This window comes from Bos grunniens, chromosome 20 (genome assembly GCF_055505025.1).
Source record: "Bos grunniens cultivar Pamir isolate PY7600 chromosome 20, Bosgru_T2T1.0, whole genome shotgun sequence".
Taxonomy (NCBI): domain Eukaryota; kingdom Metazoa; phylum Chordata; class Mammalia; order Artiodactyla; family Bovidae; genus Bos; species Bos grunniens.
Genome location: NC_141184.1, coordinates 73,343,483 through 73,486,999, shown reverse-complemented (window position 1 = coordinate 73,486,999; position 143,517 = coordinate 73,343,483). Strand labels below are relative to the sequence as shown.

General features: G+C 44.0%; 2 protein-coding genes, 1 long non-coding RNA gene and 3 pseudogenes across 15 annotated transcripts; 2 read left to right on the top strand and 4 right to left on the bottom strand.

Annotated features, from left to right (window-relative positions):
- Window positions 1-7,625: 7,625 nt before the first annotated feature.
- Window positions 7,626-12,954, bottom strand: LOC147350806 (uncharacterized). Of its 2 annotated transcripts, XR_015149066.1 has the most exons (3): window positions 12,691-12,954; window positions 10,002-10,166; window positions 7,626-8,764 (listed from the first exon to the last, which is right to left on the bottom strand). It is a non-coding gene; the product is annotated as an uncharacterized LOC147350806 (long non-coding RNA). The 2 variants fall into 2 exon arrangements; XR_015149065.1 differs by lacking the exon at window positions 7,626-8,764 and having other exon boundaries at window positions 9,076-10,166; window positions 12,691-12,843.
- Window positions 12,955-47,885: 34,931 nt separating this feature from the next.
- On the top strand, window positions 47,886-114,748 carry LOC147350805 (liprin-alpha-1-like). 12 transcript variants are annotated; one of them, XM_086362288.1, is made up of 14 exons: window positions 86,335-86,633; window positions 87,717-87,812; window positions 88,283-88,447; window positions 89,547-89,648; window positions 89,871-90,092; window positions 93,388-93,519; window positions 97,322-97,401; window positions 99,981-100,194; window positions 102,797-103,020; window positions 104,818-105,040; window positions 109,935-110,015; window positions 110,649-110,800; window positions 111,632-111,804; window positions 113,131-114,748. In XM_086362288.1, exons 1-14 carry the CDS (start codon window positions 86,517-86,519, stop codon window positions 113,184-113,186), a joined length of 2,037 nt encoding a protein of 678 aa, XP_086218414.1. In that variant the 5' UTR covers window positions 86,335-86,516; the 3' UTR covers window positions 113,187-114,748. The 12 variants fall into 12 exon arrangements, with proteins under 12 accessions (XP_086218407.1, XP_086218404.1, XP_086218413.1 ...); XM_086362281.1 differs by lacking the exons at window positions 86,335-86,633; window positions 109,935-110,015; window positions 110,649-110,800; window positions 111,632-111,804; window positions 113,131-114,748 and adding exons at window positions 47,886-48,196; window positions 59,537-60,062 and having other exon boundaries at window positions 89,550-89,648; window positions 99,981-100,116; window positions 104,818-107,794; XM_086362278.1 differs by lacking the exons at window positions 86,335-86,633; window positions 109,935-110,015; window positions 110,649-110,800; window positions 111,632-111,804; window positions 113,131-114,748 and adding exons at window positions 47,952-48,196; window positions 59,537-60,062 and having other exon boundaries at window positions 89,550-89,648; window positions 104,818-107,794.
- Window positions 114,749-114,755: 7 nt separating this feature from the next.
- On the bottom strand, window positions 114,756-118,104 carry LOC147350804 (uncharacterized). Its single transcript, XM_086362292.1, has one exon. The coding sequence runs from the start codon at window positions 117,745-117,747 to the stop codon at window positions 117,046-117,048; it is 702 nt and encodes a 233-aa protein (XP_086218418.1). The 5' UTR covers window positions 117,748-118,104; the 3' UTR covers window positions 114,756-117,045.
- Window positions 118,105-121,354: 3,250 nt separating this feature from the next.
- LOC147350803 (5S ribosomal RNA) lies at window positions 121,355-121,473 on the bottom strand (annotated as a pseudogene).
- A 10,201-nt stretch (window positions 121,474-131,674) lies between these two features.
- Window positions 131,675-132,467, bottom strand: LOC147350802 (olfactory receptor 4P4-like; annotated as a pseudogene).
- Window positions 132,468-136,484: 4,017 nt separating this feature from the next.
- LOC147350801 (5S ribosomal RNA) lies at window positions 136,485-136,604 on the top strand (annotated as a pseudogene).
- Window positions 136,605-143,517: the final 6,913 nt, after the last annotated feature.

Genomic DNA, 143,517 nt, shown 5'->3' with positions numbered 1-143,517 from the left:
ATGCTGAGAGTTTTGTACTTTCTCTCTGAAATAAATCCTGTTTGCTTGCTACCATGAAAAAGAAAAAGGCCAGGTCTCTCAGACTGCAAAGCCCATATTCTATTTGTTAAAAATATATATTGTTGTTTTGCTCCTAAATTTTCTTTATTTATCATTATTTATTTGGCTTCTTCAGGTCTTCACTGTGGCATGTGGAATCTAGTTTCCTGACCAGGGATCAAACCCAGGCTCCCTACATTGGGACTAGTGTCTTAGCCACTGGAACACCAGGGAAGTCCCCCATATTCTTTCTTATTCTTTCTTCCAGATAGAATTCGCAGGAATTTCACAGATTGAACTAAGTAATTAAAAATCTCTCCTTTAGATATTTTTAGTTCTGCATATCCAAACCAAACACCTAGTGTATTTGTCAGAATTTGAAAGAAGTCTATTAAAGACTGCTTGCAAGAAAACCACTGTATAAACTATGTTTTATAAGTTCTTCTGTTTTAATTATTTAGGTTTTCTAAAGTTTGAAGGAAAAAAAAAAGGAGACAGAAACCAGTTTTTAATGATTTGGAATTAGGATTCATGAATACACCAGATTCTTTCTTGGTACTGGGGGAAAGCAGAGAATAAATGTGGTGGGAAACTATGAGGGTCCAGAGATTCAGACTTGAGCCTGGAATAGACATTAAAGAGGTATTTCAAGGACTTCCCATGTGGTCCAGTGGCTAAGACTCTGTGCTCCCAATGCAGTGGTGTGGGCTCGATCCCTCGTCAGGGAACTAGATCCCACATGCCACAAGGAAGATTGATCTTATGTGCTGCAACTAAGACCCGGTGCAGTGAAATAAATACTCAATAAATTAAATATTTAAAAGAAACCTCAATTATTTAAAAAAAAGATGCAATTCTAATTTATTTTAGAAATAGCTTGTGTGTCTGCTAGTCAACAGTAGAGCTAAGGCCAGAACCTGGGGTTTCCCAATTCTTAAACCATTGTTTTTTCTTAGACATGAACCATGAATTGCTTTAGAGAATAATCCTTTCTCTTCCTCTCTTAATCCAGAATGGGGGGGGGGGGGGGGCGGGGAGTGAGAAAGCTTAAAGACTTGAAAAAACAATCAGGACATCAAGAATCAAGTTATCCTGGAAGGAGGTCAAGACAGTAACCACAGAGGCTGGAGTTAAGGGGAGGAGAACCAGGCAAGATAAGGTCTTAATCTAAAGCAATTAGAGTAAGCAGGCAAGCTTTTGTTACTTGTTTTTAGCTGAACGCTGTGAACAGAAAGTTTTTTGAAATCCTTGGCTAAATCAAAACCTGCAAAGTGAGGACTTCTAACCTTCAAGAAAAAAAAGCTGAGCGTGAGACAAAAAGGTATTTGTTTTTATACTTAACTTGGTAGGGAAAAGGAAAGAAAAATAAGATGTCAGTTCAGCTGGGTCCCAATTCCAGCCCTGGGAAGCCCAAAGCCCACCTCTCTTGGTTTTATTTTTAAGAATAGCATTTTTCCCTCCCTTGGCCAAGTTCAGTGTGTAGGATCTTAGTTCCCTTACCAAGGATCAAACCTTCACCCCCTGAAAGCGTGAAGTCTTAACCACTGGATTGCCAGGGAAGTTCTACCCTCCCCACCTTGGTTTTTGTAAATCGTCCTGAAGGGCTTTCTTGGTTTCTAGACTACTGAGATCTTGCTTCCGTGTGTAAAGAGATGGAAGTCAGGCTTTACATCCCAGTAATAGGGAACAAATTTGATTGGGAATGGCTGGGTTACCATCTAACACTGACATGTCATTTTCCCCTGACCGGGCTCAGCTTCCATCCATCCGGCTGGCTTTTCTTTCATGGTCTTATTTCTTTCCTTTCTGCCCTCTGCCCCTACTCCCCTCTCCTTGCAGGAGCAGAAACAAGAAACTCTTCCTCTAATCTCCAGCCTGGCAGGTTTTCCCTCCCCTGGAGTCCAGGTGCCTGTAGCATTAGCTCCTCAGTGGCTTTCCCCAAGGAGACAGCTCCCTCCTTCCTCTTCCCAAAAAGGAATCATGGGGCCAGCTGTTAAGATTTCAAACAATTATTTTTTTCACGTCTTTACTCAACATGGGAAAATCTCTGAAGTTTAAGGTGGCACCTGGCTGTCCTGTAGTGCTTGTATTTCTTTCAAGGCTTTGTTCTGTCTGGAATTTTATTATAATAACTAATGATGGGATTTCTTTAATGGTCCAGTGGTTAAGATTCTGAGCTTCCAATGCAGGGGGGTCACAGGTTCAATCCATGGTCAGGAAATTAAGATCCCACATGCCACATAGTGTGGCCAAAAAGCAAAACAAACAAACAACCACTACAACAAAAAACTAATGGGAATGAACATACCTTGATGTTTACATAATTTTAATAAATCAACTTCAAAATGATAAAACATTAGTAATCAAATAGAGATTCACTCAGTCATATCCAACTCTTTGGGACCCCACAGACTGTAGCCCTCGAGGCTCCTCTGTCCATAGGATTTTCCCAGGCAAGAATATTGGAATGTGTGGTCATTTCCTCTCCCAGGGGAATCTTCGTGACCCAGGGATCAAACCCGTGTCTCCAGTATTGGCAGGTGGATTCTTTACCACTGAGCCACATGGAAAGGCTAGCTTCTATCAATGATTCACACCAAAAGGTGGTTCAATGAAGCAGCTATGATGAGGCAGTACTAGAATTCAAAGGGGAATCAGGTACCCTTGAAACTCAAACCTAATAATAGTAGAAAACACCACCCACTTACTTACCCAATATACACAGATTTGAAACTGTTTCTTTGAGAATGTTTCTGTTTGGGGGGATAATTCTCTTATTTGAAGGCTCTAAGTAATGACAGGCAGAGAAGATGCCTCAGTGACCTGATAGCCATGCCCTGGAGAGACAGCTGAGAGAGGGGTCCCCAACCTCCGGGATCTAATACCTGATGATCTGAGGTGGAGCTGATGTAATAATAATAGAAATAAAGTACACAATAAATGTAATGCACTTGAATCATCCTGAAACCTTCCCCACTTCTCCAATTCATGGGGAAAATCCCCTTTCATAAAACTGGTCCCTGGTGCCAAAAAGTTTAGGGATATTCAAAGGAATGTTCTTTGTCCTTCACACCCACGCTGTTTGTCTAACTGCCCCATCTCACAAAGCTTTAACCTCCCCTAGCATCACACGCCTCTTCCCACTTTGAGGGGCAGGGTGCACACCAGTGTTCAGGCCTCAGGTCCTCCCTGGGCGCTGGTGATCTGTCCTTCTCATCCTGGCTCTGTAAGGCACTCCCCTAAGTTTTTCCTGCTCCCCTGTTTCTCTAGTTCCTCCTGAATCTTCCTAGATAAACCTGTCTAAATGATGCAAGAACTTTCTATCTAATGAATCTGTGATTTTCTCCACTTTAATCACACCTGGGCTGTGTCTACCACACTCTCTCCACAGCTGCACTTGTCGTTTCTGTTTCGTTTTCAGCTTTCTATTTTACACTGGAGTACAGCCGATTAACAATGTTGTGATGGCTTCAGGTGGACAGCAAAGGGACTCAGATGTATGTATTCATGTGTCCATTCTCCCCCAAGCCCCTCTCCCACCCAGGCTGCCACATAACATTAAGCAGAGTTCCCTGTGCTGTACAGTAGGTCCTTCATTATCCATTTTATTGTCAGATTTTATTTACTCCTTATTTTCTTTATGTCCCCTAAATGAATTTCCTCAAAACCCAGTTCCTCTCCTCTCAGGCCCCATAGCTAGTATTTCATTTTCACAATCACCTTGCCTCATGTAGGAGTGTGGTGGGCGGGGGGCGTGGCAAACTGGCGCAGTGGAGGGAGGGGGCCTTAGCCACCTGCAGTCTGCGGCCTGAACAGCCACAAGGCTCCCCCAGTGGCAGAGTGGTACAGACTCTGCCTGCCAAGGCAGGAGATGCAGTAGACTCGGGTTCGATCCCTGGGTCTGAAAGATCACCTGGAGTAGGAAATGGCAACCCACTGCAGTATTCTTGCCTGGAAAATTCCATGGAAAGGAGGAGCCTGGCAGGCTACAGTCCATGGGGTTGCAAAGAGTCAGACAAGACTGAGCATGCACGCATATCATAGACACCAATGTTGAGTCAAACATCCCAGCTCACTTTTGGAGGGTTTAATTATGCCTTAATGCTCCTTATCATAATTAAGCAGAAATAGTGATTCTAATTAGCATATTTACAGAAACCACACAAGTATGCTTCCCTGGTGGCTCAGATGGTAAAGAACCCACCTGCAATGCAGGAGACCCAGGTTCAATCCCTGGGTCAGAAGATCCCCTGGAGGAGGAAATGGCAACCCACTCCAGTATTCTTGCCTGGAGAATTCCATGGACAGAGAAGCCTGGCAGGCTACAGTCCACAGGGTCGCAAAGAGTCAGACATGACTGAGCAAATAACACACACAAGTAGGTCCATATAATCGCACACTTCACCTACTCGTAGCTTAATGGTGTTCCATCCGTGTTTACTTTGCCCTGGTTTCCCTTTCGGCTTGAATGAGCACAACTTTTGAAGTCTTTAATTTATGACTGTTTTAACTTAAGCAAGCCCTGCTAGAGGGTGACAGATGGTAAATGTCAAAAACCCAGAGAGAGGGTTTCTGTTTAGCCTTTGATTTTTGTTTTGTTTTTTAAGCCAGAGAAATGTCCGATTGTGCTCATAGTTTGTCGGAGAAGGCAATGGCAACCCACTCCAGTGTTCTTGCCTGGAGAACCCCAGGGACAGGGGAGCCTGGTAGGCTGCTGTCTATGGGGTCGCACAGAGTCAGACACGACTGAAGAGACTTAGCAGCAGCAGCAGCAGAAGGAGAAAATTATTTCTGTTCTCAAAACACTATAATAATAACAAAAGTAAAACAAAGAACATGGACTTCCCTGGTGGTCTAGTGATTAAGAATCTGCCTGCCAATGCATGGGACGCTGGGTCAATCCCTGGTCCAGGAAGATTCCATATGCCCGTGTGCCACAACCACTGAGCCAGAGCTCTAGAGTCTGTGCTCTGCAACAAGAGAAGCCATCGCAATAAGAATCCTGAGCACAGAAGGTAAAGAATAGCCCCTGTTCACTGCAACTACAGAATGCCCAAGGGCAGTAACGAAGACCCTTTGTAACCAAAAATAAATAAATAAATAAATAAATCCTTCAAAAAAATCATCATCACCATGATGGCACTGATAATGGTGGCAGTGATTATAGCAGCCACCAACCCAGAGGTACTTGTATGTGCCAGGCACTGTCTCAGGAAGTATTCCTACCTTATTATTTTTTGAGGGGGGTTATACAGTGAGGCATGTGGGATCTTAGTTCCCCCTACCGGGATCGAACCTGCACCGCTTACATTGGAAGCACAGAGTCTTAACCACTGGACCACCAGGAAAGTCCCGTTCCTACATTACTTTATTTAACCTTCATAATAAATTTAAAAGGTAATCGTAACTGCTTCAATTTTATAGAAGAGAAAACTGAAGGTAAGATAAACTGATAAAATTTCCCACTACTACTGTGAAGACATAAGCAGTAAGACCCAGGGTCAGAATTTGAATCCAGGACTCTCCAGCTTCAGGCCACACAGTGAGCTTCTCTATCCTGTCTCGCCACCTCTCCTGCCATATCATTATACAGTTATTCCACAACTGCAGTTAGTTTGTTCATAACAATATATGTTCTTAAAAACAGTACCCTGTTCTACCTATCTAAAACACAGAAATAATTTCCATTATGTAGGGGTAAACTATAGATTTTATCAATTATCAAAACTTCAGCCATTCCTAAAGAATTGGGAAATGAAAGTCTTTTTTTTTTTTTTTTGAAAAGTCTATTTTTTAATTGCCCAAAATGAAAGTCTTGTTTATTTGTATGTAAAATTCGTAAGGGTTTTTATGTGGTTGTAGCCTAAGGGAAGAGATACTGCTACGTTGAGAAGCCATTAAAGGTTTAATTTTTTTTTCCTTAAGAGATTAGGGAAGCTTTGCTCAGTAAATTGGTTTGCTTAAATTGTTTGTGAAAATTTAAAAATTCCCCAAGTTCCTCCAAGCAGAATCAGTTAGTTTCTTATCCTTGTTTCAACTGCTCTTTCTTTGTGCATGTTTCTCTTACAGGATAGTACTTCGTATTCAGTGTGGTAACTATCTGTTTCTGTCCTGGGCCATAGACTAGACTCCCAGAAAGTGGGGTTAAGACCATTGTACCCTTAGCAGCTAGCACATAACAGTATTTAATACATATTTACTGATTTAGTGAGTGATTGTAAGTAGAGTAAGAAGACATTTTACTTTTATATAATAGATGGCTCATTACAAGATTAGTGTTCAGTGTTTTGTGTGAATCCTGGCAACCCACTCCAGTACTCTTGCCTGGAGAATCCCCATGGTCAGAGGAGCCTGGTGAGCTACAGGCCATGGGGCTGAAAAGAGTTGGACACGACTCAGCAACTAAGCACAGCACAGTGCGGATCTCACTTAAAATGGACATTCAAGGAATTCCCTGGTGGTCCAGTGGTGAGGACTCCACACTTTCACTGCCAAGAGCAGGAGTTCAGTCCCTGGTCAGGGAACTAAAAGCCCAAGTCACACGGGGTGGCCAAAAAAATAAAATAAATAAAATAAGATGGACATTCATTTCATTTTTCTGAGTTTATATGGAATGAAATCTATTTTTGCTGGAAGATATCTTGTTTAACACCACTGGTAATAAAGAATACATGATAATAAAAAAGCATTTTCAGGGGAGAAAATTTGGGCATGAATGCTCTTAACTATATACATAAATAAACATCATTAATTCTGAAAAGTACAAAATATTTGACCCATTAACAGAATAGATAATAATGAAAACTGATGACTTTTCTGTTAAGTAAACAAAAACTTTGTTCCCTTTACCCAAAGCCATTTGAGACTTTTTAAAATGGCAAATGATGAAAAAAAAATTAAATGCTTTTGTTTGCATATATTGAAATAACCAAACATCTTTTGTCTTTTATTCTGTGAATTACATGGACTGATTTTTTAATATTGTGCCAACCTTACTCTCCTTGGATACATCCCACTTGGTCATCATGTATTATTCCTTTTTTATATCTTACCAGGTTTAATTTGCAATTTTTTCTTTAATAGAAAAACTGAAATTTACTATAACAAACTACTCCCTAAAGAAATGAAATACTAAGCAACAATGTGGCAACTTTCTTGTATCAGAACTATTCATCACCTTAAAATATGTGTGTGTTAGTTGCTTGCCGAGGTCCAGCCCGGCTGATCCAGGGAGTTCGAAGCGGGGACGGTGTCGGCGAGGATAAGGATACAATAGCTTCAATTAGATATTAATTAGAGATGTAAAGAGTAATAGAATGAGGATAGCTCAGTAGGAAAATTCAGTGGAGAAAAGAGGCTGAGTAGCTTGGTTTACGTGGGAGACCAATAAAACTTCAAGACAAGAAGCTTGCACCACTTACGTAGGCCACAGGCATCCTTCCGTTCTCCCAAAGGAGAGGAGACACTGAGGCCTCCCCGGTCGGATCTTAGAAGCCTAGGCATAATTAGTAAGCATGGCGGGTTCTGCGCTCCATATGGAGACTCAGCCAGAGTTTGAGAGAGAAAGTGACATGGGGAGACCAGTATTTCGAGAAACTGATCCCGATTCTCTATTTTCCAGGGTCTGTTTTTATACACTGAGGTGTTATACAAAAGTCATGTGGGGTCAGCAGTCCTGACTTTTATCAAAGTCAGGTGCTTCATACAAATGTATACAGAGGTCTTAGGGGTATTTACATCATCTTCTGGCCAGGGGGCCTGCTGACGATTTATGACCCTCTCCTTGTGACAGCGGTCAGTCAACCAGGACACTTATTTCTCCAGGGGTGATTATTCTTCAAAAAGACTCCACCTTCCGAAGGTACCAGATAAAGTTACATTCCTATAGGGTGAGGGTGTAGTGGGTTTTAATTAAGGAAAGAATTTACTTAGCCTAAGGTCTAACGTGATTAATATCAAAGGTTAATACTTATTTCTTCTATATATTCATTAATGTGTGTAAGGGCAGGGAATGTGGAGACTTAGCAACAAACATTGGCTCAACAAATGAAAAACCCTTCAGCAATACAATTTCTAATCAGCCCACTATACTTATACTAATGGTTTTCTAACTTTTCTAAGGAATCTGTTTTTAGAAGGTTTAAAGCATCTTGTGCCTCTCACGGTTGGGAGGCTGTGAGCAATCACATGTGGCCCGACAAGCCTGTCAGGCAGGCTAGAGAACCTTCAGAGGAGTTTGTAGGTTAAAACACCCTTGTCGCACCCAGGAGTTTTTGTTAACTGGAGCTCTAAGTTAACTCCTTCTCCAAACGAGGTGGTGGGGGACAGCCCCCCATAAAGTCAGAGGTGTAGGTGAGAGTACAAAGTAGTAAAGTAGACAGGCTCTGGTTATGGGGGTAGATGCTCGAGGATTTCCAGGGGGACTCCTGGGGCTCGATCCCGCCTTTGCGTATGTCGAGCCTCCTTCCTCATGACCTTTGCCACGGGCGGAGTGCCTCACGCTGGCCTCCAACAGTTGCTCAATCATGTCCGACTCTTTATGATCCTGCAGACTGTATCCCACCAAGCTCCTCCAACCATGGGGATTCTCCAGGCAAGAATACTGGAGTGGGTGGCCATTCTCTTCTCCAGGGGATCCTCCCAACCCAGGGATCAAACCTGCATCTCCTGCATTGCAGGTGGATTCCTTACCGTCTGAGCCACCAGGGAAGTGCATAAATGGTTTCTGGAAAAAGAGTTATTGTTGAAGACCAAGTATTAAAATCAGTATTACATACAATACTCAAAACCTTTTTTCATTCTACAACCTGGTTGATCACTTTTCTCTCCTCTGTCCCAGAACAGCCCACGCGTCAGCTATTGAAGCCTTTCCCTGGCTATGAGTGATGTTGAATGAGAGTTAAGGAAAGCCTTGTGATAAAAGGAGTCATAGCTATTGTAATTTTTAAAATAACTCTTCCACCACTGCACTGTACATTTTTCTTTTTAAAAGAAATTCTCATGAAGAACAGCCATCACTGAAATCAGAAAGACTGCTTTTATCATTGTAATTATAACAATATTAATTATGCAGTTTATTACTATATTAAATGTAGAGGGTTTCTACTTCAAGTAAACACAATAAAATGAAACGTACATCAGCATGTTAAGAGCCAACTATTCATATTTCAAAAGGATTCTCCAACTCAAAAAGGATCCACTGCAGCTTTTCTATAAATAAAAAAAATCCCCGTGGTTTTAAAAATAATTTTAAAATTGTAATTTACACATAATTTTCAGGAACTCTTCTATTATACAACACAATGCACAACTGTGCATGTATATGGATCATGCCATAAAGAAAAAGCTCATACAAATTTCCCATAAGTTATCTAATTAACTGTGACTATAAGAATGAACATAAACATTGGTTGCAATGCATAGAAAACCACTAGAAAAATTTATGCTCATACTGTTTACTGTTTACAATTCTATGTAAGGACTTTACATTGCTAGTTTCTAAAGTGAAAAGAACTTTAATATGCCCATTATGCCATTTCCTAATTACTAATTTTTGCAAACTTTTCTTTATTAATGATAGAAACATAAACATTCAGTTTGCCTGGTAGAATCACAGAAAATTTGAATTAGTTAAGTAAAATTTGATGACCCATAGGTAATAAATACTGCACATTACCCACAGAATCCCAGTGTCAGAATTGTGTACTGTAGGCATCAGAGACACAGAAATCCAGGAATCTGGAGAGAATGAGGAGCTCCAAGTCATAACCTGGTGGAACTGTGGTTTGTGAGTGTCAGATTACTTTCAACTAACATGGATATCTTGAAAAGAGCTGTTAAGTTCTTAGAACAAGGGAATTTTGAGGTCATGGTATATTTCTTTTGAAACAATGGCCTTCTCCAACTTAGTTCTAGAATTCCTAAGTAGCTGATGTTAGGAATTCTTCTTTTCCCAAATTTACCTTGGGCTTGGTAACATGGAGTTCTTTCACCATTTGAATATAATGCTTCTTCCATACACCCTGCTCATAGGGAGCTGGGGAGACATTGATATACCAGTTAAACCATAAACATTTTAGAATCCAGAGGTGATCCAGTTCAGTTAAATTCTTCCAATGCCAGCTCACCTGGAGAAACAATGTAAAAAACTATTCAGGTTACATGTCCACTTTCTCTAGGTTTTGAGCCGTCACCCTGGTACTGAGAGAACTTCTTTATTTTTTTTTCTGGAGTGGGTTGCCATGCCCTCCTCCAAGGGATCTTCCTGACCCAGGGATCGAATCCACTTCTCTGCATTGCAGGCAGGTTCTTTACCACTGAGCCACTGGGGAAGTGGATTCATGGATTCATTCATGAATGAATCAGAGCAAACATAATTTTAACTTGATAAACCAGGCCTGGAATTCACAAGTAGTTTCTTTTTGGTCCTTTTTTTCCAAATCACAACCAAGTTACCTCTTACCTGAAGTGCTTCCTAACAAGGCAGGAAGATTTTTTTTTAATTGGAGGATAATTACAACATTATGATGGTTTTGCCATACATTGGCCATAGGTATACATGTGTCCCCTCCAACCTGAACACCACTTCCACCTCCCTCCCCATCCCATCCCTCCAGGTTCTCACAGAGCACTGGCTTTAGGTACCCCTTTTTCTTTTCTTTTCTTTTTTTAAATGTTAATTCAGACAGAATCCAAGTCAACTAATATTTATTGAGCACCTATTAACCATCCTCGTCACAACCTGAAGGGTAGTATAATTAATATTCTCCCCTTGCAAATGGGGAAACTAAGCTTCAGAAAAGACTTCGGAACTTCCTAAAGATCTCTGGCTATGCCAAAGCCTTTGACTGTGTGGATCACAACGAACTGTGGAAAATTCTGAAAGAGATGGGAATACCAGACCACCTGACCTGCCTCTTGAGAAACCTGTATGCAGGTCAGGAAGCAACAGTTAGAACTGGACATGGAAAAACAGACTGGTTCCAAATAGGAAAAGGAGTACATCAAGGCTGTATATTGTCACCCAGCTTATTAACTTATATGCAGAGTACATCATGAGAAATGCTGGGCTGGAGAAAGCACAAGCTGGAATCAAGATTGCTGGGAGAAATATAAATGACCTCAGATATGCAGGTGACACCACACTTATGGCAGAAAGTCAAGAAGAACTAAAGAGCCTCTTGATGAAAGAGGAGAGTGAAAAAGTTGGCTTAAAGCTCAACATTCAGGAAACTAAGATCATGGCATCCGGTCCCATCACTTCATGGCAAAATAGATGGAGAAACAGTGGCTGACTATTTTTCTGGGCTCCAAAATCACTGCAGATGATGATTGAAGCCATGAAATTAAAAGATGCTTACTCCTTCGAAGGAAAGTTATGACCAACTTAGACAGCATATTAAAAAGAAGAGACGTTACTTTGCCAACAAAGGTCTGTCTAGCCAAGGCTATGGTTTCTCCAGTAGTCATGTATGGATGTGAGAGTTGGACTATAAAGAAAGCTGAGCGCCAAAGAATTGATGCTTTTGAACTGTGGTGTTTGAGAAGACTCTTAAAAGTGCCTTGGACAGCAAGGAGATCCAACCAGTCCATCCTAAAGGAGATCAGTCCTGGGTGTTTATTGGAGGGACAGATGTTGAAGCTGAAACTCCATTACTTTGGCCACCTGATGCGAAGAGCTGACTCATTTGAAAAGACCCTGATGTTGGGAAAGAATGAAGGCAGGAGGAGAAGGGGACAACAGAGGATGAGATGGTTGGATGGCATCACCAACTCAATGGACGCGAGTTTGGGTAAACTCCAGGAGTTGGTGATGGACAGGGAGGCCTGGTGTGCTGCGATTCATGGGGTCACAAAAAGTCAGACACGACTGAGTGACTGAACTGAATTGAACTGAAGGATCTCTGGGAGTCTGCATATGAACGTTGTGTGAAGGCTACAGAAACTCCAGTTGGCACATTGCTCATTTTTTTCATGATATGCTTCTGTTTTCCCTACATGCTTATGATTTACCTAAATATATAAAGGGAACACAATGACTAATACTATATTGATGTGTCCTAAATAGCCTTTAAGATTCAATGAAGCATTAAGTATTTGTCGTGGGGACTTCCCTGGTGGTCTAGTGGCTAAGATTCTATGCTTTCAGTGCAGGGGGCCAGGGTTTGATCCCTAGTTAGGGAACTGGATTCTACGTGCTGCAACTGACACTTGGTGCAGCCAAATTAATACATTTTTTAAAAAGTATTCTGTACATTCCACTTTCATAGCATTATGGTCAATCCTACATATCCAGAAAATGGTGGAGGTGACCCTATTATGTGTAGTAGTTTTAAAAATAAGTTATTCCAGGTTTTAAATAAGTCTTAGTAGAAACTAGAGTCAAGTCCATATATAAAGTTCAGACTAGGCATTCCATATCTCTTAACATGAATTGCAGAGATGGTAACTAGTCTTCACATTCATTTCATCTTTGGAAAACTGGCCTCTTTTTCAAGGTTAACTCAATAATAAATAATGTTTGAGTGCCCCCAAAAGGAGCAGAACACTCTGTAATGGAACTCACTACCCATCCATCTGTTTATCTATCTGTCCGTCTTCCTCCCTCCTTCCATCCATTGTGTACGGAGTTTCAAAGTTACCCAAACTCACGTCCATTGAGTTGGTGATGCCATCCAACCATCTCATCCTCTGTTGTCCCCTTCTCCTCCTGCCTTCAATCTTTCCCAACATCAGGGTCTTTTCAAATGAGTCAGCTCTTCGCATCAGGTGGCCAGTGTGTTATGTCCAGGATTATTTTATGAGCTGAAGATAAGACATGTAGGGGAGAGGGAAGCAGAGGTGGGGCACAAATAGGAGAAACAGTAGGTTCAGGATCTAGATGGAGGAAAAGGCTTAGAGGATCTTACACAACACTGCAGGCAGAAACAGAGATCACAACCACTTTGTGCAACCCAGAATGAAACTGCACTGCCCTTAATCCTCATATGGTTAGTTAATTCAATCAAGATGTGGGGTTTGGGAGGGAGGGGATGGGGAGAAAGTTTTTCTCAACTCTCATTCTTTTCCTCTTTTGACTTAGATCGGGTTTAGACCTGGGTAGTTAAGTTGGGGTTCCCCCCCTGCACTGGGGATAGATAAAATTTTGCTTTGTTTTTGATTTTTGCTGCTTTTTGTTTGTTTAAAACTAAACAGGAATGAGGAAAGTTGAGGGTGGGGAAGCTCTTTCAAAACTGTAAGACAACCACCACCACATTTTCAAACAGCTCAAAGCTCATCTTGGTGCAATGACTTTATTGTTTACTTTAAATCTAGCTAAAGAACAATTGCCTCACAGTCAGTTCTGGGAAATAAAATAAAATGTTGAAATCTACCAAGATTGACATATGGTACACCTAGATGATAAGATTATCTATTTCGTATCACATCTCCCTGGAATGATAACATTCTCATTGTGAAAAACATGGAAAATTCTGAGAAACCTGAAGAAAAACAATACCCAGAACCCTGTCAATCAGAGATGACCAAACATTATCAACAAGCTGGTAGAGTTATTTTCCTTTCTGTTTTTCAGGTATATATGAAAGCAAAATTGGGAAACTGCATGCAATTTAAAATCATGCTTTCTTCATTTTATACATAATAAGCATCTCTGTTCTTCCAAAACATGTTTTCTAATGACTGCCTAATAATTCTTTATATGGCAGAATGATACTCTATTACTGGGCATTTAAAACACTATGTTTTTTTAAAAAACAAATTGTTTCAATTTTAGAATAATATGTGTACATCAATACTAAATTCAAAGATACCAAGGGGCACACTGTAAAAAAAAAAAAAGCCTCTCTCATCCTTGTCATATAGCCACTCATTTCCCTCTGTGAATGTAACCATTGTTACTGGCTTCTTGTGTGCCATTCCAGAAGAGCAACAAATATGGATACATTCTTTTATTCTTCCAAAGTGGTAGGATAATTCTGCACCTTTGTTGTTTTATTGATGATATATTGAGGAGATAGTTGCAACCAGTCTGCTATTAGCAGACATTTCCATTGTTTCCAACCTTTTGCTACTACAAACAATGATGCAATATTCTTATATAGACATACATTTTGCATGTGTTGAAGTATACCCATCAGACAAATTCCAAGAAGTGAAACTACTGGCCAAAGGTAATCTTGGGTTTTTTTTTTTTTTTTTCTAATTTTATTTTATTTTTAAACTTTACATAATTGTATTAGTTTTGCCAAATATCAAAATGAATCCGCCACAGGTATACATGTGTTCCCCATCCCGAACCCTCCTCCCTCCTCCCTCCCCATACCATCCCTCTGGGCCGTCCCAGTGCACCAGCCCCAAGCATCCAGCATCGTGCATCGAACCTGGACTGGCAACTCGTTTCCTACATGATATTCTACATGTTTCAATGCCATTCTCCCAAATCTTCTCACCCTCTCCCTCTCCCACAGAGTCCATAAGACTGTTCTATACATCAGTGTCTCTTTTGCTGTCCCGTACACCGGGTTATTGTTACCATCTTTCTAAATTCCATATATATGCGTTAGTATACTGTATTTATGTTTTTCCTTCTGGCTTACTTCACTCTGTATAATAGGCTCCGGTTTCATCCACCTCATTAGAACTGATTCAAATGTATTCTTTTTAATGGCTGAGTAATACTCCATTGTGTATATGTACCACAGCTTTCTTATCCATTCATCTGCTGATGGACATCTAGGTTGTTTCCATGTCTTGGCTATTATAAACAGTGCTGCGATGAACATTGGGGTACACGTGTCTCTTTCCCTTCTGGTTTCCTCAGTGTGTATGCCCAGCAGTGGGATTGCTGGATCATAAGGCAGTTCTATTTCCAGTTTTTTAAGGAATCTCCACACTGTTCTCCATAGTGGCTGTACTAGTTTGCGTTCCCACCAACAGTGTAAGAGGGTTCCCTTTTCTCCACACCCTCTCCAGCATTTATTATTTGTAGACTTTTGGATCGCAGCCATTCTGACTGGTGTGAAATGGTACCTCATAGTGGTTTTGATTTGCATTTCTCTGATAATGAGTGATGTTGAGCATCTTTTCATGTGTTTGTTAGCCATCTGTATGTCTTCTTTGGAGAAATGTCTATTTAGTTCTTTGGCCCATTTTTTGATTGGGTCGTTTATTTTTCTGGAGTTGAGCTGTAGGAGTTGCTTGTATATTTTTGAGATTAGTTGTTTGTCAGTTGCTTCATTTGCTATTATTTTCTCCCATTCTGAAGGCTGTCTTTTCACCTTGCTAATAGTTTCCTTTGATGTGCAGAAGCTTTTAAGGTTAATTAGGTCCCATTTGTTTATTTTTGCTTTTATTTCCAATATTCTGGGAGGTGGGTCATAGAGGATCCTGCTGTGATGTATGTCGGAGAGTGTTTTGCCTATGTTCTCCTCTAGGAGTTTTATAGTTTCTGGTCTTACGTTTAGATCTTTAATCCATTTTGAGTTTGTTTTTGTGTATGGTGTTAGAAAGTGGTCTAGTTTCATTCTTTTACAAGTGGTTGACCAGATTTCCCAGCACCACTTGTTAAAGAGATTGTCTTTAATCCATTGTATATTCTTGTCTCCTTTGTCAAAGATAAGGTGTCCATATGTGCGTGGATTTATCTCTGGGCTTTCTATTTTATTCCATTGATCAATATTTCTGTCTTTGTGCCAGTACCATACTGTCTTGATAACTGTGGCTTTGTAGTAGAGCCTGAAGTCAGGTAGGTTGATACCTCCAGTTCCATTCTTCTTTCTCAAGATCGCTTTGGCTATTCGAGGTTTTTTGTATTTCCATACAAATTGTGAAATTATTTGTTCTAGCTCTGTGAAGAATACTGTTGGTAGCTTGATAGGGATTGCATTGAATCTATAAATTGCTTTGGGTAGTATACTCATTTTCACTATATTGATTCTTCCAATCCATGAACATGGTATATTTCTCCATCTATTAGTGTCCTCTTTGATTTCTTTCACCAGTGTTTTATAGTTTTCTATATATAGGTCTTTAGTTTCTTTAGGTAGATACATTCCTAAGTATTTTATTCTTTCCATTGCAATGGTGAATGGAGTTGTTTCCTTAATTTCTCTTTCTGTTTTCTCATTATTAGTGTATAGGAATGCAAGGGATTTCTGTGTGTTGATTTTATATCCTGCAACTTTACTATAGTCATTGATTATTTCTAGTAATTTTCTGGTGGAGTCTTTAGGGTTTTCTATGTAGAGGATCATGTCATCTGCAAATAGTGAGAGTTTTACTTCTTCTTTTCCAATTTGGATTCCTTTTATTTCTTTTTCTGCTCTGATTGCTGTGGCCAAAACTTCCAAAACTATGTTGAATAGTAATGGTGAAAGTGGGAACCCTTGTCTTGTTCCTGACTTTAGAGGAAATGCTTTCAATTTTTCACCATTGAGGATAATGTTTGCTGTGGGTTTGTCATATATAGCTTTTATTATGTTGAGGTATGTTCCTTCTATTCCTGCTTTCTTTAAGTTTTTAGCCATGTCTCATGGCTTGCAGGATCTCAGTTCCCCGACCAGAGATCAAACTCACATCCTTGGTAGTGAAAGCCACTGGATCGCCAGGGAATGTCCAGGAATCTTTATTTAAAAATTGGGTACTACCAAATTGCTCTCCTGGGTGTTTGCATCAATTTATCTATGAAGGTGCAACACATGAAGGTGCTTGTTTCCCCACACCCCTAACAATATAAAATGTTATCATTAAAAAAGAAACTAAATCCATCTGAGTCACAAACGATGGCATGAAAATGAGGCTAAGCATTTTATCTATTTTCAAAACATCTGCTTTTCTTTCTGTGAACTACTTGCTCACTTCCTTTGCTCATTTTTCTGCTAGGCTTTGCTTTTTTTTTTCTTCTTAATGTAGATTTATAGTCGTTCTTTAAAAAATAAGAAAATTACCCCTTTGCTGGCAACATGTTTTTCCCCAGATTATTTTAATTTTGGGGGGCCACACTGCAGCAGCTTGTGGATTCATAGTCTCCCGGCCAGGGGCTGAACCTGAGCCCTAATCAGTGAAAGCACTGAGTCCTAACCACTCCCAGGGAGCTCCCTCCTGTTTACTGTCTGTATTTATTTACAGTTTTCTTCTCGATGGAGAAAATTTTAACTTTTATAATCACAACTTAAAATCTTGCTTTCTTTATTTATAAAGCATATATAATATATATACAAAATATATAAAATAAATAAAGATTTTAAGTTATACGTTTTCTTTTGAGGCTCTGAATATTATAGATTACTCACAAAGTCTTCCTTCCCTAGATTTCCTTTAATTACATTTTTTTCCCCTTTAGTCATGCCTGGTGGCTTACAGGATCTTAGTTCCCCAAACAGGGATTGAACTTCTGCCCTCAGCAGTGAAAAAGCAGAGACTTAACCACTGGACCAGGGAATTCCCTCCTTTGAGTAGGGAATGGTTTTCCATAATTTCATATCAATCTTTTATCCTTCTAGAATTTTTTTCCAGATACTGCCCAATTGTCCCAGCACCAATTATTAAATACATCATCTATCTTACTGCTTTCATTTTCTTAATTTTTTTTCATTTTCTTAATTTTAAAAACTAAAGTTACCCTGTGAATGCACAGTAACAGGGAATTTCTGGTCTTTCTAGACTATGAAAAGAAATCAACAAAATGACTATCAATTTTATATCTTAAAAAATATACTTGAATACACCGTGAAATTATTTGTAAGAAAATAATGGTCAGATGCTTTTCCAACCTGTGAGCACATTTGCCCACTCTGAACTCCTTTAGTCTCACATGCTTCTGTATTTATCACATTAGCACCTTATTTCATGCTTTTCTATTTATGAATGGCCTGCACTCTACACTCTTAAGTTTTACTATGGTCCTCTGCTGTGCAATATAAGGCTATTCTGATGATGAACCATTATATACATGTGTATATATTTCCCCAACTGGCTAATACTATTTTACGGACACTTAGCAATGGCTTACTTTTTCTCTCCTGTGAGCACTAAGTGCACAGCCAGACACAAAGAGATGGGGCCAATCCAAACTGTGCAAACAAAATGCGGTGAGCATCTTGTCGGTGCTCGGTTTTGTATGCATGCTTTCTTTTTTCCCTCAAGGTTCAGTGTTTTCTAGGCTGTCTTTACAAAACACCGAACCCTGCTTCTTTATCTGTGCCTGTGCACAGTGACAAAGGCTTTGGGGGTCCAGGAAAGAAAAGATGTATAAAGATAACACCTTTGGGAGCTTGGTCATAAAATCCAGAGCTTCTGCTGGAATTTTCTCCTGAAGCTTTCAACAGCAGAACTTTTGCTGTGACAGGGAGCAGCGTTCTAACAGGACTGTCAGGATTCTTCTCCTCTGAGTGTCCATCCATTTGTCAAACTGGAAAAAAAAAAAAGCAAAGCAAAGCAAAAAAAAAAAAAAGCTCCAGGTTTAGTCTGACACCAGAGACGCATTATGAAAGAGATAAAGAACTGCATAGAAAGTGAGTTTAGTAACTTATTCTTAACAAATTGCATGCATTTCTTTCCCTAACAAGTACACCCCATGTTTTGCCACCTACCTGTTCTTTCTCACATGTGTGTGTGTGAGCCCAAGCAAGGCCGGTGTGGACATAGACATGCACTTGACCTCAAAACTTGGAGTTACAGAAAAATTTGGGAGCTGGTCATAGTCGTAAACTGAGAATATATACAGACTTGTAAAATGTAGATCTTTAACTTCTGATGGGGCTATATCCCAATTAATCCATCATAAGTTGAAAGTATCATAAATTAAAAATGCACATAATACACTTAACCTACCAAACATTCTAGCTTAGCCCAGTCTACCTTAACGTGCTCAGAACGCTTACATGAACCCTGATGATCCTTGCTGTTGTTTAGTTGCTCAGTCATGTCCAGCTGTTTTGCGACCCCATAGACTGTAGCTCAGCAGGCTCCTGTGTCCATGGGATTCTCCAGGCAAGAATACTGGAGTGGGTTGCTGTGCCCTCCTCCATGGGATCTTCCTGACCCAGGAATCAAACCTGAGTCTCTGCATTGACAGAGGTATTCTTTATCACTGAGCCACCAGGGAAGCCCTCACATGAACCTACAGTTGGGCAAAATCATCTACCACAAAGCCTATTTTAGAAGAAAGTGTTGACTAGTTCATGTAATTTATTGACTACTACACCTGGAGAAGGGAATGGCAACCCACTGCAGTATTCTTGCCTGGAGAGTTCCATAGACAGAGGAGCCTGGTGGGCTACAGGCCATGGGGTTGCACAGAGTTGGACATGACTGACACAACTTAGCATGTATACAAGCACACTGAATGTGAAACCAGAATGGCTGTCTGGGTACTGATGGTTTTAAGTGTATTTGGCCTGTACTCTTGTGACCGAGTGGCTGACTGGGAGCTGTGGCTCAGTGGCTGCCCAGAACCATAAATAAGTATCCTACTGCACATGGCTAGCCACCCCTCCCCAAAAAAACCCAAATACAAAATTTTAAATATGGTATCCACTGAACGTCTATCACTTTTGCATCACTGTAAAGCCAAAAAGTTGCTAAGCCAAAGCATCTTAAGCCACGGACTGTCTGTACAACCATAAGAGAAGACACCTGGGCAGTCAGTCTTCGCCCATAGTTTACATCAGCTCATTAGTGATTAAAACTCCAGAACCAGAAACAAACCTTTGCATTCACAATTAGAGATAAGGCAATACAAGCAAATATCTCTGAGAAGGGGGAGTATATGGGGTTAAAGTCCTGTGTGTGTGTGTGTGTTCTCAGTCACTCACTCTTGTCTGACTCTTTGCTGAGCCGGCTAGGCTCCTCTGTCCATGGAATTTTCCAGGCAAGAATACTGGGATGAGGTGCCATTTCCTATTCCAAGGGATCTTCCCGACCCAGGGATCGAACTTGTGCCTTTTGGGTCTCCTGCATTGGCAGGTGGATTCTTTACCACTAGCACCACCTGGGAAGGTCCAGTTAAAGTCCTGCTGCTGCTGCTGCTAAGTCGCTTCAGTCGTGTCTGACTCTGTGTGACCCCATAGATGGCTGCCCACCAGGCTCCCCTTGGATTCTCCAGGCAAGAACACTGGAGTGGGTTGCCATTTCCTTCTCCAATGCATGAAGGTGAAAAAAGAAAGTGAAGTCACTCAGTTGTGTCTGACTCTTAGTGACCCCATGGACTGCAGCTTACCAGGCTCCTCAGCCCATGGGATTTTCCAGGCAAGAGTACTGGAGTGGGGTGCCATTGCCTTCTCCAAGTTAAAGTCCTACTAATATGTAAATGATTGATATGATTGGAAAGGAAAAGTTGATAGGAGGGCCTGGAAAAAAAAAAAGAGTGCCAGAGACAGGAAGTACATGCCAAAGCAATCTGGGGCATACCAAACAAACGCTTGGGTTACTTCACAATTTTCCCCAGTGATGACCCCAAACCAGTCCCAAGATTAGTGACTCATCAAAGATGAGAGCGTGAGAGCTGGCCAAAATCAAAAGAAAGGTTCTTATGGGAACAGCTAGCAGCAGAAGGAGCTGTTATCAGAGTCTAAACCTCTGTTTTTCTTCTTTAGTCCATTAGAGAAGAGAAAACAGGAAAGTTTGGGGCTACTTGTATTTTATACACTATTGCATTTCATCAATAGATATTTTCTAGTTAGTATAAAGTAATCAGAATTTTATAATACTTTAGTTTTAATCATAAAATACATTGACCACCTAAAAAGGCATGAAAGTGGAAGTGAAGGCATTTCCAACTCTTTGCGACCCCATGGACTGTAGCCTATCAGGCGTCTCTGTCCATGGGATTTTCCAGGCAAGAGTGCTGGAGTGGATTGCCATTTCCTTCTCCAGGGGATCTTCCCGACCCAGGAATCGAACCTGGGTTTCCCACATTACAGGCAGACGCTTTTACCATCTGAGCCACCAGGGAAGCCCTTTAAAAAAAAAAAAAGGCATAAAAGGAAAAATGTATTTTAAGCCTTATGACAAGTCAACTTCTTTGTAATCATAGGATCTATTTTTTTTAATTAGTTGGAGTACTTCTTGATTAAAACCTTCCTTGGAAGTCCAGTGGTTAAGAATCTGCCAGTGCAGTGGACATGGGTTCCATCCCTGGTCTGGGATGATTCCACCTGCTGCAAGGCAAGTAAGCCTGAGAGCCACAACTCCTGAGCCCACATGCCACAGCCCCTGAAGCACAAGCACCCTAGAGCCTGTGCTCTGCAACCAGAGAAGCCACTGCAGTAGGAAGACTGCGTCCTGCAAGTAGGGAGGAGTGGTCCCATGCTCATGACAACTAGGGAAAGCCTGCACACAGCAACGAAGACGCAGCTCAACCATAAACAAATAAATAAAAAGAATCTGCCTTCCAATGCAAGGGACTAGGGTTGATAACCTGCTCGGGGAACTAAGAGCCCACATGCCACAACTGGAGAAAGCCTGTGTTGCAACAAAGACCCAGTGCAGCCAAACCAAAGATTTTTAAATAAAACAAAAACTATTCACTGTTACCAGATCTTTTCAGCGCTCATCAATCTCACTTTGGACACTATCATTCAAGGGGGAGGGGGGACTCTCAAATGAAAAAAAAAGAAAAAAAAAATCAGAAATCTTAATTTACAAATAAGTGAATAAAGTGTATTCATGTATGAATGTTCCCAGATTTCCTCTCCGCCTGTTTCTGCACAGTCCATATTTCTAACTAACATAATATGAGACTTCTTTCCTTTGGGGATGGGTTATTAGAATGATAGAGAAGCCAGACCAGAGTGGTGAGGGCCAGGGGAAGGACCAGCCCACGACGCTGCGGTGATCTCTAAAGCAAGGAGCCAGTGGGGGGCATATGGAGACAGGAGAGCTGCAGGGTTTTGGCGTGTAGGCAGTCTGTGGAGGTTCAGACTGTAACTGCTTTTCCAGCAGTTATACAGTGTGAGAGAACTGGGGAATGAAGAAAGGGGATCTGGTAGGTAGTGTTATGAGTTCTGAATTGGATCCCCTGTGATTTTTCTTTGAGAGACAACATGAAAATTGGTATTCATCTTTAAAATTACTTTGGGCAGTGCTACGTGCTACTCTGTAGAAACTGAGCTATGTGGGGACCCAGGATGATGAGGGAAGAAATGTTTATGGGATATAATTATCACTACAGTAAATCAGAAATAACCCCAAATGCCTCACAATAGTGAATCAGCTCAGCAACATGATAAGAGAAAATACGGCATTAAGGATGCATGGGGGCTTTGGGAGTGAGGCCATTCAGAGTCACATTGATTGAATAATTATATCGAAATTTAGAGTTACTGGGAAGATTAAAGAAATGAAAATATGTATAAAATTCCTAAAAGAGTGTATGACTCATTGTACTCACGGTAGCTAATTTTATAAACGGTGGTCCCCAAACTTTTTGGCACCAGGGATCAGTTTCATAGAAGAGAAGTTTTCCATGGACGGGGGGAACAGGCAGGTAGGGATGGCTTCGGGGTGATTCAAGCGCATTGCATTTTATTGTAGTTCAGTCACTCAGTCATTCTGACTCTGCAACTCCATGGGCTGCAGCATGCCAGACTTCCCTGTCCTTCGCCATCTGCTGGAGCTGGCTCACACTCACCTCCATTGGGTCAGTGATGTTTTCCTACCCTCTGGTCCTCTGTCGTCCCCCTCTCCTCCTGCCTTTAATCTTTCCCAGCATCAGTCTTTTCTAATGAGTCGGCTCTTCACATCTGGTGGCCCAAGTATGGAGTTTCAGCTTCAGCATCAGTCCTTCCAATGAATAATCAGGACTGACTTCCTTTAGGATTGACTGGTTTGATCTCCTTGCAGTTCAAGGGACTCTCAAGAGTCTTCTCCGACACCACAGTTCAAAAGCATCCATTCTTCATCACTCAGCCTTCTTTATGGTTCAACTCTCGCATCCATACATGACTCCTGGAAAAACTACAGCATTACATTTATTGTGCACTTTATTTCTAATGTGATGCCACTGCTGATCTGATGAGAGGTACCAATGGGTCTGTGGCCCAGAGGTTGGGGACCCCTGTTAGAAAATATCATAGTGATGTTAAAAATAATAAGCATGAGGGGTAAATCATTAGATATACAATAATTAAATTACAAAGCATAAAGTTACCATGTTTGTACATTAACAAGGACAGGAAGCACATTTGCAAGGATTGAGGTCAGCTCAATTATTGTCACGGATGCCCAAAAGAAGAGAACAGGCTCAGATTGAAGAACAGTGATTTAGAATTAATATAAAAGAACATTAGGATTATAAAGCGCTGAAGAAATCTATAAAAGAAAACATTCAAACCTTTTCCTCTAGAGATTAAAAAGATAATTACATTGGTTTCTCATCTATTTCCCTGATTATAACAGTCAAAGATAATTTATATTTGGCTTTGATAGGTGTTCTTGCCTAAGGGGTTTCCCCTTTCTAATTGTGTTTATTTAGTCTAATAGGAAACGAATTTGCATTCCTTGAATTTCTACCAGTTGAAGGTGGGTAGATGACTGAGAAGAATGCTTAACAGCTGGGGGAAATCCCCTTGGAATTTAAAAGGTGCTGGGAATAATCCAAAAAGTAGATAATCCATGGAAGAATTAACTCTACATGAATTTGGTAATCGCCCAGTATCCTTCTCTTTTTTAAAAAAATTTCTAAATTGAAGCATTGCTATTTTACAATCTTTTAGGTATCTAGCATATTGATTTATATATGTATACACACACACACACATTCTGTTTTAGATTCTTTTCCACTGTAGGTTATAAGAAGATATTGGATATAGTTCCTTGTGCTATACAGTAGGTTCCTGGGTTGTTGTGTTTTTTTTTTTTCAAATCTATTATGTATATATATATATACATATATATATATATATATATATATATATATATATATAGTATATATATCTGTCCCACATCACTTGCTTCAGCTCTTCAAGAAAAAAGAGCCATACCATCACAGCCAGGGATCTAATGTGTGAGGTAGGGGAGCAGCTAAGACCGTTTTCTTATCCTAGTACCATGTGTGATACCTCATTTTACAGTTAGTTCCTTTTTAATATTAATATCATATAATTACTATACGACATTGTGCTACATTATTTTATGCTATACTATCTTATATGCCCATCACTGGTGACTCAGTGGAAAAGAATACATCTGCCAAGCAGGAGACAGGGGGTCAATCCCTGGGTCAGGAAGATCCCTTGAAGAAGGAAATGGCAACTGGCTCCAGTATTCTTGCTTGGGAAATCACATGGACAGAGGAGCCTGGTGGGTTTACAGTCCACGGGGTCGCAAAAGATTCAGACATGACTTAGTTACTAAACAGCAACAATACTATCTTATATCATATCATAATTATATTTTATAGTTACTTTTAATACCTTTCGAGATTTCTTGACAATAAGATTGTGAAAATCCCATTTTCAGAGTAGTTGTTACAAGGATTCTTGCTGCACTTTCAAGATGTGAGGACCATTGCTAGGGCATCAGCGCCACTCATCGCACACCAAATGGCAAGGAAAGGAAAGTTCTCAGGCAGTGAGGTCAAGATGAAGGAAGAGGCTGTTTTTTTTGTTTGTTTTTTTTTTTTTTTTTGCTTTTTGGTTATATTATCCTGGGCTTCACTGGTGGCTCAGCTGGTAAAGAATCTGTCTGCAATGCAGGAGACCTGGGTTTGATCCCTGGGTTGGGAAGATCCCCTGGAGAAGGAAATGGCAACCCACTCCAATATTCTTGCTTGGAAAATCCCATGGACAGAGAAACTTGGCAGGCTATAGTTCATGGGGTTGCAAAAGAGTCAGTCACGACTGAGCATGCACACATGGCTAAATATAAAATACTTTTTGGATTGTCTATCATTGAATAGGTTTCACATTACATCTTGCCCTTTACTATCCAGATTGTTTTTAAAAGTGACTTTACTTCTAATATGAGATTGAGCTTTAAAGCCAATACTTGACTCATACAATGAAAATCCCAAGTAATGCTAAGTTTAAAAATCAGTATCCTTGGGCTTCCCTGGTGGCTCAGTGGTAAAGAATCTACCTGCCAACGCAGGTAACATGGGTTTGATCCCTGATCTGGGAAGATCCTACATGCAGCGGAGCAACTAAGCCCGTGTGCCACAACTACTGAGCCTGTGTTGATCCCATGCACCACAACTTAAACGAGAAGGCTCTAGAGCCCAGTCTCTGCAACAAGAGACGCCCTGGCAATGAGAAGCTTGCACACCACAATTATAGAAAAGCCTGTGCAGCGAGGAAGACTCAGCACAGCCATAAATAAAGGAAAATTAAAAACAACAACAACAAAAAACCTGTATGCTTACTTACTTCTCTCCTTTCTTTTTTTTATTGAAAATGCATTCCTTATGCTATCAATCTGTTATGTTGTTCATAAAACACACAGACAAATAAAGCCTAAACCTAAACTGGAGAGAGAAAACTGAATAAAAATAAACTGGAAATATCCCCTTCAAACTTAATTCCTGTGGCTTTCATGGAGCTGTAAAGGTTACCATATAATCTAGTGGATTTATGGAATAAGTTTGTTGTTGGGCAAAAGAGAAAAACCAGGGAGTACCATTTATTCATTTAGAAAATATTTATTAAATGCCTGATAGCATCAAGCAATGTACAACAAGGAGCATGGTAAAACCATGCCTGACCCTATAGTTTGGCTGATTGGAGTAGAGAGATAATTAGTGATCTTTGCAAATATCAGTGACCTTTGAAATATAGGCTTCTATTAGTTATGGTAAAAGAAAAGAATTAACAAGATCTTTTTAAAAGTTTGAAGACCTTGAATTTTATCCAGGGTGATATTAAAAATGTTTAACAACTGGCAATGCTATCAACCAATCAAAATCAGCAGAGGCTGCTCAGCCATACCAATGAATTCTGGCTGAATATTAGCCCTGGTTATATTAATTTAGGGATTTACATTCATAGTAAGTAGAATGAAAATGCAAAGATAGTCATTTTAAATATGTCCCTTTTTATCTATTTGCTTTTTTTATAAGTCTCTTTTTTAAGTTATTGGTAACAAAGTTAGTTTAAAAACACAAATGCAATATGAGAAAAACTTAGCTAGATTTTAAATTTCGGGTATTTCTCATTTTGCCATTTTTAGTGAATTTATTTTATAAAATTTTATTATTATTTTGAATAGATATTACTTTCACATGATTAAAAACATTCACATGATTAAAAATTCAAAAGACACAAAAGGCTCTCCAGGTAAGAGTCTCTTCCACCCTTTAGACAGTTTTCCTGTCTGAAGGAAATCAATATTGCCCCTTTTCTTGTAAAAGTAAAAGTAAAGTGAAGTCGATCAGTCATGTCCAACTCTTTGCGACCCCACAATTGTAACCTGCCAGGCTCCTCTGTCCATGGGGTTTTCCAGGCAAGAATACTGGAATGGGTTGCCATTTCTTTCTCCAGAGGATATGTAAAGTCTTCCAGAAACATTGTGTACATGACTTTTTTTTCCTTCTTTAGGTTAGTAAATATCTTTAGACTGGAGCTTGTAGACCAGCACAGAAAAGAAGTGGTGACTAAATCAGACAAACAAGAACAGTAAGATACAGAGCTTTATGATGGATTGAATGTTTATGTCACCCCTAATTCCGAAATTGAAACCCTAACCCTGTGGTAATGACCCAGGGAGGTAGGTGGGGCCTTTGAGAGGATTAGGTCATGAGGGAGAGCATTCGCATATGGGATTGCGAGCATCCATGCTCAATCGCTCAGTTGTGTCTGACTCTTTGCCACCCCATGGATTGTAGCCCACCAGGCTTCTCTGTTGATGGGATTTCCCAGGCAAGAATACTGGAGTGGGTTGCCACTTCCTATTCCAGGGGATCTTCCTGACCCAGACAGCAAACCAGAGTTTCCTGATTGGCAGGCGGATTCTTTACCACTGAGCCACCAGGGAAGCCCTCATGAATGGGTTTAGTGTCCTTTATTAAAGAGACTACAGAGTGACCTTTAGCCCTTTTGTCATATGAAGACACATGGAGAGTCTCTGAGCCAGAAAGCAGGTTCCCAGCAGACACCGAGTCTGCTAGCACCTTGATGTTGGACTTTCCGGCCTCTAGAACTATGAGAAATAAGTTTTCTGCTGTTTATAAGCCCCCGCTCCCACCAGTGTTCTGTTATAGCACCTGGAATGGACTAAGACATATGGGAAAATGAATCTCAGTAACTCACAGGGTAGGATATTCTGTCTACTGCTATATTCTGGGGCAAAGATGCTCCGTTAAAAGGAAAGAAGGCTTTGACTGTATGCTTTAAAGATGGACTATTTCAAGTTCATTATATACATCTAGAGTTAAAGAAATCATAGCATAATTTTTTAAAAGGGATCCTGATTTGTTTTTTAAAATTAAGGTGCAATTCATACACCACACCACCCAGCATTTTCATATATTCACAAGGCTGTAAAGCCAGCACTACTGTCTAATTTCAGAACCTTTTCATTACCCCCCAAAATGAAGTCCATACCCATTACAGTCAGTCACTCCTCCCCTGCTCCCTGGCCCCTAGAAACCACTCATCTATTTTCTGTCTGTATGGATTTGTCTATTTCGAATATTTCATATAAATGGAATCATATGCTAGATGGCTTCGGTGTCTGGTTTCTTTCACTCAGCATACTATGTTCAAAGTTTATGTTGTAGCATATATCAGTACTTCATTCTTTTTTCTTGCCTGTGCCTTTTAAAATTTAACCATTTTTAAGTGTACAGTTCAGTGACATGATGCACACTCACACTGTTGTGCAACATCCCCACATCCGTCTGCAGAACTGTTTTTAAAACTCAAGCTGAAACTCTACCGGTTAAGTAACATCCCTATTTCTTCGTAACCTGTATTTTACTTTCTTTCTCTGTGAATTTGCCTATTCTAAGAACTTCATAAAAGTGGAGTCAAACAATATTGGTCCTTTTGTGTCTGGTTTATTTCACGTAGCACAATATCTTCAAAGTTCACTCATGAGTAGCTTGAAACAGAACTGCCTTTCATTTTCAGGCTGAACACTGTTCCATTGTTTGGCTAGACCCCATTTTGTTTATCCATTTCTCACCAAATGGATGTTTGGGTGTTTACATTTTTGACAATTATGAATAATGCCACTGTGAACATTAGTGTACACATTTTTGTATGACCATGTTTCCAGTTCTCTTGGGTGGAAGAGACTCTCAGTGAGAACTATAGAGGAATTTGATGAGTAATACACATTAGCCAGAGATGGATAAAGTCCCCTCATACAAACATTTGAGTTTCGAACTTTCAAAGATGCGAATGTGTGTTTGCATGTCCAATCACATTAGTTCATGCATCTGGCGTGCACGGTCATGTGTGTCCATCCACTACAGGTGGCTGTGCTTTTGTGTACTTTACAGTACAGTAGAGCAGTTTTTTAATTTCAAGCCCAGGATGTCTGGAAACAAGCTTACAAACAGCGGAGTGTAGCCAGTTGTGTTAGTTGGGTACCGAGGCTGACTGTGTTGGATTTACGATCAAATTGGACCTATGAATTCGCTTTTGGAACAGAACTCATTCATACAGAGTAGACTTACTGTACTTTGATCATGGACAATGGTCATTTAGACCGTGTTTCCTTTGAGGAAGTGTGAAAGTAACTTAGATATGGATATATAGATTTATATACATTCCTTTGTTAATGTTCTTTTTCATTATGGTTTATTCCAGGATACTAGATATAGTTCCCTGTGCTATACAGTAGGACCTTGTTGCTTAGCCATTCTAAATGTAATAGCTTGCATCTACCAACCCCAAACTCCCGGTCTGTCCTGCTCCCTCCTCTCCTCCCACTTGGCAACCACAGGTCTGATCTCTACGTCTGTGAGTCTGTTTCTGTTTTGAGGGCAGGTTCATTGGTGCCACAGTTTAGATTCCACATATAAGTGATATTCATATGGTGTTTGTCTTTCTCTTTCTGACTTAGAATCAAGTATACTTTAAATAGTTACCCATTTTCCAAGCAGAGCTCTTCTTGCTTCAAATACTTACAATTAAAAAAAAAAGATGGAATGATTTCATATTTTGTGGTTCAAAATACCCATTAAAAAGACATCATTAGGACTTCCCTGATGGTCCAGTGGTTAAATATCTGCCTGCCAATGCAGGGGACATTGGCTCAATCCTTTGTGCCAAGAGATTCCACATGCCTAGGTGCAACTGAGCACAAGCGCTACAAGAACTGAAGCCTGCATGCCCTAGAGCCCTGCTCCCCAACAAGAGAAGCCACCATAATGAGAAGCCTGCTCACTGCAGCCAGAGAGTGGCCCCTGCTTGCCAAAACTAAAGAAAGCCCATGCACAGCAATGAAAACCCAGCACAGTCAAAAATAAAATAAATGAATTTTAAAAAGACATTATTAAAGGATCAATCACTAAATATTGCCAGTCTTTTCCATTTTATCAACTGAGTATAAAGAGACAGATTTTGTACCTGAAAGGGTAACTTTATTTATAACTTGGGCAAACTTGCCTTTTTCTCAGTTTCTCCATGTGAGACAATTCATCTTAGAGAATAAATAATTTTTTAAAGGCAAGAAATAAGAAAAGAATGGAACTATAAAGTGAAATCATTTTTGGAATATGAAAGGCGATGACAAAACTGACAAAGGAAAAATAGGAAAACGGACAACCTCCCTCCAAATATTTCAGCATGACTAGTATTAGAACTTGTGAAATTTATGAGTGAGTAGCTCTGTTTTTTTTTTTATTTCATGAGTTCACATACCAGTGGGTGTACATTACATATATGTTTGCATATGTGTGCCTCTGGGCTTATAGCTCAGTGTTTATCTGTATAGGTTTGTTGTTATATACCATCGAGGACAGAAACTATGTCTTATTCACCTTGACTTCTCCACTGCAGAGTGCTGTATGTGGCATATTACAAGTGCTCAAGCTTGCTGGAAGGAATGAATATGCTTGTGACAATGAATATCCTTTGGATGTATGGCTACCATGTGAGTGTATTTACATATTAGTGGAGAGGTGTTTTCCTGAGCTTCAGTCACTTGTGTATCTATCTGAATGGGTGAGGAAGGGACAACTCGAGTGAGGAGGTTTGGCAGAGGAGGGCAAGCTGGAGCCAGGAAGCAAGAGACAGCAGGTAACAGGCGTGACTGTCTCTCTGGCGCCCACCCCGCGCTCTGTGGGCTTTCAAAATCGGGCTCCATGTGTTCCCTTCCTCCTGGCACTTTCTAAATTCTCTTGCACTATTCCTATTTAGAAACTAGCTCAGGGCTATTTCTTCCCTTTTGTGGAGGAGGATGAGGAGCTGGTTTCATGCTTCCAACAGATCTGTTTTCCTTTCTTTTTTTAGACTCTCAAATTCTGCTTTCAAAGGGCAGGCAAAATGGAGACTGAAATAATTGATTCAACAACAACCTCAAGGCCGTAAAATGCCATCTTTGCTACTAACCAGGGAATATCATATATCACAGGTAGACACTTTTTATACTTTAGAGAAGAAGAAAAAGATTACCATTTTCTCCTCCCTCCTAATTAACTGCCCCTTGGGCTACCAGGACCCTCAAATAACAGTGACAGATGATCTCAGAATTTCTAGATAATAGAAAGAGTAGAGAGGATTTCCTGGGTGGTCCAGTGGTTAAGACTCTGTGTTTCTGCTGCAGAAAGCAAGGGTTCAATCCCTGGTTGGGCAATTAAGGTCCCACAGGCCAGTGAAGTGGTCAAAACAAGCAAACAAAGAAAAGGAAAATAGAAGAGAGCCTATAAAATAAAATTTAAAAACCTATAGAATTTTTCAGAAGACTGAAAAATCAGGATTCAGGGCTTTCATGGTGGTCCAGGGGTTAAGAATCTGCCTGCCAATGCAGGACATACAGGTTCCATTTCTGGTCGGGGAGATTCCACATGCCTCGGGGCAGCTAAGCCAGTGATCCACAACTATTGATCCTGCACGGCCTAGAGTCCACGTACTGCAGCTAGAGAGTAGCCTCCACTCGCTGCAACTAGAGAAAGCCCTCGTGCACCAATGAAGACTCAGTGCAGCCAAGAAAAAATAAAGAATAACAAAAAAAAGAGAAAAATCAGGATTCACACATTTCCTGAACCTTTCGCTTGTGTCTAACAAAGTCCTATCAAGCATCTAATTCCCCTCCTCAGTCTCGGGCACCAGCAATTTTCTGGCACACACTGGTCTCACTCTTCTCAACTCCTCCTCCACTTGCAGCCCATGCTCCACCTGGACTTTCTAGGATTCGCTATTGCCCGCCAGATGATTCTGTTCATTTTCCCTTTCCAGGTAGATTACACTTACTCTCCCTTATGTGATCCACAGGTTCCAGGGGAAGCTCTCAACAAAACACCTGCTGACTGAACAACAACAAGAGATTCAGATGTTATAGAATTTTAGGGCTAAAAGGAATCTTAGGATCTTTTGGTTTTAGAGACGATAAGCAGAGGCTCAAAGGGTTATCTTTATAGATTATAAAGAAAAATCATTGGTTCCAGACTGTATGTTCAGCTGAATAATATGCTTGGTTCCTCACTAAAAAGCCATGTGGTGCAAGCGTGCTTCAGATCAGATCAGATCAGTCACTCAGTCATGTCTGACTCTTTGTGACCCCATGAATTGCAGCACGCCAGGCCTCCCTGTCCATCACCAACTCCCGGAGTTCACTGAGACTCACATCCATCGAGTCAGTGATGCCATTCAGCCATCTCATCCTCTGTCGTCCCCTTCTCCTCTTGCCCCCAATCCCTCCCAGCATCAGAGTCCTTTCCAATGAGTCAATTCTTCGCATGAGGTGGCCAAAGTATTGGAGTTTCAACTTTAGCATCATTCCTTCCAAAGAAATCCCAGGGCTGATCTCCTTCAGAATGGACTGGTTGGATCTCCTTGCAGTCCAAGAGACTCTCAAGAGCCTTCTCCAACACCACAGTTCAAAAGCATGAATTCTTTGGCGCTCAGCCTTTTTCACAGTCCAACTCTCACATCCATACATTAGCACAGGAAAAACCATAGCCTTGACTAGATGAACCTTTGTTGGCAAAGTAATGTCTCTGCTTTTGAATATGCTATCTAGGTTGGTCATAACTTTCCTTCCAAGGAGTAAGCGTCTTTTAAATTCATGGCTGCAGTCATCATCTGCAGTGGTTTTGGAGCCCAGATAAATAAAGTCTGACACTGTTTCCACTGTTTCCCCATCTATTTCCCATGAAGTGATGGGACTGGATGCCATGATCTTCGTTTTCTGAATGCTGAGCTTTAAGCCAACTTTTTCACTCTCCTCTTTCACTTTCGTCAAGAGGCTTTTTAGTTCCTCTTCACTTTCTGCCATAAGGGTGGTGTCATCTGCATATCTGAGGTTATTGATATTTCTCCTGGCAATCTTGATTCCAGCTTGTGTTTCTTCCAGTCCAGCATTTCTCATGATGTATTCTGCACATAAGTTAAATAAACAGGGTGACAATATACAGCCTTGATGAACTCCTTTTCCTATTTGGAACCAGTCTGTTGTTCCATGTCCAATTCTAACTGTTGCTTCCTGGCCTTCATACAAATTTCTCAAGAGGCAGATCAGGTGGTCTGGTATTTCCATCTCTTGTGCTTAGTCATGTCCAAGTCTTGGAGACCCCATGGACTGTAGCCTGCCAGGCTCCTCTGTCCATGGGATTTCCCAGGCAAGAATATTGGACTGGGTTGCCATTTCCCACTCTCGGGGAATCTCCCTGACCCAGGGATCAAACCCACATCTCTTGCATGTCCTGCATTGACAGGCAGATTCTTTATCACTAACACCTAGGAAACCCTGCTAGAACCATGGTCTTTCTATTCTGACCCCCAACCTTGATCTTCCTTATTCAGACCTCAAGCCCTACATTCTCAATGAATTGCTGCCCATGGTTTGACCTGACAGTGGGAAAAAATAACAATTAGGTCCCAGGATGACAACCTCCTTTCAAAAGGAGGTTGGGAGGACCATCGTGGTGTCCAATGACAACAGAAGGCATCAGAAAGAAAGGGGCACCAACTTGAAGGGGTGTGGAGAGTCAGCAAGAAAGTGGCAGGGGGACTTCCCTGGTGGTCTAGTGGCTAAGACTCCAAACTCCCTATGTAGGGGCCCGAGTTCCATCTCTGGTCAGGGAACTAGATTCCACTTGCTGCAACTAAAAAGATTCCACACGCCGCATCTAGAGATCCTGCATGCCATCATGAAGACCCAGTGCAGTCAAACAAATAAATAAAATAAATATTTAAATAAATAAATAATAAATAAAGTCAGTCATTGATAATAAAATCAAATAAAGAGGGTAGGAGATAGGGTCTTTAGAGGGCCAATGACCAAGTCTAAGCAGAGTCCAAGCAAATCCAGCTCTTCACCAAAAGGCGATTAGAGTCAGGTGGGAACTGATAGGCATGAGGGGCAGAAAGAGAAACACTAGACAAACTCAGATCTGGTTCTGACTCTACCCTTGACAAGGAGTATAATTTGGAACAAATTATTTAACTGTCAGGCCCTCAGGCAGACTCAGAATCTTACAGTCTCTGGTTGGGAGCAAGTCTTCATTCCAAGGCTTTGCAATCAGATTTTTGATCTTAAAAAGCTGGAAGAGGGTTGGAAGGATAAATTGGGAGTTTGGGATTAACATATACAAACTGTTATATATAAAATAAATAACCAACAAGGACCTACTTATAGTACATACACTACTCAATATTGTGTAATCACCCATAAGGGAAAGAATCTGGAAAAGAATAGATACGTATAATTGAATCCCTTTGCTGTACACTTGAAACTAACACAACGTTGTAAATCAGCCATACTTCAAATAAAATTAAAAAAGAGCCCGGAAATAGTATCACTTCAAGTGGAAAACATTAGAGAGAATCATCTTTCCTTGCAGAATGTTGCAGTTGGTTTACATCACAGTTTACTCACATCACAGTTTATTCAGAGCCTGCTGTTAAGTCAAAATCCCATGGTTGTTATTTTAGTCTGTTGACACTGTGGTTGCATATTTCACCATGTGACATCATTACCATGGAGGCATCAGACATTTTGGGGCTCCTAAATTATGACCGATGGATGGTGGTTAGGTGCTTTTTCTCAGAACACCCTTTTAACTACATGTGTACTGTACTACATGTGTGAACCATATTAAAAAAAAAAGAAATGTTCATCACTTTCAATTAAAACACTAGATGGAAAAAAAAAAAACCTACACTAGACAGCAAAGAAATACATACTTATAAAACATTCCTCCTCTCAACGTTTTCACAAGTCCTGAATTATCTTGTAATCTGAGGATGCTATAATTTTGGCATCTACATTTGAATTAAATCTCTCTGCTTAAAGCCTCTTGTGAAGTTAAACTCCTATGAGGTTTATTTTAGACTGAAACAGTTTCATATTTTTCATTTTACTACAGAATAGAAAAAAGGCAAAATTAAAACAAAAACCAGGGACTTCCCTAGTGGTACAGTGTTTAAGACTCCACGCTTGCAATGCAGGGTGCCTGGGTTCTATCCCTGGCCAGCAAACTAAAATCCCATATGCTGTGCAGTGTGGCCAAAACAAAAAAAGAGGACCTCAAAATTACGCTGATCACTGGCAAATGCCCTGTTGTAGAAGTGTAGAAAAGCCCTTGAAGGTATCGTATGGACACGGTGTGCCCAGCTGTAAATTTAGGTATCTATTTTTAACCCCTTTCACAGTGTCAGAATGTTAGACCTGGAAGGGGCCTTTGAGGTCATCTGATCCAAGCCACTCAATTTCCAAAGGCAGGTAGTAAAGATCAGAGGCATAAGAGACTCACTGAAGTCAAGCAGGAGATTATTTAGTATAGCTGATCTGGAACCTGTGTTTTTCAAGTCTCAGCATTACTGTTCTTTGCTCGCTTTTACTTATATCTGTTTTTAAAATTATTAAATATCATTGCACTGTATACAGTAAAAAACAAAAACTCTCTCTTCCAACAGACTTCCCTCCCACTCTTCCATGTTGTCCAACATTTTAGGGGAAACCACTATTGATAGTTGGGCTTCTCTGGTGGCTCAACCAGTAAAGAACCCACCTGCCAATGCAGGAGACATAAAGAGACGTGGGTTTAATCCCTGGGATGGGAAGATTCCCTGGAGGAGGGCATGGCAACCCACTCTAATATTCTTGCCTGGAAAACTCCACGGACAGAGGAGCCTGGAGGCCTAGAGTCTGTGGAGTTGCAAAGAGTCAGACAAGACTGAGCACATGTGCACACACTATTATCAGTTTGCTGTATACATATGCAAATTCCATGTGTGTGTCTAAGTACTGATACATTCATTCACATACATATGGGTATATACACGGGCCAAGATTTTTTAAATTTGTATTATATTTAATTTTTATTGAATTATAATTGACATACAATATGATGTTAGTTTCAGGTGTACAACATAGTGATTTGACAGTTTTTTTTTATTTTAATTGTTTTTTTTATTGAAGGATTTTGCTTGACAGAATTTTGTTGTTTTCTATCAAACCTCAACATGAATCAGCCATAGGTATGCATATATCCCGTCCCTTTTGAACCTCCCTCCCTCTGTCTCGGAGAAGGCGATGGCACCCCACTCCAGTACTCTTGCCTGGAGAATCCCATGGACGGAGGAGCCTGGTAGGCTGCAGTCCATGGGGTCTCGAAGAGTCGAACACGACTGAGCAACTTCACTTTCACGCATTGGAGAAGGAAATGGCAACCCACTCCAGTGTTCTTGCCTGGAGAATCCCAGGGACGGGGAGCCTGTTGGGCTGCCGTCTACGGGGTTGCACAGAGTCGGACACGACTGAAGTGACTTGGCAGCCCCTCTCTCTCCCCACCCCACCCCTCTAGGTTGATACAGTGCCCCTGTGTGAGTTTCCTGAGCCATGCAGCAAATTCCCATTGCCTATCTATTTTACCTATGGCAGGCTAAGATTTTTGAAAATAGTTTTACTCCAAACTAGAACCTAACTAAACCAAACTAAAAATGGCAGGGGGGTGATAAAATGGGATAAAATGATAAAATGTTCTGAACAACAAAATAAATATCATTTCTAATAGAAATTGTTATTTCTCTTATCATTGCTCATCTAGAAATAATCATGAAATTTTTAAACATTTTTATTTATTTGACTGCACTGGGTCTTAGTGGTGCCATGTGGGTTCTTTAGCTGCAGCATGCAAACTCTTGCGGCATGTGGGATCTAGTTTCCTGAACACAGATGGAACCCAGCCCCCTGCATTGGGAGCACAGACTCTGAGCCACTGGGCCACCAGGGAATTCCCTAGAAATTCTCATAAAATTTGACAAAAGCTATTCAGGCTTCCCAGGTGGAGCCAGTGTTAAAGAACTCACCTGCTGGGACTTCCTGGTGGTCCAGGGGCTAAGACTCCATGCTCCCAATGCAGGGGGCCTGGGTTTGATTTCTGGTCAGGGAACTAGATCCCACATGCTTCAACTAAGGGTTCACATGCTTCAACAAAATTGCAACCAAATAAATTAAAAAAAGAAAACTCACTTGCTAATGCAGGTGATATAAAGGACACTGGGTTCGATCCGTGGGTCATGAAGATCCCTTGGAGGAGGTCATGGCAACCTACTCCAGTACTCTTGCCTGGAGAATCCCACAGACAGAGGAGCCTGGCCAGCTATAGTCCATGGGGTCTCCAAGAGTTGGACATGACTCAGTGACTAACACACATGAAGGGGTCCTCAGTGCTATGCACGGTGGGTAGGGTGGAATTTATTCTTTGGAGCAGTCTGTTATCGCTTTTGATTCATAGGATTAGTTTGGTATTTTAGAAAGATCATTCTGGGACCAGAATAGAGGATGGATTAGAGACAGTGAAACCAGCTGAGGGGTTACTGCAATGTGCCAGGCAAAGGGGGGTGAGTGTGTGAACTGAGAATGTGGAGCTGGATGTGCACAAGTCAAAGGAGAAAAGGGGTCTGGATGAAGAGACCTCGGAGGAAGATTCACAGAACCTGAAAACCAGTTGGATATGGAGGTGAAAGGGAGCTGGTAGACACTCCTCCTTCTCATCTCCTAAATCTTTAAAAAATGTTTATTAATTTATTTGGCTGTGCTGGGTCTTAGTTGCAGCACACAAGGTCTTTAGTTGCAGTATGTGGGACTGAATTTCCTGGCCAGTGATAGAACCTGGGCCCCAGCCCTGGGAGCAAAGAGTCTTAGCCACTGGACCACCAGGGAAGTCCCTAAAATCTTTCTTTCTAAGCAGGAACTTTGTCTCTCTTGCCAACTCTGGCCATGTAACTGGGGCTCAATTAAAGTTTTCTTTATTTTTGTTCTAAATGTATTTCAGTTTTTTTCAATTAAAATTTTTGAAGAAATCCTTCTTTTTTTTTTTGTATCCCCTATACAATCCTAAGCAATTCCTTTTCATGTTTTGATTACCAAAATTTTAATGCTTTTTTTTCCTTCAAAGTATGATTTCAACTAAGACAATAGTTCTTATTACTCACCCGGTCATTCAAAAGCTGATGGTTTAGGGGTGTCCAGGTACTCATCTTTGTCTGCATTTTGGGACCATTTGTGTTTTTTGGAGGTGCAAATGCCATCATGAAATAACTGGATATTCTTCTGTAAGAAAAACTATGATTCATTTCTTCTGAAGATATAGTTTTTCTTACAGAAGAATATCCAGTTATTCTAAACTAAACTAAACTATAGTTTGTTTAAACTAACTAAACTAAACTAAACTCACTAAAAATGGTAACACCATATAATCTTTTTCAGTACACTGGGACAGGGACTAGGGGGAGAGTGACATTTACTGGGAGTATTTTATATGTCAGGCACTTAACAGGTTTGCTCAATTAAACCCATAACAATATGGTAAGGTGGTGGGTTTTAGCTTATTTTACAGATGAAGAAAATGAGGCTCACTTTGCTTTGCCCCGAGTTATACAGACAGTAGGTGGTGAAACAGAGAATCAGACCCAGGTCTGTTTAACTCTGTTTGATTTTCATTGGACCAAGCGGAAAAAATCAGAATCACTCTTAGCTAAGAACATACCATATTGGTCAGAAAGAAGTATTTATAAAATCACTGTGCAATCTGATCTACTCCATTTTGTCCCTTGTGACCTCCTTCTTCCTCTGCTAACTTTCTGACATCTAGCTAACAAGGGCTCTAGCTTGCTACCATATTTAAGAAGTAGAATAGTACAATGGACAAGGCCAAGAATTTATATATGGACAGATTTGGGTTTATTGAGAAAAATACACTGGGGAAAATATACAGTACACCCAGTACTGTATATGTCTGCCTTCATTTTTGTGGCCTCACGGCATGTGGGATCTCAGTTCTCCCACCGGAGATGAACTCACATCCCTTGTATTGGAAATGTTGAGTCTTAACCATGACTGCTGTTGTTCAGTCACTAAGTTGTGTCCAACTCTTTGCAACCCCATGGACTGAAGTACACCAGGCTTCCCTGTCCTTCACTATCTCCAAGTTTGCTCAGACTCATGTCCATTGAGTTGGTGATGCCATCCAACCATCTCATCCTCTCTTGCCTCCCTTCTCCTCCTGCCTTCAATCTTTCCCAGCATCAGGGTCTTTTCCAAGGAGTCGGCTCTTTGCATCAGGTGGCCAAAGTTTTGGAGCTTCAGCTGCAGCATCAGTCCTCCCAATGAATATTCAGGGTTGATTTCCTTTAGGATTGACTCATTTGATCTCCTTGCTGTCCAAGGGAGTCTCAAAGGTCTTCTCCAGTACCACAATTAAAAAGCATCGATTCTTCAACGCTCAACCTTCTTTATGATCCAATTCTAACCATTGGACAGCCAGGGAAGTCCCTGTGTATGTCTTCATTGGATTAAAGCACTCTAATTTCCATGAGGGATTACTTTTCCCTCAGTGTTTAGGGTCTGCTGGGTTGGTTAATCAAGGTGGCCTCCCCTTGCCCAGTCATAAGACTAAGCTAGGCCAGGTAACCGATGCTGGCTTATCCTTGCTTTACAGCCAAGGTGATCATTCAAAGTACCATAGATGCTCTGAGTAGACTGTTAAGCTGTTCTTAGACTCTTCTTGGAGGGGCTTCCTTGGTGGTGCTAGTGGTAAAGAATCTGCCTGCCAATTCTGGAGACATAGGAGATGCAGGTTTGATCCCTGGGCCAGGAATATCCGCTGGAGGAGGCCATGGCAGCCCACTCCAGTATTCTTGCCTGGAGAATCCCTTGGACAGAGGACCCTGGTGGGCTATGGTCCCCAGGGTCACAAAGAATCAGACACAACTGAAGCAACTTAGCATGCATGCATGTCCTTTCTTATCCATTTTGTGAGCCACCTGATAGCCTTCAATAAATTTCACCTACATTAGCTAGAAGACCCTTCTTGTAGGGGAATCCCTGGTGGCTCAGATGGTAAGGAATCTGCCTGCAGTGCGGGAGACCTGGATTCGATCCCTGGGTTGGGAAGAGTCCTTGGAGGAGGGCATGGTAACCCACTCCAGCATTCTTGGCTGGAGAATCCCCATGGACGGAGGAGCCATGGAAACAACTGAGCGACTAAGCACACAGCACACACACATTAGCTAGAATCTATTTCTGTTGTTTGCAACCAAAACTTTTTACATGACACAGTTTGGATCCTGGCTCTAAAACTTACTAGCTTTGAAACTTTTTGCAAGTAGTCACTCAGTCATGTCCGACTAACCCTATGGACTGCAGCATGCCAGGCTTCCCTGTCCTTTCCCATCTCCCGGAGGTTACTCAAACTCATGTCCATTGAGTCAGTTATGCCATCTAACCACCTCGTCCTCTGGCATCCCCTTCTCCTCCTGCCTTCAATCTTTCCCAGCATCAGGGTCTTTTCTAATGTGTGGGCTCTTCGCATCGAGTGGCCAAAGAACTGGAGCTTCAGCTTCAGCATCAGTCCTTCCAATGAATATTCAGAACTGATCTCCTTTAGGATTGACTTGGACAGGTACACACTGCTATACTTAAAATGGATAACCAACAGGGACCCATGATATAGCACAAGGAACTGTGCTCAATGGCAGCCTGGCTGGGGGAGAATGGATACATGTATATGTATGGGTGAGACCCTTCATTGTTCATGTGAAACTACCACAACACTGTTAATTGGTTATACTCCAACACAAAATAAAGTGTTAAAAAAAAATAGCATCAGCACAGACTTTCTTAGAACTTCCTGTTATTTCCAGAGTTCTTCAAAGCCTGTCCTTGAAGGGGGCACAACAAAATATTTTAAGGTAAAAAATATTTAAAGCAGATGGATGGCATTTTCAGTATATAGCTTCAGTGTTTCTGTTTGTTTGTGCCTTCTTCCTCTCTGAAGGTATGTTTCAGATCCAAAGCAGTGGTGCTGAGTTGGAGCCTGCACAGGATTTGCCTGCCTGACCCAGGGCTCCAAAAATTATAGCAACAAATATAAGACAATTTTTAAAAAATATTTATTTTTATTTATTTATCTGGCTGAGCCAGGTCTTTGTTAGGGCATGTGGGATGTAGTTCCCTGACCAGGGATAGAACCCAGGTCCCCTGGACCACCAGGGAATTCACCCAGACAATATTTTGATCCACATGCCACAACTAAGACCTGGCACAGCCAAATAAATAAAAACAATTTTTTTTTTTTAATTAACCGTTAGTTTTGGACTTACAGAGGATTCCCCCAAATGCTAGATCTGAAATTTTGTGACTCTCACTTGACATGTAATATTCCCTCTCAGGTTTAAATTAGAGCTGCAGAGAAAGCCAATAGTTTTAAAACCTCAGGGTTTTAAACCATAGATAATGTCTTCCTGCAGTTGCCTGCTGATACCACTCCACTGGAATAAGGGGAAATAAAGGAGGTTCAGATGAGCCCTCACATTCTTAGCTCCTAACAGCTAAGTTGCAAAGATGTAAGAAATGATTTCATTACAGTATTATTAATTGGCTGCTATAAAAATACACATGAGCAGGCAAATATATAAAGCATGGTCACTGAGTCTAGATCTGCTCAGTTAAAAATCACATATTTCCTTTTTTATTGCTATTTATTCATGTTTGACATTTCTTCTATTTAAATTGATTGAAGTTGTGTGTGTGTGTGTGTGTGTGTGTGTGTGTTTTAATTTTTATTTATCTGTTTAGGCTAAGCCACTCGGCTTGCAGAATCTTAGTCCCCAACCAGGGATTGACCCTGGCCCTCGGCAATGAACATACAGAATCCTAACCTCTGGACTGCCAGGGAATTCCTTAAACCAATTGTTTTCAATCTTTTATTTTATTTTTTTCAGGGCTATAAAACTCTTTGAGGGTATGATGAAAACTATGAATCTTCTCCCTAGAAAAATTCATATTAACATTGCTGCTGCTGCTGCTAAGTCACTTCAGTCGTGTCCGACTCTGTGTGATCCCACAGACGGCAGCCACCAGGCTCCCCCGTCCCTGGGATTCTCCAGGCAAGAACACTGGAATGGGTTGCCATTTCCTTCTCCAATGCATGAAAATGAAAAGTGAAAGTGAAGTCGCTCAGTCGTGTCCGACTCTTAGTGACCCCATGGACTGAAGCCTACCAAGCTCCTCCATCCATGGGATTTTCCAGGCAAAGTACTGGAGTGGGGTGCCATTGCCTTCTCCGCATATTAACATTATATTTTGCTTATACCAGGTTAAAAACTTCTGTTGTAAGCTCAGAAACTCTCTTTTCCCAGTTTAAGTAGAAAACAATCTGACTGATTCTAAGCCCAATTTCTGATTAAGACAAAGCAGCTTTTCCAGGTCCTCCCTAAGGTTTTGCATGTTTTTTTGTTTGTTTGTTTTTGTTTTTTCCTTCCTGGTTCTTCAGAGCTACAAATCATTTGAATTAGGCTCTTTTTTTCAAATCAATTTGAATAAAGTTTGGTTTTCAGGAGATGGGCCTGGCTGAGCAAAAGAGCCCTCTTGGTAATAGTTTTCCTGAAGCAGGCAAATGGAGGTATCCTGCCCTGGTTTTTGTCATTATCCTTTTACAGTTTTTTCCTCTGTCCACTCTAGAAGATGGGCAGTGTGCATATCTGCATGTCCACACTGGATCACAGTATAGACCACTCAGACGCTTTCATACAACATACAAAAAAATTACAAGACAAAGCAAGTTGCCTTCCCTCCTTCTACATACAAACCTTGCTGTTGTTTTTTCATGACGTCTTTCCCCCTTAATGGCTGTCCTTGCATGTTCCCCTTTAATTTTTCTTTGGATAAAGGGGAAGAAAAAGGGCTTCTGGCCCTTACCCCCAGTGTGTGCTTCTAGTGTCATGCTTAAAGGCAAGGATAGGTCCTCTGGTAAAGTTCCAGTGGTAACACACCTCCAATCCCATCTTCAAAGCCATTCTTCACACTGTCACCATTGCACAACTTCACTAAAGACTTATTAGGTCTGTATTACAGGTATAAAGACAAGTCTTGACTATAATGGAGATTACAGTCTACTACAAGAGGGTTTTTTTAACAAAAAAATGTATATATTTAAGGTGATGTTTTAGTATATGTACACATTGTGGGATGCTTACCACAATCAAACTATGTAACATATCCATCACCTCCCATAGTCACCGTGTGTGTGTGCGTGTGTGTGCATGTGTGTGCTTCTGTGTGTGTGATTACCCTTGAGATCTACTCTTCTAGCAAATTTCAAGTATATAATATATTATTATTAACAATAGTCACCATGATCCCTGGGCAGGAAGATCCCCTGAAGAAGTAAATGGCAACCCACTCCAGTATTCTTGCCTGGAGAATCCCATGGACAGAGGAACCTGGTGGGCTACAGTCCATGGGGTTGCAAAAGTGGGACACAACTTAGCGACTAAACTACCACCACCATCACCACATAGTCACCATGCTGTACTTAAGGTCTCTAGAACTTATTCCTTTTATAACTGAAGGTTTGTACCCTTTGATCAATATCTCCACACTTCCCTCCTCCCCAACTTTGGCTAACCACTACTCTATTCAGGGAAGTATTTTTTAAAAGGTCTGTTAGTCATTTTTCAGCTCAAAAACCTTCAGAGACTCGATAATGGCTACAGAATCCTTAGCATGCTAGTCTAGGTACACCATGAATTTACCTTTTTGGTTCATCCTCCTTCCTCTCCTTTCATGCACTATCTGTACAGACACACTGAACTTCAGATCAGAGAATGTGGTACAAAACTGGTGCTTCTCTGCTAATGTGGTTTTCTGAATGTGCTCACCTGAATCCTAAACTCAGTAGTGCACAGTAGGTGCTCAATAAAACCTTGTCTCAATCAGTGGAATGAATGAACACAACAGTGGAGGTGAGTGGTTTAAGGATTAAAGCTAGTGGCAAAGAAGGTACAACTCAACATTAGGAACCGAGCACTGGGGTTAGACTCAGGATAATCGGGTTTTTATTTGGTGTTTACAGAGCAGAACACGGTTGAGTTTCTCCACTAACACACAGCTCACCCATTGTACGCTGCAGTATCATCAGAGAAGGAAATAGAGATTACCAGGAAATGATCAGGAAATAGGGTACGGATGTGAGAGTTGGACTGTGAAGAAGGCTGAGCACCGAAGAATTGATGCTTTTGAACTGTGGTGTTGGAGAAGACTCTTGAGAGTCCCTTGGACTGCAAGGAGATCCAACCAGTCCATTCTGAAGGAGATCAGCCCTGGGATTTCTTTGGAAGGAATGATGCTAAAGCTGAAAGTCCAGTACCTTGGCCACCTCATGTGAAGAGTTGACTCATTGGAAAGGACTCTGATGCTGGGAGGGATTGGGGGCAAGAGGAGAAGGGGACGACAGAGGATGAGATGGCTGAATGGCATCACTGACTCGATGGATGTGAGTCTCAGTGAACTCCGGGAGTTGGTGATGGACAGGAAGGCCTGGCGTGCTGAGATTCATGGGGTCGCAAAGAATCGCACACAACTGAGTGACTGATCTGATGTGATCTGATCTAGATTTAAATATGAATTCATCTTATATTCAACTAGGTGGAAACAAAGAGAAACTATAAGACAATGCAAAGACCTAGTGCTTTGATAAGCATAGAGGTAATTATTTGTTGGTTGTTAATTTCATATATATGATGCACCTGGTCATTTAACTGCTAATACAGAGCAAAATGTAATTCCTGGGGTCACTACCAAGGCTCATGAGAAGCCCAGGAGGACCTGAGAGAAGAGCTCTCAAAGGAGTCTCCATCTTTTTCATGCAGTGATCACTGCTCTCACCTCTTTAAGTCTTTCTCTTCAAGTCTTTCTCCTCAAGCCTCTAGTGCTGGTGTTGCCATAGCTCCTGTTTCTGTGACTCCGTCTAGCTCCCACCCCTTCCAGTAGGCCAATCACTACCTATAAATCTTTTCCCTGGCATCCGGGGTCTCTTAGGCAACAATGTGTGGTCTCTTGATTGGCTGGGAGATCCTGGCGGGCTGGCTCCAAATTTGGGCACAGGGACAGAATGGAAAAGTGGGAGGGCCCAGAGGGTGGGAAAGGCTGCCATCTCTCAATAGAGTGCTAGGACGAATATACAACCAATCCTGAAACAAACAGCATTAAATGCCCCCATTCAAGCTGTAAGTATTGTCCAAATCAGGCCAACCTACTGAGCACGCCCAGTTATATCGTTCTGGTCACTCCGGGGTTCTGAAACGTAAACTCCATTTCTCCGGGTTTTTAGAGTGGCCAACAGGTAAAAGAAGGTTGCAGGAAAAACAATTCTGGAGAGGTTCAATGAAAGAATAGCACCTGCACACAGGAAGGGAAAGAACGTGGGAAAATTGCCCAACACACAAACTCAGCAATGCTTCAACATGAATTGTAATTTATTGGATTAAGGAATTCAGGCCGACTAACAGATACACCAGGGAACCAGCAGATGGCATGCCTGAATAAGGATAACTCCAAATTTGGGAAATTTTCTGATCTGGTCTAATTTCATTAATGACATTTATGAAGCATCTACCATGTAATGAGAGGCAGAGTGAGAATGCAAGAATAAAAAAAAAAAAAGAAATCTAATGAGGATTTGAAAGTACAATGTAGAAATAACTACTGGTATAGAACTATAAACTAATGCTAGAGAAAAACAACATTTCAGAAGGGACATCTGGGAAGTGTAAAACAGTTCTTATGGGCAGCAGCTAACCAAATTCAAAAAAGAAGACTTTTCTCATTATCGCACGTTCTCTAAAATACATAAAAAATGTACTCTCTTCCAAGGTAAATAAATGTAAACCCTATGTTTATATTGTTTCATTGTTTTGAAATAGGCAGCATTCATATATCTCCCGTTTAAAAAGAAAATGAAAAGTAAAGCTCATAGTTGCTGCTTTCTTTAGAGTTGACAAAGGATCAGTAAGTGGCCAAATCGAAACTTATGTTGTCTGAATTCCATCCCAGTGGTTTTAAGTATGGTTGTATGTTTTATGATCAGGTTGTACGTAAAATGAATAAACAAAGACTTTTGCAGGGGTGGAGGCCTGGGGGAGGTAAGTAGATGCAATACTCAATTACCATGTATTACCGGTTAACATGGATGGTTTCAAAATGGGTTCATCCAGAAAGAGACCAGTTTTAACAACTCCCTGGGAGAGTGTTGGGTCTCGGTGAAGTTCCTGAGCTACCAGGGAAGCCCTAAAGACTTTCTATTGGTGGTTATAACATTGAATGAAAGAAAGATGGGATTAAAGAGAGCCCGACACTTTATCCCTGTTAGATCTGAATATTTTTATCCCTGAAAATAAGGTCCCTTTCATTGATCCTCTCAACTAGCATCCTCTGGACCTCTCCTTGTTCAGCCCTTCACATTGTGTTCACGGTGAGCACATTGGCTCAATGTCCTCGAAAATTTAACATTACTTTCATTTAAAATTTTTTTAAATTCCTTTTAAAAATATTTATTTGGCTGCACTGGATCTTAGTTGCAGCACACAAGATCTTGGATCTTTAGTTGCAGTTTGTGGGATCTAGTTCCCAGTTGGTCTTCAGTCGCTAAGTCGTGTGTGACTCTGAAACCCCATCAACTGCTGCACTCCACGCTTCCCTGTCTTGCACTAGTTCCCAGACCAGGGATTTAACCTAGGTCCTCTGCATTGGGAGGGTGGAATCTTAGTTACTGGACCACCAGGGAAGCCCCTCAACATTATTTTTAAAGGGAACATTTCAACCATAAAGAAAAGTTTACAGACTTGCCTAAGAAACACCCTTTTCTCCCTGCAGAGATTTTTTAAAATGTTAACATTTTGCTTCATGTGTGTGATTAAGAGTTGAAGCCTCTTTTACATGCTGCCCAGATCTCATTTCCCACCCTGCCTGCCTAGAGGCATCCACTGTCATAAAATTTAGTGTGCTGCCTACTTGTCCACTTTTTATGCTTATTATATATACATGTTTGGCCTTGTAAACAGTGTGACTGTTTTAAAGAGCTATCATAATTTACATACTTTGTAGTTCGCTTCGTTCACTCAGTGGTCTATTTCTGAGATGTGATCATGTTGATACATTCAACGATAATTTCTACATCATTCCCACCTCCCACTAGGAGCCAAGATATGTTCTATGCCTGACAGTTTTCACAAGACCATGTGTAAATTGCATAAAACTGTGAGAGCAGCACATCTCTAGAGGATCTGAAGGTACAAGGGATCTAGAAGTACCCGAAGCAGGTCTATACTGCTTTTCATAAATGCTCTTAGCTGCTTCACTCACTCACCTTCAGTAGAGGCAGTGTTGGCTCCACAAGACACAATGACTTGATAAGAATCAGCCTATGGATCAATGTTATTTAAAAAAAGAAAAAGTATTACTGCATTAGTATTTATTAACGACATTGAAAATGTCATTTCAGATCCCTTTTATGGTGCAATTCGCATAGCTCATCTTCTGACATCAAACGATATTTATGACTGTCTAAGCTCAGTATTTATTATCATTTAGGGAGCATCTTTAAAACAGATTGTTTCACTGGTGGCTCAAACAGTAAAGAATCTGGCTGCAATGCAGGAGACCTGGGTTCCATCCCTGGGTCGGGAAGATCCCCTGGAGAAGGGAATGGCAACCCACTCCAGTATTCTTGCCTGGAGAAGTCCATGGACAGAGGAACCTGGTGGGCTACAGTCCATTGGATCACAAAGAGTCGGACACGACTGAGGGACTAACACTTCCACTTTTCTTTGTATAAAGTAGTTGCCTATAATTAAAGATGCCACAGAGATGTGTCCCAAGGGTTTGGACAAACCACAGATTATATAGCTGTTTTTGGTCAGTCTCCTAACATGGGGTGGCAAAGATTCAGAGAGAAGATTATACTAAAATACACCATTTTAACCAAGTGTACAGTTGAAGAACGTTAAGTACAGTCATACTATGCTACAAGATCAAAGTATTTCTTTAAGTCCTGTGTGCTACCATAGAACAAAATGATGGCTGTGAAGTCTAGGTTGAAAAGGGAGGGAAAGGAAGAGAAAGGAAGGTAGGTAAAATGATAGAGGCAATGGTAACAGCTTTGGCTTGGAATGAGTGAATCCAGACTCAGCCCTTAAAACCCTGCCTGGCTTTGGCTAAGTCTTTTTAACCTTTCTGGACCGTTCTTTTCCGCGTCTGAATAATGAGAGGTTAGGTTTAGATGATTTCTAAGGAATCTTTAAGTTCTAGAATAGCTTATGGAGAAAAAAATAAAATCACTTATGAAGAAAAAGAGAGAAGAAACATTTCCCAAAGAACAGAAGATGAGGAATGCCACCAATAACCTCAAGCCCCACCTGCTGACTAAAGTGGGTGTCGGTAAAGAGGGTATCTGCTCTGCTGCTTCAGCCTGGAGCTCTGCAATATGAAAGCTGACTACTTCTATCTGCACCCAGTACCACTCTCAGCACCCACCTCTTAATCAATTCCAATCCCCGGGTTCCCAGGGGGCACGCTGGTTCTCAAACAGGTTTTGGTGGTCTCTCAATAATAGCGTTCCAGGCTTGAGTGATGAGAGTCGCTGCACTGTCTCAGCAGGGAAGGGAGGGAGAGCTTTGCAAAGGGGACTGAGGGCATTTAAGAAAAGCTTCCAGAGCGCAGAACGACTCCGTTGGAGCAGGACAGGGCCAGGCATCAGCCTCGGCGCGAGGTAAAGTGCAACGAAACCTGCAGACGGGTATCCAGAAGCTGGGCTCAAAATAGGAGCGCTCGGGCGAGCGTGCGCAGTGCGCCTGCGCCGTACATGCGTGCGCATGTGTCGCGGCCATCGCGAAAGCTCTCGGTCGCTCGGAGGCGCACGCTGGTGGTCCACGCTGGTGGTCCTCGCTGGCTCCGTTTACCTGAGGGACCTTTGGCTGCCCCCGGCCGGTACCGCAGCCCCCCGGGAGCCCAGCCCCGAGGTGTGAGGTGAGCCCCGGGTCGTGCAAGCCCCTTCCCGTCCTGCTCAGCGGGAAAAGGACTTGAGAGTGGGGACTTAGGAGGTGCCGCCGCGGCTGCCCGCTCCTCGGTGTAAGCCTGTGCCAAAGAGCCACGAGCAGCTGCGGCACCTCCTCCTCAAGGATCGTTATTCTCGTCTCTGACAAAACAAAAGCCTTGGGCGCTGTGCTGTGGAGGGGTGTCTCCGGGCTTTCTCGGGGTGGGTGGCGGGCCGGCAGGGGAGCCTGGGTTTGGGGCTGGGCGGACTGTGTGCGCGGACTGGATTAACCCTCTCGGTCCCGAATCTGCACCCAGCAACCTGGTCGAGTGGGGCCCACGCTCCCTGCACGCCGCCCTCAGCCCAGCCCTGGGGCTTGGTTGGCGCCGCAGGGGCGTGTGGCACTCCCGGGCCACTGGGGGCTGTGGGTGGAGCATGCAGCTGCTGGCGGGGAGGACGATGCACGGAGGGCTGGGTGCGGGGGTGCAGGCAGCATCGCAGCATCTGGACTGCTTCCTGTTTCTAGTCCTGAAAGTTGTCCCCTCTCCTCCCTCCCGTCAGTTTTGCAAAGTCTGCATATTCCTCCTCGAGGCTTTCCCCTCTGCCCCCTTGGATGCTCCGTGTGTTTGCCCTGGGGTACCTCGGGGAGGTTCATCCATAGCCTCTGAAATAAGGTTCTGTTAAACATTTCAAGACATTTTAACATCTTCCTAGAGGCCTTTTTCAGAATTAGTTGCCTTCCTCAATAAGAGAATAAGGGGTGGTTTTTTTCTTTCTTTCTTTCTTCTTTTTTCTTAACAAAAACATATGCCACTAATTTAGGCAGAGGAGTCAACTCGAAGTTGCAAAATATCTAGGAAGGACAAAAGGTCTGGTTTTGGGCCCAGAATAAATGAAATTTTGAATTTTTGTTCCCTTCTGAATGTAGGCAGACAGAGCAGACCAGCAGCTATAGAAATAAATGACTGCTCTATAAGATTGGTCAAACCATATCTTATTTTATAGAAGTAGTTTGGAGAGACCTGTAATGTTTATATACGGGAATTGGGTTACTTGGCAAAGCCAATACCGCAGGAGCAAGGAAACAAACACTTGACAAGGGGGATGTTAACCTCCCTCTTGAGCCTTCTGAAGCCTTTAGTGGCATGCTAACAGTCAAAGGGACGGATAAATCCGTAGTTCTGTTATTAAGAACCATTTACTCCTCAAGATAATGATTTCCCGCTGTCCTTTTTTTTTTTTTTTTTAAACCCATCCGTACTTTTAAGCAAATCAATACCATCTTTTTCCTCCATAAGAAGAAGGAAAAAAAAAAGTGTTTGTTTGAAGTACCAAACCACAACATAGAGGTAATAAGATAGGAAAGTGATGTAAAAGTTTAAGTGGGCAGGCTTGCAAGGATGTAGCTGAAAATAAAAGATAATTGAGATGCAGTTCTTCTTACAGTGTTGCCTTTTATTTAGTGAAATAAGAGGTTCCTCCTCTACTCCCCTCCCCACAAATGCTTTGAAACTGTCAGGAAAATAAGGTAATTAGTTTTCAGGAAGCATTTAACAGGAGGCTTCCTGTGTGCTGTTTTGGATCTGTCAGAAATTCTCTGTTCCTTATTAATTCCTAAATACTCAAGCGTCTCCCGGGGGCTGAGGAATCCAGGCATTTCCTTCATTAGATTTTCTATACGCAGATAAGTACCCTCTCCTTCTTGTGAACCATACAGTAAAAGTGATTGTTTACAACTCTCTCTCTCTCTTTAATATGGATCGCCTATGTTTTATAAGTCTGGAATTTTAATCTTTATCTTTGCTGAGAATAACTACCTTGTAAGACAGTCTATATGCCCACACCATGTTAATTAAAACACCTTTGCTCCATCAGAGCTCTGATCCCCATGTCTTTCTTTTTCTCTATCAGGCTATTTCTTTGGAGCACAGAAGCCCTCTGAATTCACTTTTCTGCCCAGGCTTCTAAGACCCTCTTGAGAAGGCGCTGTGTGCCTTCACCGCATCGAGAGGGAGCCTGAGGCCTCCATGAACTGAGCGAGCCCCGTGCCAGGGGCTTTCTTGGCTTTCTGCATAAACCAAGGAATATCAGCCTCTTTCTCTCCTTTACTTTCTTATCGTCGACTCTGGACCACCAGGGTCTGGTCCGTTAAAGGACCTCAACAATTAGTAAAGCCTATCGTCTTACCTTCTCTTTCCTCCTCCTCCATTTTTTTCTTTTTTCTTTTTCTCTTCCACTAATATTCCCTGCCTCTACATCTCTCCTAAATCTACCAGTGCCCTACTAATAGAGGAAGAAAGGACTTTAGGTTCTTTGATCCCTTTTTTCATCTTAGGTACTGTATTCCTCTGACCTTTATTTTGTGCTTTGAACATTCAGGTGGATTTTTCTAGAGAGATCCCAGCCACGATTGAGATATTTGAAGTAGGGAGACTTGTTGCTGCTGCCACCAAGTCGCTTCAGTTGTGTCCGACTCTATGCGACCCCATAGACAGCAGCCCACAAGGCTACCGCATTCCTGGGATTCTCCAGGAAAGAACACTGGAGTGGGTTGCCATTTCCTTCTCCAATGCGTAAAAGTGAAAAGTGAAAGTGAAGTCATTCAGTCGTGTCCGACTCTTGGCGATCCCATGGACTGCAGTGCACCAGGCTCCTCAGTCCATGGGATTCTCCAGGCAAGAGTACTGGAGTGGGGTGCCATTGCCTTCTCCGGGGAAGCTAAATAGTAAAGTGCACGTTCTTTGTTTGTATAGTACAGTGTTGTGAGCGTGTCATCACTGGGCAAAGAGAGGGGGTTTTAAACTCACTGTAAGTCCTCTGTTGCCCACTTGACAGGCAAAACATCTCTCTCCCAGACTTAAATTTCATAAGTGTTAGTAAAACTGTGAGATTTCATACTGAAAACTTATTCTGAGCATGTTAGTTTGTTGATGTTAGACTGCTGTTGACTTTTATTTTCTTCAGGAGACATGTGCTAGGAAACAGTTCTTACTGCATCTTTACCTTCTTTCACAGGGAAGAGCAGTGTTGGCCTCAAGCATTTTTTAACCTCTAAATCTCTAGAATTAGAGACATTTAAAGCTGCAGCTGCCCACAAAAAGAGCAGTAGTGCAAATGAAAAGCAAAACTTTGAAATATGTATGAGAGGAATTGTTCAGTATAGATTTGGGAGAAGAAGGGTTGCAGCGTCTTAAGGAAAGAAGTGAAGGTTTTTAATAGTGGCATTTCCAGAAGGTTAGGAATGAATGTTTGAAGAGTACCAGCTCCTCTTTGAGTAGAAATTAGTTTTAACTGACTGTTGCATCAGAAATGATGAATCTGTCTTTGAGTTACAATTTGTTACGCTGAGAACTAGCAACAGTTTTGGGGGATCCAAGGAATTCGCTGTGAATGAAGTTTAAGAAAAAACAACTAGGCTGCTGCTGCTCCTGCTAAGTCACTTCAGTCATGTCTGACTCTGTGCAACCCCATGGACTGCAGCCTACTAGGTTCCTCCATCCACGGGATCTTCCAGGCAAGGGTACTGGAGTGGGGTGCCATTGCCTTCTCCAAACAACTAGGCTAGTAGGCCTAAAAAAAAAAAAATCCTGGTCCTCAAAGTTTATCTCATTAAACTAATTTTATAGTTAAAACATGCAACCATGCTAAAGGGGAAAAAAAAAAATCAGGAGCTTGATATTAGAGCATTTCCTGAACACATTTTAATGGAACAGGGAAACGAGGCTGGAATTTCAACCTGTTTTGTTTTTTTTTTTTTTAAAGTCCAGACTCTGGCCATCTTTTAGGACTTCCCTGGTGGCTCAGATGGTTAAGTGTCTGCCTACAATGCGGGAGACCTGGGTTCAACCCCTGGGTTGGGAAGATCCCCTGGAGAAAGAAATGGCAACCCACTCCAGTACTATTGCCTGGAAAATCCCATGGACTGAGAGGCCTGGTAGGCTACAGTCCATGGGGTCGCAAAGAGTCGGAAACGACTGAGAGACTCCACTTCACTTCACTTCTGGCCATCTTTTAACTTTCCAGTTTTAGTTTTAAAAGATCTTCTGCTTCTGCTGTCTCTAGAATTAAAAGTATATATAAGTTGTAAGATGGACTGGATTTTGATGCCTACTATTCATTTTAGTTTTGAACTTTATTTGTTTTTCCTGTATTTTTTTAAGCCCCATCACTCAGCACAGTGGAAGATTAGAATATCTTTTGTAATCAGTGGATGAGTAGACGGACTTTAAAAATGAGATAATGTAGCAAAGTGATACCTAGAGATTTGTAAGAATCTAGGCCCTATGAATTAAATATGCTGCTGCTAAATCGCTTCAGTCATTTCCAACTATGTGCGACCCCATAGACGGCAGCCTACCAGGCTCCTCCGCCCATGGGATTTTCCAGGCAAGAGTACTGGAGTGGGTTGCCATTGCCTTCTCCGATGAATTAAATATGGAGCAGAGATCAGCCCTGGGATTTCTTTGGAAGGAATGATGCTAAAGCTGAAATTCCAGTACTTTGGCCACCTCACGTGAAGAATTAAATCATTGGAAAAGACTCTGACGCTGTGAGGGGTTGGGGGCAGGAGGAGAAGGGGACGACAGAGGATGAGATGGCTGGATGGCATCACTGACTTGATGGACGTGAGTCTGGGTGAACTCCGGGAGTTGGTGATGGACAGGGAGGCCTGGCGTGCTGCGATTCATGGGGTCGCAAAGAGTCGGACACGACTTAGCAACTGAACTGAACTGATGCTTTAGCAACCAGAAAACAGTATCCTGAGAATGAATTTATTTTTTAAACAAGATATGGAAAACAAAAGACCAAAACCCACATGAGTTTTGGGAAAAGGAATCTAGCACTTTGAGCAGTGATATGCTCCCAGTGTGTACTTTGCTCTCTTACAAGATGATGATTTCCTTGAGAGAAGAAGCTTCAGAGGTAGTGAGTGCTAATCCTTATAATGCAGTCTTGGAAAACTCTGAAAGAAGACAAAAGAATATCCTCCGGTTCCCATTGTAGCCAGTGTGTTTGAGGCAACCTTTAATTTGTGAATTGGAAACGCAAAATGCTATGTATATGTATAGTGTGTCCAGATAAGTAAATCTAAGCTGAGAAAGATGAAAGGAATCACTTTCTGTACAGAAAGTGTGAATTGGAATAGAATTGCTAGTATCTTTTGTTGCAAGGCCTTGCTGACAAGCCCCCAGGGCCCACTTTTGTCATTGTCTCTTCTGGGATTCTGCCGGCTTTCTTTCCTCTTCACAGCTGCCATCTCTTGCTTTTCCCACCTGAGTTCCTTGGGTCTGGCTTTGTAGCCAGCCTCTGAAGACAGTCTTCCAAGATTGCATGCCCTTTATTGCTGCTCTTCAGGACAAATACTCAACTTATTTTCGGGGCTTTTACTTTTTAACATCAAAAGGGAACTGGTAAATTGGGGAATATCAGATTCCTGATGTTACACATTGATAAAAATTAAACAGAACTGGACATGGAACAACAGACTGGTTCCAAATAGGAAAAGGAGTACGTCAAAGCTGTATATTGTCACCCTGCTTATTTAATTTATATGCAGAGTACATCATGAGAAACGCTGGGCTGGAGGAAGCACAAGCTGAAATTAAGATTGCCAGGAGAAATATCAATAACCTCAGATATGCAGATGACACCACCTTTGTTGCAGAAAGTGAAGAAGAATTAAAGAGCCTCTTGATGAACATGCAAGAGGAGAGTGAAAAAGTTGGCTTAAAGCTCAACATGCAGAAAATGAAGATCATGGTATCTGGTCCCATCACTTCATGGGAAATAGATGGGGAAACAGTATCAGACTTTATTTTAGGGGGCTCCAGAATCACTGCAGATGGTGATTTTAGCCATGAAATGAAAAGACGCTTACTCCTTGGAAGAAAATTTATGACCAACCTAGATACTATATTAAAAACCAGAGATGTTACTTTGCCAACGAAGGTCCGTCTATTCAAGGCTATGGTTTTTCCTGTGGTCATGTATGGATGTGAGAGTTGGGCTGTGAAGAAAGCTGAGCACTGAAGAATTGATGCTTTTGAACTGTGGTGTTGGAGAAGACTCTTCAGAGTCCATTGGACTGCAAGGAGATCCAACCAGTCCATCCTAAAGGAGGTCAGTCCTGGGTGTTCATTGGAAAGACTGATGTTGAAGCTGAAACTCCAATACTTTGGCTACCTCATGCGAAGAATTGACTCTGGAAAAGACCCTGATTCTGGGAGGGATTGGGGTCAGGAGGAGAAGGGGATGACAGAGGATGAGGTGGCTGGATGGCATCACCAACTCAATGGATATGAGTTTGGGTAAACTCTTGGAGTTGGTGATGGACAGGGAGTCCTGGCTTGCTGTGATTTACGGGGTCGCAAAGAGTCGGACATGACTGAGCGACTGAACTGAACTTTTTATCATCAAAAGAGAACTGGTAAATTGGGGAATATCAGATTTCTGATGTTACACATTGATAAAAATTAAAATGTAGGGTTAAATGTATCTAGTCCTTTTTGTTTTCTGATGAAATAGTCATCAGGTCACTTAATTGGAAATTAGTTTTCCACATATATTGCTCTGTAAAGAAGTGAATGTCTTCGCTCAGGGTTAGGGCATGAAAAACTGTTGCCAGACCCCTCACTTTTTACTGGTCCTTGATGCCTGAGACTGTTCCCTCCAGTTAATCCACCAATTCGCTTTGTTCAACTGAGATTCTGCAGATTGCTGTGGTAAAAGATATAATATCAAAAAGAATGGAAAAAATCTTTTAACCTTTATGTGATCAGTTGCTGTATTTGGTCAGTATTTCCTGGTTTCCTCAATCTTCTGTGTCTTGTCTGAAACTTACAGCTTCTTCGAGGATGGTTCTCTTAGGAAAAAGGACTGTTGCTATGCATACTCACATGATCCTGATTAGAAGCATTCATTTCATTATGTTATTGAAAAGCAACTTAGAATATATATCAAAAGTTTTTTTTTTTTTTAATGTGCATAATATTTGGTTCAGCTGAGAGGTGATCTGATTTTTTTCAGTATTCAAAACCAATTTTTGACCCATTCTAAATTTATCATCATTTTTTTTTTTGCTTTTCTTGCTACCTGTAGTAGGGTATTTTTGTGTCCCTTGGCTTGTTATTTAATCAACAGCCAGTAAATCATTGATTCAAGTAGTAGTATTGTCAGCACACATTCATAGATTTAGCACTTAATGTTCCCATACATAAATAACATGCGACAGACTTTAAAATAACATTGCAGCATTTATAATACTTTACTACTTTTTTGTTTTGTTTTTGTTTTTTGACCACGCTTTGCAGCTTGTGGGACCTTAATTCCCTGACCAGTGATGAAATGCGAGCTCCCTGACATAGAAGTGTGGAGTCCTAATCACTGGATTGCCAGGGAAGTCCCTATAATATTGTATTTTTAAACAGTTCAGGTAATTTTATTCTGTTCCGTGTATGTATATTTTTGACAGAAGTGGGAGACTATATGCTGTTTTGTAAACCATTTAAAATTTTATTTTTCAGTTTTTGTATTGTTACTGTCTTTTGAAGTCAGTATATACAGATCCTGCTCATCATTTTTAGTTAGTGTGTTATATGTGGTTGTACCTTAGTTTAACCAATTCCTTATTGGCAGACTTTCAGATTGTCTCTGGGTTTTTGTACTAACATTTCAGTTATACATCATGTGTACTTGTGTTTACTTTCTTAGCATAAATTGTAGAATAGGTCTGCTGAATCAAATTATATACATTTTAAGGGCTTTTGATGTCCATAGCTATTTTTTTTTTGAAATACCAACTAGTTTGCTTTTCCTCCAGTAGTATTTGAAAATGGAGAATTTCCTGGCGGTCTAGTGGTTAGACACTCCACTACTCTGGCCCGGGTTCAGTCCTTGTTTGGGGAACTAAGATTCTGCAAGCCGTGTGGGACAGCCAAAAAAAAAACAAACCAAAAGAAAGTACTTCCAAGTGTTGGAATGTTGAATATATTCCTTTTTCTGCACCCTCTCCTATACTGTGTTCTGTTATTCTTACTTTGCTCATCTGATTGGCAAAAATGTTAAATATCATGTTTGTATGTTTTTATTAGTAAAGTTGAGTATCTTTTCATATGTTTGTTGGCCATTTGTAAATTTATGTCCTTTTTCGATTTTTCTATTAAGGTAGTATTCTTTATCTGCTTTTTAAAAAATTCATTGTATATATTACTTTTGCTAAGCACATAATTATGTGCAAATATCCTGTACTGTTTTAAGTTATTCTATTTTAGGATAGCATTTCTCAAAATATGACTTATAGATCACTTGTAACAGTACAGAGATAATTGTTAGAATGCATGTATATCATTCATTTTCCAGAGGTTCGGATTTCTTAGACCCGTGGGGTTTCTATGAATCTACTGCACATTAAAATTAGGGAACCTCTAATTTGGAAGAAATATGAATTCCTTAATATTTTTAGTGTTCCTATTTTTCTTCTTGTCTCATGGCATTCTACTGTTTTTTCTTATTTATCTTAATAATCATAAACTACAGTCTTAATGTATTAAGGTTTTATCCTATCCCAGCCTAACAATAATTTTACAAAAATGTTTGGATATATGGAAATTTGAATGTTAAAGTACATAAAGGAAAGCACTTTTGTAAGTCTGTGAGAAGTATTGTTTGTAAATGAGGCAAAAGGAATAACTGAGGGAAAACCAAGTAAAATAGAGTAGACAGAAGTATAAGGGGGTTTCTCACCTAGTTTAAAAAACTCAATATTACTTTGTTTCTTCCTCAAGTTTTGTGTGGTCATCTTCTTTGAACCGTCAATTTAGAACCCATACAGCTTGAATAATAGTCTAAATGAAAAATTTGAAATTCTCATTGTTATACACATATTCAGTAGGAAGCAATGTTCCCTTTAATTTTTTTTAAGTTGCAAGCAGATGAACATGCTGCATAAGGAGCAAACTACAAACATGGAACTTCTATGGATGTTTGATACTGTAGCCAAATAAAGCGTTCAGGGCTTATTTGACACATTTAATGATATGCATAATTGTTACCGTGCTGCATGATAATTAAGCTTAAATATACATGACTGTGTTTAATATCTCTTTTCCATAGCCAGACATCACATTTCTGGGCCCAGCTTGAAGGAGGAAAAAATATGGCAGGCCAAGAAGCTTTAACAAATATTTCTGGTTTAGAGATTTCCGTATTAGAGAGATGAAACGTTTGGGGCAGAGGTTGCTTGTAACTTTGGTGTCTCTAATTCCTAAGGTTGTAGACTTTACTTTTCTCTTCTTCTACTCAAGACCATATGCTTGGGGGAGAAATTGGGAAGATTCAGCCATGGCTTGACTTTCTCCAAATAGTTTTTTCTGCCCAGTAATGAAAGCCTGGGATGCAGAGGGCCCTGTCATTGGTAGTGCGCAAAGGACAGTTTCTTTCTCTGCTTTAGCCAAGACGGTTCAAGTTCTCTGTCACAGGCCCTAATATCTATTTGAGTTGTCCTGTTAACCTGGGTCTCTGAGAATTTCTGAACCTGACTTTCTCATGTTTTCCCAGCTGAGGTTGTGTACTTCAAACAGAAATATTTGACATCTGTGAAGCAAAAATAAAGTAAAAGCATCATTACAAAACCAAATGGAAGTATGATAGTTTTAGAATACGCTTTTTTCCTACCAATCCTGCCTTCCACTCTTACCTACCCTTCCAGCCCCAAAAGAGATGCATATTTTTGTCCCTAGAAAAAAAAGTGAATGTGAAAGTTGCATCCAACTCTCTGCGACCCCACGGACCGTAGCCTGCCAGGCTCCTCTGTCCATGGCATTCTCCAGGCAAGAATACTGGAGTGGGTTGCCATTTCCTCCTCCAGGGAATCTTCCCAACCCAGGGATCGAACCCAGGTCTCTAGCATTGCAGGCGGATTCTTTACCGTCTGAGCCCCCAGGGAAGCCCCCAGGAAAGGCAGTGTCAAATCCAACTCTGAAACTTGGTAGAAACTCTTCACTGGAAATCATTCATATTCCATGCTGTAACTTTCTAGAGTTGACTCTTCTCTGCAGCCTGACTCTGTATAATGAAGCATTTGTTGGTCAAACGTTTTCTGTACTGAATTTTTGCACTATCTAAAAGGATGAAGCATTGTTGGGAAAATGTCCTGATACTACTTTTAGAATCTTCTGTTTGCCAGTTCAGTATTGGTTGATAGAAGTAAGTCTTTGTATCTGCTGTCATTCAGTAATAAAACTACCTAAAGTTTGATGTTGCTTTACCTTTTATAGAGTGCATTATTTTATAATTCACTCATACATCTTTGATAGGGAGGTGCAATTTTTAGAAAGGAAAATTCTGAGCTCAGAGAAGGTAAGTGATTCACATAGTTGGAAAGAGGCTTCAAGCCATATCTTTTGATTTCTTTATAGTTTACACCTTTCACAGATACCATCTGCTGAATCATGTAATGATTAAAACATATATAATAACATTTAAATAACTTGTTATTAAGTGTGGCAGATATTTAAATAAAATTTAGGACAACAGCATGCAAGTTTTTCAAAATGGATCAATTATGTCTTGTGACAAATGAAAAACTACCACTGTAGATGGGAAATTAAACTATATGTTATATAAACAACTGAGGGAAGAAATAGTGCTTTCCTTTAAATGCTGTTTATGGATTCTCTTGTATATCTATAGCAAGAATGAGAAGGTAGAGAAACTGTCGTATTTTTTCTGAAATATCCATGTATTTTCTCTGTAAGGCAGTCAAAGTTTGTGATTTTTGTTGTTGTTAGCCACACACCTGGCACTTGGAATTTTAGTTCTCCACCAGGGAGTGCACTGGAGCTCATCAGTGGATGTGTGCAGTTTTAATCACTGGACCACCAGAAAGTCCCAAAGGCAGTATGTTAAAATTTCTCTTTCTAGTACCTGATTGTTAGTTTGTAGAAGCACAACTGATTTTTGTATACTGATTTTGTATCCTGCAACTTTACTGAGCTAATCAAAGTTTTAATATCAAGCTTGCAATATTTTAAGAGGAAATTGCTAATTTCACCCAATTTTTTTTCAATTATTTTTCAGATACTTCAGTCAAAGGAAGAAATAGCTCTTCTCCTAAGATGGAACCTGTTGTTTGGGAATGTGGTTGATCAACTTGACACGTTGGCCACATGGTACCCGATGTAAGAAAATGAAAAGAAGAGGCAAGATGATGTCATTTTCCCATATTGTGAAACCAAAAACAAATGCCTTTTGTGAGACCAAGCTAACAAACCTCTGACGGTGCAGAGTAATTCTGTTTGAAGAACTTAACAGTAAGATAGAAGAAGTACTTTCAAGCTGAGACCTGTAGGTGTACAAAGATCTAAAATACATATTGAGTAGGCCTGATCATCTGAATCCCATTCAATCGAGAAAGCGTGGCTATAAGTTGGATCATCTTTTAACTGTGGCCCTTGACTATGTTTGTGGGCCAAACCGGTGGGCACAGTTTATTTTCTTTGAGCCTATTACCTTGAGGGTGTGCCAGGATTTGCCTTATAACACTGCCTTCATGCCCAATCTTCTGAATCACTATGACCAACAGATGGTAGTTTTAGCAATGGAGGTAAGACTTCATCTATTATTTGGCATATCGTAGAAAATTATTCTTGTATTGCCCTTTTAATCAGTCTAATGAATGTGTTTGATAAACACCAGGAACAACTAACATGTTATTTTTAACTGCATCTTGTACATTAAAAAGTTATGTATTTAGGCTCAGACTCTGATAAATTGAAGATTTCATGTTTGGGGGATGTTACTTATCTTAGTTTTCAGATATTATTCTTTTAGGAAGAACTTTGAAACATTGGAACTGGGGAAGTAATAGCTTTTCAGAAGTTTAAATTGTCCAAGTTATGGTTACATCTTTTCTGTTATTTGATCATAAGACTTTAAAGAGCAGACTATAATAATAATATTCATAATTCACTTAGTAAATATTGAAGGTAACATGATTTTGAAAATGGGTGCTTTGGTTCAACCTTGAGGCTGGTGGGTTTACAGTATTTTACATTGTCTTAAATACTTAAGATGGTATCCTGGTCTTACTATCTTTACATCAATTTAAGAACAGTAACTCCCAAGCAGTGATAGAGGTTTTGTTGTGTGAATTATCTGTTCTTGACCTCTCAATACGTCATGAAAATCTGTTGCCTTAACTTGAATTTTTCTAATGATAATTCTTTAGGCACTTTTTATTTATTTATTTATTTTTATTATTATTATTTTTTACTTTACAATATTGTATTGGTTTTGCCATACATCAACATGCATCCATCACGGGTATACACGTGTTCCCCATCCTGAATCCCCCTCCCACCTCCCTCCCCATACCATCCCTCTGGGTCATCCCAGTGCACCAGCCCCAAGCTTCCTGTATCCCGCATCGAACCCGGACTGGCGATTCGTTTCTTATATGATATTATACATGTTTTAATGCCATTTTCCCAAATCATCCCCCCTCCCTCTCCCACAGAGTCCAAAAAACTGTTCTATACATCTGTGTCTCTTTTGCTGTCTCGCATACAGGGTTGTTGTTACCATCTTTAGGCACTTTTTAATTATTTTACTTTAGAAGCTATGACAAATTAATGGATACAGTTAATAATAGGTTTAAATAATTTTGTATGTGTTTCGACAGTGGTTTTAGAATTGTGGACAAAGATATGTTTACCAGATAGGAATTAGGGGGCAGTAAACTGTGACAACAAGAGGTAAAAGCTTTGGAATTGTATAAACTGCAGCAGCAGCAGCTACCACTTTCTACCTGTATTACTTTGGTCAAGTTACTTGGATTTTCTTCCCATTGTCACTTTGCTTGTAAAATAGAGTTAACACTTTGGAAGATACAAAATGAAGTGTTGATACAAAATGAAGCATTTATAAAGTATTTGGCACAGTACTTTTGGAGTAAGTTCTGTTAAAGTGATAGCTTTTACCGTTTTCTCATATTCTAAGATTAATGTAGCTACATAGTACATAGAATTTAAAGTTGTTGTTGTCGTTGTTTTAATTTTAGTCTTTAAGTCTTTGTTACAGTGCTTTCAGCAAATCGAATACTACTTGTTTTAGAATCTTCATTTTATTGTAAAATTCAAAGATTTAATACTTCCAAGTAAACTAGCCTAAATCTGGGAAATTTTGTAGAAAGATGATTATTCATAGATTTTGAAACGTAGAGGGCAAATTGTATAGTCCAAATACTTGAAAATATTGTAGAGGTTGAATAAAATATTTCTGCTCTTCCACTGACTACACACAGTCTAACTGGTAAGGAGAGATTTGGTATAGACTGTTAGAGTGGGTATATGAAAATGGGTATTGGTTTAATATAGGAATTTGGTTCCTTGCATGGTAGTCCCTGTTGGGTGTTAAAACTACCCAGTTCTCTCACCAAAAAAATGAAGGAGGACTATCTTTGGTTCTGGTATCATTTTAAGTCAGTATAATTCCTTTGGAAAGCAAATAGAGTTGTCAGAAATAAGTCATAAAGATTTATATACTGATTTGGGTTTAACTTTTGCCTCTTTCACGTAGTAGCTTTCAGACTTTGAAATTAAGTCACCTAACATCTCTGTGATCTGGAGAAGGAAACCCACTCCAGTCCTCTTGCCTGGAAAAGCCCATGGACAGAGGAGCCTGGTAGGCTACAGTCCATGGGGTCGCAAAGAGTCAGACACGACTGAGTCACTTCACTTCAACATCTTTGTGAAAATCATTTGTGAAAAGGCACTAATAACAAAAATACTTTGAATGGCTATTAGGATTAAATGAGAGATTTAAGTAGCTAGCACAATGCATGATGCAGAATAGATGGTCCAGAAGTGTTACTTCTATTCCAAATTTCATTTCTAAGTGACCCTAGAGAGAAAGTACTAGAAAGACGATGTATTTGTTTCATATGAATTTGCATCTCTCATTGTGGGCTCCTGGGGCTTTCATAATGGTGGCATGGTGAGCTGTCTCTGTCCTCTCTTCAAACATGCCCATATAGGCTAGACATTTTGCTGGCAGTGAGACTGCATCTTTTTGAATTTCACTCCTTCTAGGGAGAGCACCTAGATGTGTAAGAGAAAGCTCTGGTGATATGAAGTGATGTCGGGGATAGTTGACTTGGTTGTCATATCAGGCCAGTGATGCCACTGACAGAGTCTCCTGACAGTCGGAGAGTGTAAAGTTTCTGTAATAGCAAAGGATATGGAAATTCAGCAATCAACACAGCACACTTGCAAATAGAAGTAAGCATTCTTAGATCCTTACAAGGACTTGTCTGCTGATGACACCCTCCTGTCTCTGATCCAGGAACTTTGGATCAGCTTGCCAGCTTTTAGTGGGAGCAAATAATTGGAGCAGGTAACCCCAGCACATTCTTGAGTGTTCTTTGTGGGACTGGGTGAGTTGAAAGACATTTCCTAGGTAAAGCATCTTTCAGCAGACCCAGGCTTCAAGCCTGCCTTGGGTTCATTCCTGTACTGATGTTTGGTGAAATCAAAATGAGTGCTTCGAATGAAATAATATATGGTATTGAGCTAAGGATGCCAGGAGAGAAATTGCAGAATTTGGGTTATTTCAAATTGGCTTCTTATTGTTCACAATCAACAAGTTGGGTGTTCTTTCATTGGGTAGAGAGAATTCCTCCTCAATACTTCGATTGAAATTGGAACATGTTCAAATAAATGGGGTGAATGTCCATTTATTAAATTGGAGAAAAGATCCTTGTTAGTATGTTAGTATGTTTATTTCTCTTTACAAAACGTGCATTTATACACAAACACACACGTTAAATTTTTCTTAAGTTCTTAACTTGATGTCTGTCTTTTCCCTGAGTATTGTGGCTTTTGATAGAAACAAGATTGCTCATTCCTGAGTTTGGCACACTGTTTTGAACTGTCTCAGTGGCCAAGTACACGGTACAGTACAGTTGTCTCCAATGTACAATTCACATTGTACAGGAGACAGGAATCAAGACCATCCCCAAGAAAAAGAAATGCAAAAAAGCAAAATGGCTGTCTGAGGAGGCCTTACAAATAGCTGTGAAAAGACGGGAAGGAAAAGCAAAGGAGTAAAGGAAAGATATCCCCATTTGAATGCAGAGTTCCAAACAATAGCAAAGAGAGATAAGAAAGCCTTCCTCAGCGATCAGTGCAAAGAGATAGAGGAAAACAATAGAATGGGAAAGACTAGAGATCTCTTCAAGAAAATTAGAGATACCAAGGGAACATTTCATGCAAAGATGGGCTCAATAAAGGACAGAAATAGTAGGGACCTAACAGAAGCAGAGGATACTAAGAGGTGGCAAGAATACACAGAACTGTCCAAAAAAGATCTTCATGACCCAGGTACTCACGATCGTGTGATCACTCACCTAGAGCCAGGCATCCTGGAATGTCAAGTCAAGTGGGCCTTAGGAAGCATCACTACGAACAAAGCTAGTGGAGGGGATGGAATTCCAGTTGAGCTATTTCAAATCCTAAAAGATGACGCTGTGAAAGTGCGGCACTCGATATGCCAGCAAATATGGAACACTCAGCAGTGGCCACAGGACCAGAAAAGGTCAGTTTTCATTCCAATCCCAAAGAAAGACAAAGGCAAAGGATGCTCAAACTACCGCACAATTCCACTCATCTCACGCTCCAGTTCAGTTCAGTTCAGTCGCTCAGTCGCATCCGACTCTTTGCAACCCCATGAATCGCAGCACGCCAGGCCTCCCTGTCCATCACCAACTCCCGGAGTTCACTCAGACTCATGTTCATCGAGTCGGTGATGCCATCCAGCCATCTCATCCTCTGTCGTCCCCTTCCCCTCCAGCCCCCAACCCCTCCCAGCATCAGAGTCTTTTCCAATGAGTCAACTCTTTGCATGAGGTGGCCAAAATATTGGAGTTTCAGCTTCAGCATCAGTCCCTCCATTGAACACCTGGGACTGATCTCCTTTAGGATGGGCTGGTTGCATCTCCTTGCAGTCCAAGGGACTCTCAAGAGTCTTCTCCAACACCACAGTTCAAAAGCATCAATTCTTCAGCACTCAGCTTTCTTCACAGTCCAACTCTCACATCCATACATGACCACTGGGAAAACCATAGCCTTGACTAGACGGACCTTTGTTGGCAAAGTAGTATCTCTGCTTTTCAATATGCTATCTAGGTTAGTCATAACTTTCCTTCCAAGGAGTAAGCGTTTTTTAATTTCATGGCTGCAATCACCATCTGCAGTGATTTTGGAGCCCAGAAAAATAAAGTCTGACACTGTTTCCACCGCGTCCCCATCTCTCTGCCATGAAGTGATGGGACCGGATGCCATGATCTTCGTTTTCTACATGGTGACCTTTAAGCCAACTTTTTCACTCTCCTCTTTTACTTTCATCAAGAGGCTTTTTAGTTCTTCTTCACTTTCCTGCCATAAGGGTGGTGTCATCTGCGTATCTGAGGTTATTGATATTTCTCCCGGCAGTCTTGATTGCAGCTTGTACTTCTTCCAGCCCAACGATTCTCATGATCTACTCTGCATAGAAGTTAAATAAGCAGGGTGACAACATACAGCCTTGACGTACTCCTTTTCCTATTTGGAACCAGTCTGTTGTTCCATGTCCAGTTCTAACTGTTGCTTCCTGACCTGCATACAGACTTCTCAAGAGGCAGGTCAGGTGGTCTGGTATTCCCATCTCTTTCAGAATTTTCCACAGTTTATTGTGGTCGACACAGTCAAAGGCTTTGGCATCGTCAATAAAGCAGAAATAGATGTTTTTCTGGAACTCTCTTGCTTTTTCCACGATCCAGTGGATGTTGGCAATTAAGTAATGCTTAAAATTCTCCAAGCCAGGCTTCAGCAATACGTGGAAAGAGAACTTCCAGATGTTCAAGCTGGTTTTAGACAAGGCAGAAGAACGAGAGATCAAATTGCCAACATCCGCTGGATCATGGAAAATGGAAGAGAGTTCCAGCAAAACATCTATTTCTGCTTTATTGACTGCGCTAAAGCCTGTGACTGTGTGGATCACAATAAACTGTGGAAAATTCTGAAAGGTATGGGAATACCCGACCACCTCACCTGCCGCTTGAGAAACCTGTATGCAGGTCAGGAAGAACTGGACATGGAACAACAGACTGGTTCCAAATAGGAAAAGGAGTACGTCAAGGCTGTACGTTGTCACCCTGCTTGTTTAACTTCTATGCAGAGTACATCATGAGAAACGCTGGGCTGGAAGAAGCACAAGCTGCAATCAAGATTGCCGGGAGAAATATCAATAACCTCAGATATGCAGATGACACCACCCTTATGGCATAACGTGAAGAAGAATTAAAGAGCCTCTTGATGAACGTGAAAGAAGAAAGTGAAAAAGTTGGCTTAAAGGTCACCATGTAGAAAACGAAGATCATGGCATCCGGTCCCATCACTTCATGGCAGAGAGATGGGGACGCAGTGGAAACAGTGGCTGACTTTATTTTTGGGGGCTCCAGAATCACTACAGATAGTGATTGCTGCCATGAAATTAAAATATGCTTACTCCTTGGAAGGAAAGTTATGACCAACTTACACAGCATATTAAAAAGCAGAGACGTTACTTTGCTAACAAAGGTCTGTCTAGTGAAGGCTATGGTTTTTCCAGTGGTCATGTATAGATGTGAGAGTTGGCCTATAAAGAAAGCTGGGCACTGAAGAATTGATGCTTTTGAACTGTGGTGTTGGAGAAGGTTCTTGAGAGTCCCTTGGACTGCAAGGAGATGCAACCAGTCCATTCTAAAGGAGATCAGTCCTAGGTGTTCATTGGACGGACTGATGTTGAAGTTGAAACTCCAATACTTTGGCCACCTGATGCGAAGAGCTGACTCATTGGAAAAGACCCTGGTGCTGGGACAGATTGAGGGCAGGAGGAGAAGGGGACGGCAAAGGATGAGGTGGTTGGATGACATTATTGACTCGATCGATATGGATTTGGGTAGACTCTGGGAGTTGGTGATGGGCAGCGAGGCCTGGTGTGCTGCAGTTCATGGGATCACAAAGAGTTGGACATGACTGAGCTACTGAACTGAACTGATATGCTTCCTAATTTATAGTTTCTCCTTCCCTTTCCCATCTTCCTTTTTTCTCGTAACACACTTGCCCTGCAGATTGTCTCAGACTTTATTTTGCTGTTTGCATCCCTGTGATGCTTTTGACCATGTTCCTCTGTCTGTTTTTGTTTTGAAAGAATAGTTCCAAGGCCCTGTAATATCTACTTGTTACTCTGTATAATTTTAGCAGCCGTCGATCTTTCCCTAGGTCAAGAATTTCATTAGGGGTTTGTAAAATGGTGATATTCTGTCATTCTTCGTTTCTCAGCTAGAATACTTTATCAACAGAAACTTCCTCATTTTGATTATTGGACTGTTGAGTTACTCTTGTGTTCAGTTTATATAAAAAAGACAGTAAATATGCAACTGTTCTCCTTTGTTAGTTTTTAGGATAATAAATTGATTCATAAGAATCTTTCAAAAGTGACTAATGAGATCTTTCTTCTTTCAAATATCATCATTCTCCTTTCAAGTATCATTATGAAGTCATGGATTTTTATCATATTTTATGTGTTTCAATCCATTTGCAGTTATTATTTTGTTGTGGCTCAGTCTGTTCTGCTTTTGGCAGTGAGCACCTCTTCAAGATAGCTCCTAAGTGTTTTTGATACTATCCTAGTGGTGTCTGACTGCTTCCTTGCTTTCTGGTATGATCCAACCTCATTTCGTAAAATTCTGCCTCAGAAGTTGAATTATCAGTTTCTTTTGTGAGCGCTGGTCCTTTTAGTTGGAAGGAATTTTCACGGATTTTTACAGACTGCTCTCTGGGTGCTATGCTTATTGATACTAGGTTAGTAATTGATAGGTCTCTTCAAAGATGGAGCTAGGAAATACTTTTTTAAAAAAAGAAAGTTCAGCATGAGTTTATACTGATAACTTGTAATGAAATATTATTGGAGAGTTTTTATTTAAAATTTTAGAATTTTTGTTTCTTCTCATACCGAAACCTTATGGTATACAGACATTACATAATTTCAGAATAATATCAGTATCATTACTGAAAGCACTGTAAGGTTTCTTTGTATTTCTTATGTCCTTAGGATGCATTTCACCAAGGATGTGCAGTCAGATTGCTGTGTTTTAGAGTTAAGCACTCCTCTGTTTGGTTTAACTCAATACACAGTGTAGGTTTGTTTTTCATTTTGATTTTGAGGAACGACTTAAAAATATTTTTTTGTTTAAATTTATTTTATAATCATGTTTAACAACTTGATATGTATGACAAGGTACATTGAGAGGAGTCTAGTTTCTGGACTGTGTTTGTGCTTAGTCCCTCATTTGTGTCTGACTCTTTGAGACCCAATGGACTGTAGCCTGTTAGGCTCCTGTGTCCATGGGGATTCTGCAGGCAAGAATACTGGAGTGGGTAGTCATGCCCTCCTTCAGGGGATCTTCCCAACCCAGGGATTGAACTCAGGTCTCCCGAATTTCAGGCAAATTATTTACCATCTGAGCCACCAGGGAAGGCCATGAATACTGGAGTGGATAGCCTATCCTTTCTCCAAGGGATCTTCCCGACCTAGGAATTGAATCGGAGTCTGCAGCTGGATTCTTTACCAGCTGAATCCTAACCTTATTCTTTCCTTCCCTTGGGGGTAGTTGTTTTTTTTTTTTAAAGCTTTTTGTTTATCCTTCCATTAAAAGTTATAGTAATTGTAGAAAATGTCTATATAATATCTGTGTATAGCTATATATTCTTCCACGCTCTTTTGGTATAGTGTCATACTGTTTGTTTTCTCTACCTTGTTTTTTTTTTTTACTTAACAATATATCCTGGCTATTTCATAGTAGCACTTATAGATAGTATTCCTCAGAATTTTTTTTAAATTGTGGCAAAATATACATGTTGCACTAGTGGTAAAGAAACTGCCTGCCAATGCAGGAGATGTGGGTTCAAGCCTAGGGTTGGGGAGATCCCCTCGAGGGAGGGCATGGCTTCCCAATCCAGTATTCTTGCCTGGAGAATCCAATGGACAGTGGAGTGTGACAGGCTACAATCCATAGTGTTGCAAAGAGTTGGACATGACTGAAGTGACTTAGCATGCATGTACACAAAATATATATAACATAAAACTTACCATTTGAATCTTTTCTTGTTTGTTTTTTGGCATGCCATGCAGTTTGTGGGATCTTAATTCCTCAACCAGGGATTCAACCCAGTCCCCAGCAGTGACAGTTCAGAGTCCTAACCATGAAACCACCAAGGAATTCCCCCATTCCAGTCATTTTTAAGTGTGCAGTTCAGTGGCATTAAGTACAGTCACCTTGGTATGTCATTACCACTATCCTTTACTTTTTCAGCTTCTGAAACTGAAACACTACCTACTAAACACTAATTCCCTGTTCTCCCCTCCCCTCAACCTTTGGCAACCACCATTCTACTTTTTTTCTTTCTCTCTGAATTTGACTACTCCAGTACCTCATTTAAGTGAAATCATAAAATATTTGTCCTTTTGTGATTGGCTTATTTCACTTTGTACAATGTCTTCAAGATTCATGCATGTCGTAACAAGTGTCAGAATTTCCTTCCTTTTTAAGACTGAATAATATTTTGTTGCATATTTATGCCCAACGTTTAGTTTAATCATTCATGCATCAGACACTTGAGTTCCTTCCACTTTTTGGCTATTATGAATATAGCTGCTGTGAGTACAGATGTATAAATATTTGTTCCAGACATTGCTTTAAATTTTTTTTGGTTATTCTCAGAAGTGAAATTTTAGGATAGCATGATAATTCTGTTTAATTTTTTGAGGACCCTCCGAACTGTTTTGTATAGCAGCTGCTCCATTCTACATTTTTGCTAGCGATGCACAGGGGTTCCAGTATCTCTGTATCCTCACCAACACTAGTTATTTTCTGGGTTTTTGTTTTGGAATAATAGCCATTGTATTGGGTACGAACTTGTCCTCATTTTTTAGTTCAGGTCCTACTGCAGGACACTTGCTTTTGAAAGCAGAACTTGCTATTGAGGTCCTTATTCATCTTTGTAGGGCCAGCAGGTAACATAGTACCTAACACATCAGATCAGATGAGGTCAGATCAGTCCACTCAGTCGCGTGCGACTCTTTGCGACCCCATGAATCACAGCACACCAGGCCTCCCTGTCCATCACCAACTCCCAGAGTTCACTCAGACTCATGTCCATCGAATCAGTGATGCCATCCAGCCATCTCATCCTCTGTCATCCCCTTCTCCTCCTGCCCCCAATCCCTCCCAGCATCAGTCTTTTCCAATGAGTCAACTCTTCACATGAGGTGGCCAAAGTACTGGAGTTTCAGCTTTAGCATCATTCCTTCCAAAGAAATCCCAGGGCTGATCTTTAGGCAGGCAGGGTAGGGAGTTCTGAGATATCATGGAAACAAGCCACAAATATGTTCCCTCAGATATCCACACATTCTTTCCTCTTAAATGGCAAAATGTGCATCGACTCCTATACTTGCAACAAAGTAAATGATTTTTGGAATTAAAAAAAAAAAAAAAAAACTCTTTCTGTGCTAAAAAAAAAAAAAAAAATGAAATCCCAGGGCTGATCTCCTTTAGAATGGACTGGTTGGATCTCCTTGTAGTCCAAGGGACTCTGAAGAATCTTCTCCAACACCACAGTTCAAAAGCATCAATTCTTCAGCGCTCAGCTTTCTTCACAGTCCAACTCTCACATCCATACATGACCACAGGAAAAACCATAGCCTTGACTGGACGAACCTTTGTTGGTAAAGTAATGTCTCTGCTTTTGAATATGCTATCTAGGTTGGTCATAACTTTCCTTCCAAGGAGTAAGTGTCTTTTAATTTCATGGCTGCAGTCATCATCTGCAGTGATTTTGGAGCCCAGAAAAATAAAGTCTGACACTGTTTCCCCATTTATTTCCCATGAAGTGTTGGGACCGGATGCCATGATCTTCGTTTTCTGAATGTTGAGCTTTAAGCCAACTTTTTCACTCTCCTCTTTCACTCTCATCAAGAGGCTTTTTAGTTCCTCTTCACTTTCTGCCATAAGGGTGGTGTCATCTGCATATCTGAGGTTATTGATATTTCTCCCGGCAATCTTGATTCCAGCTTGTGTGTCTTCCAGGCCAGCGTTTCTCATGATGTACTCTGCATAGAAGTTAAATAAACCGGGTGACAATAAACAACCTTGACGAACTCCTTTTCCTATTTGGAACCAGTCATAGGTAACTGCTAAATAAATGTTTGAGTGAGTTAATGAACTTCATAAACTGTGAATTCCAGAAGAGGTGGTGGTAGTCGTGTAGAGGTTGTAGAGCTGTACCCAAGCACATGATCTCCTGGAATTGTAAGTAGCTGTGAGTTTGTTGGGGTTAGTAATGGTAGTCCTGACAGGAGTACCAGAGATACCACTTTTCTGTGAACACCAGTGTTTTACTTGGCCCTTTTTTTTTTTTTTGGAGCAGGGAAAGGTCAAAGTGACTTGAAGCTTTCAACAGTATGTGTTTACACTTGTAAGTAGTATAGTAAAGTAAAGGACTAAAACAAACCCGCTTTCTTATCTCTAGACCTCTCATTCTCTTTCTGCCTAAATAATCATCTCATCTCCATCTTTGCCTGTCAAATTCTAATGGTTATACTTGATGGATCCCTCCAGGCTTCTCTGTCAGTGGGATTTCCCAGGCAAGAATACTGGAGTGGCTTTGCCATTTCCTCCTCCAGGGAATCTCCCTGAGCCAGGGATTGAACCAGAGTCTCCTGCTTGGCAGGTGGATTCTTTACTACTCAGCCACCAGGGAAGCCAAATCTGATACATTAATTAATAGGAAAAAAATAGGAAGAGATAGTAAAATACTATATATGGTATCATCCTGTTTTTGTTGAAGAAAGGAAGTGTATTCATGTTCATGTAGTGTAAGTGATCTGGAAAGATTTTTGTCAAGACCAACAGTGATTGTTCTTGAATTAGCACAGTTTATTGTGTGTTCTGTGTTTTTCATTTAATGTTTGTGTTTTCTGGTTTGTTTTTTTTTGTAAGAAACACATTGTATTTTTAAAATAGTAAAATTAGTGCAGAAACTTTATTTTTAAAAATCCCAGCTGTCCTTTTTTGTCTAGCTCCCAGTTGCAGTGTCTAAGACTTAGTAACTTTTATTAAATATGTTTTTATCTGAATGACTGAAACTTAAGGAAGAACTTGGTAAATGCCATAAATAGGCATATAGTGCTGAGAGGATTCAAAGAGAAAGAAAAGGATCATGTGTGGAAAGGATCAGTTGCAGATGATGTTTGAATTGACCTTGAAAGACAGAGTTTTCTGTTGTTTTGTTTTTAAGAGGATACTATAATTTAATACCTCTTTGTACCCGTGATTAACATTTTGTGGATAGGCATTTGAGGAAATGAAATTTCTTTGATTGTATTTATTCTTTAAACTCATGGCTTATATTTTTAGGATACGTGCATTATCCAGCAGACTGACTTATTATCTTCTATTTGGGTTAGTATTATTACGGTGGCTTTCCCTAAGCAAACAACAGCCTGGTGAAGTGGATTGAAGAGCCTATTGTGTGATAGGGAAAGCAGCCAGGAATTAGGAAACTTCTGAATCGAAAAGTGTGGAAAATACACAAGTAGTGGAGAATTAATTGCATTTAGTGATTTCTGACTTGAAGAAAAAATAAGCTTTTAAAATTTTAATTGATTATCTTGCATTTTAGATCACTTTAAAAGAATGCCTTAAAATGCTTATTGTAAAGTATTAATTGTGATGAATTTGGTTTGTAAAGTTTTATCTTTTGAGTCAGACTATAATTCACAACCATTCATGATACTTGAAATGTTAAAAGTACTTCCTGAAGAAAAGTCAGATTTTATGGGCTGCTCCAGGAGCTCCCCTTTGACTTAAGATAAATATACTCCTGTGATAAAGTCATATTTCTGCAAACTAGCTCACTGAACTAATATTGGAAGGTATTTAATATGCTGTCATAAGACATTAACAAAATAAATTTGTAAAAGAAAAGCAAATCTATGGGACTAAAGGTATTTTACAAACAGAATTTTTTATATATTCTGTATAAAGTAATTCTTAAAGTTTTAGACTTTTTCTCTTTAGAATTTTATTCTTACAAAAACGTTTTCAAAGGTCTTATTTTACGTCACTTAAAATTATTCTAAAAAATTGTTTAAAAGAATTTCTTACTCTAATTTGGATCTAAAATAGAATGAATACCATTTTTGAATTTTCAAGGCCATTCCACATTTGATTTCACATTTAGTAAATTTAGTCATAATATTCCCAAACCCAGTAGGATACAGTTTCTGTGGTTCTCAGACCCTTTGTAGAGTGACAGAGATTGGAATTCTGAATCTCACGAGTCAAATTTTGGTCTTTGACTCTGTTCCCCTTTCACACTCCTTGCTAAGCTTGGGCTGTTGCTATGCTTGAAGGCTTGTCAGCTAGCAGGTTCCTATGGTAACAGGAATGGAAATTTCAAAGAAGAAAGAGAATAGGAGCACAAAGGCTTGGTTGATTTGAATTTGAACAAAAATTAGAAGGTTCCCTGTCTTGCACCTTTGTTGAAGGAACCAGAAATTTAATATTAGAAAGTTATTTTTGAGTTTGTAAACTTCATATACCCTGGTCTTAATTTAGTGAATAGAAGTGCTGCTGCTTAGGGGAGTACTCAGTAAGAATCTTCTAAAAACTTTATCAGCTGAAGAGTCTTTTCTCCTCCTTTATAGAGCTTTGATAGTCTGTGTTCCTTATATATATTCTCAACTTGGCAGTATGCTGGCTAACATTTAATTTTTACTTTGATGAAGTTAAAAATTGTGAAGAGTTCTAATCAGGGCAGTTTGCTTATTTGAAAAATATTAATGTTTTTTGTTTTGACATAATTGTATTGAGGTATGATTTGTATACAGTTAACTGTACCCATTGAACAGTGTTCAGCTTGTTTTGACAGAAGTATATATCTGTGAAACCATCATCACTATCAAGATATCATACATTTCCATCACCTCAAAAGCTTCCTAGGGATCTTCCCTGTGGCTCAGACACTAAAGAATCTGCCTGCAATGCAGGAGACCCAGGTTCGATTCCTGGATTGGGAAGATCCTCTGGAGAAGGGAATGGCAATCCACTCCAGTATTGTTGCGTGGAGAATCCCATGGACAGAGGAGCCTGGTGGGCCACAGTCCGTGGGGTCGCACAGAGTCCAACACTACTGAGCGACTAACACTGCTGCTGCTGCTGCTAGGTCGCTTGAGTCATGTCCGACTCTGTGCAACCCCATCGACGGCAGCCCACCAGGCTTCCCCGTCCCTGGGATTCTCCAGGCAACTGACACTACTACGCTGCAAAAGCTTCCTGTGCCCGTTGTAGTCCACCCCTCTGAGTTGACTCCCTGCAGAAACAGCCACTGATCTGCTTTCTGTCACTGTGGATTAGTGTGTTCATTTTCTAGAGTTTTATATGAATGTACTTTTTTATGTCTGGTTTCTTTCACCCAGAATTGGGATTTAGATTTTAATGCATGTTTTATTTTGCTTCTTAAAAACACCATTCCAGTTGACAATTGACTTTTTCACTTGGTAGTTGATTGCGCACAGGGAATTGAGCAGGGTTCCTGGTGCCCATCAAATAGGCCTTCTGCAGCTTTATTAATTTGTAACTCTTTCCTAATCTGTTTTTAAGCTGTCATTTACTAGGAGCTGTATCCTATTTTATATATTCTTATTTGTATATGTTGTTGTTGTTCAGTCGCTAAGTTGTGTCCTACTCTTTGCAACCCCATGGACTGCAGCATGCCAGGCTTCCCTGTCCTTCACCATCTCCCGGAATTTGCTCAAACTCATCTCCATTGAGTCTGTGATGCCATCCAGTCATCTCATCCTCTGTCATCTCCTTGTCCTCCTGCCCTCAGTCTTTCCCAGCATCAGGGTCTTTTCTAGTGAGTCGGCTCTTCACATCAGGTGGCCAAAGTATTGGAGCTTCAGCATCAGTCCTTGCAGTGAATATTCAGGGTTGATTCCCTTTAGGATTGACTGGACTGGTTTGATCTCCTTAATACTTCTGTATATATTAACACCATTTTATAGAGGAAAAGCTGAAATTTAGAGAGGTTACAGAGAACAAACTGGTTAATAAGCTCAAGGGCTCTGGACAAGAATGCCAAGGTTGAACTCTTGGGACTGTCTTTGTAGCTCTGTGATCTTCGGCGAGCTACTTAGCTTTCTGTGTCTTCTTTTCTTCACATTTATTATCAAATGGTATGACTAATGATAATACCTGCCTTATGGGATTGTTGAGAAGATTAAGTTAGGTGCGTGAAGCACTTACAGCACTGCCCAGCCTGTAGTGAGTGTCCATCAATGCTAGCTGAGCCACAGCACAAGATACTTAGAGCTAGTGAGTGACAGAAGCATACACTTAAAGCCTTATACTCAGTGCAAACAGCACAAAATGGTGATTCAAGTCAGTTTTATAATTCATGATGGGGCTCACAAATGCAGGTTTTACTAACATGGTAACATATCAATATCAGATTAGTTGGTATTGTATAGTTGAGGACTAAGCAAGTTTGAGACTTACTTAAGGCATACATATGCTTGTATGTATGATGTCTATACATACATCAGCATGTGAATATAATGCATTTTTAAGCTTTGAAATTTTTTTTTTTTTTTGGTGGCACTGGGTCTTTGTTGCTGTGCACAGTCTTTCTCTAGTTGTGGTTTAAGAGCTTCTCCGTTGCAGGGGCTTCTCTTGTTTCAGGGCACAGGCTCGAAAGTGCATAGGCTTCAGTAGTCATGGAGCGTGGGCTTAATAGTTGCAACTTGCAGGCTCCAGAGCTCGGGCTCACAAGTTGTGGCCCACTGGCTCAGTTGCCCTGTGGCATGTGGGATCTTCCCAGACCAGGGATTGAACTGGTGTCCCTTGCATTACAAGGTGGATTCTTAACCACTGGACCACCAGGGAATCCCTAAACTTGAAAATAGTTATAGACTCACAGGGAGAAGGCAATGGCAACCCACTCCAGTACTCTTGCCTGGAAAATCCCATGGATGGAGGAGCCTGGTAGGCTGCAGGCCATGGGCTGGCCAAGAGTCAGACACGACTGAGCGACTTCACTTTCACTTTTCACTTTCATGCATTGGAGAAGGAAATGGCAACCCACTCCAGTGTTCTTGCCTGGAGAATCCCAGGGACAGGGGAGTCTGGTGAGCTGCCATCTATGGGGTCGCACAGGGTTGGACACGACTGAAGCAACTTAGCAACAGCAGCAGCTCAGGAAATTAAAGGAGTGTAGAAATTCTATATACTGTAGCTAGTTTCACTGGGGGCGGGGGGCTGGGGAACTGTGCCTTGCTATCTTATGTAGCCATTAGTATCAAAACTGGGACCTTGGACTTCCCTAGTGGTCAAGTGGTTAAGAATCCTCCTGCCAGTTTGATACTGGGGGCACCAGTTTGATCCCTGATCCAGGAAGATCCCACATGCTTCGGGACAGCTGAGCCCAGGTACCACAACTACTGAAGCCTCTATTCCCTAGAGTCTGTGTTCTGCAACAAGAGAAGCTGCTGCAATGAGAAGCCCGCACACTGCAACTAGAGAGTAGCCCCCACTCACTGCAGCTAGAGAAAGCCTGCACTCAGCAGTGAAGACCCAGCACAGCCAAATAAATAAATAAAAAGTTTTAAAGGCACAGGTAATCTAAAAAAAAAAAAAAAAGAGGAAAGTTATCATAGGTATACTCTTTAGCCCGTTATCATATTTCACCCGTTTTTACATGTACTCATTTTTGTGTCTGTATATGCACATGTCCATGTATTTTTATTGTCTTTGCATTTGTATCACATGTATAAGTTCATGGAGCCATCACTTTGGTTAAGATACTGTGGAAATTCCCTGGCAATCCAGTGGTTAGGATTCTGTGCTTCCACTGCAGGGGGCACGAGTTCAGATCCCTGGTTGGGGAACTGAGATCCCACAAGACCCCCAGTGTGGCAAATAGAAAACAAAACCCCAAAATGATACAGAACTGTTTTTATCACCACATCTTTCTTGTGCTTCCTTTCTCCCTACCACTCTTTCCTGTTCCCAGGCAACCACTAATTTGTTCTCTGTCCCTATAATTTTGTCAAGAATGTTATATAAATAGATTCATACAGTGTATAATCTTTTGAGATTGACTTTTTTCGTTTAGCATAATACCTTGAGACCCATCCAAGTTGCTTCATGTACCAGTAGTGACTGTTTTTAATTGCTGAGAAGTATTCCGTTACAGAGATGTTCTGCAGTTTGTTTAATCGTCCACTGAAGGATACTGAGTTGTTTCCAGCTTTTTGCTATTGCAAGTAAAGCCGCTCTGAACATTCATGTACAGGTTTCTGTGCAGACGTAAATTTTCCTTTCATGTAAATAAATGCCCAGGAGTGTGATTGCTGGGTTGCAGGATAAGCATGTATTTGAATTTTTAAGAAACTACTCAGCTATTTTCCATAGAAGTTCTACCATTTTACATTCTACCAGCAGTGTATGAGAGACGTATGTTCTCAGCATTCTTACCACCGTTTGGTATTTTCACTGTTTTTTATTCAGCTTTTCTCAGATGATGTGATGTCTTACATGATTTCAATTTGCATTTCCCTTATGACTAATAATATTGAACATCTTCATGTGCCATTCATGTATCTTCTTTGATAAAATGTCTGTTCATGTCTATTGTTCATTTTCAGTTGAATTGCTTTTTACTTTTGAGCTTTGAGAGTTCTTTATAGATTCTAGATACAAATCCTTTGTTGGAAATATAGTTTGTAAATAGTTTATTCTAGTCTGTAGCTTACTTTTTCAGCCTTTTAACAAAGTCTAGGAGACTAGAAGTCTTAAATTTTAACAAAGTCCAGTTTACCAAGTTTTTTTCCTTTTAGGGACTGCATTTTTGGTGTCGTTTCTAAGAATTCTTCAGTGGGTCTGCAAATTCTCTGAAGTTTTATAGCTTTATGTGTCTCACATTTAAATCTATGATCAATTTTGAGTTAATTTGTATCAAGTGAGTTTCATTTTTTTGCCTGTGAATATCCAATAGCTTAAGCACCATTTGTTGGGAAGGCTATCTATCCTTCCACCATTGAACTGCTTTTGCTTCTTCCTTAAAAATCAGTTATCTGTCCTTGTATAGATTTATATTTGGGTTGTCTATTCTGTCTTGTTGATCTTTGTGCCTATTTCACCACCAATACCACAGTGTCTTGATTTTTGGAGCGCCGAAGAATTGATGCTTTTGAACTGTGCTGTTGGAGAAGACTCTTGAGAGTCCCTTGGACTGCAAGGAGATGCAACCAGTCCATTCTAAAGGAGATCAGTCCTGGGTGTTCTTTGGAAGGAATGATGCTAAAGCTGTAACTCCAATACTTTGGCCACCTCATGCGAAGAGTTGACTCATTTGAAAAGACTCTGATGCTGGGAGGGATTGGGGGACAGGAGGAGATGGGGACCACGGAGGATGAGACAGTTGGATGGCATCAGCAACTCAATAGACATGAGTTTGAGTAAACTCTGGGAGTTGCTGATGGACAGGGATACCTGGCTTGCTGCAATCCACGGGGTGTCAAAGAGTTGGACACGACTGAGCAACTAAACTGAACTGAATATTAAGTAATCCGGACTTCATAGAATTTGTTTGGATTAGTTCTCTGCTGTTTTCTGGAAGAGATTGTGTAGAATTGGTATCCCTTTAAAATTGTTAGATTTTACCAATGAAAGCATCAGGCCTGAACATCTTTGTTCAGGAGATTTTAAACTACAAATTCAATTTGTTGAATCGTTACAGGACTGTTCATATTATCAGTTTCATCTTGGGTGAGTTTTGGCAGTCTGAGGAATTGGTCTACTTCATCTAAATTGTCTGGTTTATATGCATAGAGTTGTTTGTAATATTACTTAGGTATTTTTAACATTTTTATTGGAAAGTGAAAGTTAGTTTTGGTTGTGCTGGGTTTTCATTGCTGTGTGCAGTCTTTCCCTAGTTGCAGAGTGTGGGGGCTACTCTTTGTTTTAGGCTTTTCATTGTGGTGGCTTCTCTTGTTGCAGAGCCTGGGCTGCAGAGTGTGTGGGCTTCAGTAGTTGTGACACATGGGCATGTCACTCTGAAGTATGAGGGAATTTCCTGGACCAGGGATTGAACCCATGTCCCCTGCATTGGCAGACGGATTCTTAACCACTGGGCCACTAGGGAAGTCCTTCCTTATTATATTTTTAATGTCAGTACGGTCTCTAGTGATACCCTCTTTTTCATTCTTGATATTGGTAAAGTTGTGTTTCTCTGTCTTAAATCATTTGTACTAGAACCTTATCAATTGTACTAAAGTTTTCAAAGAACCAGCTCTTGGGTTGTGTGATTTTTAAAAAAAAACTGGTTTTCTGATTTCAGTGTCATTGACTTCTCTTCTTTGTTATTTCCTTTCCTTTGCTTGCTTTTGCTTTATTTTGCTCTTTATGGTTATTATGAATAACACTGCTCTGTTATGAACATTCATATGCACATTTTTGCTTCAGTTCAGGTCAGTTGCTCAGCCGTGTCCAACTCTCTACGACCCCATGGACTGTAGCATGCCAGGCCTCCCTGTCCATCACCAACTGCCAGAGGTTGCTCAAACTTCTGTCCATTTAGTCGGTGATGCCATCCAACCATCTCATCCTCTGTCATCCCCTTCTCGTCCCGTCTTCAATCTTTCCCAGCATCAAGGTCTTTCCCAGTGAATCAGTTTTTCCCATCAGTTGGCCACAGTATTGGAGTTTCAGCTTCAGCATCAGTCCTTCCAATGAATATTCAGGACTGATTTCCTTTATGATAGAGTGGTTTGATCTCCTTGCCGTCAAAGGGACTCTCAAGAGTCTTCTTCAACACCACAGTTCAAAAGCCTCAATTCTTTGGCACTCAGCTTTCTTTATAGTTCAATTCTCACATCCATACATGACTACTGGAAAAACTACAGCTTTGATGAGACGGACCTTTGTTGGTAAGTAATGTCTCTGCTTTTTAATATGCCGTCTAAGATGACCATAACTTTTCTTCCAAGGAGCAAGTGTCTTTTAATATCATGGATGCAGTCAGCATCTGCAGTGATTTTGGAGGCCCCCAAAATAGTCTGTCACTGTTTCCATTGTTTTGCTGTCTATTTGCCATGAAGTGATGGGACTGGATGCTGTGATCTTAGTTTTCTGAATGTTGAGTTGTAAGCCCACTTTTTCACTCTCCTCTTTCACTTTTCATGCAGAGGCTCTTTGGTCCTTCTTTGCTTTCTGCCGTAAGGGTCGTGTCACCTGCACATCTGAGGTTATTGATATTTCTCCCAGCAATCTTGATTCCGGCTTGTGTTTTGTCCAGTCTGGCATTTCACATGATGTACTCTGCATAGAAGTTAAATAAGCAGGATTATTTTTGCTTAGACATGATTTAAAATTATTTGGGGTATATTCCTAGGAGTGGAATTCTGGATCACGTGGCAGTTTTATGTTTAACTGCTTGAATAGTCACCAGACTGTTCTCCATAGTGGTTGCCTCATTTTACATTCCTATCAGCAAATTTTTTTTGTACCTAGTCCAGCAATCTTACTCTCTTATGTAGTCGATAGTTCATTTATATATAATGCAATTGGTGATGTACTTGGGTTAATATCTGCCATCTTATTATTCGATTTCAGTTTTTCCAAACTGTTTTTCTTGTTCTGTCTCCTGTCTTGACTTCTTTTGTATTATTGTATTTCTCTCTCTGATTACCTAGTTAGTTGTGCATTCTTTTATTGCTTACCCCAGAAATTATGATATGTACTCTTGACTTACAGTATTCTAATACAAATAATAACTTGGATCACTCTCCCATTAGTGTTCCTCTGACTCCTGCTTTATCATTTTATTATTACACATAATTATTTTGTATTTTATATGTCTCTTCAGGCATTATTTTTTGTTTTTACAGAGAATATTCATTTCTGTTTTCCCACATCTTCCTATTTATTTAGGGGCTTCTAAGACGCTCAAAGCATTTTATGAAAGAGTTACACATTTCAAAGTTTGTTGATATTTCTAGAAAGCCATTCACATGTAACATATTTATTAAGAACATGGGGTTTACAGTCCCATCTGTAACACTTTGAGTCTCAGTTTCCTCATGGAAATATAGGGAATAATATGTTAAATACAGTAATATCTACCTCATAGGTGGCTGTGAAGATTCAATGAGAAAATAAAGTTAAGCCTCGTACTAGAATGCCATACACAAAGAAAAATTTCATTATTGTGTTGTGGCAAGTACATAATTCCTGAGATTTAAAAATGAATTGTTCTTATATTCTGTATTAGAATCATCATTTTGTCGTTTAAACATTGATTTTCAAAAGAACATGTTTCCTTTCCTAAAGTTTCCCCCTTCATTTTTTTCTCTTTCATCCATCTAATCCAATTATCTATGTCCCAAGGAATATTGATACTAGAACCTGTGTTTCAATAATAGAAATGTGTTACCGTAATAGAAGCAGCTTAGCCAAGACTGTCAAGTTCACCTTAGAGCCATTTGTAGAATTAAAACAAAAATTATTTGTGTAGAAAACAAACAACCCATTATTTCTATTTTCAGCCACAGAAGGCAGCCCATCTGTTGTTTATCTAATCTTGATTCAGAAACATACAAAAATAGAACAATAACATCATATCTAACTTATAATTTTAGTTTCATTTTCTGATAACAGTGTTTCCCCTTCACCAGACAATAACAGAAGGACCTGACAGAGGAGCACAGAACTAGAGAAACACTGTTTATGTGTTTAAAAGACAAACTAGAGAAGCATTGTTTATGAAAGGACCATAAGGAAATGGGAATGTGTTGCTCTTCCAACATTAATGACAGCAAGTAATTCTCTATGAATATATAGTATATACTACTAATCTTTGTTTTTTTTTTTTTTTTTCTGCTACTAATCTTTAAAGTTGGTAAGTATCCTGCCTGTGACTTCCTAGCACCAAACTGATTTTTCCTCAACATTGTTCAGTGCCTGTCATAGAGGGAAAGAGGGAGAGTTACTGAAAAAATATTCAAAGTCTCTTATAGGAAAATATTTTGAAATATTATATTTTAGAAGTATAGACTATTAAATTTATTTTAAATTATTCATCCTATTATGTACAGGCTGTAAAATGCTATCAAGGGGCACTTTTGGATAAATACTTTAAAATATACGAGTCATTTTGGCCTGTGTGAAACAGACTAAATAGCCTAAGCCATGAGTTCCGTTTTAGTCTTAACTCAGATCAACTGGTGGTGGTGGTGGTCATTCGTTAAGTCGTGTCCGACTCTTTGTGACCCATGAACTGCAGCACGCCAGGCTTCCCTGTCCTTCACTATCAAAGAGCCCTGTCTTTTTCACTATCAAAGAGCCCTGTCTTTTTCGGCTACTGTTGTAAATCCCGTAGACTAGCTGATAAACAACAGAAAGTTGTTTCTTGTAGTCCTGGAGGCTGGGGAGTCCCAAGATCATCAGCAGGTGCCACGTCTGGTGAGTCATGTTTCCTGGTTCCTAGACTGCCTGCTGCTTCTCCCTGTCCTCGCAGCACGGGAGCCCATTCCTTCCTGGCCTGACCCCTCCCAGAGTGCCTGCCTCCTAGGATCATCACCACGTGCGGGGTGAAGTTTGAGGGCCCATAAACTGTCAGCCCATTGCAGTCCCTAAGTATACTCTGCATTATTTCAGTCTTTTGAAATAATTTGAGCTTTCCTAATAGCCCAGTACATGTTCTTTTTGTTATATGTTCGTTGGGCTCTTGAAAATAATATGTATCAGTGGGAATGCAGTGTTCCATGTGTATCAGTTACATCAGGTTTGTCACTCATGTAATTCAGATTCCAGTAGCCACGTTGAGTAAAAGCAGAAGTAGGTGAAATTACCTGTAATATATTTTATTTTAACACACCCCAAATATTGTCATTTCAGTGTGTAATCAACATGATAAAACCTAATGCAATAGTTCACGTTCTTTTTTTCATGCTAAGTCTTTAAAATCCAGCATGTGTTTCAGGCTTGCAGCGCATCTCATTGTAGAGCCAGCCACATTTCAGGTACTTCATGGTTGCAGGTGACTACGTACCAGGGAGCCCAGTTCCAGGAGAGATGTATCTTTAACGTCTCCCACTGGGATTATGAACTCGGCTGTTACTCCTTTTCTATTTCTGTCAGTTTTTATGTATTGATATTTTGAGGTTATGTTATTAGGTACATTCAAGTTTAGAATCCTCATCTTCTTGCTAGACTGAACTTGTATCAGTATGAGATGTTCTTTTTTATTGCTAGTAATGCTTCTTTCTTTAGACACTATTTGACAGTGATGTTGCCACGTCAGTTTTCTGTCCGTGTTAGCTTGGGTATCTTTTACCTTCACCTGTCTAAAAGACCTTCCATCTTAACATGTACCTCTGAATAGTGTATAGTTTTCACTGGAATCAGTTTGAGTATTGGCTCTGTTTATAATGTTGATATTTCAGTGTGTAGACACCATGTTGCTGTGTGATTTCTGTTTGTCCCACCTAGTCTGTGTTCTTTGCTCTTGCCTTCTTTTAGAAGTATGAAGTGTTTCTCTAGTTCTGTGCTCCTCTGTCAGGTTGTTGGGTGTACATTTGCAGACACAGCGTGTGTTTTACATTCAAGTCTAACTTAGTAATCTTACTGCCTCCCTGACACGACTGTTTCCTCCTTGTCACTGTCACACTTTAAACGGTTAGATATATTTTTGGCATTAACATCATTGTTTTGTAGAGTTAGTATTTACCCTCACAGTTACCTCATTGTTGGTCTTTACTTGTTTTTTATATTTCCATCAGAGACTACTTTTCTTTTTCCCAAAGCACTGCCTTAATATTTTTTTTTAGTTCATGTGTGTGGGTGATGAGTGGTCTCATTTCCATTTGCCCTCAAAGTCTCTATTTTGCTTTCACTTTGGAAGAGAGTTTTTGTTGGATGTAGAATTCCAGGTTGGTGGTTATTTGTTTTTCAGCATTTTACAGATGCCAGTCCATTATCTTCTGACTTCCTTGTTCTTGGAAAGTCAGCTCTCAGTGTTGTTGTGCTGTTTAAAGCCACACCCTTTTTCCTCTGAGTGCTTGAACATTTGCTTCTTGCCTTAGGCACCCACAGAGCTGCTGAAACCAATGTGTGGTTTTCATTTTTGACTCAATGGTCTGATTCTTGAACCAACTCTTACCACTGTCCCTGTCAGTCAGTTCAGTCGCTCTGTGTCTGACCCGTTGCAACCCCATGGGCTGCAGCACGCCAGGCTTCCCTGTCCATCACCAACTCCTGGAGCTTGCTCAAGCTCATGTCCATCGAGTCGGTGATGCCATCCAACCAGCTCATCCTCTGTCGTCCCCTTCTCCTCCTGCCTTCAGTCTTCCCCATCATCAGGTTCTTTTCCAATGAGTCAGCTCTTTGCATCAGGTGGCCAAAGTATTGGAGCTTCAGCATCAGTCTTTCCAGTGAATATTCAGGACTGATTTGCATTAGGATTGACTGACTGATTGGATCTCCTAGTAGTCCATGGGGCTTTCAAGAGTCTTCTCTGACTCCCCAGTTCAGAAGCATTGATTCTTTAGCATTCAGCCTTCTTCATGGGCCAACTCTCACATCCATACATGACTACTGGAAAAACCATAGCTTTGACTAGATGAACCTTTGTTTGGCAGCGTAATGTCTCTGCTTTTTAATATGCTGTCTAGATTTGTCATAGGTTTCCTTCCGAGGAGGAAGCATCTTTTAATTTCACTATCTGCAGTAATTTCGGAGCCCAAGAAAATAAAGTGTGTCACTGTTTCCACTGTTTCCCCATTTATTTGCCATGAAGTGATGGGGCTGGATGCTATGATCTTCATTTTTTGAATGTTGAGTTTTATGCCAGCTTTTTCACTCTCCCCTTTCACTTTCACTTTCACTAAGAGGCTCTTTAGTTTCAACCCCTGGAGGCATTTCTTATTCCCCTTTCTGTCTTTTCTCCACCACGAGGGTCCCCATTTATAGTTTTTAACAACATAGTTTAACAACAGATTCCTTCAATACATTCTATCCCTTTTCCCTCTTATATATATATTGTAACCGATCCGTCCTTCAGTTCACTGATCGTCTCTTCAGCTACGTCCAATCTGATGTTAAGCCCAGAGACTGAGTTCTTAAATTCATTCACTGTTATTGTAAAGTTCTAGATTGGTTTTGATTCTCAGAAATTTTTCCTTTTGTCAAGTATATTTTTGAACAGGTGACATTTGCATCTGATACCTCTAGCATACCTCTGATACGCTGATATATATCTCATACCTCTGGATGTGGTTCAGTTCTTTTTCTCTTGGTCCTGTTTGTTGTTACACCCTCTTTTGCTTCTTTGGTTGCATGTTGGACATTATGTTTGGAAAACCCTAGAGGTTCTGAGTGATGCTGCCTTCTCCAGAGTTTCCTCTGACGCAGACCTCCAGTGGGGACAGAGCTGTCTGTTCACTCAGGGCCTGAGGGACTTGAGGCTTGGGGGTCCTTTTAAGCTCAGTCTCAGCAGCCTTCACCCACCTTCTCCCCCGACCCCAGGGAGGAGCTTTCCAGCGTCTCCAGTGTCTGCTGGAAGCCTGGGGTGCCTCCCAGGGCCCCGCGTTCTCGGCAGGTCTTGAAGCCCACCGTCTCTCCTGAGCACCACGAGGTGACTGATAGTCAGCACTCAGCCTGTTTGGGCAGAGTGTTGGGTACGTTTTCTGACATCCGGACTGACTCGTCAGGCCTGCGCTTGACTTTTTGTCTCCACAGCCCAAGGAACCCTCCAGAGCTGTGTTAGCCAGCCCCCTCTGCTTGACTTTTTCCCTTCCTTTTCTTCACAGAGTCAGCTTTGCTCAGATGCCCCGAGGGAACGAGCGGCCCTCTCAGTCTCCAGCTCCCTCACTGAGCTTCGCTTTTGTTTGAAATCTTGGATTGTGGCTGCCTAAGGACCTCTTTTAAACCTGGGGACCGAGGTCCTCAAATGACAGCATAGGTCCGGGCTGAGCCAGGAGCAAGTGGCCTGTGCCCTGGCGAGTGGAGAACCGCGAGGGTGGGAGTGGAGCCAGGAGAGGGGTGGGAGACTCAGGCGGGGTCTGGGAGGCGCTGGCTGTCGCGGCTCGAGGCAGGGACACCCCTGAACCTCCACCATGCAGTCCCCACGGGGCAGAGTCATCTGGCAGCCGAGGGTCGAAGTAAAGAGGGCGAGTTCACAGCAGGTTGAATGAACCCCTGTACCCACTGTGGGTTCATTTTAAGTGCCTGGAGTGAGGTTGGTCAAGCCCTTGCTGAGCTCGAGTGAGGGAGTCCGACAGGGAGGACCGAGCTCAGGGTGAGAGTGAGGGGCAGCTAGCGTGGTGAGTCCTCCTCAGCTGAGTGGGTTCTGGGGACGCCCTTGAGTTCAGGGCTGCCCTTTCAGTAGCCTCACTGGAGGCTTGTTTGGGGGGTAGAGGGGGCAGAAGCCCACTTAGAAGACGTGCTCATTCCCAGGGGTGGTGGTTTCTGAAGGAGTTTATACTGGTTGGTTCGACTGTGACCCAGTACCTTGCAGGGTCGTGTTTGACAGGGGGCCTGAGCTGTGGGCACAGCCTGCCTTCTCCTGCACTGCGCACTCAATTGTTGACTTTTTGGCAGCCCCTCCCCCCTCTCTGCACCCTTGACAGTGGACCTGAGCCCAGCCCCCCTGTTGCCACGGAGCCCCTTGTGACCGAGTGGGTTCCAGTTCTGGGCTCCTGGGAGATGTGCTGGAGGCGGAGCCTTCATGCCATTTGGTGGTCATAGTGTGAGAGCAGTGGTCATAGTGTGAGAACGGTGTGTGTGAGAGTGGTGTGTGAGAGCAGTGTGTGTGAGAGTGGTGGTCGTAGTGTGAGATTGGTGGTGATAGCTCGGTAGCCGAGGTATCCTACCGTGAAACAGCGGTTGCCCCCGAGTCGGGGGCTGCCCCTATCCGCGAGGATGGGTCGCAGAAGGGCCCGCCTTTGGGCGTTATTCCAGCGCTGCAACCCCAAGGCAAAGGCGAAGACTAGGAAGGACTTGGCCTCGGCCCACGTCCTGGAAGCAGAGCAGCCTGAGGTGAGAGCAGCCGGGGGCTGGGCCCGTCAGATTGGCCCTCACCCGGCGAAGCATTGGGGTTGTGTTTCATTTTGTTAGCATGGTTGTGGGCCCTGCCGGCCAGGGCATTCTGGCCTTAGTGGGCAGGATCGACCCCAGCAGGTTTACCTTGTAAGAGGTTGTGCAGTTGCTGCATGGAGGATGGGCGGGGGCCCCACAAGAAGGGAAACACTGGCTGGAGAAGTCACTGGGGCATGAGGATCGAGCTAGAGAGTCAGTCCTTGAAGCAGAACGGCTAAGCCCGTTAATGTCTCCCATGTTACAAAGCACAGACCAGTGTGTCCAGTATTTTAATGACAGGTACCTACTGCTTACGTGTATGACATACACCCTCATAGCTACACATGTCTACTGCATGCCTCTTACAAGTGCTGGGCACTGTTCTGGGTGCTGAACACTCAGTATGTAGTAGGGGATACGTAGCCCAGGATTTTTTTAATTTCTGCAAAGAAAAATAGAAGAACGAAAGACTCCGTGTGGTTCAGTTTGAGCAAGTTCACCACGTGGATGGCCCCGCATGCACGCAAATTGTGGTAAAGTACATATAACATAAATTTAACATTTTAACCAGTTGATTGAATGACTGGGTGGCTTCTGTGGAGTCAGGCTAACAGATGGCTTTGAGGTGCCATCCGCCTTTTTCCCAGAGGAACACTCCAAAGCCTCGTGGCCTTGTAGACCTTCTTTTTTTTCTTCACTTTCCCCAGTGGCTCCAGGTCTGTGTGTCGTTTAAGAATCTCTTTATCCACTTTGTTGTTAGGTTTACGTTTTGGAAAGTTTCTCAAATGTCCCTGGGTCTTGAGAAGGCAGGCTTGGATTCCAGGTTCTCTCCTGCCACGTGCCTGCCAGGTCGAGGTGGAGGCTGAAGGCCACTCTGAGTTGTGGTGGTCTGTGTGGTCTTGGGGTCAGTGGACCCCTCTTCTCTGGAGGGGCATGGAGATCCTTTGTGTGGAGCCTGGAGAGACTTGACAGGGTCAGTCTTCACAGTCTCGCTCTCTTTTTAATTTATGTTTGTATTTAGTTTCTCATTTAACTGTTTTCTAGGAATTTCCAACTCCCGAAGGATACACCTACAGGGAGCAGCTTTGTAAAGCCAAAGAGGAAATCGCTCAGCTGAAAGCTGAAAGGAACAACACCAGGGTCAGTAGGGGGATTCTCACGTGTTGACATTTGCCCCGCGGGGGTCACCGCTGGCCTCCGTGTGCTGTCTTTAAACATTGTCTGATTTTCAAGTCATTTTCCACATCTTCCCACTGAACAGACCAGGGTGGATCAGTTCTGGGTTCTCATACCTTGCTTCAAATTTCTGATGAGAGCTAATGTAATTTTAGTACATATGAGGGGGGAGTTCTCTTAACTTACATTTTTGTCCACGCTACACTTTGTGTGGGATCTTAGTTCTCTGACCAGGGGTTAAAACCCATGATCCTTGAAGAAGTGTGGAGTCTTAACTACTGGACCCCTGGGGAAGTCCACTCTAACTTTCGACTGAACTGGCAGGATTCCGACGTGCCTTAGCATGTTTCCGGCTATAGCGTGAGGCTGAGAGGAGTTATCGGCCCGGAGTTCGAGCATGAGGTTGAAGGTGTTCCTTTGGCCCTGCCCTGCAGCTGCTGCTGGAGCACCTGGAGTGCCTGGTTTCGCGACATATTCCACCCGTCGGGATGACAGCAGGCAAGCGGCAGGCGCAGTCCCCAGCCGGCATGAGGAGTGAGGTGGAGGTGCTCAGGGCGCTGAAATGGCTCTTTGAACACCACAAGGCCCTGGACGAGAAGGTACCAGCCATCCGGCCGTCCTGGATTTGTACACTTGCTGCCTTGTTAGGCGGATGATGCACATATTTATGTAACTAGTTGACTTTTGAGCGTCTTGAATTCTTGTATATACATTTTTTTCTGTAAGAATTCAGAGTTTTATATGGTTAAAAAGCGTTGCCTGCATACATGCTCAGTCGTGTCCGAATCTTTGCAACCCTGTGGACTGTAGCCCACCATGCTCCTCTCTTCATGGGGCTTCCCAGTCATGAATACTGGAGTGGGTGGCCATCTTCTACTCCAGGGAATCTTCCTGACCCAGGGATCGAACCTGCCCTCGTGCATTGGCAGGCGGATTCTTTACCACTGAGCCACCTGGGAAGCCCCCAGTTAAAAAGTATTAGTTGGCATGAATGTCTCAAGATCTATTATATTCTGTATATCAATTTGCAGTAAAAAACTGGGTAATAATTAATTTAGGAGAACATTTTGTTCTCTCAAACTTAGAATTTAAAGCTGTTAACAAGCAGATTCTCTTGACGTTAAGATCAATGAGAGACATTCAAGGTATTCTGTGACAGTATCCATGTATTAGGGTGAGTATACACTAAGAAGTGTACTAACATATATACACACATCAACACACAGTGACTCGGCCCCTTTGATTTGAGTTGAGAGCGTGATTACGAGTAGCACTCGAAAGGTGTAGTTTGTTAGAAGAAGAATTAGGTGCCACACATAAAGAGGTAAGTTTGATCAGTCTTTGTGTAATTTCCGTGAAGGGTTTGTCATTTGAATCCTTTCATTTTAAAAAAGAATGAAGGCTGTAGTGGTGGGCATCAGATGTTATTTATCTTTCTGATTGAGGACCCGCCCACCAGGGTTATTTTAATGACTAGTAAACTAGACTTGTGGCTCAGAGTTGCAGGATCTCTTAAGTACCCCTTTGTCCAGTAGAAGACAAATTCTGACTCTAATCACCTGGTGGTATTCGGGATGGATAGCATCACCATGTATTTTCTTTTTATGTTGTGATTTTCAGTTTAGAGTTGAGTTTTCCAGGTGGAGTTTTGCTGTCTTTACTTATTTCTTTACTCTGATTCAATTTTTTTGGTTTTAGCAGATGATTCTTTCAGAGGAGAATAACCAGGAAAAGATACTAACGGACAGGGTGCTTGATGTACATCATGAGCAAGAAAACATGCCAAGCGCCAATGGAAAGGCAAGTCCTTGGTCTCGCTCTCTGTCTGGTTCTCGTCTTACCATCCAGTCTGTGCAGGGCTGTTGGGACCTCTCACCGATGCACCATGTAGGTCTGAGTGGCCACGAGGGTCCTGTGAGCTCCCAGAGCGCAAAAGGCAGTTTTGACCTCACAGATTGCCCGGAAGTACTGTGTTCCCTCCCTCCCAAAACCAGGCTGTGTAAGGCTTCCTTTCCCCCTTAGAGACCCTCCGACGGCTCTCTAAGCCACAAGGAAGACATGGTTAAGAAGATGGAGCTCCAGGAAATCATAGAGAGGCAGTTGCGGGAGCAGAGCCAGATGGAGGAGCGCCTGGCAGCCCTCTCTGCCCACGTGAAACATCTGGAGGAGGACCTGGACACGGCCAGGAAGGACCTCCTCAAGTCCAAGGACGTGAACAGAAAACTTGAACGGGACGTCCGCGAAGTGAGTGACTGCAGCTGTGTCTGTTGTCCTGAGGTGGAATGTGGGTTTCTTGTTCTCCCGGGGATCTCAGCCTTGGGATGGCTGCGTGAGTAAGAGCAGAGCACTGGACAGACCACAACTGGCTGCCTCCCTGCCTCCGCTTCGAGGTCTCTGGGGTAGAAGAGGCCTGGTCCAGGCGGTCCGTTGGCAGTGGACCAACATGAGGGCAGCCCTGACGCTGTGCCGCACCCTGGGTGTGGACTCCTCATTTCCACAAGTTCTAGGGGGCCCACTGTGTTCCTTTTTTCAAAATTCATTCATCCATTCATTCATTTATTGGCGTATAGTTGCTTTACACTGCTCTGTCAATTTCTGCTGTACAGCAAAGTGAATCAGTCATCTATCTATCTATCTATTTACGTGTCTGTCTCTCTTTTAGATTTCCTGCCCATTTGCTTCACCACAGAGCACTGAGCGGACTTCCCTGTGCTGTACACTAGGTCCTCACTCGTTGACTTTATGTGTAGTATCAGTGCTGTATATATGTCAACCCGAGTCTCCCGGTCATCCCCGCCCCCCGCCCCCCGCAACTGCCTGTCGAATGTGTTCCTGATGATGCTGAAATTTGCTTCTGATTCACTCAGGCGAGTCTGGTGACACCTGTGGAGCCTGTTCTCTCGGAGAGATGGGAGCATGCTGTGTGGGCTCTGCTGAGGCAGCTTGCCTGGCCATCTTCTCGAGTTTTCTGAGGTTCCGCTCCTTGAAGGGATGTGTGACAGTGATACCGGCGGTCAGACAAGTCGAGTGGTGTTTGCTCACCCTCAGATCCTCAGGCCCGAGCTGTGTAACCATGTGGAATCGTGATGTCTCTGGCGGTCATGTCTGCGGGTGTCCTGATTTATGAGAAACTCCCTAGCGGTCACTGTGAAAACAGAGAGTGCTGGGGACTCAGGCCTCTTCCTGTGAGCCTCGCCTCTCCTCTGTGCACAGACAGACAGTACCCACCCGGCCCACCCCTCCCCCGTGAGACCGTCTCAGAGAGAACCCCTCCAACATGTGGTACAGCAGGTGTACTTGTTTAGTAGCTTGGTGTGAGTAATTCTGTGTGAGAACTCAAAACAGAAATATTTGCACAGGTTTGCATAAGCTATTCACACTACTCTTTGGCAACAGGAGATTAGGTGGCAGAGTTTAATACGTATAGAATTCTAGAAAACGCATTTTCAAGACCTTTCACTTTTAAAGTTAGGACTTTGCCCACATTGGTTACTTAGTGACCAGGGAGGGACCTGAAGTGGATTTTGAATTGGCAGACAGGAGTTGCACCAGCAGCAAGTTCTGGTCCTGGTTTGAGCGTTTCATCCATGTGGTGTAACTCTGCTTTTGAAGAACTAGGCTTGAGAAGGCTGCTCCCAGTTGTGTACAATTTGACTTCTGTTTCCACTCGTTAATATTCTACTTTAATTCTGAGGAAATTGCATGAGACTTTTCCAACTTTCACTCGAGGAAACGAGCCTCAGAGCTCCCCGTTGGATCTGTTGAAGGTCCCTCCTTGTTCTGGGTCAAGCCCGCCTGTATGGTGTAGCAGACAGAGGTCCTGACTTCATGCCAGATACCTTCCCTCCTGGAATTCTTGCAATAACAGGGTAGTTTAGTATACTTTTCGTTTGCTGCTTGGGTTTATGATGTAGAAAAGAAGCTTGGTAAACCAAGTGGCTGGACAGAACGTTAAGACAGATGGGTGCCAATCGTGACCTTTGGGATAGGCGCATTTTTGCTCACGTCCGAGAAAACTGCCGTGTCTAGGACTTTTATTCTGAGGACGTTAACTTTATGTTTGATTTGAAACTTAGGACGACATCAGTAATAAACTTGAAAATGAAATTGCAAATAAGGATTCTAGGCATCGACAGGTAATGGCTTTTATGAACCATGTCTGACTTTTATAGTAGTGAATTACTGAGGAAGGAAGGTAAAGATCTTTTCATGTGACTCCCACATTGGAAATCAAGTCCCAGTGTAAAGTTCTTATGACCCTAAAATACTGTGTTCAAAAGTGTGGATGTACATCATGGTAAATCAGCTGTACTGGAAGGAAATACATTTTTAAAAAATTGCGGGTGACTGCAACTTACAGGTTTGAATTATTTGGGACTTGGTTTAACCATTTTGTGGAATTCCATTCCTGACTCTTTTGTTTTACTTGAAGGTGAATCTGTTGGCTTGTTAGAGTTGTTACCGAAAGAGTAGAGAGCAGCAGGGAACTTCACGGCAGCTGGCTGCCTGTTGGGAACTGGGGTCACTGTGACAAAAGGCAGGGTTAGAGCTCCGGTCTGATTAGGGTTTGTACTTCCTGTGGTGTGGTGAGCCTTACTCGCTCCTGTTCCCGAGTGGTCTCAGATAATCAGGACTTAACCAGGAAAACCAAATCTGGCTTCTCCAAAACAAAGTGAGTCAGTCTGGTGTGTGCCAAAGTGTATCATTGTCCCCACCCCAAAAATAAAATACTAGAAAGCCATTGAAAAGTATGATGGGGAATGCTAATTAAAAGCATCACGATATACAAAATAATGGCTGTAAAAGGCAGATCAGAAAATACTATGTACCATATGCTATTGTTTTCTGCGGGTTTTAAAGCATAGCATATTGTTTGTGTACGTACATAGAGGAATACGCACACAGAAAAAGTAAGAAAGCTGCTTAGAAACAAACGCTAACCTCTCAGGAACCTGAGCTTATAGATAGTTTAATTTTTTTCTTTTTTAAAAAAGAATCTGTCTAAATGTTCTACATTGAAAGTTTTTCAGAGTAAGAAGATCTGTTAAAAGAATAATCGTGCATTTACAAATACTAGTTGACTGGCATTTCACCAGGCATGCTCTTATCAGGTCTGTATTTCAGAGGAGATGAAAGCCATATTTTGGCTTACACGCCCGTAGCCATCTGCGGTCGGTAGGGTTCCCTCTAAATGATGATTCTGGTGATATTTTAAGAAGGGTCTGTAGTGAACCCTTCTTCCCTTAACTTGTCAATAAGAATGAATAAGATTCTACAGATCTTCTTTAATATAGAAGAACTTTTTTTTCTTTTTTTAAGATGTCCTTGGGGAATGTTTAGGAAAAGCAAATACTCTGGCAGGAGGTGTTCTGCTCACTGAGACCAAGCCCAGGAACACTGAGAGAAAATATACCCTGAGGGAGCTTCCGAAACAGAATGAATCCACTAGACACGTGCATTTAGGTTTTGTCTCAGCTTACTTAAAGCGACAGTGGCTACACCTCTCGGCCTGTGTTGATCCTGTGCTCTCCCTTTGTAGACAGAGGATAAGAACCGCCAGTTGCAGGAGCGCCTGGAGCTGGTAGAGAAGCTGCAGCAGAGACTGCGGAGGGCAGAGACGCTGCCCGAGGTGGAGGCGGAGCAGGCGCAGAGGGTGGCCTCGCTCTCCAAGGTGCTGCTCTGGGTCCCTGGGGGGCGGGCACAGGGAGGGCCTGTTCCCCTGCTCTCCTACCGCGCCCCTGCCCGTGCTGCTCAGTCCACACAGGAGCGCAGACATGGGGGTCGTGCTGCCCGTCTGAGATGGGAGCGCTCCCTGAGTGTCAGGCACGCCCCACTTCTGCGTCATCCCTACATTAATTTCCCTCCAGTTTTGTCCCGAGTTCTGTGTGTCCCTAGGACGCTTCAGCTCCGAGTCACTGCTGCTCAGAGTTCAGTCAGCCACTCAAAGCCTAGCAGGATAGAGACCTAGAAAAATCCCATTCTCGTTTAAGAGATGGCCAAAATAGCTCTGTAATGAACACAGTTTTAAGTTTTATCCATACACTTGTTAAAGAAGTCCCAGCAGGGCATGTGCAGACCCGAGGCCCCACTCCCCACTCGCCGTCCCCAGGAGCCCGCGGGTGAGAGGCCATGTCCTTGGGATGTGGCGCTGCTGGGGGCACCGACCCCATTGCCAGCCAGCCAGCCCACCCTGTCCTTCTGATGGGAAAGGTGTTGCCCTGCGCTGCCGGTGTGCACTGGCTGAACATAGAGAGTCGGGCCGGGTCTGTGCTGACACGGCTGTCGGAAGCCTTGCCAGGAGCTCAGTGAGTGCCCGAGGGGCCATCACGTCGTGGGAGGCCGCCGGTGTCCGGTGCTCACAGACCCTCCCAGAGCAGGGTCACTAACAGCCGCCAGGGGGCACCCTTCTGCCTGTGATCTTCCTCTCCAGGCTTGGTTTCTCCTCTCCCCTGGCATCTCTGCTGTCCATCCCCAGTCGGCCTTGTAGTCCGACCTTTTGTCTTCCGGAAGCTCTACCACTCAGGAGGCTAAACGGTTCGAACTTCCTTCCCAGCTTAGGAAGGTAGAACGTGTGCCTCGCGTTTGCCGCTGTCTGCTGCTCACGCGGGCTCGCCACAGGCAGTCCGAGGAGGGAGCGCAGCGGCCGTGGGTGTGGGGCCTGGGGCACGGGGAGCACGTCTCCTCTCACGAGCTGGTCACCAGCATCCTCCGTGAGCCATGTGTCACACACGAAGCCGCGCAGGCTGTGTGAGCAGGCATGCGGGAGTGCTCCTGGCGAACCCAGGGCCCGTGGTTCACACAGAGCATGGCCCGCTTGCCGCCCCTGCGATCACAGCCCGCGTGCTGTCAGGACAGGGTTGTTGTGAGCGGAGCTGACGCTGTTCTTGGCCGACAGGCAGGAGAGAGAGACACAGCAGCATTGAGGATAGGCTGCGCCAGATGGAGGCCCAACTGGAGGCAAAGAACAAGGAGCTGCAGCGGGTGCCTGTGCTGACAGGGAGGCGGCGTCTGGGCAGGAGACGTGGCTTGGGCGGGGGCCAGCACTGCCTTTCTCCACCACTCCCATCTCTGGCATCGAGTGTGTGCCTGTGTGGCCCCATCTGCTGATCCGGGCACCCACCTCCTTGGGAGCAGGGCCAGAGGTGGTCGCCCATAGGCAGTGGGTAGGAGCCAGGGCTTCCCCACATTCAAAGAGGCTGCTTGTTGCTCTGACCAGCCAGTCCGTGGAGCTGCTTGGGATACAGGTGGACCTCCCAACTGCCCCTCAGACAAACCTAGGGGTGCCAGCCTGGGGCCCATGAAACGGAAGGCATGGCACCCAGGTGTGGAGCCTGCTTGCCTCGGACGTGGCGCTGGAGTCCCACATGCCAAACCGCTGGTCCAGACATGGTGTGTGTGTAGGATGGCTGCCTCTAGACAGGAGAACCGCAGTTGCCCTGCAACAGAAGGCGCATCAGGAAAGGGTGATGGTGGAGGCTCACATCACCGAGTCCTGAGAGAGGTTTCCTGGAAAGGTTGGCCACACGGCAATACAGACCATCCAGGAAATGGAGTGGGGATCCCGGGTCCAGCCTCACGTGTCAGTACTGTCCCCACCATACCTCTGTTTTTGGGCCTGGACTGCAGAGCCTCACAGGCGAACTTCCAGGGAGCAGTGGTTCTGACTCCCATCGTGAGACCCGCGGTGAGGCGCCCTCCCCACTTAGGCAGAGAGCTCAATATCTGCCGATCAGGGGTGCACTTCTTACTTTCATAACTGCTGCTCAGAGGCTGTTGAGATCGAGATGCTGTTTATGACTAGACTAAGCCAATTCAAAGTCAACTTTTGTTTTGCTTTAAAAATCTTTGAATGCCGATGCCTTATTGTGGAAGCTGTGACAGGTTTTGTTTCCTTGGGCTCAAAAATCACTGCAGACAGTGACTGCAGCCATGAGATTAAAAAATGCTTGCTCCTTGGAAAGCTATGACAAACATAGACAGCATATTGAAAAGTAAGAGACATCACTTTGCCGACAAACCATATACTCAAATCATATATGACAAACCATATGCTCAAAACTATGGTTTTTCCGGTAGTAACGTATGGGTGTGAGAGTTGGACCATAAAGAAGGCTGAGCACTGAAGAATTGATGCTTTCGAATTGTGTTGCTGGAGAAGACTCTGCTTTGACAGAAAATAAACTTTTTAAATGTATTACGATGGAGAATTGCAAACATGCACAAAAGTGGATGGAGTAGTATAATAAATACCCATGACCCGTCCCGTCAATTAGTCTCAGCAATTTCTCATACAGAGCCAATCTCAAATAGATCATTCTTTTGTCTTCTCTCCATTTTTTTTTTTAATACAGTAGGTCCTAAAACAGCTTTTTAAACCTTGAAATTGATGCTCATCTTACAAAACACAGACTTGGCAACTTTGTTATTGCATTTAAAAATTGCTTGAGGTAATTATTTCCAGTTTTTTAATATGAATTTTCATATTGGAAAAGACCCTGATGCTGGGAAAGATTGAAGTCAGGAAGAGAGTGGATGACAGAGGATGAGATGGTTGGACGGCATCACCAACTCAGTGGACATGAGTTTGAGCAGATGCTTAGCAGAAGTCGAGTTCCATTTTCCTTATGGCTAATCCACTGCTATAACACGTATAGCACTTCTGGTTTTGAACACTGAATGTGTTTGCATTATAGATGGATTTAGAGTGTGTGGCTGTTGTGTGTGGTTCAGAATTCTGAGTAGTCCTTTCAGGGATCACCCAAAAGCTCAGACAAAGCGTGAGCCCTTCACGTGGACTGTGCTGTGCGTCAGAAAGATAATACGAGCCACCTACACAATCTAAAATTTCCTAAAAACCAACGGGCTACTCAACGTCCTTCTTTCACCACGAGTCTTGAAATCCTCTGTGTGATTTCCACATCGGGCTTTGCACCAGCCTGTCTCACGTGCTCAGGGGCTGCACGAGGCGAGTGACTGCCGTGGCTGACAGCACAGAACTTCCAGGTTGAGTTGAGTGACTCGGAAACCTGGCCCGTTTGACTTGTTTTACCCCATGAGCAAGTGAAGTGGGCTGTAGAGGAATGAATGTGAGGAATGCAGGTGAGCTCCATGGAGACAGTTTAAAGCAGTGAGAGGAGGGAGGGCAATAGAGTGAGTCGTGTCCCCCTGACCCGAAACCCCCACCTGAAGTCCAGCTTCTCTCTACAGACTTCATCGTTGTTAATGGCTTGCCATGTTTCCTCCAGAGAAACCTTTTCTACACCTGAGATGGAACTTCCTCTTCATTATGGTTTATAAGGGTTAATATTGTTCTGAGTGTTTCTATTTGCTAGGGACTCTTAGAGAACATTTTCTCAGAATTACAATGTTGGGAGTTGATACCTACTGATGTAACCTGTTCTGCACATTTTGGTGCAAGTCACTTTACATCCAGAAAGCAAGTGGTGCAGGCTGTGTCATTTGCTGTTTCGTAGGACCAGCTGATTCTAAACCTGGAAACCCTGAGAGCCGAAGTGGACCAGACGAGACTGCGAGGGGCTCCCTTCCACCACAGGTAGGCTGCTCCCCCGGGCAGCTCCCCTCAGCGCTGTCGAGTGTGACAAGGGCCTGTCTGGTGTGTGGACAGTATGACTGGGTGTTGCTCATGGTCGCACCTCAAGGAGCCTGTAGCTTCGTGGCCAGTGAGAGGGAAGAGACAAGCATCATTCCTTAGGGTCAAACTTGGTACCACGGAGTGGTCGTCACAGGATTGACAACACTCAAAACCACAGGCAGAGGTTTGGAAGTAGGGGGCCGACCAGTTGATATTTGGGCGTATTCATCTGAGGGGCCTGACAGACTGTGACCCTGATGTTTCTGAAGAGTCGCAGAAGGTTAATGACCTGTAGTCTTCTGACTGCGGTGGGAGGAATCACCTGGCTTGTGAATGAGGAGAGCAGATTACTGAGCATCCTGATTTTTTCTTCCTCGTTGTTATAGGGGTGGTAATTCTTATTAAGTATTTAAATGTTTCTTTGGCTTCTTCACGGAAAATGGTCACAAATGAGAGATAAACTTTAGCAAAGGTTATTAAGTGCTTACTGGTGACATTCATTCATCTGTAGGAAATGGACTACTGCTTGAATCCTGACTTAGGAGACAGTTTGGAGCCCATACGCATATTTCTGTGTTTGTGTGCTTAGGGGATCCTCGCAGTCCAGAGCCCCCACCCAGCCTTCTTCTAGAGAAAAGGAGATGTCGTTTGAAACAAAGGCAGAGCCAGAAACTGGTCCTGTGTCTGAAACCACGGCGGGTGGAGTTCCAGGAGAGCACATGCCCTGTAGAACAGGAGGGGATGTGGCCGGACTTGGTGGCAGAGCTCCTCCAGGGTGAGGGGCTGGGGCTGTCAGAGGTGGGGAACCCCTGCTCCCGGGGTGGACGAGGTGAGTGTGAGGAGGACTGCGTAGACAGTGGAGGAAGAGGAGGTGGACACGGCCTCCTCCTCTTGGGGGTTTTTGGGTAACGAGGAGGGACCTGGTGCCAGGAACCAAGGCCTGACACAATTGGGGGCTTCAGATGGAGAAGCCTGGGGCCTGGTCACCAGTCCCGTGTGTGTCAGTGAGAATGAGAGACGAGAAGAGGAAGCAGCCGCGGGGCAGGAGGAGCCGCTGTGCTCTGAAGACAGTGGGCCACAGCGGCTGGTGCGAGGGAGGGGTGTCTCCAGGAGGCAGCTCTGGAGGGGTCACAGCAGTGACTTAGCAGCACAGGTGGGGCCTCAGAGTGGGGCTTGTGGGCAGTGTGGGCTGGATGGGGGGCACTGTGCTGCCTCAGGAGGGAGGGAGTGGGGACTGAAAACTGGCTCACAGGCAGGGCAGGCACGGCGAATTTGGTGGGACCTCCCAGAGGAATTGGTCACCTTGTCTCTGAGACCTTCTCCCGGAGGAAAGAGCTTCGGGTGAGAAGGGGGAGAGAGATGGAGGCTGCACCCTGCGAGGGGACTGGGAGGTGATGGTTGGGGGTCGACCCAACCTGGAGGCCTCTGTGGCCCTCAGAGGACCCTCGAGGGTTCCCTAGTCCACAGCGGGACTGTGTCGTACCCCCCACTCAGTTCCCAAGTGTGCTCTAGCCCCAGGCGGTTGGGTGGAAGTGGAGCAGAGAAGGGAACAGTTCTGTCAGGAGGGAGGGGAGGTGGGAGGGAAGACAGGTGTGGCTCCGGGAGATTCCAGACTTCCATCTCCTGTGCAGCACAGTGTTCGCAAATCCGTCGAGCAGAGCAGCGTGTGACCCTGAGCAGGCTGAGCTGGTGGTTGGCCCTGGCCACTCTGCAGACGTATGGGGTGTCCTGTCCTCGGAGGAAGGCCCTGTCTCCTGGGTTTAGGGAATCTTGCACATGAAGGCACCACCCTCATCTCAGAGACAAGACTGAGCAGAGCCTGGGTGGTCCTGCAGTGCAGGCGGCTCACAGTCAAGGCGGGGCTGCCCTGCCTCCCAGCAGGCCCCTGCTGAGTGAGCTCCTGGCACCTGCAGGCCCAGGCCTTAGTGCTCAGGGCCTGAGCATCTGTGCTGGGCCTTGTTCAGCCCAGAATCTGGTGACACGCTCACCTCTGCTTTAATGGGAGACACCAGTGGTGCTCAGCTCCGAGCTGTGGGTCCGAGGCTTTTCTGCTGCGGGTTGTCTGAGGCGCCTTTAAAAACACTGAGAGCGGTGCAGACAGTGTTCCAGGCAGACCGGTGATTCTGATCCACAGACTTCCTGTGGGAGAGGGAGGTCAGAGCAGGTGTGGGCCAAAGGGGAGGTGGGGTGCCAAGGGGAAAGCAGAGCAGGTGCACGCCCTGCCCTGGGACCTGAGAGCAGGCTCCAGGGGGACCCTGGATGCCCCAACCCCAGACAGCCGATCCTGTCCTAGTCAGCTCCACACCCTCGCGTCAGCACTGCCTTCCCCACATACGGGAGTTTTCCACCTGCTGGGGATGAGCCCTGAGTGTCTGCAGAGCAGCGGGCGGCCGGTTGCTATTGGAGCCAGGAGGGCAGTGCCCTCCCGGGGGCCCTTTTGCCGTGAAATTGCCGATCTTCCAAATGGACAGGCTCTGGCTCGTCTGACAGAGTGAGGTCTCTTTTCTTCTAACAGCACTCTTCTTCCCCGTGTGTTTCAGCCGACCCCACTTGGGCAGCGCCCCGGACCTCAGGTTCCCTGTGGCGGACCGGCCGGCAGACTCCTTGGGCAACGGGGCGGTGCTGCGGTGCCCCCAGAAAGGCCGGATGGCAGCGCTGCACGATGAGCCATCCAAGGCAAGGACCCCGCCGCCCCCTTCCCATTCCTGGTGGGCACCTTGTGAGGCACCTGCCCCCTCACACCGTGGTCCTGAGGTGGGTTTGGAACAAAGCGCTGATAGATTGCTTTACGTCTTCCCATTTTCCTTTTTCTGGCTAAGAGTTTACTTTGAAGGCATGCTTTTTTTCCTTAACCAATTTTGATTATTTGTGGCCTACTGTGAGGCCCAGCATGGTACTAATTAGCACAGTTTTGAAATCGTCCTACGAGTAAATGGATACACATATCCATCAGCTTATAGTGAGAAGAATTCTCATTGGGAGTTTAAGTGCCTTTATCTTTTCGCCTCATTCATGCCGTGTATTTGTTCATACATGTCTGTGTTTTGAGCTTCCACATTCAGTGAGCAGTTAGTTTGGGCCAGACATGGTCAGAAGTAGGACTGAGCAGTGAATTAAAAACCGTGTGTGTCCTTTATCCACTGCTACGTAACAAATCATTGCAAAGCTTAGTGACTTCCCAGGGAGCAGCTCACAGTCCCCAGTGCCTGTGCATTCTAGCAGGCAGGCCTGGTTCAGGGCCTCCTGAGGGCAAGGGAAGGCCCCCCAGGGCTGGATGGCAGGCTTTCAGACTCACCTGGCTGCTGGGGACAGGCCGAGGTCCCTGCCGTGTGGCTTTCCCATGGCCTGGCGTTCCTCGGAACACCCTCTGAGAGCGAGAGTGCGGGGTTTAGCCCGGGGCCTTTCACGCCCTGGTCTCAAGGCCGCACACCTTCACTTCTGTTTGCGAGAGTGAGCTGCGAAGTCCTGCCTCGCTCAGGGGCTGAGCAGGAGTTGCCCCTTCTGCCTCTTGAAGGAAGGAGGATGGAAGAATTTGTGGACCCCTTTTTAAACCCGCGCAGCCTGTTGAACAGTAATGAGCAGGGAAAGGAGACCAGAGTGCCTGAGTTGTCCAAGGAGGAGGGGATGATCGTGTGTAAACAGGGTGGCCAGTGAGGTGACACCAGGAGGGTGACCTTGAACCAGAGACCCAGAGGCAGGAAGAGAAGTAGCCACTAGGAGATAGAAAAAGGGTCATGTCAACCAGCGGGGACAAGGGAGAGAGCAGGCCACATCAGGGAGGAGCCTGGGCTCAGGCCTGAGCAGCTCGAGGCCAGAGCCTGTTTCCTGAGGTGAGGAGGGCGGCTGGGGCGGGGAGCTAAGAGCCGGGCCTCAGCCCTGTTGAGGTGGACGAGCCCATTGGGTGTCCCGGTGCCGTGTCAGGAGAACAGCTGAGTGTTGCAGCCTGCATCCGGGAGAGAACTCATTCAGCTCAGGGTGGACTTCGGGTCATGGGCATACAGATGGCATTTAAAGGCACGAGAACAGTAAAGTCAACAGGTGGGTGCCGGTGGAGAGAGATGGGGTGCAAGGGTAGGGCTGTGGGGCATCCTGCATTCCAAGGTTGAGAAGGGGCGCAAGGGACTGAGGAATAACCGCAGGGAGGGCAAGGCCTGGAGCCCAGGGAGAGACATGCTGGGGGCGGGGGGTGGCGTGGGGGAGGGCAAGGAAGGGAAGGGGCTTGGTAACACGGGTTCCTCGAGCCCCCGGGGAATTGCCCTGCAAGGCGGGGCTCACCGCCTGCTGGCAGAGAAGTGGAGACCTGGCGGGGAGGGGGACCATAGAGGCCACTCCCAAGGAGCTTTCAGAGACCCTCAGTGGGCGCTGCAGGGAGCCCTGGAGAAGGAATCTGCTGGTTCCCCTTGTGCGATTGGAAGGCGAGAGAAGGGAGAGGACATGCTGACCGGGCTGATGGGGGTGAACCCATAGGCAGCTGGTTCGCTGGAGCAGAGGAGGAATGATGGCAGGCGGTCCCAGAGCCAGGAAATGGGGTAGCCCGGCCCTGGGGCAGGGTCGTGATGAAGACAGGAGGCTAGGGCACTGGACACAGGGGCAGGGAGCCAGCAAGCCAGCACCTCGAGGCTGCCCCTCAGTTCCTTTGAGGTCCTGTCTGGGAAAGAAGGCAGGACCTGGGTGACAGTGTGGCAGGGGGGACATTTTCAGAGAGAAGGGTGTGAGGTGTGAGAGCGGGAGGGCGGCACGGGGCCCCGCTGGCACTATCCCATGTGTCTCTGATGACAGAGCCACCCTTGCAGTGTGAGGAGCCATCCCCCAGAACAGCCCGAGGGCCTGTGTCCCGAGAGGAGAGCCGTGGAGGGGCTGGCCCTCCCGTCTCCTGGCTGCCCCTGCTTGCGCCTCTCTGTGGGTGTTCAGACCAGCCTGGGAAACGGAGGACTGGGAGCCTGCGAGGATGGCACACTCTGGTGAACTGGTACCAGTGATGACCGCTGATAGGGACCCAGCGGCTGCCGAGCTGAAGGGTTCTTTTTTCTTATTTTCCTCCAGCCTGGCTGATGGAGGCATGGATGTATTTTTGTAATTTTCAGTTTCTGTCTCTGACTCCATCAGCCCACCCTTGTGAATAACCTCATAGGATTGCCTGCCGTCCACGCTGAGACCTGAGTGTCACCAGGCCATCTAGGAACTGGATTCTCCCCCTGCCTGTTTCTTGAGTCCTGTTCGCTTAAGAGATGGCACTGTCTCATGAGCATGGCCCATTTATCCAGAGTCAGGGCTTCCATGTAAAATTGGGTTCAGTTCCTGATAGACTTGAGCTGCCCTGAATGTTGCTGATGAGACATGGTCCTCTCGTGCCCAGGTGCAGACCCCAAAGGAGCAGGACTGGGAGCGCACGCAGCAAGCCAGCATGCTGGCCGACGTGGCCCAGGCGTTTGAGAGTGACGAGGGCGTGTCTGATGATGAGGGCAACAGGGTCGCCCTCTTCAGCTCGGCCACTCAGCTGTCGCCCGGCAGGCGGGCTGATGCCAAGACTCTGACCGTGATGATGCAGGAGCAGCTGGACGCCATCAACGAAGAGATCCGGTGGGTGATCCTGAACTCAGCTCCCCAGAAACTTGGTTTCTCTGAGGAGCTGTCTTCTCCTAGGGACGTCTGAGTGTTCCATAGTAAGAAACCTGACCTCAGGTCTGCTTCAAGAATTTTCAGTTTTGAGATGGCCCTTGATTACAGAGCTCGGTCAGCCAGGGCATTCTGTCTGTGGTGTGGTGTGGTGTCAGCACTCTGTGGGGGCAGGGGCGGGGGGCATTGTGGGGTGTCCCCCCTCAGCTCTGAGCCCCAAGGTGAGTGAGGTACCGAGGCGGTGTCCCCTGCGGCCCGTGGACCCTCCTGTGTCCCTCAGAGCCCCCCATGTTCTGGTGAGAAGCCACCTGGTGAAAGCTGGGGTTTTGCGCTTGGCAAATTCCCACTCAGATCTGCATTTTCCTTTTTAACTTAATGCAGTGTGAAGATTGGCTTGTTGTAAGACAGTGGTCCAAGGACATTTGTTTGAGTTTTTCTCATCTCATCAGTATATTTAAGAAGTTTTCTTTAGACACCGTCTTGGCAGTTATAACAATTTTCAAAACAGGATAGAATCTAAAGGCCTGCCTCGTGGTGAGGGGGGGGCCTTGGGTCTGGGTGCAGCCAGGTGGCTGGGGGCCCCGAGGCCTGCCTGGTACCACACCCGCACAGCTATGCCCGTGTCCCGAGTCCATGTTCAGAGTGGCCGCAGGCCGGTGACCCTGCACAGGACCAGGCAGAGCTCCTGCTCAGACTGTTCTCATCAGGTCAGCCCAGGCTGAGGTGCCCATTCCTGTCGGCCGAGCGGGATGCTCCGGGGGAAAGGCAGGGGGTGAACAGGACAACCAGCAAATGCAGGTGGTGTCGCCTGCCCATTTGACGCCAAGACAGACAGCTTTGTGGGCCGTGTTTGAGCACAGACGAGCTCAGAAAGATGGTCTTTCCGCGTCCCTGCAGGAAGTATGGAACGGTTATATATTAATATTTTTATTTTTACAGCAAGTTGTCAGGTAAAAGTGATTTTTCCTTATGCGACAAGTTGACTTGATGTAAATGGTCAATTCTGTCCATCAACTTGTTATCAACAGTGAAAAACTTTCCAGATGTATGAGTAGAAGTGAAGCTGGAGAGTTTACTTCCTGTAAGAATCTTGTATTTTAATTTGAAAGTCATTTTATTTGCATAATCGTGTATTTAAACTGCTATATAAAAACATCCACCACACATTAGGGGAGAAGAGCAGAAACTGTGAATTCTAGGTTAATGCAGCACATTGACATGAATCCAGAAACTCAACAAAGCTGGTGGAGAACCTCATCAAGTGATGCATTTGTATATATACAACCTTAAAAAAAAAAAAAAAGATCAACTCAGCACTTCATCTGGTCTGGAGACTTGTGTTTAGAAACTGCAGCTTGTTTGTGAATTGCTGTTTTGATTATACAGAGTTCCTGATTCCCAGTGGAAAAGACTTGAGGCACTGACATGCATCTCTGCCCTGAGAGCAGGGGAAGTAAGGGTTGTCAACTTGAGGTATCTCTTCACAGGAAAGAGAGTTGCCACCAGGGCCCCTTCGGAATGTTAGAGTAAATAAGTGAAATCAAGCGTGAATGATCAGGGCCAGATTGTAAGACTCAACGCTAAGTTATTCTAAGTTTGAGAATATTCAAAAGAGGAAACGTAGAACCTTTTGGCTGAGATGTTCATTGAGCAACTGTTTCTGGAATTTGCTAATCATGACACAGAATGCCAGCCCAAATTTATTGTCCAGACAGGTTCCTCTGCTGACAAAGGCAGGTGACGTATTTTATTGTATTTTAGGTTGATCGAAGAAGAGAAGGAGAACACGGAGCAGTGGGCCGAGGAGACTGAGAGCAGGGAGGGCAGGGGGAGCTTAGGCAGCCTCCGTCGTTTTAAATCAGTGAGCTCCCTCAACCTGCTTCCCACTTCCTTGCATGCTGGCTCCTGCCCACCCCTGCCCAAGCCCAGAAGGAGGAGGCACAGCCTGGCGCAGGAGGGAGACCAGCTGGGCATCATGACTCTGGTATGTGTCTGCCTCCTCCCTGCCGCATCCCTCCCCCAGCACGCTGTTTTTTGTTTGTTTTTTGTTTTTTCTCTTTATACCCAGAAGAAAATCAGGTACATTTGCTACGCTCAGAGGTCTAAAAGTTTTTAAACCGCCTAGTCTTTAATCATTCCACAATGGCACAGCAACAAATTAGTCTTGATATTTGGACCACTACTTAGCACGTCATCATGAACTCAGCCAGAGCCTGCCTCTGTAACGTTGGGCCTGGCCTGTGCTTGGCACAGCAGCTGCAGGGAAGTTTCTGTTCTCAGGGAGCAGACAGCTTCGTGAAAGTAGCCATAGGCAGCTCTCATGGCATGGGAAAGCCGTACAGCACATTCTCCATTGGGGATGCCTGGCTGCAGGGTGCAGGGCATGCGGTGGGAACAAAACCAAGAATCTACACTGGTCTGCTTGCTGATGGGCCTGGCCATGCGCTCAGTCCAGCTCTGCGTGTGAAACCAGGTTAAAAGCCCAGGGCCCCAGGGCCCCAGGGTCCCTGGGCCCCAGGGAAGACGTCGGGCTGCCTCAGTTTTCTGAGTCTAAAACTGGGATGACGACCTAGGGCTTTGGTGACAGAGTGTGTGGCTCTAAAGCACATGTTCCAGCTTTCTTGCGTGTTTAGCTTAGGTGTTGTGAGTGTATTGCTGTTTACCCCATGAAATCACGTGTACAACATTCTGCTTTGTAACTGGACTTGTATTGTCTCTTTTTTCTGTTACCACCCATTTCATGTTAGCTGCATTGTTAGTCAGCTTATAATTAAATTAACCGTGAATCATTTTAGCGGCCTGTGAAGTGGTAACCAGTCCATTTTGTGGTCTTTTGACACCGTTTTTATAATTGGCATCATTGGCTAATTAGTTGATATTTAAAATTCTTTGATGATTTCTCTGTGGTTTCATGCTTGATTTCTTTCCAAATATTTGGAAAAAAACAGTTCTGTATGTTTTCCTTGCTGTTGGAGTTCTCTGACAGTGTGTCTGCTTTCATCATTGGTTTTGATTCCCTCTCTAATCCTGTTGTCTGCTTAGTCATCATGAATCCAGATCCCCCCCCAGCCCCCGAGGCTGTAGTTTACCCATCCATCTCCCCTCCCCCGTCCCCTCACTTCCTCTGGTCATAGCCGTGCTGTGGTCCACAGCGTGTGTCCCCTTAGTCGGGTTTGTGCTTTGTCTTCATGTGTCATTAAATGGTGTTTTTCCCCCATAGCAGTAAGTTGAATTGGTGTATCACTGTGCAGTTACAGGAGAAGGCAATGGCAACCCACTCCAGTACTCTTGCCTGGAAAATCCCATGGATAGAGGAACCTGGTAGGCTGCAGTCCATGGGGTCGCACAGAGTCGGACACGACTGAAGGGACTTAGCAGCAGCAGCATGCAGTTATAAGCATAATATATGTAGATGGATCCTAAACTATATATCATGTGTAATTCATAAATGTGATTGTGCTTACATGAAGAAATGATCCTCTTAAGTGTAGAATTAATGGACTTTTAGATATGCAGATGACATCACCCTTAAGGCAGAAAATGAGAGGAACTAGAAAGCCTCTTGATGAAAGTGAAAGAGGAGAGTGAAAAAGTTGGCTTAAAGCTCACCATTCAGAAAACTAAGATCATGGTATCTGGTCCCATCACTTCATAGGAAATAGATGGGGAAACAGTGTCAGACTTTATTTTTGGGGGCTCCAAAATCACTGCAGATGGTGACTGCAGCCATGAAATTAAAAGGCGCTTACTCCTTGGAAGCAAAGTTATGACCAACATAGATAGCGTATTCAAAAGCAGAGACATTACTTTGCCACCAAAGGTCCATCTAGTCAAGGCTATGGTTTTTCCAGTTGTCATGTATGGATATGCAAGTTGGACTGTGAAGACAGCTGAGCATCAAAGAATTGATTCTTTTGAGCTGTGGTGTTGGAGAAGACTCTTGAGAGTGAGTCCCTTGGACTGCAAGGAGGTCCAACCAGTCCATTCTAAAGGAGATCGGTCCTGGGTGTTCATTGGAAGGACTGATGCTAAAGCTGAAACTCCAGCACTTTGGCCACCTCAAGTGAAGAGTTGACGCATTGGAAAAGACTCTCATGCTGGGAGGAATTGGGGGAAGGAGGAGAAGGGGACGACAGAGGATGAGAGGCTGGATGGCTGGATGGCATCACCAACTCAATGGACATGAGTTTGGGTGAACTCCAAGAGTTGGTGATGGACAGGGGGTCCTGGCATGCTGCGATTCATGGGGTCACAAAGAGTCAGACACGCCTGAGCAACTGAACTGAACTGAACTGACACAATATCCTTTCTGTCTTGGTGCTTGTATTTAAGACTGTAAATCTCATCAGCTTTTGCACAGTTAATGTCTCTATTAGACTCGTTAAAAAAGTATCTTCTATGGTTAATAAAATGTAAAGACTGCACCTGCTATTATGCTAGCTTTCATTCTTACATATTTTCACAGGGAACTTGCTTTAATGAATTTATTGTGAGAAGTTTTAAATCAAATTCTGTGTCAGGATTTTACATTAATGTCCAATAGGTGGTTAGATTTATTCAGTGTTAAAATAGATATTATGGTAACTTCCTCATCAGTTAAATTACTAATTTAAAATATAACATGTTTTTGATTAAGAGAAACTAACTTATAGAGAAATCTGGCTGAGAATAGACACCTGTTAAGGCCCTTTGTTGTACAGAATGCTATGCTTTAATAAATCATGATGTTGTAATAGAATGGTATTTTCTTGAGTAATAATTTATAGTGTTTCTCTAGTAAATCTTGAATAGCTTATTTAACTTCTGTGGTCAAAAAAAATGTTCTGTTTCCAGTCACATGTTCTGTAAATCTTCATGTCACTTACATGTTTGCCATCATTTTTGCTTTACTGTATTTGCCTCTACGGATTCTTGAAATTTTAGCTTCAAAGTCGCAATGAATCTGGTTTCTCTTCATTTCTTTGCATGCATTTATCAGCCTAGTGATTTAAGGAAGCAGCGTCGAAAGGTAAACTGTTTACTAATTTAGCAGGCCTTTGTTTCTCTGTGAAGTATTGAAGAGTCCTTATCGTTTAATGTGAGTGAACACTGTGTGGTTATGTCCTGGTGAATAATTGATGTTTTAATGGAAGTAATGAAACTCACCCACCACTTAAAATGTGCTGATGGTTCTGTTGGAAATAGGTCATTCGTTGGGCCAGTTGTAACAGTTTGCCTTTCTCCCACTTGTTTGCCTTCTGATCATGTTTGTTTATAATAGACATAGTATTATTTATTATTTTTAAAAATTTCTGTACTTATGTTTTTGGCCATGCTGCACAGCTTATGGGATCTTAGTTCCCCAAGCAGGGATCAGACCAGTGTCCCGGCAGTGAAAGTGCCAAGTCTTAACCTTTGGACCACCATGGAATTTCCGCTTAGTGTTTTCATGTAAGAAATGACTGAATCAGAGCCATAGATGTTAGATTTGCGGGAAGCCAATTTAATGATGGTGGGTAGCAGTGTGCAGGAGACTCTGTGTGCCCGGCACGTGCTTTCCAAGTCTGTCATCTCATCCCCAGGTGAGGTCCAGGCTGCTGCTATCCCCATTCAGCAGACATAGACACTGAGGTTTAGCGAGGCCGGGCACCCTGCCCAGGTTCTCACACCCAGCAGCGTGGTGCAGACTGGTCTGATCAGAGCCTGGACACTTAACCATGGTGCTGTCCAGCCTGCTTTCCTCCAGAGGCTCTCGTGTCCATCACGGCATCCCTGATGGAGGGAGCATCAGGAGGGAGCTCTCTGCCTCTCCCCTCGGGTCACTTGGATGAGCCCCTGTTGTTGGAGTCCAGTGCCCCAAGGGCTGGCCTTCCTTGTCCCTCTCCTGCTCCCAGCACACTGACCGAGCACTCCTGGGCCTTCCCGCAGGACTGGGGTGGCCATGCTCCAGTTCAGGCAGCTCAGTGCATGGGAGCCCTTCTGCTGAGCACAGCAGAGTAGCGCCGTCCCCCTGGGGTTGGTGACCTGGGTGTGCCGCTCGCCTGCTCTGTGGCCTGCTTTGCCCTCCTATTTAGCAAGGACAAGGCACTGCCCTTCCTAGCCACATGTGGCACCAGTGGGGCAGCTCCCATCCTGGGGGAGGGCAGCCAGGCGCAGACCCAGAGGCCTTCCTCAGGAGGAGGCCCGGGGGAAGGGGCTGGCCTGGGCCCTGACTCTGAGGCAGGTGTTTGTCTCCACTGAGTCCATAGTCAACCCAGGTGTGTCACTTCCCTGCTCTGTTCGTTGCTGTTTTCTGATTTTTATAAATGCTTACTTTAACTTGAATTTGAGATTGATCCCTGTTCAGTTCCATGTGGAAAATTTCTAGCCTTTGTAGCCTTCTGTTGTCTGAGGGTTCTTGTTAGAGCTCAGGGGAGGGAGCCCAGTTTATCCAGCTGCTCTTAAATGAGTTCAGCTGTATTTTGCACTAAGTTACTTTGTTGTCACCAAGCTCCTGTGGGGCTGCACGGGATCAGTATTCTTTACAGAATCCCACCAAAAAAGCACAGGTTAGTTGGTCAAAACAACGCACTCATTGTTTATAACAATACATGCCATGCATGTTTCCTAAAACCTCCCCTGGTTTAACCACACACCGAAATGTATCAGTGAGACCTGTTTGGACCCTGCAGGGTTAATCTGTTCCCACACTGTCTTTCCTTTCCTCACACCCAGGACCAGCGGAAACGCTGGGAGTCCAAGAGAGATCATCTTATTCTTCTTTTTTTTTTTTTTTAATTAGTTTATTTTTTAACTGAAAGATAATTGCTTTACAGAATTTTCTTTTCTGTCAAACCTCAACATGAATCAGCCATAGGTACCCATATGTCTCCTCCCTTTTGAACCTCCCACCGCTGTAGGGTGATACAAGATCATCTCTTAGTGAAGACCTGGGGGTGCCTTATGGAAACCACTGTGAGCGAATGACACTCGAACTGCGTGTAAGTACTTCAGTGGGTAGTCCCCAGTCTGTATGTTAACGAGAAATACGATCCAGGCACATGGTGTTTGCGTGGAGGGGTTAGGTACCTTTTCTGTGTTTCTCTTGTTGTCATGGGTTCCAGTAACCTGCATCATCACTACAAATGATCTTGGATGGTGGCACAAGCTGTGTCTTTTTCTCCTTCAAACAGAAAGGTCTGGACGGCTTTGCTGAGAGGTTTTGTACTCTAGCTGTGGTGCTTCTGAGCAGCATCTGGCGATGAGCACAGTCCTTTCATCAGGGCAGTTCATGCCGTGCAGGATTCACGGTGCCAGCATCGCTCTGCTGTCCTGCCCCGCAGGGCCATCTGGTTGCTGGATTCCAGGGAGGGCCGAGGCCGGCTGCAGGGAGGCTCCCGTCCGGGGTCTCTGCACTCAGTCAGATGCTCTCGCTGCCCCATAGCCCCGCTTTTTTTGAACAAGACAGTCCTTTAAGATGGCATTAAGCTATAACAAGGTTTTTTTTGTACGTGGGGGAAAGCATAGCTAATAGATCTTCAAATAAGTTTCTGGTTATAATGTAAAGCCTGTGTGATTGCCTTTTTCAGAACAGTCTATTGTTAGCCAATTTGACACTTACCTCAATCCCTCAGCTGCCAGCTATACGGGAAGAGGTAGGAGATGACAAGACCTCCATCAAATGTGAAACCTCGACCCTCGCCTGGCCACGGTCCCTTCGGCTGGGCCGCCTGCGCACGGGGGCGCTGCGCACAGCCACCCATGAGGACCTCGGGGACGCCCACAAGTAAGTGACCTGTGTGTGCATCGTCAGTTTCAGGAGCCCTGCGCCTCTTGTCTTGAAAGAGTTGCAAGGATGATTTTAAAGGAATACCACTGAGTTCGGTGCCTGTGTTTAGTGGTGAACTTCAGGTGCTGGGGAAGAAGAGCTCAGTGACCTCAGTGATTTTAGAAAATGTCCATCTCTACAGATTGACTCCTGTGGGAGCTTTCTTCCTGCTCTGGGTAGAGGGCACGTTCCTGACAGTGACGGCCCCGTGCCTCTCAGGTTCGCTCTTGAGGGTCCCTCCCTTTTCTGCAGGGGTCTCCTCTCAGGAGACCCTGTCCCCTCCTGTGACTGACACTGTCCTCATTCAGACCACCACTTGCTGAGCTCCCGTCCTGAGCCAGGCAGCACTCGATGGGGGGCACGTGTGGTCACATGACCAGCAGCCCTGCACGGTGACCGTCGCTCTCCTGCCACGGCCGGGGACGGTTACCCTGTGGGAGGCGAGGGGAACTACCCAGAGCAGGGGAGCACGTCTTCTCCTGGAGCGTCGTCACCTGCCGAGCAGCGACCCTAAGGGAGGGTCAGAGCGCCCTCTGCACCAGCTGGCCTGGAGTCAAGCCCTCCTCTCGGGAGAGCTCGAGGCAGAGAATCTCAGCTTCCCGGTGCGGTTGTCTGACGCCAGGGGCCTGCATTGCTCGTGTGGAGTGTGGTTGGTGAAGGAGACTCCAACTGTCAGCTGCGAGGTTGAGGCGCGGGTGTTGCTGGGTGCCCGTTTCTATCAGTAGCTCTTGTGGAGGAGTGTGTGTTTGCACAAGGGTGCCAGTTAAAGGTCGTTTTCTCTCCCCGAAGCTCCACAGGCTCTCAGGACAGCCCCGGGAATAACCCCAGCAGCAGCACCAGCAGCCAGGGCTCGCTGCACAAAGCCCCAAAGAAGAAGGGCATCAAGTCCTCCATCAGCCGCTTGTTTCGCAAGAAGGAAAAGGGCCGGCCTGAACACCCCAGCAAGGAGGCGTTAGGACCAGGTGGGTGCTTCACCGTTCAGAGGGAAGAGGGCCTGCAGGCATCTCCCTTCTGTGTCTCCCCTGTCATCCCCACGAGGCTCCTGTCAATCACGCTGGGGGTCCTCCTGGGAGCAGGAGTGGAGGAGGCAACTGTCTTCTCAATGGGTCTGAGATGATCGGCTGAGTTAATGAGTGGATGGTTGGATGGATGGATGAATTAAGGATGGATGGATTAATTAAGAGTGGATGGATGGATTGATTAGTGAGTGGTGGATGGATGAACAGATGGCTGGCTGGATGGGTGGATGAACAGAGCATGGAATGAATAAAGCAGATGATTGTACTCCAGTGCTAGAAACATAATCTACGAAATTGAGTAGGAGCTGGGTGATGATTGTTTCGTCCTAACAGTGACATGTGTTTGGAAACGGCCTAAGTGCTCCTCAGTGAGGGGTGAGGTACAATCTGTGGACACCCCACAAGGAACAGCCCGCCCTCCTTCCTGCCACCTTCCCCATCCCCAGGAGCTCATCAGGGGTTCTGCTCATGCCCCCCACCCCACCCCACAGCCACACAGGTCCTCCTGGGGTCCCCTCATCACACAGGGTTATCATCAGGCCCCCATATCACTCAGCTTCCTCTCCTTGAGGACAGCGTATGTTTCTGCCTCTTCAGCCACAAATTTGTTGAGTCTCATTTGTGTTGGGTGTGGGATTTACAGGGGTAAGTAAAGCAGATGTGTTCTGGAGCACAGTTAAGTGACAAGACAGAAAAATGAGCAGATTATTAAATGCTATCCCTATTAGTAGTAAATACAATGCTGAGATGGATGGTGCATTGATTATGTACCAGATGCCGTGTGTGCCCCTTACCAAGCAGGTGCTTCCCCCTCCCGATTTACAGAGGAGGACACAGTGACAGTCATGTGGTTAGGGAGCGGTTAGGGCAGGTTCACACCCACCCAGTGGGACCAGACACTTTGCCGAGCTCCAGCCACCTCTCTCGTGGATGAAACAGGAATGAGATGGCTCTATGGCATGATGATTCAATGGACATGAGTTGGAGCAAACTCCAGGAGATAGTGAAGGACAGGAAAGCCTGGAGTGCTGCAATCCAAGGTGTGACAAGAGTCGGACACAACTGAGTGACTGAACTAAAACCTGAGTGTGTGCTAACCTGTTTCAGTTGTGTCTGACTCTGCGACCCCAGGAACTGTAGCCCACTAGCTCCTCTGTCCATGGGATTCTCCAGGCAAGAAGACTGGAGTGGGTTGCCATGCTCTCTTCCAGGGCATCTTCTCAACCCAGGGATCGAACCCACATCTCTCATTATCTATTGCATTGGCAGGCAGGATCTTGACCCCTAGCGCCACCTGGAAAGCCCCAGTGAATGCTGACAACTAGAAATGCAGAAAATGAGGGCTGCTCCTAAGTTAAACTGGAAGAGCAGCAAGCACAGGTTGTAAAGAGGAAAACACACGATGAGCGACAACAGCGCCAACAGAAACAAGGGATGCGTTCACCCACAGAAAGAAAATGTCTGTGCCGTTCGGAAGAGGAGCCCGTCAGCCTTGGAGGGACAGCTGGAACCAGAATGAAAACCAAGGCCATGGTCAGCAGTGCCCACCACACGGCCTGGGTGGCGTGGTGTCACTCACCAGGCTTCCTGTATCCCCAGAGCTGCTGGCAGTAACATCTCTGAGTGCCAGGCCGGGCAGCGTCCCCAAGTGAGCTAAGGCATCACTGCTGTCCTTCCAGTGCTGCTCCGGGGCCTCTGTGGACAGCCACCCTCATCCCCTGCCCTGCCACTTGCTGGGGCCTGGCTGTCCCCTGGAATCCTTTCAGCCCTCGAGCTTGGGTGTTGCCAGCCCTCTGCCACACCGGACTGGGACGCAACTCAGGACTTGGGCTTGAGATATCAAGGAGACTGTGAATCTGGAAGGACACCACCCTGGGGCCTGTGAGAGAGCAGGAGAGCAAAGCCCCTATGGGGAGGAAGCAGAGCTGGGGGAACGTGCCCACAGCCTCCACTGCCTCTTGCACAAGTGCCTTTTCTTTGTCTCTCCTTGACCTGAAACAAAGCCCAGCTGCTGCTGCTCCGCAGGTGATTCCTAAAGATGCACCTCCTGCCAGAGCTATTGTCCTGCTGCTCTGGGGCTGCCTGAGTGTGCTCAGGAGTATCAGACAAGTAGGGCTGCCACACCTCATACTGGAGGTGGGGGGCCTGATACTGGGGAAGGGTCGGAGGTGGGGGGAGGGTTTGAGGGTTGGGGAGGGCCTGATGCTGGCCTAGGGCCGTGACGCTGGACTGGGTTCTGATGCTGGACTAGAGTCTGATGCTGGGGGAGGACCTGATGCTGGACTAGGGTGCATCATTTGGGTCCCCGTCAAGGTTGCCCTCGGACACCCCACCTGTGACCGATGGCGAGCCTCGACACCTGCACTTTGTTCCCACCCTCAGCCCGCTGCCCACACCTCAGCAGCAGAGGGGCCCTGTCCCCGCAGATGCTGAAGTGATGGAGCTTCTTGTCTCCGGAGCCAAGGGCATGAACACAGCGTCGGTCGTCCTCTAGGGACACCTATGCTTCCGCCTTCTGGCCTTTCCATTGCATCCGTCCGTTTCTCTTAACAGAATGTCCGTGTGATGACACGGGCTCCCATTACCAGCTCTGGTCTGTTCTCAGTGAGAGTACAGCTTACCCTCGGCACTCTTTATTGGCCCTGGGAAATTTTGCTTCAGTACTTTATTGAAAGAAAGCAATAAATAATACTGTGATAAAAATAGTTCAAAAGTAGACTGTACATACTTTGTCACATATTCGGGAAGTTCACAAAAGATTAATAGGAAAATAGAATGATAAAAATGAATTGTACAAGTAAATTAAAGGCGGAACCCACATGTAAAGAAACATGCTGTTTCTGTCTACCAAGATACTAGCTGCATAATAAATATCACACTGTGACCTGAACGCATCTCTTGCTGGCTTTTTTAATGTGCCGCTGAAAAAGTAAAAATTACATTTGCTACTTATACAATCCAGAATGGCTATGTCATCACAATCTAAAAATGTACGCCTAGGTCCATTCTTTAAACATGTTTACAATCATGTAAAAAGATGATTTCCATAAAAATAAGGCCTTTGTCAGAGCTACACTACCCTGTCTGTCTGGGAAGTGGCACCTTCACTGTCCAGCTCGATGGCTCTGCAGCGGGTGCAGGGCATCTCAATTGGTCCCCAAAGAGCCTCACCGGAGAGGAGGGATCCAGGTCCACAGAGACTGGGTTACAGGAGAGATTTTCAGTCTTCTTCTAGGCATCCTTTCAGCCCAAATTTCATTAGAAGCTCACATTTAACACCCAGTACTTTTAAATCACTTCACGCTGTGGACAAAAAGCATTTCTTGCTAGAAAAAGTACAGTTTAGGCCAGTCGTTAACATCCAACAACAATTGGTTGAAATTAAGTTTGCTTATTTCAGAGTGATTGTTGGAGAGCTTGGTTACATTCTGGAAGGATAATAAAGCACACCATGTCATGATGATTTTACAATCACAGGAAAACCCCTTCTCTCATGGTTTAACATTGAAAAATTAAACAAGAATAATTACAATAAATGCATCATTTACAAAAGCCCTGTGTTTGTTCATAGGATTTATACAGACAAGCACTACAGTACATTCCTTTGAAAGACTGAAATCAGGTATCAGAACATGAAATTGATCTGAAAGGATATTCATAGCCTGAATATACAAGAAAAAGGAAGGAATTATATAAATGAAGTCATAAGTTTACATAAATATCAGAAACATTAAATGCTAAAATATTTTCTCTATGGTATTCATGAATTTTTCACTAATTAAAAACCCTGTAATATCTTCGGGTCCATGTAACAAGTGTTAACAGAGTAAAGATTCCGTCGAGTTCAAAATGTAGTCTTTGTTGTATACTGGATGCTGTATAAACATCTGGAGAATTCGTGCAGGTAAACTGGAAACACACACAGAAAAGTCAGTCCTGGGTTGGCAGCTGGTGCCCCAGCCCCTGCCCCTCCTGACACCCCCACCCCCCACCCCATTTGGGGCATCAGCTGCTTTGAGAATTCAGAGAAACATGGAGGGCCAAGCAGATCAAGGAGAGAACTCTGTGGCTGACTTTATTCTGACATATAGCTAAAAGCTGCTGGTAAAAAAACCTCAAAAGCCCAATCCAGCTTTCTAGCTGAGATGTGAACAGGACAGAGCAGACAGCCTCCTGCCCTCAGAGTTGCTCGAGCAGGGCTGGGCCCCAGGGCCGGACCCACCAGAGGCCCACCCAGAGCAGCACCTGCAAGGGAGGGTGGCCCCTTAGCAGCAGAGCCCCAGATGCCGGTGCACCTCCGTGTGAAACGCTGGCCTCTGCATGGAGAGGCCCAGGGCAGGGCAGCCTCGTGAACCCTGACGCTTTGGGCCCTGTTCCCTCCGAGAACGTGCACGCAGGGCGTGGCCAGCAGCACTGCCGCTGTGGGAGGGATACCCATGCGTCCCTATGCGAGGGGCCTTGGCCATGCTCTGACCACTCCGGCGGCAGTGGGGCGCCAAGGTCACGTTCTCTGGTGTGAGGGTTCTCCCAGGCTAACCTCCAGAGACCCACTGACCCTCCACTCCCTGGGGCGTGGGCTCCGTGCCCCCGCAGGACCAGGCTGGCCTGTACTCACCCCGAAGCACATCAGGAGCAAGTCCTGACTGTAGCAGAATCCAGCCCCTGCGTTCCCGCCACGCTGCCTGGTCCCATGAGCGCGGGAGAAGGGTGCAAACACAGAGTGCGGTTAGTCGTGCAACGTCACATGGGGCACGAGGACACACAACGCACACCCGCAGCAGTGCCCACTCCTACTGAGGGTCTGGGGAAACTTCTAGAGGGTGGATGAGCCAGAGAGAGCGAGCCTGGGGGCTGCCACGTGGGGGTCCCTGCCACCCGGGGTGGGGGGAGGGCGGTCAGTGGCACATTTGATGACGTAAACGTGGTCATGGGGACAGATACTCCACGTCGGCAGCTGCCAGTCTCTCCTTAGACCTACGGATTCACAGAGCTCCACATTCACACATTCCACACAGTCCATTGTTATTCAATTTTACACTTACCTCATTCCCTCAGCTGCCAGCTTTACGAGAAAGAGGTAGGAGATGACAAAACCACCATCAAATGTGAGCCCTCGAGATCAGACGAGATCAGGCGCGTTGAGGGTGGTATGGCCGTAGAAGGAGGCGGCTGCCGCCGGGCGCCCTAAGAGCCCTGTGCTGTGCCTCCCTTTCGCTCTGACCTGCCGGTCGGGCCAGCAGGCCGCACCTCACCATGGGGGCGCGCGCTGTACTTGAGCCGAACGACGCGCGACCAGACTCCGCCGGCCAATGCCGCCACGCCCCCAAACACTGCCACCCCGCGGCCAGCAAACGCCTGGCCAGGTTCGGCAGCCCGGAGGGCTTCCGGGACCCCCAGGGGCATGCCAGGCGTGCGTGCGCACGGGGCCTGGGGGGTGGGCTGAGGGGCGCGGAGGTCTTGGCGCCCTCCACCCCGGGCCTCTCCAGGCCCGGCGGCGCTCGGCGAGCCGGGCCTCCCTCGATCCCGTTCGTTGCCCAGGGCCACGCGGCCCGGAGGTGTCTGGATTTCGGCCCCACCGCCGCCCGACCCCCGCGGCCCTCGGGCCTCTGAGCCTCCTGTGGGCCTAGGCGCAGCCCAGCCAGGGCCCTGAGCGCCCATCCTGCCCGACACCTGCCCGGTGCCCAAACCCACCAGGAGCCACGGAGGCGCGGTCCACCCGAGCGCCTCAGCCCCACCCTTTCGCCCTACCGAGGCCCCCACCTTTCCCCCACGCCGCCGGACAAGCACACAACCTTCCTGCGAGAGCAGACGAGCGACAGGCAGGCACACGGACAGACACACAGACAGTTGACAGCCCGCCGTCGCAACCTCATCAGCCAGAGCCATAGCACCTGTGAGAGGCCGGGGCCAGAGGAACGGACGGGCCGCCGGGTGTCAGGAGAGACAGAGGCAGAAAGAGATGAAAGTTCAGAGATAGACTCCAGGACTGTGAGAGGGAGAAACAGATAGACAGACAGACAGACGCGTGCGCGTGTGTGCACACACACACACACACACACACGGAGCCAGAGACAGAGGGAGACACAGAGCGAGTGACAGAGAGACAGCAAACAGGAGATGGGGGAGAGAGGATGGCATCGGATCTGAGACAGACACACTGGCACAGCCCGTGACACACCTTAGAGGAAGGCCACGCGGAAGAAGCAGCTTCCCCAAGGGAGGGGGCGTCAGCTTTGGGCCGGCCCCGGCTGGACGAGGTGCCCTGGGGCTGGCGGTCACCCGTGGGGACCCCAAGACTTCCTCAAAGCCGAGGTCTCAAAGGTCCCCTTTGGCCTGGCTACCTAAGGCGAGACCCAGCCCCCACCCCCAGGCCAGAGGGTGAGTGTGTGAGAGTGTGTGTGAGTGTGTTGCTGGGTGAGGGTGGGGTCGGGTCGACTTGGGGCCGCGTGGATACCCAGAGTGGAGGGGGGAGGGTGTGGAGGCCGGGGGTTGGGAAGCTTGCGTGTCCTCTTGCTGTCTCTCTCTCCCTCTTTCTCCGTCTCCCTTACCTGTGGTTTCTAGCTCTTGACCTGTCTCGGCGGCAGGGTGTGTGTGTGTGTGTGTGTGTGTATACCTCCAAACCCAAAGCAACTTTCTATGGAGACATAGTGAAGGGTAAATGCATTCTTACTCATCTGATATATCCTAAAACACTGGACATGTCTGGACTCAAACTTTCAGGGCCGCCTTCCTGCCACCTCTGGCAAGCATTGATGGTGCAACTGTAATCCTCTAAAGGACCAAAAGTCCTGTACAAGTCCAGACATCTGCTCTGTACAGTCTTCCTGCAGTACAGAAAAGTATAGAACAGAATGACACATTCTTTGTTAATTGTACAGAAGAATCAGCTGCTATCTGCTGCCTAGTCAACATGGTCAACATGAGGAAGTCAAGCAAGAGTTCCAAATCTCTTGAATGTGGTCCTTGGAAATACTTCTGTTCTTAGTTGCTCAGTTGTGCCCAACTTTTATGCTACCCATGGACTGTGGCCAGTCAGGCTCCTCTGTCCGTGGCATTTCCCAGTCAAGAATACTGGAGTGGTTTGCCATTTCTTTCTCCAGGGGATCTTCCCGACCCAGGGATCAAACCTGAGTCTCCTGCAGGTGGATGCCTTCCCATCTGAGCCACAATACAACTAATTGCCTAGTCAAAATACAAAGAAAAGAGCTAGTGTTCTACTAAGTGGAAAGATGATTTAAGAAACGGAAGCTTTCCTTTGTTGGTATATTTGAATCTTTATGTAGTTTTATTTTATTTTTACGATTAAGGCTACTTGAACAAGGCAATGGAGAAACCCCAGAGTTGAAAAGCAATTGACTTTTTAAAAGAAACATGTGGCAGGTGAAACTTTCTTCATTTTTTAGAGTTGGTTCAATGCAAAATCTTTATTCAACAAATATGACTCTTGTGAACTTGATTTCAAATCTCCACGATGAATCACTAAGGCATCAAGGAAGAAAGGAGTAGAAGTGGAGAAAAAAAGAGCAACCTTTCCCCTTGGCTCCATCTCAACCAGCTGCTTAGTTCCTTCATCTCATGGACTACGATCTGGGATAATCTTGTTTGTCTGATTTTTGTTTGGGGACCGTTTCTAGTCACAGGGCTAGAAACAGTGGAGGGGGTAAGCCCTTCTTTCCATTCCACATCAGACCCAGTGGGCAGTCCAGGCCCTGCCCACTGCATTGAGTCTGTAGCAACAGAATCACCAATGATGCTGGTTAACAATGCATATTGCTGGAATCCACTCCACTCGCTACTGACTCTTTGAGGTGGTGGTCTGGAACCTATACCTGGAAACTTTCTTGATGATTCCAAATCACACCAAAGTCTGAGGACTATGGAAGATCTTCACATTTCTGGAAGAGCTGCACACCTCCAGAAGGAACCACAAGACTTGCCTGAAATGGTAAAGTTATAAGTATTGGACTGAAAGTTGGAAGGTCTCCACCTTTGCTATGTAAGTAAAATGATCTTTCTTTGAAATGAAAATGAATAACACTAAAAGTTCACATTGTTCTAGAGCATTAAATAAAAAAAACCCTAATTATAGAAATCTGATGTGTGAGTTCCTGGAAAGCAAGAACCTATATTTATTGATATGTCTTCATGCCTTAGATCGTGCCTTGAATATAGTGTGCACATCAACAGAAGAAAGAAAAGAACTGAATTGACAAAGATCCAAAGAGATCCAAAGTGCTGAGACAAGTGAAAAGTTGAGGCTTCGCAGAACTTTTCTGTCTTTCATACACTTTCACACACCGGCTGGGACAGGTAAGTATACAGTTAAACTCAGAAAATAATATTGAGCACCTACTATGAGCTAGTAGGCATGCAATATGTTTCTGGAAATAGAATGCTGAGAGAAGAAGAAACACAGTTCCTTCTTTCACTGAGACTAATCTAATGATAAATAACAGGCAGATACTTTGAGAACTTCTATAGGGGCCTCTTCCCTCACCAAAAACTGGGTGTCAGAGAAGGCTTTTCAGACTAATAATTGAGTTGAGATCCATAGGTTGAACCGACGTAAACCAGGGTTGAGATGCAGGAAGAATTTCAGGCAGGGAAAATAGCATCTTGGAAGGCTACCTGACAAGGGAACCTTAGTACATTCAAGAAATGATAAATGCCCTATGGGATGGAACCAAAAGAGTGCAGAGGGCATTCCAGTGAAAAGAAATCAGAGAAGAAAGTGGGGACCAAGCAATGAAGGGATTTGGTCATATCTTCTCTATGATGGGAAAATACAAGAGCAGTTGGAGCAGGGAGGTGATAGAATTGCATCTGCATTTTAAAAAGGTCATCTTGCTCCACATCACTCATGATTGGACAGACTCAACTCCAAACTACAACGAGGTTCCACTTCACATTAGTCAGAATGGTCCTCATGGAAAAGTCTGTAGATAACAAATGCTGGAGAGGATGTGGAGAAAAGGGAACTCGCCTCCACCGTTAGTAGGAATGTGAGTTGGTAGAGCCACTATGGAAAAGAGTATGGAGGTTCCTGAAGGAACTAAAACTAGAAGTACCATATGATTCAGCAGTCCCACTCCCAGGCATATATCCACCAAAAGTATAACTGAACAAGATACATGCACCGTCTGTGCACATATATCTGTGTGTGCGCGCGGGTGCGCGCGAGCTCGGGCGTTCGCCTGCGAAGATGGGGGGGTGGGGTGGGGGTGTGTGGGGCTGGGGCTGGAGCTGGGGCTGGAGCTGGTGCAGCCCCCCAGGATTGCCTGAGGCACGCCAAGGGAGCCCCAGACGGAGACCCGCGGGATGGTCGTCTGGTTTCCTGGAAGCCAAATGCGGAGGGGCTCGCGGGCTGCGCGGAGGCAACCCAGGTCTGCAGCTGGAGTCAGTGCCCTGGCCACCCACCCCCAGGAGGGGCTGGGGCTGCGGGAGCCCAAGAGTTGGGACGTGGGGCGGGGGCTAAAGGAGAGGGAAGGCAAAGAGCCTACAGCACCCGGTATGCCCAGGCGGTCTCCCACCCAAGTACTAACCAGGCCCGACCCTGCTTAGCTTCCGAGATCAAATGAGATAGGGCGCGTTCAGGGTGCTATGGCCTTAGACTGAGGCTACTGCCGCCCGGCGCCCTAAGAGCCCTGCGCTGCACCTCCGTTTCGCTCTGACCTGCCGGTCAGCCATTCCGTCTACAAGTAATTTTACTCCCTCCCCTTTCTCTCCTTGCTTTCTGAGAGTCTCTCTCCTTCCATACTTGATGGTGTAATGAATGGATGCCTTAGATCATTTTCCCTCAACATTTTTTTCTCTTTATTTTTACATTGATTTCTATGAATTCATCTTCAAGTTTATGGATTATTTCTGCTAGCATCTCAAATGTGCTGTTGAACCTATCAGTTTTTCATTTCAATTATTTTAGTTTTTAAATCCAGAATTTATGTTAGTTTCCTTTAAAAAAAAAAATTTGTAGCTCTTCATTGCGTCTCTCTTTTTGTTGACTTCGTATCATACTGTCATCTAATTCTTCAAACATGGTTCCATTATTTCATTTTGTAGTTATCATTATTTTGATATTTTATCTTTTGACCTTCATACTGAATTTATAAGTGATATACTTATATGAGTTATCAGTGGTATGTTATACAAATGCTTTACTCACCACCATTACAACATTAGAGTTTTCTGAGTTTAACTGTATACTTACCTGTCCCAGCAGGTTGATAAAGAGTCCAAGCCTAAAGCCCCTTTAAGGAGGAGGCAAGCTTGCTTTCTTTTTCACATTCTTTTGCCTAAGACAAGTAGGCATTGTAGGGAGCAGTATCTCAGGTTCAAGGACATTCCTCTTTTTGAGCTTTGGATGTATGTTATAGGAAAGGGTCTGGGCAAAATGCTCACATCCTTGAGATGTTTTTTGTCTATTCTCAGAGGCTAGTTGAGAAGTATATATGGCCCCACTTAAATTAGTGAGCCCCTTCTGATGTCTGTGTCAGAAGCTTTTTCTGTCACCTTCACTTTAAATAAAATATACACAAAGCTCTGAGTGACTGAGACTGTCTTTGGCCCCAGAGTAATATCTTCTTAGACACCATGAATCCAGTGGCATCGGTCACCGTTGACTGCTAGGTTACCATCTTGGGGGCTTGTCCAAGATCTTCAAGACAAGGTAAGAACACTCAGAGTTGAGATTCTTTTGCTCTTTTACTGTGGTCTCTACTTTACTACGGAGAAGGCAATGGCACCCCACTCCAGTACTCTTGCCTGGAAAATCCCATGGGCGGAGGAGCCTGGTAGGCTGCAGTGCATGGGGTCGCTAAGAGTTGGACACGACTGAGTGACTTCACTTTCCCTTTTCACTTTCCTGCATTGGAGAAGGAAAGGGCAATCCACTACAGTACTCTTGCCTGGAGAATCCCAGGGGCGGGGGAGCCTGGTGGGCTGCCAACTCTGGGGTCTCACAGAGTCGGACACGACTGAAGCAACTTAGCAGCAGCAGCAGCAGCAGCTACTTTACTAAATCAGAAGCATGTGGACTGAATTTCTTTTCCCCAGTCAGCTTTTCCTGGTCCCTCTGACCATTTCATATCTGCTTGGGGAATTAAAGTTATTAACCTTGTGTGCCGGATTGTAGACTTTCAAGGGACTTGCAATCCATGCTGTTATTGTGCTTTTCTAGCAAGGCCCCCACTCCAAGTTTTACAGGACACTGCAGACAGGAGCACTTTAGGGAGCTAGCTGGAGCTCTAGCTCCAGGGACATCTCTCAGACTGGAAATCACCATCCTGACCCCACAGACACACAGGCAAGTTCTTGTCATGGCTATGCCTCTGGACTATATGGATTGAGGCATTGCTGGTGAGCATGAGATTCCTGAGGACACAGATTGGGACACCCCAGATTTGGGCAGATTGAAAGTGCATTGGGCTTCTTCCCTTAGTAACGCTAGCTCTTAGCAGAGCAGACGAAGCCCTCCAGTGGCTCTTGTCTCAACTCCTTAGGTATTCTTTTTGTACAGTCTGCTGGACAGGAATAAAAAGGATGATGTTGGCACTCCATGAATATGAAGGATTAGTTTTTCCTCGCAGGCGGGCCCTCCATCGCCTCCTTTGTTATTAAATAGACTCGTATGGCCACTCTCAGGAGGATGTCTTGGGTTTTCTGTTCATCCCTTTATGACTTGCCACTTATACTGTTATGAGGAATGTGCGCAGGTACACAGAAGTTGGGTGCTTCCCCTAGTGGTCTTGGCTCGGCAAGCATCCGGAAAACTACTCTGTTCCACCCCAGGTGGTGCTGGAATAAAAGGGAAATCAAACCAAGGTTTTAATGGTGAGGACCTGAACATCAATCTGGGATGCCATCAGGTCTAACCCTGGTGCATCTCCACCATGCCTGGGTGGTAGAACGAGGGGGGTTGGGAGTAGGACACCTTCACCTGTAAGAGACAGGTTAGCTCTGGCCAGGGAAGGAAGCTTAGGTGGAAAATCAGTCTCCAACCCCATCTAGAGCAGGGGCAGACACCTCTGGTAGAAAAAAGCCATGGCACTGGGCACTGCTTTTTTCTCTCTTACAGATGGGGCCTAACAGTCCAGAACCACCCCCCTTGAATAATATCTTGAAAACCTGGGATAATTTTGATCCTCAAGGCCTAAAAATCCCTTATATATGGGGTTTCTTTGCTTTAAGAGAAGACCTCACCTGCCCAGAGAGAGAATCCCTGCTGGGACATCTTATCGATCAGTCTACCCCTGTCATCAGAGCCAATTTGAGCACTCTCTGGTTTAAAGCTTAGCTATGAAGCTATGACTACATGAAGGAGAAATGACATTTTGAACCCTGAATGGCCATATGTATTCTTTAGACTCTGGAGAAAACTAGGTAAAATGGAATCTTTTTGAAATTGCAAAACTGGTTCTTTTTGCACATGTAATTACTAAAAGTTTGACTTGTGAAAATACTCTTTTGGGGAGCTCTGATCCTGCCTGAGAAACAGAAACATGCCTGGGGAAAAACCTGAGTTAACTCTTATCATGTCCTTGAGATACACAGCCCACTCTATCTGGGACTCCAGCCATGAGCTGGAACTCAAGCCAAGAAAATAAAAGGGACAAAGAGACATTTTAAATTTCAGGTGGAAAACTGTGAGGTTTCTGTCTGTCCAGATTTGTGTGTGTCTCAGTGTATGTCTCCATCCTTGGAAAAAATTGCTAAAGGCTAAGTGGTTCAATGAGCTCTAATTAATTGGCCTAAAGAGAAGTCAGTGCTTACAAATCAAACAATTCTAAATTCAAGAAAATTAAAGTAAATGAATTTGAGGCTTGTGTGATCTGGGAAATAATCATTACTGAATTGATACATGATATTGATGTTTGTTTATTGATCTAATTAACAGAGGCATTGTGAAGATACTTTTATAAATGATATAACTTTGGGTGATTTATCCTTACCAATCTACAGAATGATGATGTAAAGTACAAGTCATGGTTTCTGAAGAAAAGTAAGATGTGTGTTTTAAAAAAAAAAGTAATAAGGAATGGAATTATATTCTATTAAGGAAAAGCAAAGTAAGTGGCTGTCCTCTAAATGGACAAATGAAGTGATGAATACAGAAAGTGTAACCAGGTGTGTTGCAAGTGAAAGAAGAGTTTTGTGCATGCTACAAGTTTGTTAAGACATTAAACTGCCTTTGAAGTCTTATTGTTACTATGACTAAGTGAATAACTATTGTTTCACAGTGAATATAAGCTGTTACCAAACTGGAATTTGGTTTTCTCTCACTGATTAAAAGAACAAAGTTTTCTTGGAATGTGGCTTTTGAGAACAGACTACAGCACATATGAACAAAGCTCATTCTGCTTCTACAAAAGTTAACACGTCTTCAGGGAATTTAAAATGGATTAAAAATGGCCATAAACCAAAGAGTTGGGGCTATGAGAGGTCCAAGATGGCCACTTGGCTTTTCCTGGCTCCCTGACAAACCTCATTTTTATTTGATAATGCCTTTCCTGGCTTTAGGATTAATATCGCAGAATAGAAAAAAATGGTTAAAAGGTGCTTTCCACAATCTCCAGTGATCAGGGCACCCACTGTGCTGGACAGGTCATACAGACGTTCACAAAAACTTCATGAGTCTCTTCGAGACTATTGCTTTCACTGATGTCCTTGGTCATTGGGCAAGGACAGCAGAACAAAGGGATCAATTGCATGGGATGGAGTAGACTGCTAAATATGACCACAATTTTCACGACTTTTTGTCTGACATATTGTTGACTTTTACTCTGTGTTTTCAGATATAAAGAAGCACTTCTCCTCGAGTTACTGATCGTTTAAAACAATCTAGTGATTTACTCCTATGGGTAAAATTATACCTTTTTTCTCTCTGCCTCATCCCTCCAGAAACTGGAGACACTTGGGTTCTGAACAGCCTTATCAGGTAAATAAAAAGACTGTCTCCCGACATATACAAAAATCTCAACGTATACTGGGGAGCTCTAAAAGAAAAATCCACCTAACTGATGTCAGGCCTATGGCATCTATTATGTTTCACTGAATATTAAGTTCCAGTTTTTTTAATTAAGGTCTGTATTTACTAAGACTCACTCCTTAGATAGTTCCTTGTGGTTATGTTACATTGCTAAGAGGTTGAATTAAGTTGTTAAAAAGGACATTCTGAGTTTGTTTCTAAAGCTTATCTCAATAACCAGTCTTTGAATAAAGATCAGATGCTCAGGATCTACAACCAGGATATCAACAGCAAGCTATAGTCATTTAGCAAACTAAGTCAGATGACATGGAGATGTCACTGGGCTACACCTAATAGAAGTTCTTGACTTAACTTCTTATGATTCTACTATTACTGCTATTGTTTTCGATATTGCCTGTTTCAAGAAGTGTTGTTCCTTACATTCTCAAGTGTGTGACTGAGCCACTAAGTGAGTCACTGTATGACTTAGCTGTAAAAAGAAGAGAAGTGAAAAGCAAAGGAGATAAGGAAAGATATAAGCATCTGAATGCAGAGTTCCAAAGAACAGCAAGGAGAGATAAGCAAGCCTTCCTCAGTGATCAATGCAAAGAAATAGAGGAAAACAACAGAATGGGAAAGACTAGAGATCTCTTCAAGAAAATGAGAGATACCAAGGAGACATTTCATGCAAAGATGGGCTCGATAAAGGACAGAAATGGTATGGACCTAACAGAAGCAGCAGATATTAAGAAAAGGTGGCAAGAATACATAGAAGAACTGTACAGAAAAGATCTTCACGACCCAGATAATCACGACGGTGTGATCTCTGACCTAGAGCCAGACATCCTGGAATGTGAAGTCAAGTGGGCCTTAGAAAGCATCACAATGAACAAAGCTAGTGGAGGTGATGGAATTCCAGAGGAGCTATTTCAAATCCTGAAAGACGACGCTGTGAAAGTGCTGCACTGAATATGCCAGCAAATTTGGAAAACTCAGCAGTGGCCACAGGACTGGAAAAGGTCAGTTTTCATTCCAATCCCAAAGAAAGCAATGCCAAAGAATGCTCAAACTACCGCACAATTGCACTCATCTCACATGCTAGTAAAGTAATGCTCAAAATTCTCCAAGCCAGGCTTCAGCAATATACGAACCGTGAACTTCCAGATGTTCAAGCTGGTTTTAGAAAAGGCAGAGGAACCAGAGATCAAATTGCCAACATCTGCTGGATCATGGAAAAAGCAAGAGAGTTCCAGAAAAACATCTATTTCTGCTTTATTGACTATGCCAAAGCCTTTGACTGCATGGATCACAATAAACTGTATAAAATTCTGAAAGAGATGGGAATACCAGAACCCCTGACCTGCCTCTTGAGAAATCTGTATGCAGGTCAGGAAGCAACAGTTAGAACTGGACATGGAAAAACAGACTGGTTCCAAATAGGAAAAGGAGTACATCAAGGCTGTATATTGTCACCCTGCTTATTTAATTTCTATGCAGAGTACATCATGAGAAATGCTGGACTGGAAGAAACACAAGCTGGAATCAAGATTGCCGGGATAATATCAGTAACCTCAGATATGCAGATGACACCACCCTTATGGCAGAAAGTGAAGAGGAACTAAAAAGCCTCTTGATGAAAGTGAAAGTGAAGAGTGAAAAAGTTGGCTTAAAGCTCGACACGCAGAAAACGAAGATCACGGCATCTGCTCCCATCACTTCCTGGGAAATAGATGGGGAAATAGTGGAAACAGTATCAGACTTTATTTTGGGGGGCTCCAAAATCACTGCAGATGGTGACTGCAGCCATGAAATTAAAAGACGCGTGCTCCTTGGAAGAAAAGTTATGAACAACCTAGATAGCATATTCAAAAGCAGAGACATTACTTTGCCAACAAAGGTCCGTCTAGTCAAGGCTATGGTTGTTCCTGTAGTCATGTATGGATGTGAGAGTTGGACCATGAAGAAGGCTGAGCACCAAAGAATTGATGCTTTTGAACTGTGGTGTTGGAGAAGACTCCTGAGAGTCCCTTGGACTGCAAGGAGATCCAACCAGTCCATTCTGAAGGAGATCAGCCCTGGGATTTCTTTGGAAGGAATGATGCTAAAGCTGAAACTCCAGTACTTTGGCCACCTCATGCAAAGAGTTGACTCTTTGGAAAAGACTCCGATGCTGGGAGGGACTGGGGGCAAGAGGAGAAGGGGACGACAGAGGATGAGATGGCTGGATGGCATGACTGACTCGATGGACATGAGTCTAAGTGAAGTCCAGGAGTTGGTGATGGACAGGGAGGCCTGGCGTGCTGCGATTCATGGGGTCACGAAGAGTCGGACAGGACTGAGCGACTGAACTGAACTGAACTGACATAACATAAGAAATCCCCACGTAATAGGAATTAAAATCAGTATATGAGTTTTCTCATACAGTGTGATTTACTAGCGAAAAGCAACCACCACCCCACAACCTGAACTGCTCATGAATCCAGACTGAATGAGGCAGGCAGAATAATGTCTTATTTTAAGCCTCATTCCGAGAGAGAGAGATTTGTATGAATGATGTCTCTGTGAAATGAAGCAATATATTCTGGCCTCTTTATTTCCTAGTACTTGTACTTATTAACAAGAGAGATAAGAATGGCATATATTGTAAGCATCTTTTTTAAAAATTCCTCACCCAAAATATCTGGTATTAAACTCTGTAGTTCGTGGCTGAAGGTCATGGATTATGGTTTATGCTTAATTTACACATGAAGGCAGAACTGAGGTCTCTATGGAAGGCTATTAAACACTATAAGCAAACACAGAGATGGGGATATTGAAAAATATCAGTTATTACCAGATATTCGCAACTATCTGGGAAGATGAATGGATGATCTTTATGAAAATGTAACTCCAAACAACTGATCCACTTGAGGAGATAATTCAATTGGGAAAATAAGTAAGATTTGGTTAATTTACATTATTTACTACATATTCATTCAGTTACTTTGATAACTTTTGCCTCCTTAAGATTATTATTTACAATTCTGAAACACCATTCTTTTTTGACATTTAAATATGAAGCAAAATATGAAAATAATATTTGCAAAGTATTTTGCAAGTACAAAAATAAGACACATACATATTCAGTTCAGTTCAGTCCCTCAGTCGTGTCTGAGTCTTTGAGACCCCATGTACTGCAGCAAACCAGGCCTCCCTGTCCATCACCAACTCCCGGAGTCCACCCAAACCCATGTCCATTGAGTCAATGATGCCATCCAGCCATCTCATCCTCTGTTGTCCCCTTCTCCTCCTCCCCTCAACCTTTCCAAGCATCAGGGTCTTTTCAAATGCGTCAGCTCTTCTCATCAGGTGGCCAAAGTGTTGGAGTTTTAGCTTCAACATCAGTCCTTCCAATGAACACCCAGGACTGATCTCCTTTGGGATGGACTGGTTGGATCTCCTTGTAGTCCAAGGGACATTCAAGAGTCTTCTCCAACACCACAGTTCAAATGCATCAATTCTTCGGCCCTCACCTTTCTTTAGAGTCCAAGTCTCACATCCATACATGACTGCTAGAAAAACTATAGCTTTGACTAGACAGATCTTTGTTGCTAGTAAAGTAATGCTCAAAATTCTCCAAGCCAGGCTTCAGCAATACATGCACCATGAACTTCCAGATGTTCAAGCTGGTTTTAGAAAAGGCAGAGGTACCAGAAATCAAATTGCCAACATCTGCTGGATCATTGAAAAAGCAAGAGAGTTCCAGAAAAACTTCTATTTCTGCTTTCTTGACTATGCCATAGCCTTTGACTGTGTGGATCACAATAAACTGTGGAAAATTCTGAAGGAGACACACACATAATATAGCCAAATATTAATATGGCCTATCTTTGTGTGGAGAACAGTTAACAACATTTTTATGACATATTAATAATATTATTCTTTAAAATTCATATCTTTCCTATTAATTCTACAAAATATTACATTATTTGAGAGAGAAACATGAGAAAATATCCTATTACCTAAAATAAATCTATAGTATTAAATATAGTTTAACTCATTATATAGAATACAAATCTATACTATTAATAGTTACATTTTATATCCAAAACTATACACATTTTCATAAGAAAATGCAGCAATCTTAAAAATGTATTTCAAACAAAATGTATACTTTGCACTAGAAAATCATGAAAATCCTATAGGTATGGGTGTATACACATTAGACTTCCCTGGTAGCTCAACTGGTAAAGAATCCATCTGCAATGCAGGAGACCTCTGGTTGATTCCTGGGTCAGGAAAATCCCCTGGAGAAGAGATAGGCTACCCACTCCAGTATACTTGGGCTTCCCTGATGGCTCAGTTGGTAAAGAGTCTGCCTGCAGTATGGGAGACCTGGGTTCAGTCCCTGGCTTGGGAAGATCCCCTGGAGGAGAACACGGCAACCCACTCTGATACTTGTGCCTGGAGAATCCCCATGGACAGAGAAGCCTGGTGGGCTACAGTCCATGTGGCCACAGAGTCAGAAACACCTAAGCACAGCAGCAGAATATATATATATTCCCATCACTGAGTCTGATCTATATTTTGTCAAATATTATTTTAGGATTATTCTACACTTGAAATTAGAAACGAAGTGAAAGTCTTTTACTTTGAAATAAATCATCTATTTTGAGGAACTAAAGGATTTATATTTTCTTCTTTTTTGTAGCAAAGTCAGTTGTAGTTTATTTATTCCTTGATCATGTATACTTAATGTCAAACCCAGTTAAAACAGCAAGAGTTTGTATATATATAAACACATATATTTTCCCCAATACTTACAATGTTACTTCACAAACAGATCACACAGTGACTTGCTTTTCAGACTGTAAGACTTGCCATGTAGACTATAAGGCTGGACTTTACACTATGTTGTATTTAGATCTATATATTCTTTTTCACTTAAGTAAAATAATCACAGTTCACAAATACACACAAAAAGATCTCTAGGTACTTGATTAAAAGAAATCTAGAGTTGTAGGATACGAGGCTAGGTATATAGTTCTGAAAGGAGTTTGCAGTATGTGATTGTTCTTATTTTCCTATAACTGCCTTTTTGTTTTTGTTTAGTCGCTGAATCATGTCCAGCTGTTTTGCATCCCCATGGGCTGTAGCCCACCAGATTCCTCTCTCCATGGGATTTCCCAGGCAAAAACACTGGAGTGGGTAGCCATTTCCTTCTCCAGAGGATCTTCCTGGCCCAAGGATTGAACCTGTGTCTCCTGCATTAGCAGGTGGATTCTTCAACTGTCTTTTACCTTTTAACATATTATTACCTTTTATACCTTGAGGCCAAGTATTTTGAGAGCGAAGTCTCCCCCAGGTTTAGCCTTCAATACAGGCAGGATCACTCTCCCTCCAGATTTTTCAGTGTGTTTTTACTCTGTAAAAAGTTTTCTTTTCTTTTCTTTTTTTTTAAACAAAGGGGATTATTAGTGAAAAGTGAAATCAAGGAAAACACATTGAGAGGAAAATAAAGAAGGAACCACTGAAGGCAAGCTGTTGTTGGAGGCTTGGCTTTTACACATTCTGACTGATTTTCCCATTAGCAGGAGAGAATCAGCAACAGAGGGAGTGATGAGAAGACAGTCACTGGCGTCAGATGAATAGCCTTCAGATCATTAAGCTCCCTTCCCAGAACCTTTTATTGCACCAAAGTCTTCTTATGGAATTTTTCATCTCCATGTTTCTAAGTGTGTAGATAAGCGGGTTGAGCATGGGGACAATAATTGTGTAGAAGAGCGTAAACACTTTATCTTCTGGTAATGTTGTGGCAGGTCTAATGTAAACAAAGATGACAGGTGTGAAAAAGAGGATCACGGACTGTGATGTGGGAACTACAGGTGGAAAGTGCTTTATGGTGGCTTTCTGCAGAATATGTGCACACATTATACAGAATCAAAGTGTAGGAGGCCATCAAAACCACAAAGAGCACCAGTCCCATCAAGCCAGAATTGGCAATGACAAAAAAGCCAATTTTGTGTATCAGTGCAGGCTAGTTTTAACAAAAGATACGCATCACGGAAACAGTGATCTATTTCACTGGGGCCACAGAAAGGTCAAACAATCGCAAGAAGAAAGAGACCAAGAGAATGAAGAAGTCCCCCTGCACACAACACTATGAGAATTGAGTGACGTTTTTGCCTGTTCATGGTGATGGCGTCGTGGAGAGGTTTGCTGACGGCCACATAGCAGTCATAGGCCATCCCTGTGAGGGTGAAGACCTCAATCCCCCCTCAAAGAAGTGGGTGGTGAAAAGCTGTGTCATGCAGTTTTTATAGGAAATGGCCTTTTTCTCCATCGGTAAGTCAGTCATGAGTTTGGGTGTCACAGTGGAGGTGTAGAAGAGGTCTGAGAGTGCAAGGCAGTTAAGGAAGAAGTACATGGGCTGGGTGATTAGCTGACTGCATGTAATAGAAATCACAATGATCAAATTCCCCAACCAAATAGCCAGGTAACAGAATAAGAAAAATAAAAAGCAGAGGATCTGGACTTTCTTGTCCATAGAAAGTTCTAAGAGGATAAATTCAGTAACATTATTTCTATCTTCCATGATCCGATGTTCAAGAAAGTGATCTGAAATGACAAAACCAATGAAACGAATCATTGATGAGAAAATGGAAACCTAGTATCTACTTTAAATGGCACCAATGCCTTTTAAAGACAAGTTATTTTGAGACCCACTGAAATCATTTTCATTAAATATGAGTCTTTGACTATCTAGTACTAATATTCTTCTAGGAGCTAAGAATACAGTGATAAATTAGACAAAGTTCCAGTTTTTATATAATTTAAATTATTTTGTGAGGAAGCAAGGAATTATATTTATCAAGAATTTTAAAAAAAGAGATGATCTTAATAGTGTTAAGTAGGGTGACATATAATGTGCCAATTTAGGATGTAAAATAGAGGTAACTATAGAATTTGCTTGATTAAGTGGTTCCTAATGAAATCACAAAATTGGTGTAGGGTGTGTGGGTGGGTTTTGCAGTGCTGGCACAGAGTCAATGTTAAATAAATATCAATTAAATAAAAATCTGGAAAGTGAACAATGTGCTATAATTTTGAAGGAATAATACAATAAATAATCATCCTTTAGTCAGGTAATTCATGATAAAACTGAAGAACAAATCATTTTTATGAGTGGACTCATAATCCTTTTTGACTTTTAAGTTAGTTAAGTCGCTCAGTAGTATCTGATTCTTTGCGACCCCGTGGACTGTAGACCACCAGGCTCCTCCATCCATGGGATTCTCTGGGCAAGAATACTGGAGTGGGTTGCCATTTCCTTCTCCAGGGGATCTTTCTGACTCAGGGATCAAACCCAGGTCTTCTGCATTGCAGGCAGATGCTTTAACCTCTGAGCCACCAGGGAAGCCCTTTTGACTTTTAAGAGGAAATAATTCCTTCATGTGAAATACTCCATGAAACTTTCATATTTCTTAAACAATATTTGAAGCATCTCTAGGTTAATATATTGACAACTATGCTTTTCCTGTTTGTCTATATTTCTCTTGCAAGATTATTTCCTCTTTCAAAATAAATTAACATTCAGAAGTTATTTGAGTTACATCTTATCAGACTGTAATTATAGTTCCCTAGTTTGAAAATAATATACTGAGAAAAGGGCTCCCCTAATTCCAAATTAGTTCCCCTAAACACAATGCAATAAACAAGATGGAGCACTTCTTCCCGTAATTTCTTAGAGAATTCACCCACACAATCTGCATGTGGAGTAGAGTTCCCTTTGGTCCACATCTTCTCTAGCATTTGTTATTGATAGACTTTGCAATGAGGACCATTCGGATTCGAGGAAGTGGTCCCACCTTGTAATGTGCAGTTGAGTCGCTGCAATCATTAGTGTTATGGAGCAAGATGAACTTTTGGAAATGCAGATGTAATTCTATCACCTCCCTGCCACAACTGCTCTTGGATTTTCCCATCATATTGAATATATGATCACATCCCTTCATTGCTTGTCCCCGAAGTTTGTCTCTGATGTCTTTTCACTGGAATGCCCTCTGCACTCTGGCTTCCATCCCATAGGGCATTTTTCATTTCTAGAATGTCCTAGGTTTCCCTGGTCACATAGCCTTCCAAGATGCTATTTTCCCTGTGGGAAATTCTTCCTGCATCTTAACCCTGGTTTACGTAGGTTCAACCTACGGATATCAAATCAATTGTTACTCTGAAAAGCCTTTCCTGAAACCCAGGTTTTGCTGAGGGAAGAGGTTCCACTATAAGTTTTCAAAGGATCTGGCTGTGGTATATCATTAAATTCCTCTCAGTGAAAGCAGGAACTCTGTGTCTTCTTCTCTCCGCATTCTCTTTCCTGAAACTTATTACATGCCTCCTAGCTCATCATAGGTGCTCAGTATTTACTTAGTGTGTGAAAGACAGAAAAGATCGTGGAGGCCTCAAGGTGTCATTTGGCTCGGCACTTTTCATCTCCTTGTATATTTGGCGATTGAATTCTTTTTTCCTGGGTTGATGTGTACACTATATTCGAGGCACAATCTAAGGCATGAAGACATATCCATACATATAGGTTCTTGCTTTCAAGGAACTCGTACAGCACATTTCTACAAGTGAGGGCTTTTCAAATGCTCTAGAAGAATGGGAACGTTCAGTATGCTCCATTTTCATTTCAAAGAAAGATCGTTTGACTTCCATAGCAAAGGTGGAGACCTTCCAGCCTTTAGTCCAAGACTTATACCTTGACCATTTCAGGCAAGTCTGGAGGTGTGTGGCTCTTGCAGAAATGTGAAGATCTTCCGTCGTCCTCAGACTTTGGTGTCATTGCAATCATCCAGAAAGCTTCCAGGTCTAGGTTCCCGACCACCACCACACACAGTCAGTAGCCAACGGAGTGGATTCCAGGAATACGCGTTGTGAACCCGCATGACCGTTGATATTGTTGCTGCACACTCAATGCAGTGGGCAGGGCCTGGATTGTCCACTGGGTCTCATGTGGAATGGAAAGAAGGGCTTCCCACCCCGCCCCCCCACACGCACACCTCACCCCCACTGTTGACAGCCTTGTGACTAGAAACGGTCCCTGAAACAAGAATCAGACAAACCAGAGAAGCCCAGATGATAGTCCTTGAGATGATGGAACTAAGCAGCTGGTTGAGATGGCACCAAGGGGAAAGGTTGCTCTTTTTGTCTGCCCCTCTACTCCTTTCTTCCTGGACGCCTTAGGGGTTCGTCATCGAGATTTGAAATAAAGTGCACAAAAGTCATATGTGTTGAATCAAGATTTTGCATTTAACCATCTCTCAAAAAGGAAGAGAGCTTCACCTGCACATGTTTCTTTCAAAAACGTCAATTGCTTTTCAATTCCGGGGTTTTCTCTCTTGCCTTGTTCAAGTAGCCTTAGGAGTAAAAATCAACGAAAACTACATAAAGATTCAAAGACACCAACAAAGGACAGCTTCTGTTTCTGAAATCATCTTTCCATTTAGTAGAACACGAGCTCTATTCTTTGTATTTTGCCTAGGGAATTAGCAATGTCCTGGTTCAGATGGCAAGGCATCCGCCCTCAGGAGATTGGGGTTTGATCCCTGGGTCGGGAAGATCCCCCCGGAGAAGGAAATGGCAACCCACTCCAGTATCCTCGCCTGGGAAATGCCACGGACAGAGGAGCCTGATGGGCCGCAGTCCATGGGTCGTATCAAAGTTGGGCTCAACCCAGCAACTACGAACACAAGTATTTCCAAAGACCACACTCAAGTGTGTGTGTGTGTGTGTGTGTGTGTGTGTGTGTGTGTGTGTATCTCCTCTTGCCGTCTTGGAGTCTGTCTCCGAATCTTCATGTATTTCTGCCTCTGTATCTCCTGACAGCCAGCCACCGGCCCGTTCGTCTGGCCCCGGCCTCTCCCAGGCGCTCTGGCTCTGGCTGAGGAGCTTGCGCAGGCCAGCTGTCTCCCTTGGCGTGGGTGCGTGCGAGTGTCTGTGTGTCTGTCTGTGTGCCTGCCTGTGGCTCGTCTGCTCTCTCAGGAAGGTCGAGGGCTTGGCGTGGGGGCAAAGGGGGGCCTCGGTAGTGCGAAGGGGAGGGGCTGAGGCGCTCCGGTCGACCGCGCCTCCCTGGCTTCTGGTGGGTTTGGGCACCGGACAGGTGCCGGGCAAGTTGGGCGCTCAAGTTTCGCTGTGCCTAGGCCCGCAGGAGGTTCAGAGGCCCCTGGGCCGCGGGGGTTGGGAGGCGGAGGGCGCCGAAGACCGACACCTCCGGGGCCGCGCGGGCCTGAGCAGCGATTGGGATCGGGGGGTGGGGGGAGGCCCCGCTCAGCGAGCGCGGCCGGGTCTGGAGTGGCCGGAGGTGGGAGGGCCCCGAGACCTCCGCACCCCTCTGCCCAGCCCCCAGGCCCCGCGCGCGCGCATGCACGCACGCCCTCCCGGTCAATGGGGGGTCCTGGAAGCCCCTCGGGCCCCCGGGCCCGGCCAGGCGCTTGCTGGTCTGGTGTTGGCGGTGTTCGGGGGGCGGGCCGGCGTCAGCAGGCTGGAGTCCCGTCGCGGGTCGTGCGGCTCAAGAACAGCACGCCCCGCGATGAGAGGTGTGGCCCGTTGGCCCGACCTGCAGGGCAGAGCGAAAGGGAGGCGAAGCGCAAGGCTCTTCGGGCGCCCCACGCCAACCGCCTCCGTCTCCGGCCGTATCAGCCTGAAGGAGCCCAATCTCGTCTGATCTCGGAATCTAAGCAGGGTCGGGCCTGGTTAGTATCTTGGATGGGAGACCACCTGGGAATCCCGGGTGCTCGAGGCTATTTGCCTACCAGAAGAGGTTCTTTAGCCCCCGCCGCGCGTCCCGATTCTTGGATCCCCTCCGCAGCCCCAGCCCCTCCCGGGGCGAGGGGAGCGGGTGGCCGGGGCCCGGACTCCCGCTGCAGACCTGGGTTGCCTCCGCGCGGCCCGCGAGCCCCTCTGCATTCGCATTCGGCTTCCAGGACACCTGACGACAGGCAGTCCCGTCTCCATCTGGGGCTCCTTTGGCTTGCCTCAGGCAATCCCGGGACTTGCACCGACTCCAGCCATAGCCCCAGCCCCCGCCACACACCTGCCTTGCAGGCGATCACGCATGCGCATGTGCGGGCGCATGCATGCAAAGATAGATGTGCCCAAACGGGGCATCTATCTTGTTCACTTATACTGTGGGTGGATCTATGCCTGGGAGTCGGACTGCTGAACCATAGGCTACTTCTGCTTTTAGTTCCTTCGGGAGCCTCCATATTCTTCCATCGTCTTCAGACTTTGCTGTCATTTGCAATCATCCAGAAAGCTTCCAGGTCTAGGTTCCCGACCACCACCACACACAGTCAGTAGCCAACGGAGTGGATTCCAGGAATACGCGTTGTGAACCCGCATGACCGTTGATATTGTTGCTGCACACTCAATGCAGTGGGCAGGGCCTGGATTGTCCACTGGGTCTCATGTGGAATGGAAAGAAGGGCTTCCCACCCCGCCCCCCCACACACACACCACCCACCCCCACTGTTGACAGCCTTGTGACTAGAAACGGTCCCCGAAACAAGAATCAGACAAACCAGAGAAGCCCAGATGATAGTCCTTGAGATGAAGGAACTAAGCAGCTGGTTGAGATGGCACCAAGGGGAAAGGTTGCTCTTTGTGTCTGCCCCTCTACTCCTTTCTTCCTGGACGCCTTAGGGGTTCGTCATCGAGATTTGAAATAAAGTGCACAAAAGTCATATGTGTTGAATCAAGATTTTGCATTTAACCATCTCTCAAAAAGGAAGAGAGCTTCACCTGCACACGTTTCTTTCAAAAACGTCAATTGCTTTTCAATTCCGGGGTTTCTCTTTTGCCTTGTTCTAGTAGCCTTAGGAGTAAAAATCAACGAAAACTACATAAAGATTCAAAGACACCAACAAAGGACAGCTTCTGTTTCTGAAATCATCTTTCCATTTAGTAGAACACGAGCTCTATTCTTTGTATTTTGCCTAGGGAATTAGCAATGTCCTGGTTCAGATGGCAAGGCATCCGCCCGCAGGAGATTGGGGTTTGATCCCTGGGTCGGGAAGATCCCCCCGGAGAAGGAAATGGCAACCCACTCCAGTATCCTCGCCTGGGAAATGCCACGGACAGAGGAGGCTGATGGGCCGCAGTCCATGGGTCGTATCAAAGTTGGGCTCAACCCAGCAACTACGAACACAAGTATTTCCAAAGACCACACTCAAGTGTGTGCGTGTGTGTGTGTGTGTATCTCCTCTTGCTTTCTTGGAGTCTGTCTCGGAATCTTCATGTATTTCTGCCTCTGTATCTCCTGACAGCCAGTCGCCGGCCCGTTCGTCTGGCCCCGGCCTCTCCCAGGCGCTCTGGTTCTGGCTGAGGAGCTTGCGCAGGCCAGCTGTCTCCCTTGGCGTGGGTGCGTGCGAGTGTCTGTGTGTCTGTCTGTGTGCCTGCCTGTGGCTCGTCTGCTCTCTCAGGAAGGTGGAGGGCTTGGCGTGGGGCCAAAGGGGGGCCTCGGTAGTGCAAAGGGGCGGGGCTGAGGCGCTCCAGTCGACCGCGCCTCCCTGGCTTCTGGTGGGTTTGGGCACCGGACAGGTGCCGGGCAAGTTGGGCACTCAAGTTTCGCTGCGCCTAGGCCCGCAGGAGGTTCAGAGGGCCCTGGGCCGCAGGGGTTGGGAGGCGGCGGGCCCTGAAGACTGACACCTCCGGGGCCGAGCGGGCCTGAGCAGCGAATGGGATCGGGGGGGTGGGGGGGAGGCCCCGCTCAGCGAGCGCGGCCGGGTCTGGAGTGGCCGCGGGTGGGAGGGCGCCGAGACCTCCGCACCCCTCAGCCCAGCCCCCAGGCCCGGAGCGCACGGGTATCCTGCCTGTGACTTCCTAGCACCAAACTGATTTTTCCTCAACATTGTTCAGTGCCTGTCATAGAGGGAAAGAGGGAGAGTTACTGAAAAAATATTCAAAGTCTCTTATAGGAAAATATTTTGAAATATTATATTTTAGAAGTATAGACTATTAAATTTATTTTAAATTATTCATCCTATTATGTACAGGCTGTAAAATGCTATCAAGGGGCACTTTTGGATAAATACTTTAAAATATACGAGTCATTTTGGCCTGTGTGAAACAGACTAAATAGCCTAAGCCATGAGTTCCGTTTTAGTCTTAACTCAGATCAACTGGTGGTGGTGGTGGTCATTCGTTAAGTCGTGTCCGACTCTTTGTGACCCATGAACTGCAGCACGCCAGGCTTCCCTGTCCTTCACTATCAAAGAGCCCTGTCTTTTTCACTATCAAAGAGCCCTGTCTTTTTCGGCTACTGTTGTAAATCCCGTAGACTAGCTGATAAACAACAGAAAGTTGTTTCTTGTAGTCCTGGAGGCTGGGGAGTCCCAAGATCATCAGCAGGTGCCACGTCTGGTGAGTCATGTTTCCTGGTTCCTAGACTGCCTGCTGCTTCTCCCTGTCCTCGCAGCACGGGAGCCCATTCCTTCCTGGCCTGACCCCTCCCAGAGTGCCTGCCTCCTAGGATCATCACCACATGCGGGGTGAAGTTTGAGGGCCCATAAACTGTCAGCCCATTGCAGTCCCTAAGTATACTCTGCATTATTTCAGTCTTTTGAAATAATTTGAGCTTTCCTAATAGCCCAGTACATGTTCTTTTTGTTATATGTTCATTGGGCTCTTGAAAATAATATGTGTCAGTGGGAATGCAGTGTTCCGTGTGTATCAGTTACATCAGGTTTGTCACAAATGTAATTCAGATTCCAGTAGCCACGTTGAGTAAAAGCAGAAGTAGGTGAAATTACCTGTAATATATTTTATTTTAACACACCCCAAATATTATCATTTCAGTGTGTAATCAACATGATAAAACCTAATGCAATAGTTCACGTTCTTTTTTTCATGCTAAGTCTTTAAAATCCAGCATGTGTTTCAGGCTTGCAGCGCATCTCATTGTAGAGCCAGCCACATTTCAGGTACTTCATGGTTGCAGGTGACTACGTACCAGGGAGCCCAGTTCCAGGAGAGATGTATCTTTAACGTCTCCCACTGGGATTATGAACTCGGCTGTTACTCCTTTTCTATTTCTGTCAGTTTTTATGTATTGATATTTTGAGGTTATGTTATTAGGTACATTCAAGTTTAGAATCCTCATCTTCTTGCTAGACTGAACTTGTATCAGTATGAGATGTTCTTTTTTATTGCTAGTAATGCTTCTTTCTTTAGACACTATTTGACAGTGATGTTGCCACGTCAGTTTTCTGTCCGTGTTAGCTTGGGTATCTTTTACCTTCACCTGTCTAAAAGACCTTCCATCTTAACATGTACCTCTGAATAGTGTATAGTTTTCACTGGAATCAGTTTGAGTATTGGCTCTGTTTATAATGTTGATATTTCAGTGTGTAGACACCATGTTGCTGTGTGATTTCTGTTTGTCCCACCTAGTCTGTGTTCTTTGCTCTTGCCTTCTTTTAGAAGTATGAAGTGTTTCTCTAGTTCTGTGCTCCTCTGTCAGGTTGTTGGGTGTACATTTGCAGACACAGCGTGTGTTTTACATTCAAGTCTAACTTAGTACTCTTACTGCCTCCCTGACACGATTGTTTCCTCCTTGTCACTGTCACACTTTAAACGGTTAGATATATTTTTGGCATTAACATCATTGTTTTGTAGAGTTAGTATTTACCCTCACAGTTACCTCATTGTTGGTCTTTACTTGTTTTTTATATTTCCATCAGAGACTACTTTTCTTTTTCCCAAAGCACTGCCTTAATATTTTTTTTTAGTTCATGTGTGTGGGTGATGAGTGGTCTCATTTCCATTTGCCCTCAAAGTCTCTATTTTGCTTTCACTTTGGAAGAGAGTTTTTGTTGGATGTAGAATTCCAGGTTGGTGGTTATTTGTTTTTCAGCATTTTACAGATGCCAGTCCATTATCTTCTGACTTCCTTGTTCTTGGAAAGTCAGCTCTCAGTGTTGTTGTGCCGTTTAAAGCCACACCCTTTTTCCTCTGAGTGCTTGAACATTTGCTTCTTGCCTTAGGCACCCACAGAGCTGCTGAAACCAATGTGTGGTTTTCATTTTTGACTCAATGGTCTGATTCTTGAACCAACTCTTACCACTGTCCCTGTCAGTCAGTTCAGTCGCTCTGTGTCTGACCCGTTGCAACCCCATGGGCTGCAGCACGCCAGGCTTCCCTGTCCATCACCAACTCCTGGAGCTTGCTCAAGCTCATGTCCATCGAGTCGGTGATGCCATCCAACCAGCTCATCCTCTGTCATCCCCTTCTCCTCCTGCCTTCAGTCTTCCCCATCATCAGGTTCTTTTCCAATGAGTCAGCTCTTTGCATCAGGTGGCCAAAGTATTGGAGCTTCAGCATCAGTCTTTCCAATGAATATTCAGGACTGATTTGCATTAGGATTGACTGACTGATTGGATCTCCTAGTAGTCCATGGGGCTCTCAAGAGTCTTCTCCAACTCCCCAGTTCAGAAGCATTGATTCTTTGGCATTCAGCCTCCTTCATGGGCCAACTCTCACATCCATACATGACTACTGGAAAAACCATAGTTTGACTAAATGAACCTTTGTTGGCAGAGTAATGTCTCTGCTTTTTAATATGCTGTCTAGATTTGTCATAGGTTTCCTTCCGAGGAGCAAGCATCTTTTAATTTCACCATCTGCAGTGATTTCGGAGCCCAAGAAAATAAAGTGTGTCACTGTTTCCACTGTTTCCCCATTTATTTGCCATGAAGTGATGGGGCTGGATGCTATGATCTTCATTTTTTGAATGTTGAGTTTTATGCCAGCTTTTTCACTCTCCCCTTTCACTTTCACTTTCACTAAGAGGCTCTTTAGTTTCAACCCCTGGAGGCATTTCTTATTCCCCTTTCTGTCTTTTCTCCACCATGAGGGTCCCCATTTATAGTTTTTAACAACATAGTTTAACAACAGATTCCTTCAATACATTCTATCCCTTTTCCCTCTTATATATATATTGTAACCGATCCGTCCTTCAGTTCACTGATCGTCTCTTCAGCTACATCCAATCTGATGTTGAGCCCAGAGACTGAGTTCTTAAATTCAGTCCCTGTTATTGTAAAGTTCTAGATTGGTTTTGATTCTCAGAAATTTTTCCTTTTGTCAAGTATATTTTTGAACAGGTGACATTTGCATCTGATACCTCTAGCATACCTCTGATACGCTGATATATATCTCATACCTCTGGATGTGGTTCAGTTCTTTTTCTCTTGGTCCTGTTTGTTGTTACACCCTCTTTTGCTTCTTTGGTTGCATGTTGGACATTATGTTTGGAAAACCCTAGAGGTTCTGAGTGATGCTGCCTTCTCCAGAGTTTCCTCTGACGCAGACCTCCAGTGGGGACAGAGCTGTCTGTTCACTCAGGGCCTGAGGGACTTGAGGCTTGGGGGTCCTTTTAAGCTCAGTCTCAGCAGCCTTCACCCACCTTCTCCCCCGACCCCAGGGAGGAGCTTTCCAGCGTCTCCAGTGTCTGGAAGCCTGGGGTGCCTCCCAGGGCCCCGCGTTCTCGGCAGGTCTTGAAGCCCACCGTCTCTCCTGAGCACCACGAGGTGACTGATAGTCAGCACTCAGCCGGTTTGGGCAGAGTGTTGGGTACGTTTTCTGACATCCGGACTGACTCGTCAGGCCTGCGCTTGTCTCCACAGCCCAAGGAACCCTCCAGAGCTGTGTTAGCCAGCCCCCTCTGCTTGACTTTTTCCCTTCCTTTTCTTCACAGAGTCAGCTTTGCTCAGATGCCCCGAGGGAACGAGCGGCCCTCTCAGTCTCCAGCTCCCTCACTGAGCTTCGCTTTTGTTTGAAATCTTGGATTGTGGCTGCCTAAGGACCTCTTTTAAACCTTATTTAGCTTTTCTAGCTCTTGGTAGGCTGACCTACAAGATGCTTGCGTCTGTCACTGGAAGTGGAGACACCCTGGGGGGGGGGGGTCTTCTGTCATCTGAAGCCACATGTAACAGTCACAGTAATTGTCTTGATCAAGTTAATTTGATACCAGGGAAAACAAGAACCAGGGGTCCTTGCTTGGTACCCATGGTTGTGTTTCTGGTCAGAGTCCCCAGCTTGCCTGGGCTGTTTCAGTGCCACGTGAACTTGGGAAGGAGGTGGAGCAGGCGGCCCACGCGGCCTGGAGACAGAGGAGCCGGTCTCCCCTCTGCCCTTGCCCCTGGCGGCCCAGGGCAGGCCTTGCAATGCCGGGCTGCTGGTGGTGGAGGTCAAGGCTGAGGAGGGAGGGGTTACGTGACCTGTATTCTGTGACATGGTCACATGTGGGTTTTCTTTTTCAGTTTGAAAAAATGACTGCTTTTAGTCTTCCCTCCAGTTTCACTTTAAGGTGGAAAATGAAGATTTTATTCGTAAAGTTGAGCACAGTGACCTTACAGTCTTTTTGAAAGCAACAGTTGATGTTTTAAGAACACATCTCAGAGAACTCCAGTAGATAAAGCTAAAAAAAGAGAACGTGTTCAGGGTGAACTGCGGGCAGGACCCCAAACCGTACCCTGTATCTCCCAGAGTGTGTAATTGCTGAGATGGGTGGATATAGGACCCCAAGCACCCTGGGGACCGAGGTCCTCAAATGACAGCATAGGTCCGGGCTGAGCCAGGAGCAAGTGGCCTGTGCCCTGGCGAGTGGAGAACCGCGAGGGTGGGAGTGGAGCCAGGAGAGGGGTGGGAGACTCAGG

Coding starts and splice junctions, on each gene's coding strand:
- LOC147350804 (XM_086362292.1), bottom strand. CDS start 117,747: ATGGCTCTGGCTGATGAGGTTGCGACGGCGGGCTGTCAACTGTCTGTG.
- LOC147350805 (XM_086362288.1), top strand. CDS start 86,517: ATGGGTCGCAGAAGGGCCCGCCTTTGGGCGTTATTCCAGCGCTGCAAC. Junction 89,649..89,870: donor TGCCAAGCGCCAATGGAAAG/GCAAGTCCTTGG, acceptor TTTCCCCCTTAG/AGACCCTCCGACGGCTCTCT. Junction 93,520..97,321: donor GGGTGGCCTCGCTCTCCAAG/GTGCTGCTCTGG, acceptor GCTGTTTCGTAG/GACCAGCTGATTCTAAACCT.